Here is a 144,179-nt window from a genome sequence, read left to right as displayed (position 1 = left end):
GAGTTCTGCTCATCCTTGACCTCACAAATATTGTGCAGGACACAGAGGGCAAGCAGGAGGCAGAATCAGGGTCCAGCAGGGTCAGACTCAAGGCTGCAAAAATAGGCTTTCTGTCACTACTTCTTATTCACTGGCTGTATAACTGAAGGGATCTGGTAACTGCTTAAGAACATCAGCTAGGTAGGCAGGACTGTCACTTACAGAGGCCAGTGCAGGAGCTCCATTTTTCTCTGTGAACTGAGGATCAGGGCACGGGGCTGGTGCCATACCTATTTGGACTCAACTAAGAGGCAGGAGAGGTGGAAAATACAATTGTCACGTGCCTCATTACACCAATTAGAGGTGTAAAGCATCCATTGTGTTCAACAATGCAGTCATATTTTTGCTTCTTCATGAGGAATGGAACTTAACCAAGGGAGCCAGCCTGTAGGACCATGCTTCCAGTTGACCATGCCAAATACTTGAGGAAAAAAGCTCCCTTGTGAATTACTCTGCATTCATATTCTGAAGGTTGTTTGGGACAAGACCTGAAGTGTCACCTGCTGATATGCTGACCACATTTTTAGGTTTGAACCCATCAGCAACACAATGAATTAGAAGCTGCTAGCTGCTAGATGTCAAAAGAGCAATACATCTTTCTTGTTGCTCCCCATCTGGCCAGTTTAGCACAGTAGATTCCCATCTATTTCAGTCCAAAGGCCTCCACTGTTGATCTTACCACATATGCCATATAACCCTGGCAAGAAAATTTTCCTTTCACAGGCTGAACGCATGTCTGACACAGATCATTAAGTAGCAGGTCTGCATCTTGTGCCTCCAGTGGGTCCCAGCTCAATGAGAAAGATCCATCTTGATGTAGCAAATGTTGATCAAACTGCAAATCCAATTGAATGTGACAGAGGTGCTGCTTGATCATAGCAAGACAACTCCTCTAAAACAAATATATACCCAAACATTCTACAGTGCAAGAAGAGTTGGGGTCACAGAATTAAAAATATTGGCAAGCTGAAGGATAGAAATGCAGTCTGCAAAAGCTGACACCAGCTCTATTTTGTGATCACTTCCCTATGCTATTTGGAGGTAGTGCAAATGCTACCAGTGGTGTAACAAGAATCCAGTCGTGTGCCAGTGCTTTAATAAGCTCAAGTCCAAGTCAATCCCTGAATGGTACAACAATAAACAGATTTAGCATTATCAACCAAAAAATTAAGCCCACAGTAACCAGCACAAACAGGAATAATCTTTTTTTTTTCTTTCTCTGAGGTGCCCAGCAGTTTGTTTAGTAAACTGTTTTTACAGGACCACAAACCTGCACTGAGTTTCAAATTCATGGACAGCTTGCACTTATTGCAAGGAATAATTTACAGTTTTGAGGTGTATATGATGTAGTTAACGGAAACTCAGTTCAAACATATGTAAAATGTAGTTTACTGGGATGGTCTGCACACCTGCAGATGGGAACATATGAAGAGCAGTTTAGGTTCAGAGCTGTGCTTGACTGCTTTATCAAAAAGTAGTGAAGAACAATAACAGCAACATTGGTGGAGGCTCTAACAATGAGAGTAATGTAAGGATGTGGTTTTCTCTCAAAAAGGTCTTCAAAGAAGGCAGGAGGGCGAAGGAGGGGAGAGAGGTGGGCTGCTGTAAGCAGAACAGTAGGAGCTCAAGTGTAGTTAAAGGAAATAGCTGAGGCTGTAAGAAGTGAAAAAGGTTACTGAGAACTGAAGAAATTGGACAAGAGACCATGTGGCTGAAGGAATCTTTTCCTCAGCTCTGTGATCCGGTTTTCAAAAGCTGTTTGTGGTGTGGTTTACAGCACAAGAAGGTATTTGAACAATTTATTCTGATGCCTCTTCTGTCAGAAGAGCAATGTGATATCCCAGACTAGGAATTCATTGATCAAAGGGCAACATGAGGAATGACCTGCATTTGATGGTCAAATCAAAGGGCTCTCCTCTGAGGTCGATCTCTACGATACAAAAAATTGTGGAAGGACAGCTAAGGCCACCCTGAAGCCAGTGCTTTCAGGCAGTTAAAGGCAAAGTGTAATATGCTCCCTTAAAAAAACAACTTTGCTTTGTGCCTGTGCTGCAGCAGTCTGTGACACCCATGCATGGCCCTGTACATGCCTTCCCACCACCTGCTCCTCTCCCAAGCCTCGTCCAGGGCTCAGGCCACATGTCCCTGGTTCAGGGACATATCTGTCCCTGGTTCAGGGACATGTCCTGCTGCAGCTATTGCTGCTGTGGTGCCTGTACATCCCAGCAGAACAGGTGAAGCTGTCTTTCCCAGGGATCTGTGTCTCAAAGGTGGATGAGTCCAACTCAGATCACAGTTTTTTCACATTTCCGAGACATTTTTACGACCTGAGTAGCCCTGAGGTTTTTACTCTTCCATTGAATTTAATTGAAATTTGCCAATCTGTGAACAAATTGTTGGAAACAAGCAGAAATCAATCACATAATCCTTGTTTTCTTAGGAATTGAGATGAGTAGAGTGATCACCTTATTTCTGTGCTTATTCTGATCCCTAGGGAAAAATCTTCCAAACAAACAGCCTATTCAGCAACATAATACACATGACTGAGATGCTGCTACTGAAACTGTGGGCAGAGATATAACAAACAAATTTCTACTTGCATTTAAACCTTATTTTATATTATGATGCCATTGAGAGGGATGGAGGCACTTGTCACAGCTATTGTTTGTCTTTCTGAAGTTAATTGCACTTTAAAGGTTTTTTTCCCCCACCTGTCACACCTGAGGCAGAACTATAAAGTGCCAGGAATGACTTTGTGCAAGAAAGCAGCATAAAGGTACGATAATCTATATTTGATGTAGAATCAAATAAAACTCAGAGGAATTAGAGACAAAGATAAGTTTATGGACCTAAAGGTTTGAAGTTCAACTTCTGCATCAAGATCAAGGCATATCCTACCCTGCACATTTGAGGCATTCAGTCTCACATCAGCCACTTCACAAGCTTCCCATTGGAAGGAGTATAAAGTTAGCTGTGATGAGCTGATGTCAGGATTTTTTGAGACAGGGATGGACACTGATGGGGTGTGAGGGATGTGCAGCGTTAGCATCGGGCTGTGCCTTCATGAGACTGTGTCTCTTCCTTCAGGCAATTAGCTCCCTGTCAAAGATAAAGCTTTCACATGTCCTTTAATCAAATGATGTGTCCCTATTTTGAGGTGTCATATTTCTGTTCCATGGTTTAGGATAAAAAACACTTTGACTCCTTTTTAAGTGGTCAGGCTTCCACTGAACAGGACCTGTTATCTCCTATTAAGTGGGAGGTAAAAGGACCCAGTAGCCTTCCCTCTATAGCTATGCACCCTTGTAAAACAGTTCCTGTTAACTTTGCAGCTGCAATTAAATCCAGAGAGGAATCCAGAGTTCATTTTTACATTGAATTAACAGTGAAATTTGTCTGCTCTTGGATTTTTAGCTATGATGTTTTTCTGCCAAAGCAGATGCGTGATAAATCTAACAATTTAAATGAAGAATTGTTCATCAATTACATGTTAAGGTTAAGACCTTAAAATCTTTCACTATATGGTGCAGAGTGTTTGGGAAATCACCCAGCTTGAATGTGGTCCTCTCTCCTGAAGGGAGTGGAAATTATTAAACTTGGCACAGGTTTAGTGAGCTGCAGCATGGAAAGAGAGAGGCTCTGACTCATCTACTCTGCAAACAACCGCATGAGACTGCAGTTTCATTTTGATGTGGTCTTATTACAGAAGTGCATGCCAGCTGAATTATCAAAATGAAATACTATTTCTACCTGGCTAAGCACTTAGTAATTTTACTTGAGGTTCTGGGGGAGGAAAGCTGAAGCTGCTGCAGTGGGCATCATACTTAGAGTTCAAGCAATAATTCAGTCCATAGTACCTTCAGGGAGAAGGTGAGCTCTCCCACTTTCATGCAGGAGAAAAAGAAGACAAGACCTAGAAAGGACTAGGTCTAGAAAGGACTAGGTCTTGTCCTCTGAGGTCCGCACACATAAGAAACTGCTCAGGGAGACTGCAGTGAAGTAGAGGCCTCTCCTGTCTGTGTACCAGACAATGTTTGCTATATAAAATGTTTGGGGAGATGAGGGCACATTCCTGTGCTTTTATCAGAAGGCTGTAATGAGAGCTGAAACAGCAGCTCTCAGATGCAGAGTCCCTCCTTTAATAGCAGACGAACCTCGCTCTCCCTTACTATGTGCATCTGTAGATCACTGCGCTGAGCATCATTCCCTATGATTTGGGAATGCTTTTAACTATAAAGGATGCCTAGTATGCAGTTACAAATTATATTAATTTTGCCATATTTGTTATCTATACCAAAAAAAAACCTATCAACAGTCACGGGGCTCTGCGTACTGAACACCTTCCCTGTTCTGTGGTCTCCAGCAGAACAGGGAAGTTGTTCAGAAGGATGCAGCATATCATAGAATCAACTGGGTTGGAAAAGACCTCTGAGATCATCAAGTCCAACCCTTGATCCAACACCGCCGTGGTTACTAGACCATGGCACTAAGTGCCACATCCAGTCTCATCTTAAAAACCTCCAGGGATGGTGAATCCACCACTTCCCTGGGCAGCCCATTCCAATGTCTGATTACTCTCTCTGTAAAAAATTTCTTCCTAATATCCAACCTAAACTTCCCCTGGCAGAGCTTAAGATCGTGCCCTCTTGTCCTACTGCTGCTTGCCTGGGAGAAGAGACCAACCCCCACCTGGCTCCAACCTCCTTTCAGGTAGTTGTAGAGAGTGATGAGGTCTCCCCTGAGCCTCCTCTTCTCCAGGCTAAACAACCCCAGCTCCCTCAGCCTCTCCTCATAGGACTTGTGCTCCAGTCCCTTCACCAGCCTTGTTGTTCTTCTCTGGACCTGCTCCAGCACATCAATATCCTTCCTGAACTGAGGGGCCCAGAACTGGACACAGCTCTCAAGGTATGGCCTCACCAGTGCTGAGAACAGGGGAAGAATCACTTCCCTGGTCCTGCTGGCCACACTGTTCCTGATCCAGGCCAGGATGCCATTGGCCTTCTTGGCCACCTGGGCACACTGCTGGCTCATGTTCAGCTTCCTGTCAATCCAAACTCCCAGGTCCCTTTCTGCCTGGCCGCTCTCCAGCCACTCTGTCCCCAGCCTGTAGTGCTGTAGGGGGTTGTTGTGGCCAAAGTGCAGGACCCAGCACTTGGCCTTGTTGAACCTCATCCTGCTGGAATCAGACCATCTCTCCAGCTTGTCCAGGTCCCTCTGCAGAGCCCTCCTGCCTTCCAGCAGATCAATACTCCCCCCCAGCTTGGTGTCATACTCCTACAGCAAATAGTTTCTCTCCCTTTAACATTCACCAGTCCTTACATAAACTTTCTTCTGGAGTATTCCTTAGATGACAATTTCAGAATAAAAAATATTTCGCTGAAAAGTTTGTAATCTGCGTTCTTAGCATTTTTCACCCCTCTTTCACAGACAAATGCCATTAGGAAGGTGGTGAGATGCCACTGGCTGCTTAACTTAAATTAAAGCAACTGACTGGAAAGTTCCTGACTTAACCAGCCTGATCAGTTGCAAGTGCACAGCTCCAAGTCTGAAGATAAGGCTCTTGGCTCAAGAGCTCTTAATTGTGTCATCTCACTCCTCTTTTGAATTTTAAATGCTGTTTTTTTCCTAGGATGGGAAGAAATACCATCACATAAGTAAAACCACTAGATAGCTTTGTGACTCTGACTCCTGCACTAAAAAGTATTTGGCTAACTGGGTCCTTTTACCTCCCACTTAATAGGAGATAACAGGTCCTGTTCACTGGAAGCCTGACAACTTAAAAAGGAGTCAAAGTGTTATTTATCCTTGTCCTAGTTAGAACAGCTGGGACGAGTTCATCACTGTATGGGTGTAACCCAAAACTGTGTATTCTATAGCCTTCCATGCCATTTCCCAGAAACTGTTATCAATAGACTATGTACACCTTCTGCCCAGAGCAGCCTGACTCCTCAGGCTGTAAACTAGGTGTTAAAAGGCCTGCGAGATAGGAGGGTGCTTCTGTCCTCACACTCTTTTGTGGAACTCCCTGCCCTGAGGGAAGTACTGAGCATTCCTGCCTGAACTGGAGACTATGTAATCTTGGAGTCTTGGAACTTTTGGAACCTCTTGTGGGATCCAGAGGAAGACTGCAGATCACCTCTCTCAACCAAACTGCAGATCACCGCTCTCAACCAGACTGAGACCACCACTCTTGACTGGACTGCAACCACCACTTTTCAACCAGACTGCAACCATCACTCTTGACCAGACTGCAATCACCACTCTTGACCAGACTGCAACAGCACTCTCACCAACAGGTTTTCCCCTCTCCTTTTACTTTGGACTCGGGGCCCAAAGAACACCACTCTGTTCATGCCCCAGGGTGCTGGGTTATACATTTGGGTTTTGTGGGTTAAAACCAATTGTTTGTCTGTATAATCATACTTATTGTATTATTTTATTAAATTGTTATTCTGATTTATAATATCTCTTTTGAGTTGAGTTCATTTCCCCTGCTGGTTTACCTTTAAACCAGCACAATCCTAAACCACAGAACAGAAATATGACACCTCAAAATAGGGACACATCATTTGATTAAAGGACATGTGAAAGCTTTATCTTTGACAGGGAGCTAATTGCCTGAAAGGAAGAGACACAGTCTAGTCTGGATTAGATCAGAAGTAAGGCAAATCTTACTGTAGAGTAAACTGCTTGTTTAAAAAACCTCTGGGTGAATGCTCTTGCTATTTGATCAAGTGCAAAGTCATTTACATATTTTTGCCTTATGTTTTGTTGAGTAGGAGTGTGTATGCACGGGTAGTTACCACGGAAGAAATGACATGCTGTAAAGTCACACCATCAATTAAATTCCTTTATGTGCCCATGCTTTTAGACGGAGGAACACCCTGCTTTTGGATGGTGAGTGAGGAGAGGTATGAGGAAGATGTGATGTCAAAACAAAGCTGCTGTGTAGTAGGAAAATCAAGTGTTTGAGAAACCTTATAGTTGCAAACTGAGTGCCTGCAGGCTTCCCCACGGTCTTGGCAGCACACAGGGTCAGCCCTGGAGAACTGCAAAGGGAAGGGACTGGTGGCAGAAATGGGAGCTTGAGTGTTGAAGGTGGCATCTTCAGCTCAGGTGCCAACACCCCAATTTAAATTGGTAGGCACACGAATCCCTTTCTCAGGGTTTGTAGCCACAAAAAGAACAAGAAAAAAGATTATTGCTTGCTTCTGCAGGACAAGGTGGGGAAATTTTGTGAAAAAAGAAAAAAGCTGAACTTGCTTCAGTGCTTACTGTATGGTTGGAGGTGTAGAGGTAGGTAGACATGCACCTGAATCTTTAACCCAGGAAGCCTTTCTTTGTTTCCGGCACTCATGCTGGGCTTGGCTGTGCTCTGCCTGTGGGAGTATTACCATGAATTCCATCACTGGCTTTTTCAGCTTAATTTTGCTGCTTAATTTTCCTCCAGGATCCTTCAGAGGTCTTTATTTTACCTCAGTCTTCCTGATGGAAAGGAGGCAGGTAGCCACATTTCCAATCTGATTAGGATGAGCAAATCTAGCAATGGGGATATGCTTGAGGGGCCAGGGGTGTGTGGGAAGCTTTTCCTTGGTATGGGAGCACCCAATGGACCATTGCCCTAGCACAGCTTTTGCAGCCACTGTTACAAAAAACCTAAATAAATTATTGTGCGTTTGGTTTTTTTAAGTTACCTTCTTTGGATAACATTAAGTACAGACGTTAGTAGTGGGTGTTAAAATACTCTCCTTGTTCTGGAGCTTTTTCACAGGGGCTCAGATAAGTTGGGGGAGCTGCTTGCTTTTGGTGCTGATTGGTGAGTGAACTCAAGTAAAATATGTGGCTTAACCACAGGGACCTGTTTTCTTTCTCTGCAGGAAACACCTGCCAAAAAGGCTGCATTCACTTAGGCTGTACAAAGAAAAGCCCCAGATGAAACTTCCAGCCATACAGCAACAGGTCAGGAGACGATACTCAGTACATCAGTTTAAATTCAAGGCAGCACACTGTGCCAATTGGATATGAAAAACTTATGGCCATTGATTAAAACAGAATATCAATATGAGGGAATAAATGATGCTTTCCTTTGCATTATTACCAAAGAAATACCTTATACTCCTACTGAATTGGCTAAATTACAAGAAGAATACAGTCATACTCAGAAAGAGTCTGACAGAATATGTGCAGAGAGTCTCCCTTACAGGAGGAGAACAAATTGTGCTAATAGAAACAGAACCTGAGGGCTACTGGGGTCCTAGGGTCTTCTTAACCACAGGTAATAAAAGAGCTCCCTGGTCCCTCACTCAAAGAGCCACCTGGGGGTTTGAATCCCCTGGGAGAGAGGTGATCCAATTGCCATAGTGACTTCTATGGATCAATTGACTGAAAGTGTCCAAAAGGCAATCTCCAATTAATGCATCAGCACACACTGGAACCTGACCAAGGCTCCCCAGTGACCATGCCAGTGGATCCAGATCCCTTGACCCTACTAATACATGACCTCCCAGAATCATTAAAGAATATGGGAATTCACTGGGAAGATCAAATTGGCTCTACTCTAGCTGATGACAGTGAACACTCCACCTTTGAGCAGACTGAGGGGAAAAATGTGGGCGTGGGGTGAGGTTGCCCAGATTAATTATGGCAGAAATGAGGTTGCCCTGATTAATTATGGCAGGTGTTTTGGACACCTTAACCCAACATCCTCTAAGACTGCCATCCACCAGGCTAAGTGGCAAGGTACTGCTGCTGCTCAGCAGAAGGAGGTGAGAACACCCCTCCTCTGGGGAGTACAACATCAGAAGGAGCAAACACTAGCAATAGGGGAAAGATATGTCCTCTGGATTAAAGATATACAGAAGGGCATTCCATGAAGCCTTGTGCATGGCCAGTCTGATGCAAATTTGAAGGCATTAATTGAAAATTGGGTGAATTCTCCATCCAAGGCAAACCCTCCCTTTGTCCACAAGTCCCCCTGAGACTATGCCTCAGTTCTGCATATTGGAACGCTGATTGATTTAAGCAGGCAGGAGTTGGGAAACTCCTCAGGCCATCCACAGTAAGCAAGCCAGGGGATGGGCATTGGAGACACCTTAGAAGGCTCACAGAAAGCTTTATGATAACCTTTCCCATAGGTCCCATAGGACCCCTGTGTCTTTCTTAGTCGACACAGGGGTGCAAATATCATCTTTGCAAACTGGATCAATATTCAGTGGATTGTTCCTTCCTTTTAATAATCGGTGTGTAATAGGCCAACTTTTCACTTTTCTTTTCATAGGAACCTGCTAACAGATGAGATTGAGCTGTGTGAAATCAATGAAACTTTTAACTGCTCGCATAATTGCTTGTATTTTCAGTTTATAAATTTTTGTGATTTGTGTTTTTATTGCGAATGACTTGTTGGGAGGCCAAATATTAGCAGGATTATATAAGACAGACCATTTTAGGTATTGCTAGTTTGATTTTTGTTAACAATTGAATGAAACAAAAGAAAATGTTACATGGAAAATGATTGAGTCCCCCTTCCTAGACCAGAAGGAGGGACAACCATGGACTGCAAATGGAATATGGATAGAACACAAGAAAGTCTTTTAGCAGGTTCCAAGCAACTCTACTTGGAACCAAACATGTTAGACATTACACACAAAATGCCACTTGTATTCCCACTTGAACACATCTAATGTACCTAATCTAATGTTTCCTACCATGTGTCTTAACAAGTTTTTTTATTTTACGTCACTTCTTTTATTTATGCTAATCAATATGGTAACTCTAGTACATTCTGCACTACACACACTTCCAGTTGTGGGTGCAATTTACTGTGACAGCAATTGTAAAGGAATGTGATTTTGTCCACTGAAATTTAAAAAAAAAGCAACCTGTGATAAGACAACTAAATTCAAAAGGGATAAAAATTTCACTTAACGCCCCACCAACTGTAAAGCCAGTTTCTGTTTTGTGTCAGGATTAAATTACGACTCTATTCCCTGGAGAATAGAGTATGAGCCTGATGTAAGATGTGTTTGCATGAGAACATTTTGTATGAGAACTTCTTTGTATTTTGTATGAAAACTTTGAACTCACAGATAGCCTAGTTGAAGGTACGCTATTACCAGGCACGGACCGAAGAGCACAGTTGTCTGTCTCAAACACTGTTAAGGCCACAGGACTTTACCATGAGGTAAACAGGTAAACACAGAATGGAGAGACAGGATAGTGATAACTCCAGGCCTAGCAGAGGTGAGATCTGGTTAGCAAATCCAGACAAAAGTTCCCTCTGTGGCAAACTGTGTAAAGAAGCAACTGCTCAGATACACATCACTGGTCAAACAAAGATCACCCCAAGTTATGGGACAGGTGGCATCTGCAACCACTAATGATCACTGAAGCCCTTCCCTGAATATGCCTTTGTGGATACCAGGAACTTGGACTGTAAGATAAGCCCCCACAGTGGGAACTTAAGATAAAGGTCGTACTATTGTCTAGGTGTTATCTCAGACCTACGAGGAGGTTAAAAGCTGAGGGAGAAGAATGTATCACTGATTATGGACACAAAGAAAGCAGAATTTACAGGCCACAAGGAAAGCAACTGTGCTGAAATCTGCTCTGACTGGGTAAAAGGTAATTCTGGCAGGGGGAGATTGTGACCACCAACTCAAGGCTCACAGACTCAAGAAACCTACCAACTCAAAAGAAGAGAAAGATTGAGCCATATGGACTAATAAGCATTAGAAGTGAGGCAATCATTTAACCAATAGAATAAGAGAGCTGTGTAGCCAATGAGCATTAATTCATGTTTGCTAAAATGTATAAATAGTGAAAAGTTTTGCAATATCTCAGGATCCCCTCTATCAAGAAACCCAGGGTAAGGAAGGACCAACAGAATACCCCTGGATCCATAGGTGGTGACTGTCTTCTGCTTGATCTCTCTCTCCCTCTCCTCTCTTCTATTTCTTTCTATCTCTGTACCTCACAGTCACTGTTAAATAAAAGCTGTATTATTGACTTCGGCATATGGATTCATTTGCACCTTAATTCGAGCAGAGAGATCTCATGCTAATAAGATCTCAACAGCTGGGTCCACACCCATCCTGGTCCTGCAGAAATAGGGGTGCTGCAGCACTGCCCAGGGTGGCCTGGACCCTCTGTCTCACCAAAAGAGATATCATGTCCTCAGATGGAACAATGACCTTGCATTTCAGTAATCTGAAGGGATAGCTTGGTGGTGCTTCATGAGGAGGAGCAGCTGGCTGCTTCTGTCCCTTCTGAACTCTTTGACATGTGGCTTGTATGACAAAAGCCCAGTGCAGCTCACAGCCCTGCATCTGCAGAAAAAGGCAGTCTGTAATGCCTGACTGGACAAACAGTTAAACGTTTTTGCCTCCTCCTCCTTTTGGCAGCTCCCTACTGTGCACAATTCACTGCTCCTCCTGCAAAAAAGGGAGGTTTGCCAAGCTGGGGCACTTTTAACTGTCAGGATCTGCGGGGGAAAAAAATTGTCCTGCCTCTTTTAACTTTGCTAAAAGTTTAACTTTGCTAACTTTGCTAAAATGGGCCCAGTAAAAGCACAGGCAATTTTTTTTTTTTTGCAAGCTGCCTAAATATGATATGTTTTCCATGCATACTGAAAATCTGTGGCCCATGAAAGCCATCCCTTGAGCCTTGCAAGCCCAGTTGGGTCTGACAGCTATTAGCCTTCCAAGTGTCATCTCCTACTCACACCTCTGGGCGGATGCCTGGATGAACCAATGCATAACATTCATGCATAACATACAGATATGCACATACAGATGCATGGATGGATATGGTCTGCAGTGCACTGAGCCCACCAGTTGCTTCCTGACCATGAGAGCAGCAGTTGCTCTGGGTGGCAGCAGCAGGGTCTGGAGTGCTATGCACCACCACTTGGTCTCACCCCTAGTGCCTTCAAGTGTCTGGGTGACTGTAGTTAGCAAGTCTTGCAGACAGGGGTTGCTCTGAGGGCTGAGCATGCTTGAGGCAGCAGGATGGCATTGGGTTGGGAGCTACTGTATCCTGAGCAGCTCACACTGCTGCTTGTTGTGAGCATGTGCCACCTCTCAGGACAGGGTGGATGAATCTCCTAAACCTCTTTTATCATTTTGATTTGTAGTGGATGGGCTTTTGTGAAGCTGCCAAAGCGTGCCAAAAGGATGCTGTCTGGATGCTTGCAAAAATGCTTGTGGAGGAACTAACTTTGGTGATCATCTGGTGTCAAGGCATGAAAAGACCAAGTATCAGCTGGTTAAAACAATATCAATTGAATAAAGAATATCTTTATTAGGAAAAGGAAAAAGAAATTAAAAAGGAAAAGTAAAAGAAAAGAGAAAAAGAAGAAAATAATGCCCTGACACTAAAGGGCCTTCAGTGGCAGAAATATAGCCACATCCATATATTCAGAGCAGGAGACCTGTAAAAGGAACAAAATGACTGAGTGAGTTGCTGCAGCTCTACAGACAGCATGCATTGCCCCTGTTTCTTTGTGCTTGTGGCAGTTCACTTTATAGTTAAATTTCCCTCAGACACTGTGCATAGGGGATGCTAGTATTACATGTGCTGGTTTATTCTAGTGTATGACAAACAACATTTTCAGAGCATTTTCAGTAAAATCCTTTATAAATTTTGCTGTTTAACTCCCTAAAGGCTTTCATTCCCAAGGTCAGTAGCAAACTGCAAAGTGAGACTGTGGTATGAGGATGTGAGAGCTCACACTGCTGAGCAACTGGGGATGAGATGATGGAGTGTGTCATGAAGTGACCGAGCAGCTAATGCCACAGAATATTGTCATGAAAGCCAAGCTGAGATGCAAGATTTGGTTCCAGATTGACCTAGTGTTAAAGTAAATCATAGTTTCTAAAGGAATGAGGGCAACGTGCCAGGAAATAAAAAGCTGACTAAATCTAACCGAGTGACTTGTATTAGATACTGGGGTCCAGCCTAAATAACGCTGTTGGAATTTGTGTTGAAAGAGTATTAGATCTCTTTATAAATCCTCAATGCAGAATGCATGTGTGAAATAGCACAAAAGGCTTTAATAATTTTAAGATCTGAGCTCTCCAAGTCCAAACTTGTAGGATGTAGTGTCTAAGGCCTGATCTTCATAAGGAGCCTGTGTGTCTTTACATCAGTTTACCTTGACTTTTTGATGATAATTTTTACATATGATTTTGCCCCACTCTGCTACAGACTGAGCCTGGAGAGAACAAACAAGTATCTATCAGTGAAATATGTCTGCATCTACTCGCACTGTAGGAAGATAGCACCCCAGAAACACTACTCCACAAAGGTGTTTTTAGTTTGAAAACTTATTGGCTGGAGAACCAACTTATGCCATTTACTTACTTGGCCTCAGCTGGGTCAGTTCAGCTTTTTGTCCGCCTGTCACTTTCCTCCAGCATGTCATTGCCACATGCCAGCCCCTGAGTTTCAGGATGAAAGAGCAGTCCAGGATTCCATACGTGAGCACACAGCATAAGGTTGGGTGGTCCTGCCCACAAACACTTGTGCCTGTGCAGTCAGTTCCATCTCCACCATCACGCACAAAGCAAAATCCTGCTTGTCCTTCCTTGACAACTCCCTTTTCCCTCTTGAGTAAAACATTTATGAGCCAGAAAAATTTTTTGTATTCTGACTTCAAACCAGTCTTCCTCTCACTCCTGAAGCAAGCTTTCTTCCTGCCTCCCCTCAATAACCAAGGCTGATGAGCCAAACTCTTCCTTCTCTCTCATTACTCAGCCTGAGACCTCTGCTTCCTCTTGCACATTTTTCACAGGGATTTTTTAACCAAACCAATTACCTTGCAATATATATAGAGAGAGAGCTCTAGCCACTCTGACATACCATTTCACATTTCATCATGAATATGAGCAAGATGACTGGGACTCAGCATCAGACTATGCTAATTCTGCAGCATCTTGTAGTAAAGCTGTAGAAGGGGAGCTACCAAATGTATGCCAGCGAATTAACAGATTGCTACTATCACAGCTCTGTCTTTGCAGTGTGAACTTCCTGTAACTAAGGATCCTCTTGGAAACTAGCTTGAGGACTGAGGAGCGCGGTATAATGCTGGCTGTTTTCTGAGTATCTAGTTGTCACCAAGGTGACACCTAAACATGCTGATGCAAAGCACTACACAGGATGCCATTATTTCAAACACCCTTATGTGTGAAAGGTGACACTCAACCTTCTTATGATCCTGCTTGTCAGATTTAGTTATTTAATCTTTATTAAAGGTCCATCTTTAACATGTGCACAAATTACAGAGGGAGTGTTATTTGTGATATCTATCTCTTTATGTTCTCTGCTACTTCTGAACTGTGCAGAGTCAACTTTGAGGTGTAAGTCACACTTCAATTAAAGGCTACTTTTTATCAGTATACAAGTTTAATACATCCTTTCAAGAAGGATCAGTGAAAGATACTAAGAATTGTCAAGGGGAAGGCTTCTGTAGGTAAGGATACTAAGACTGCAGCAGGTGAGGTTGGATTCAGCTGCTACAGAACTGCAATTTGGACAAGAGGGTCAACTTCCCTGCTGGTGTCACATTCAGTTAGTAGCTTCACACTCTCAGCTTCCAACTATCACCAACTATCAGTTAGCTTCACTTCTCATCACATTAGACAGTAAAAAGAGTGCATGCTTGTCACCACTGCAATGAATAGCCTTTGACCAGGGTGAAACAGACTAGAGAAGTTCTTGAAAGAAAACATTGTTTAATACAAAAGGTCAAAATACAATTAGAACAAATAGCATGCTGAATAGCATATACACTGCCCCACAAGTCCCAGCAATTTTAAAACCATGACACTTCATTCTCAAAACCACCATAGATGGGAAAAGTCACCTTCTACTTGTTCCTCCCCTTCTTTCTAACTTTACAGAGCACTGAAAGTTTAGTCTGTATAAAGTATAAAATTTGTGCATTGCAGAAGATACCCTGTACTGTGGAAGCCCAATAGATAGATGGAACTATGTCTTCTTATGAATCTTCACCACCACCTTGGCATTCTATTAACCGCTTCATGTGAATACCCATGAGATACTGCTGTTACAGTTCCCCAGCCAGAAGGAATGCATACCATACTGGTTTGGAGAAAGTCCAGCAAACCTAAGAGCATGGCAGAAGACAGCTAGGAACTCCCTCTTCGTCACAGCCATACTATCTGAGTGCACAAAGAGAGGGCCCTGTCTTTGTGGCTGTGCTGCCACATAGATACGGAGAGCTTCAACAGGACATACCCACATCTCTTCAGATAATCTCAGTTGGATCAAATACCTCTGTTGGCCCATATGAAATGTATGCAAACAAAGGTGTGCGCTCCCTTCTGTCAGCTGGAGGTCATTCAAGTACAGGAGCTCTGGCTGTAATATATTTTGGTGATTTGCCACCATCTCTTCTATACGGAGTGCACCAAAAAAAGCTACAGTAAATATGGCACGGAACAATATACACTCTTAAGGAGAGCTGCACACAGACTCCAGGGTCCCCAGGAGAGATCTTAACACTTCATTTGTTACAGGACAGTATTCATAATTTGAAGGGTGAGTCCTACATTTTAACCTTGATATCATGGAACGGATAACAGGATCTTTAAGAGGATCAGGATAATCTACCATTATGGAGATAAAGGACAGTCCTTCCATATACATTATTATTTTTGTGGGAGGCAGATCCTGGGACTCCATGGCAACCAGAAACTCTCTTATTTGATCGACTGGAATTGGCCAGACTGCAGACAGAGCCATGCCTTCTCTAAACGCAAGAAAGTTTTTCAGGCCTTCATGGTAGATTTGCCACAAGTGTCTCTCTCTCGAGTCCTCCAGTAACAGCAGAACCTTCAGGGGCCAAGGGCCCAAGGGATGCTTCTCAAGAATCGGGTTAAGTTCATCTGCTGAAAGAAAGCCACATTAGTAATGCCAAAAAAGGTGGTCTCACAGACAGTAAAGCAGATAGAAGTTTCCTCCCTTTCAACATGTTTCAGCTTTTACTTGAACTGCTCTGAAAAAAGCCTGTCCCATGCATTCTCATGGCTCTCATCTACACAGCTTCCAACAGTCAGACCACAGGAGAAAGATTAGATTCTCAAAAATCATAAACCCCCAGCTATTTATCTCTTTAAAGCAACATCTCAAGCCTGGTGACAGATGCACCACCCTACTGCAAGGTTTCTGTGACCTCAGACCTCCTTCGGTAGGCACAAGGGGCTGGGAGTGGCAAAACCACCACAAACCAATAATAGATTCAGCAGTGCACAGAGGTCCCAGAAGTCTTCCAGCACTGGGGTCAGACCCCATAGAAAAACGTGCCAAGCCCACCTCCCCCACCACACAGCTGGCCAACACTCCCCAAGGCCACACTCACTAGCCTCTTCCCCACTGCCAGCCTCCAGTCCGCGGGTACGCCGTGCTCTGCTGCAGCCATCGGGGCTCTGCTGCAGCCGTCGGGGCTGCACGGCAGCCACCCCATACCGGGCTCCCGCCGCAGCAGTGCCAGCAGCGCCCAGAAGGGTGAGAGGGCAGCCGGCAGCTCAACCCTACTTCTCTGCATCAACAACAAAACAGCAGACGCTCAGTGAGAAGCACGAACCAGAGACCTCTCAGTGGTGCCGCCGCGCTGCCCTTTTACAGCCCGGCCTGTACTTCTATCCCGCTGTCACGGCCCCCCTGCGTGCACCTCTGCGCCCCACCCCGAGCCTGTGCCTGAGGGTCAGTGCGGGGTTCCCCCCATCCTGCTTCCTCCTCCCACGGGCCTGGATGGGAGTCGCCTGTGAGACTTTGCCTTGGAACTGCTTCAGCGGCCCGTTATCGCCTTCACTGTGCTGCAACTGGGGGCTAAGGAAGGAGCAGAGGGTTGGCCCGCGGGTGAGTTAACCTCCTTGGCCCTGGCCTTGTTCTCTCCTGCCTAAAACCTTGTGTAACTAAAATAAGAGAGCTGGCAGCAGGGGGAGGTACAAACACGGTACCGGCCTCGATGTCTGCCAGGAGTAATGGTTAAATCTTGAGGGAAAGGAGGCTCCCTGGGAAGGCGATTGACCGCGTCCCTGCTCAGCCTTCTTCAAAGAGAGATCGAGAGGACTAGCAAGGAGGGGCAGGTCCTAAATCCACTAGCACTAAATCCAGTCACATTCCAGGCTTTGTCAGAAGACAATGTGCTAAACACCTGGAAGTTTCACAACTTCCAGTTCGGAGATGGGGGCCGGCTCTGCACCCTCTTGTCGCATTCCAGAGGGCAGCACTCTGGACCGAGGGGTTGTTTGGAGGAGGGCGCAGCGGGCGGACCCGCGGCCATAAAAGGTCCCCGCGGAGCTCAGCTCTGGCAGGCTACGTGTGGCGAGGGGTTGAGGGGCATCAGCTGGGTTGGTCCTCCTGCCATGGCCTGCAGTGCCCGCTCCCCAGCTGCGCCTGTCGCCGCGCCCTTCTGGGACATGCTGGCGCTGCTGGCCCGGGAGCCAGGTATGGAGTGGCTGGAGATGGGACTTGCTGGGCAGGCAGTCACCTCCCCGCGTCGCAGCCCAGAAGCACCGTGCAGCACCGAGGCGGCGGCGCAGGAGGGCGGATCCCGGCACCGCGGGGAGCGCGGCGCGGCGGGGGCCGGTAAGTGCGGGAAGGGGGCTGGTAAGTGCGGGACGGGGCGGGTAAGTGCGGGAAGGGGGCCGGTCAGTGCGGGAAGGGGGCCGGTCAGTGCGGGAAGGGGGCCGGCCAGTGCGGGAAGGGGGCCGGTCAGTGCGGGTAGGGGGCCGGTCAGTGCGGGACGGGGAGGGTAAGTGCGGGACGGGGCCGGTCAGTGCGGGAAGGGGGCCGGTAAGTTCGAGACGGGGCCGGGCCGCTGGCGAGGGGTGACAGCATCGCTGGCGGCCGTACCTCCGACCCGGCAGGTTTTATTTTGTTTTGCTCGAGTTAGCTGTATGACCTTTGCCGTTGTACTTATGCAAGCCGTACCTTGGTTTAAAAAGTAGTTTTTGCTTGTCTTCTCCATTACTACTTCACAACCTTGTAAATTCCCAGTGTGTTACCACATCCAGTGCCTGAAATGGGCCTGGAATGTTGCTTGTTTCCCATTTGAAAAATATATCTGCCTTAAGTGGCATGTTTGTGCCTCTTGTCCTCATGTGCTAATATGGATCCTCTCTTGCAGGAAGGGAGATTAGTCGTCATGAGAAACATTCCTTGGGACCTTGGCCTCTGAAGACTTTGTCTTTGCTGGAATGCTCAGGGGATAGTAGGCTTTGGAAAGCCTGCCTCGAAGGACTGAAGAAATTCCTTGCCTTTAGGAAAAGCATGGGAATGCCTGCAGCCTGGCCAATTCCAGTGGAGCAAGTTAGAGGGTTTTTGGCTGTTGAATCTAATTATTCCTCCTCAAAGACACTCACGTACCTGGCAGCACTGTCTTATTTATCAAAATTGACTGGTAACTCTGATCCTTTGGAAGATCCTATAACCCGTTCCATGGTGGCAGCGTTGAAACATCAGGCAGGTATCCTGAGGGATAAATACTTGCCTATAACAATTGAGATTTTGCGATGTCTCTTAGGAACTCTGGAGTCTGTATGCATAACTCGTTATGAGTGCTTACTGTTCCGTGCGTTATTTACTGTAGCTTTTTTTGGGGCACTTCGAATAGGAGAGATGGTGGCAAAGCACCGTAATATAGTGCAGCCTGAGCTTCTGTACCTGAGTGACCTCCAGCTGACGGAGAGGAAGGTGGTGCTTTTTCTGCGTAACTCTCCTGTGGGACAGGAGAGACACATCATCAGCCTTGCGATGTCTGGAGAGTCATGGGTGTGCCCTGTTCTGGCCCTCCGGGGCTATGTGACAGTTCGTTCTCAGCTGGAAGGGCCACTCTTTCTGCACTTGGATAATAGGACTGTAACTAAGAGGGAGTTCCTGACCATTCTCCGATGTGCCCTGGATCTGCTGGGGCTGTGTCCAGAGCAGTATGGTGTGCATTCCTTCTGGCTGGGGACTGCTGTCACTGCTGCGCGCTGCGGATATCCCAAAGAAGATGTCACTCGCCTGGCAAGATGGCCCTGTATGATCCCAGAGAGGCTCTAGCCAAGGAGACAAAGAGGAAAATGGAAGCTGATAAATTATTTTCTTTATGTAGAGTTAGCTTTTAGCTGTAGTTTCTAGTCTTTGACAGAAATTTAGTATTAACACATGAAATTATTTTTCTACCTCACAATGCAGTGATCTGAAGTTGACTCAGAACTTGCTTGTGCTTCTGTGGTGTTGAAGGTGGAGGGAGTCTCAAAACTGTTGTGCATGAACTGCAGTTTTATCTTGTATAGTAGAGTTAATAAATATTGCCTTTTTAAAAACAGTTTCTGCCTACTAGTACTATTGTTCCTCTTTGCTCAGAAGTGGTAATCTTGGCTTTGATAGCAGTGAATGACAAATGGACTCTTAAGTTTTGAAGGAAAACTCCTTCAAGACTTCAAGACTTTAAGGTAATAATTGTAAAGAGAAAGTAGTTAAATGGTAGTATGTTTTGGCATAGCTGTACACTTTTTAACACTAACATGTCACTAAGATCAAAAGAGAAGTATATGCCGGGTTTGGAAGCTCTTAATTCACTTGTCTACCATTGGTTTCTGTGTTGCCATAGTTATTATACTGTCTCCTTGCACTGGCTGGCCAAATGGCCAGTCGCTTCTTTGGCCCAGCAGCCTTTATAAGCTGCGGGAAATTTGAATAAAGCTCTCTTCGCTGCTGGATTCCCTGCGTGCTGCGTGGTCTCTGTCTCTTGGCTTAGGTACCTCCACCGCCTGTCCCTGCCACGAGGGACGGGTGGCGGGGGGATGATTCCAGCCCTGAAAACCTACACAGAGCGGCCGGCAGTGACACCCCAGAAACCCCACGAACTGCGACACATGGCGCCCAACGGCACGACCTTAGCCCACAAAATCGGTACGGAATTTCAAACTACGCTTTAAAGGGTGGATAGGCTAGGGGCTCGCTCCCCCTCCACCACTGACTGGTCCTGTCTCTGTGTTGCCGGGGGGGTGAGACGTTTTGAACGGTGGTGCCGGCTCCGTGGAGCGCTGGTGATTGAACTGTGCCGTGTGACTCGGGGGGGGCGAGGGCCGGGGGAGCTGCAGGCAGCCAGTGTGCCATCGACGCGGCAGCGGTGGCTGCGGGGCGCCGCCGGGGTGCTGAGACTGCAGCCTGGTGCGGACTTGGGACGGTGGCGGAGACTGCACGCGAAGCACGTGTGTTCCAGCACGGACGATCGGCATTTCCAAAGTGCCCGCCACGTCTCCGGAGTGGGCGGGCTCTGGCACTGCCCCGGGGGCCGCACGCCGCCGCCGCCGGACGGGGAGAGCCGAGCGCAGAGAAGGAGGAACCCGCCGCCACGAATCGCTGCCCCTCTGCCTGCCTTCACCGAGTCCAGCCCCGCTCCCTCTGCCTGCCTTCACCGAGCCCAGCCCCGCTCCCGCCGCGGCTCCCCGCCCCGCTGAGGCCCCGGCGCCGCAACTCGCCAGCGGAGAGCACGGCGATCCCGCCAGCCCCCCCTCCGCCCCGAGGCCGCAACTTCTCTACCCCGCACCGCCGCCCAGATCACGCGCCTGTGCTCCAAACACCGGGAGAGCGCCGAGAGACCAGCCCGACTCCAGCCACGCAGCCGACCTTCCCCCCGCCCCGGCCAGCCCAGCCCCTGCCGCCCGTCCGCCCCCCAACCCCTTTTCCCTCAACTTTTTTTTTTTTCTTTCCAGTTTGTCTTCTCCTTTGCTGTTCATATGTTAATTACCAGATTGCTTCACTTTGACTTATCTCTAACAGGCACACCGTGACCAGCAAAACAAAGAAAACCCAACAACACCCCCGTCCCAGCCCAACTGCGCTTCCAAAAAAAAAGAGAAAAAAAAAAAAGGGGGGGGGGGAGTTAGAAACAAGCAGCTAACCGCAGCGAAGCACAGATAACCTTGCAATTTTTAACAACTACTTCAAGTCTTTCTTTAAATAAGTGTAAACCAATTCGAGAGTATTTGTAACAGTTTTTATAATTTGCAATTAGTCAAACTTTAATTATAAACATTAAGATTTACTTCTTCTTTGTTGTTTAATAACAAATTTACATTTTTGTTCTTTATTATTAATTTAGAAATCTCCACACACAGAAGGCACTCAGAAGGCGAATATTCCTCGAGAAGGAAATTCGGGACTGAACCACCACACAGGTTCCCAAAGTTATCACAGCTCGAATAGATAACTTTGGGCCCCTACACAGGCTCCCAGAGTTACCACAGCTGAAATAGAAAACTTTAGGTCCCCAAGATGAAAGACTCTTGGGTCATCCACTCAATTCATATACCCCATAGCCTTAAGCTATATAAGGGGTATACGCGGTGGAACGGTCTCCTGGACACAACCAAGGACTAGCCTAGTTGATCAGGAGGCATCAGTAGCTGGAGGTGAGGCCTCCCTAACAGGCTCGGTGTGAGCACCCACACATGCTCAGGGTGGAAGCCTCCTTAACAGGCTCGGGTAGAGTCACCCAAACAGACTCAAATAAAGTCTAATTTGGAGATTTCTCTTTTTATAATAGGAACATAAATTTTAAAATTACCTGATTTACAAAATTCAATAAAAATCGTCTTACTCACTTTCTCATTTTGATATCAACTTTTACCCCAGGTTCAACTAAAAAATCTTATAAATGTTATATTATAAGATAATAATTAAAATTATAAATGTTGTCTTTATTATAATAGGAAAGGGTGAGATGTCGGGTTTGGAAGCTCTTAATTCACTTGTCTACCATTGGTTTCTGTGTTGCCATAGTTATTATACTGTCTCCTTGCACTGGCTGGCCAAATGGCCAGTCGCTTCTTTGGCCCAGCAGCCTTTATAAGCTGCGGGAAATTTGAATAAAGCTCTCTTCTCTGCTGGATTCCCTGCGTGCTGCGTGGTCTCTGTCTCTTGGCTTAGGTACCTCCGCCGCCTGTCCCTGCCACGAGGGACAGGTGGCAGGGGGATGATTCCAGCCCTGAAAACCTACACAGCAGCCGGCAGTGACCCCCCAGAAACCCCACGAACTGCGACAAGTATAAGCTGGGCTATTAGCCGAATAACATACACCAAAGGATGATCTTTTAAAAATGGTGATCATCATAAGATGTTCAAAGCAATATCTTTTACTGTTTAAACAGATGGCAGTGACTATTCATCAAACTGCCTCTGAAAATATTTCATTTTATCCTCTAGACTCAATTCCCTCTGAGCATAAATAGCTTAGTTAGTATTTTAAATAATAAAAATAGCACATGGGTCACCTAACAGTTAATGATTTCATTAAGATGTGATACTTGCTGTCCTTAATTCAACCTGCTATTTTCCTGAATTTATTTTTTAAAATCAAGTTTTTGACCATAACTATAAAGTACAATGGCTCAGCATTTCTGATTTAATTGTTAATAGCATTTGTAGCACTTTGCTAGTTTGTGGTAGAATATATTCTCACCATATGGCTGGACTGGGATAGGAATTGGTGAGTCAGACAGTCCCTCTGGCTGAGAACTGTGGTGAGCAAGCCTTTTTGATCACCCTTGTTATTATCACTGCTTCAAACCTGGACTGTGATTATAGCTCAACAGGCTAGTTTTGTATCTTGCTCTGCCCTATACCATTTTCTAACAAAATTATGGGTAACAGAAGGATGAGAGCTAGCTGAAATTTAGTGCTGGCTTGATCTCCATGTGGATAATTAGTCATGATTTCTGAGACTTGGATTAGTAGAAATACACCCTGTCCATGCAGGGCAGCACCTATCTGCTACCCTTTACTACAAGTGGCATTGTGTTCACTGTGGGAATTAAGTGCAGCAAGACTTCCCTGATTATGCCAATATCAGAGATACTTGTTTTAATTGCCATTCGGCTAAAAGCTTTTTCATTTTGTGGCTGTTCACTAGAATTTCTTGTTTATATAGTAGTTTCTGTTTCTGTGCATGAAATCTAAGTGTAAATAAAGCTAAGGTGATGCAAATGTAGCATCTACCCAGGATTTTATTCTGAGGTGCCCATCAACTGCAGCTGCTAGTTAGGCTGAGCAGATGCTTGGAACATACCTGCATAAGGAAGTGCTTTGTACTCTGGAAGCTTTGGATTTTTGCTGTCCCCTGTGTATGAGACTGTGCTCACTGCTCAGGTGCCAGCTTCTAGTACTGTCTGTTGCCTTGCTGTGAAAGGTTTGTGTATTGGCTGTATGTGCCATGGGTTTGGTAGTGGTGGGAGGGGGGCTGCAGGGGGGGCCTCTGTAGAAAGAGGAGCTGCCTAGTTCATATTTTTGTTTCCTAGTACCCATATCTTTTTAACAGTAGATGTGCCTGACCGTTTTACTCCCTGCTAGGACTCTTCCATGTAATTGATTTCAGCAATAGTGCTTCCAAAATGGGGATACTAGAAAGTTTTTTGCAAGTATTTTAGTTGTGGAAATAGTTGTCCTAGTAGACAGGAATGGCTGTGTTAATACTAGCAGCTTTAATATATGTCCTATTTTGGAAGCTTTTATATAAGTCTGTCTTCTGGGGAACATGGTATTTGGCAAATAAATGCCATGATGATTGCTCAGGAATACTGGGAAAATAGAAGCTTATCTTACCTGTAATTTCTATATCTCTTATACATGAAGCAGAAGAGAGAATTAATTACCTTTGTTCTTATTTATGCCTACATTCTGTAGCTGTAGCTGGAGATTTTGGTCTTGTACCCCCCTAAGTGGAAGTAAAGCCTAGGAAATAGCTGGAGAAATGAGGAAAAATCAACTACAGTTACCGACTTCACTAACTTCTGACCCTGGCATGGGGAGGAAGAGATGTTTATTTTAAGGGATTCTCATCAAGGAGGTAATTAGCTTTATAAAAACCCCTGGTTTGATTCAGATAGCAGGATTATAAATGCAGTGCATGATCTATAATTACTTGTTGGAGTTATAAGTCTTCTTTTACATAGCAACTAAAACCAAAATAGTTGGTAAGTAAATGAGACCTGATTTCTCCTGAACATTGGGATTTTCACATCTCATCAGCTCAGAATCCTAAAATCATTATCTCTACAACAAAATAATATTTTCAAGGTTTTTCCATTTAGCTGTTCTCAAGATCCTGAATAGAAGCAGAAGGGGATATAAGAGGGGTATTACTTTAAGATGTAAAAGGGGGAGCTATTTCAATTCACAGTTCTTTCCTAAAATGTTAATTAATGGTTTCACACATTTTTATCATGTTAAGGGTGAAAGGCTAAGCATGCTGACTCCAGAAAGACCTAAAGTACTCTTGTACTACTGATGACTTTGCTATGGGAATTCACTGCATTGTGTGCAGATGCTGGTGAATCATTATTCATGTGGAAGCTGGAACTCTCAAAATTTCTAGAATTTATAAGTGTTGAATTTAAGTAACTAAACTCTTCAAGAATAAAGGGGAAGTAATAGAAGCATAAAATCACAAACCCCTGCCGTGGGGGACCCCTTTCACTAGACCAGGTTGCTCAGAGTTCCATCCAGCCTAGCTTTGAACACCTCCAGGGATGGGGAATCCACAGCTTCTCTGGGATTCACTGGCTTCTAGTGCCTCACCAGTCTCACAGTAAAGATTTTTTCCCTAATATCCAGTCTAAATCTATTATCTTTTAGTTTGAATCCATTCCCCCTTGTCCCGTCACTACATGCTCTTGTAAAAAGTCCCTCTCCAGCTGTATTTTAGGCTCTCTCTGGGTCCTGGAAGGCTGCAATTATGTTACTCCTAAACCTTCTCTTTTCCACACTAAACAAACCCAATTCTCTCAACCTTTCCTCATAGGAGAGGTGCTCCATCCTTCTAATCATCTTGGTGACCTCCTCTGGACTCATTCCAACAAGTCGATGTCCCTCCTGTGCTGGGGACCCAGAGCTGGATGCAGCACTTCAGGTGGGGTCTCACCAGAGCAGAGCAGAGGGGCAGAATCAGCTCCCTCGCCCTGCTGGCCATGCTGCTTTTGATGCAGCCCGGGATACAATTGGTTTTCTGGGCTGCAAGTGCACATTGCTGGGTCATGTCCAGCCTCTCATCCACCAACACTTCCAAGTCCTTCTTGGCAAGGGCTATTCTCGATCTGTTCATCCCCCAACCTGTATTGATACTGGGGGTTGCCCTGACCCAGGTGCAGCACCTTGCACTTGGTCTTGTTAAACCTCATGAGATTCCCATGGGCCCACTTGTCCAGGTCCCTCTGGATGGCATCTCATCCTCCAGGTATGTCAACAGCACCACTCAGCTTGGGGTCATCTGCAAATTTGCTGAAGGTGCCCTCAATCCCTTCATCTATGTCATTAATGAAGACATTAAATAACACTAGTCCCAGTAGGGACCTCTGAGGGACACCACTTGTCACTGATGTCCATCAGGACTCTGTGCTGTTGACCACTACCCTCTGGATGCAACCGTCCAGCCAATTTGTTATCCATCTAACAGTCCACTCATCAAATCCAGCTCTCTTTAATTTAGAGAAAAGGATGTTGTAGGGCACTGTGTCAAAGGCTTTACAGAAGTCCACATAAATCACATCTGTAACCCTTCCTTTGTCTACTCCTGTGGTCAATCCATCATAGAAAGCCACTAGGTTGGTCAGGCAGGACTTACCTTTGGTAAAGCCGTGCTGGCTGTCTCCAATCACCTTCCTGTCCTCTGTGTGCCTTAGCATAGCTTCTAGGAGGATCTGTTCCATGATTTGCCCAGGCACAGAGGCAAAGCTGACAGTGTGGTAGTTCCCAGGGTCCTCCTTTCTAACCTTTTTAAAGGTGGGTACAGTGTTTCCCCTTTTCAGGCACCTGAGACTTCGCCTGACTGCCGTGACTTTTCAAATACCATAGAATGTGGCTTGACAACTACATCAGCCAGTTCTCTCAGGACTCTGGGATGCATCTCATCGGGTCCCATAGACTTATGTATGTTCAGGTTCTTCAGGTGGTCACAAATTTGACTGTCTCTTACAGTGGGAAGCACCCTGCTCCCTCAGTCCTCATCCTGCTGTCCATCCACTCCAAAAAGTGTGGGAAGACAGGTTTACATTGAAGACTGAAGCAAAAAAATTGTTGAGTGCCTCAGCCTTCTTCTCATCCATTGTTACCAGATTTCCAGCATTGTTTATGGGGGAGGGTACACCTTATTTGACGTTCCTTTTCTGGTTTACATATCTGTGATTAACTGTATTTTTTATTAAAAAAACACAAAAAAATTCTTTGTAGACCTGGTTGATATGCATTTGATTCCATTCTGATTGTAATGCTTATATCAAATACATCTTGCTTAGAATGACAGAAATAATGTTGCCTATTAATTACTTCAGAATAATTAATCAAGAATTTTACACAGCTAAAATTCTAATTTTTGAAATTGTATCTCAGAATTCATATTCCTGAAATAGATGAAATTTGAAATAAATTCAAGATATTCTTTCCATATCTACTGAAAATGAAGTACGTAAGAAAATCAGATATCTCTCAGGTTTCACACCAGCATCTATGAGTACTTACTTGTAAAAAGAAATCATTTCCTAGTAGTCTGCCTAAACAGCATTCAGTGTCCTTGGATAGCTAAGACCCAAGTCCAGAAAACAAAGGATAAATAGGCAAATGCCTTTAAACCTCTTAGGGTTTTCTTTTCAGTGGTTATATAGAGTGTTATAAAAAGTGCTGAGAATACTTTTTGAGACAAATGCAAGCAATTGTGTCTCCCATACTTCTGTTTCTTGTTTGCAACCAACACCTGGATGAAATGTACCTAGAAAAAGAAAACCTTATAGATTGAGGGCTTCCACTGATTTCCTACTTTAAACATCCCCAAAGTGCCTTTTGCACACTTAGAAGTCTTTGTCACATTGACTTCTTCCTTATACTTGCTTTCAGATATGTATATCCAGCAGTTGTGATGATACTTGCACATTGAAGAGACTTGAGCATTCCTCTCCATAGCAAGAAGGACACTGACAATCTGCAGGAGCTGTAATAGCAGCATGCTGGGTACAACGTGCCACTGCTCTGCTTACTCTGTTCTTGCTTTCTGTTGAATTTGCTTCATTTCACATTCTTAAGTCATACCTCTTCAGGATATTTGTAATTACTAATGTTGAAGACTTGGAGCATGTGTAGAATTGAAAGTACATTTATTTTAAGATATCTGAAGGAAAACAATGTTTTTCAGTCAGGATAGGTGAAGAAGGCTCTCTTACATGTTGTGATGCAGACTTGGCTAGAAGCATTAGCATGGCACTGAATGCACCAATTGCTCATTGAATCATTTCTTCCAATGAGATGTCATAATATGTTTCCATCTTGTTCTCTGAGTTTGGCTGTGTATTCACTGAAATGTGCTGCTTAACCACACTAACTACTTATATTGCCTTAAAGTACTGGCAGAAGAAAACCAATTACAGAACAACGTGTACCACATATCCCATGGTTTTTTCCTTATGTATAGCTCCCCGCCAAGAACAGAGTCCACATCTGATTGTACCTCAGTCATTACTATTGGATTAGGAGCAGCTGTCTCAAATGGCAATGTAATATGCTCCTTTTTTTACAGCTCTGGAGTAAAGCCAATATGGAATTTGTTGCAAAAATTGTTCCATGTTCTAGGGACGTTCTTACACTAGCTCTTTTATACTAGTTTGAGGAACTGGCTCTTGCACTTTTATACACATTTCCCAAAAGCTATAACCACAGGATGATTGTAGGATAGTCTGACTTCTCATAGCTCTATTATAGCTATAAATTGTACTAATCCCTCTTGCATTTTGTCCATCATCTTGGTTCTGCTCCAGAATAAAATGACCTTCCTTAAGCTACAGGCAGCTGAGCAATTGGCAAAGATACTTCACAGCACCTTGCCAATTATTGGCAGGCAAGCAGCAAATGTCTTCCAAAGCACACAAACCAATCAGATATGATATGTGGTTATAATAGCATTTTAATATTAAAGCACAATTTTTTTTTTGGTCTTAACAGCTTTTATACCTCATATCACCTTTCCCAGCACTTGAAAAATAGCAGCTATTTAAGCCTGTAAGATTTAGGTCAGTGTTGTAGGCTAACATTTCTAGATGGCAAATCCTATGTCGTTATGGGCAAAATAGGTTTTTCAGCCCACTAACACTTTAACTTCTTTTTTTTTTTTCCTTGGAAGTACTAAGCCTTCATTTCAATATATTTGTTATGGGTTGAAAAGAAGAAAACAATATAATGGCATTGGACAATTGCTTAGAATTTTGCAGATAAAAATGAACACTGTGAATACTGCCTTTCTTAAATGAGCCACTGCGCTCAGAGGTGCTTAAGACAAGGGATGCTGTCTTCAGCTGAGATGGTGATACTTTGTTCCCAAGATATAAATGATTCTATTGTGTCAGAATGAGTGTAGTTGCAGAGTTTGAATAAAAGTTCAGGTTTTTTACTACCATATTTTGCTCAAGAAGAAATAATTTTGCTTAGACCATAGCATAATGTAGGTGTGGTCATGCTAGGACATTTTAAAGAATGACAATACCCATGTACCATAAGATATTTAAGCAGTTTAACCCATGATTTATCAAAAATTCTTTTCCCTCAGAGATGAGTAGTTGCTGCTTCTTTATTCCACAGGGAGGTTTGTTTGGGTGTAAATGCATTGCGATAATTTAGAGTTGTGTTCTCCACCATCTAGTTGGTCTGATATTTTCAAAGTAGGCAGCTCTGCAATATTTGTAAACTTAAAAACTAGTTCATTTGGCTTAGAAAAAAACTTGCTCTTGCAGTGGTTTGCCAAGGTGGGTATTTTGGACTCTCATGAAAGCAATATTTGTGTTTTCTTCCTCTAAATTCTGCAAACATGGAAAAATCACCTGGGCAGATTGATGCATGTGATTAGATGGAACAGAAACAATTAGATAATGTCAATTTTTGCAGTATAAATGTTTGTATACTGTCTTTTTCAGAGAGATTTGTAAAATTATATATAACCCTTGAGAAGTACCACATATGAATTCTGTTTTAGCAGTCATCTTGCAATGGGAGTTCTGTGAATTCCTTGCAAACACAAAATTTAGGTTGATACATTATGGTCTGCCTTTTTCTTTTTTTTATTTTTCTTGTCTTCATGATCTTTTGACATCCTGCCTTTTCAGCCAGCTGCACTGTGTTAGTGCACAGCATTAGTCTTAATTCTTTGTAGGGAGCTCTTAAACTCTGAAGAACTCACCTAAGAACACAGATGTTTAGATGTACCATATTTTGTGTTGCAGGGTGGATGTGAGCTTACCAGGAAAGCATATGTTTTCAGGGGATGATCCTCTATGCAGATACTCTTGTGAACATTACACGTTTTGGTAGTGTTTTAAAGGGATGTTCCCACTCTCTTCTAAATTTTGGAGAGAGTGAAGCTGGCTCTGAGTTAGTATCTAAACTGTTGCCTTTCAGTCTTACTTCTTCAGATAGTGGCTTAATCTCTGTTTTTTGTGATATAGATACAAGCTGAAGAAATTGCTTTCTGGGGAACCTAGAGCTGTCTTCAGCCTGCAGTGGTAGTTGGGAGGCTTCCCTTTACTTGCAAAATCTGAGGTAGTGTGCTGTCTTCCATGGCTCAGGAGTAATCATTGAGAGGAAGATACTTGAGTCCGTCAGCACTCTTGTAACCAGGTAGAAATATTTCTACCTGGAGCATCAGGCAGTCTATCAGAGCAAACTTGTGATCTGGAACAGTGTCTAGGCCCAGAGGTTGTCTTTGTGTAGAGCATAGATCCTGCCATCAAAAGAATGCTACAAAGTTGAAAAAGATCTGTATATCAAATAGCTTTCTGATAGCTAAAATTACAAACTAGTTTTGTTCTTAATCTTGCCAGATACCGATAGACAAAATATTAGTCAGCTTGTAAGCAAGCTGATGAAAAAGGATTAACATGCTGCATTTTAGGCCATATTAAATAATACCAGACTTCTAGGTGCAAAAGGTTTCTCTTCAGGTGCTGTGAGGTGGTCAGCAGAGCTGCCTGTGTAAGGTCACCCAAATAAAACTTATATTCAGAAAAAATCCACATGTAAATGTAGCATGTAAATGAGGATTTCTCATCCCTGGAAAATGTGGTTAATATTCTATATTATGTCATGACCTAGAATTATGAATGCTTCCTAAAATATATCCTATCTTCCATGTGTACAGCAGGGTGGAAGAAAATAAGAATGAGTATGTTGATTTCTGATGAAGGGGATTTTTAGAGAGAAGGAAGGAGCAGTCAGTAGGTGGGTGAGAAAAAATGAGGTGGAGAGAAACACATTGCATCTAAATGAGGTGCTGTATTCTCCAGAGCAGGCACAGTGAGGCTGTTCTACTGGCAAGAAGAGCTGTTGTTACCCGTGCTGTTAAGACCAGTTACACTAAGGAGGGAAGTCTGACTCTGAACAGCTACTGTGCTGCTTGACCCTATCACAAGATAATATTCTGTAGCAAATGCTGTGAAGAACGTGAATGCAACAGCTTCTGTGAAGAAAAATTGGCAGGAAGGCAAGTAGAAGCAGACTGTGAGACATTTCTTACAAACTGTGCTTAGAAACCAATCTGTTCTTCTTTATTGTTCTCTGATGAAGGAATGGATTATAAATGGTGTAGACGGCCTTGAGGCCTGCAATAGTACAGTATCTGTAGCTTTTCCAGCTGAAGGTTTAAAAACTCTTAATACATGTAATGCAAAAAAGGGTAAGAACCACTAAAAAAAAATCTGAAAATGTAATGTCAAAACCACAGGCTCAGGAGCAAATTATTATTTTATGTAGGAGAAGAAAAATTGAAAAAACCAAAATTTTAAATACAGTTTTTACATTTCTCTACTGCTTTGTTTATTGTTTGGCAAAGATAAAGATCTAAAGTTGGAAGTTTTAATGTGAAAGAGATTTCTCCCTTGTCATCTCCACTTCAGTCTGTCCTTAGTGTGCATGCAAAGTCAAACTTCCCTTACACTAAATTTAGATTTTTTGATGATGTCTTGATAATAGCATGTGTGTGTGTCTAGAATCATAAAAAGTTACATGTGTTATGTGAGGGGTGTAATAGCTCAGTGCACCAACGAGTGGTACGCTCTTGTCCCACTGAATGAATGCATGGACACAATGTTCTGCTACGTTAATAGCCCATACTCATTCCCACAAAGTCAAATGCTTGAACAAGGTATCTGGAAGGAGGCTTGGATATTGTGCTGTGGGCCTTAATCACTCTCTGCATCAGCAGAAGCAGCCTTTGGTCTAAACATGGTTTTATATCATCGTGCCATTGTTGACAATTATATATATTAGCTCACCCTGAAACCCTCTTGTGACTGGTCTCTTGTATGGTAGGCAGATGCAAGAAGGAAGTCGAGGAAGACCCCGGATTCACCCACAAAACGGGTTTGTTTCTTCTGCTTATCTTTCTGTTTAAAAGAACATCTTGTCTCACCTTGTCTTACATCAAATGTAAGGCAAATAATCTGCGAAATTAATCAAAGTAGACTAAAATGCGGTGTGATTTTTTGTGATAGGCAAAAATTACCTTGACTCTCTGGGTCGATCAGTAGACTGGGTGACAGGGCCATCTGCTGGCAGAGGGACTCTAACAACATCCCTGTGAATTCTGCTGGGAACGAGTCAAGTTCTGGAAGGGATTAATGGCCTGATTCTAACTTCCGAACACCCGTGACTCTTCTTAGATTACCTTTGTAAGCGTCTTCATATTTTATATTAATTCCTAACTTGGTAGCAGAACTTCTTACTATAGAGAACTGTTTAACTATAAATTTAAATGGGATGTCTGATGTGGGAGTAGTATTGCCATAGATTACATCACAATTTAAAACTATGTTGCAAGGAAGCATGGGTTGGTAGATGAACCGCTCAGATGAATAAGAAACTATTAATGTTAATGCTTGCTTTTCACACAAAATGTCTACATTAGGGACATTTTGATTCAAAATACAAATCAGATCTCCTGTGAACAAATATAAGGAAGCCAAATGGTCTGGCATACTAAGATTGTTAAATTCATTGTGTCTTTAATAATAAAAAGCCTTTAAAATGTATTTTAGTTTTACTTTTACAAGTACTGTGTAATCAATGCAGCTTCTCAAACATAACAAACATGTTCTTGAGTATGAGTGCTCATGTTCGCCTATCTGTACGTCCAATGTGAGGGAAATAAAGATTATAACTGAGAGATTATGATCTACCCTTTGCAAGTTTATAATTAATAACATGAAATTATATATGCATATAAGAATAAATTGAGTAAACTACATGTAAACATGCTTCTTGGGTTTGTCTTTTGAGAGCCTGAAGATTTTGTTACAATAAATGAGTAGGGTTCTTTAATATACATGATCTTATGCAAATTAAAGTACATGAGTCTACACACCTTGGCAAGTGTGTGTTGCTGGTGCAACAGATCACGAGGTTGTCTCAAGCCTGTGGTAAAGCAAGGTTAGTCCTGGTTCCAGTAGTGTTTATATCAGCTCACTTAAAGCAGTACCATGATCACCCTTGTAATTACAGTAAGAGATGTGAAGCAGTAGCTACTTGCTGACAGAATGGCAATGTACTACAGGTATATACTGCAGTGGACTATGGGTGTCCCCTGAGGATGCACTGATCTGACTGTATGCAAAAATCTTTCCTCTTTGTCTCTGATTTTTGTCGTCTCTAACAGCATATACCTTCATCCCACAGAGAGAGCAGTTTATTACTTACTGCTCAGGGACTGTGGGACCTTTTTGACTTCTAAACTGTTTTCCACTTTTTTTCCCTCTGACAATTCAGCAAATAAAGTGATGTGGATGGATTTCATTACACGTGCTTTGACCAAAAATATTTATTGTTTACCTAGTAAACCTGACCATAAATGTCACTGGCTTATAGATTCCACAAAAGCACAAACAAGCCAGTGACTGCCTGGAGTGCTACTATATAGAAACTATGCATATGGAGGGATCACCTTTCTTCTAGCCAAAAAATTATGCCAAAAGACTATGCAAGAGTAAAGAAATAGTATTTTATGTTTTCTGTGAATCAAGACTATTCTGAACCAATTGGGTTTCTTTCTGATAGTTCATTCTATATTTTCACTTTCTGTTTTAGTGACTGTTTTCTGTTACCTGTTCTAAAAGGATGGCAAAATGGACAGGAAGGATGGATTGGAGTGTGAAAAGGAGGAAGTGTTTGTGGTACTAGGAGACTAACTTGACATCATGAGTTATATAGACAGAGCTAATGAATTTCTGACCATCAGGGTAGATGGCAAGATAGGTTTGGTATTGTTTCATATTCATATTTCTCCCATATAACTCTTTTGTCCAAATGTACGAGCTGTCCAGTAACTATGTAAATTTTTTTTTTACTGACTTGTCAAGTTCACCTGGTAAAAATTGTACTGTATAGGAAAATATCATTTTATCTGCAGAGTCCAGTTTTGCTCTGATTTACTGTGCTTAGTACTGGTCTCAAAGTTGTCTACATACATTGAAACTCTTCTTTCCACAGTGATACTGAGCTACTGCAAATATTGCCTGTGTTGTCCGACTTTGGTGTAGCTGCATCTCTTCCATGTGGTATCACTTCCGTAGGTGAAAACATTTTGTCAGCAGGAGAGTAAGTAGGCTGTTGGTTTTTTTTTTTTTTTTTTTTCTGTGTGATATTGGATGTGTGATGTACAGTGTAACTATACCAATTAAAGTACGGAGATCACTTTTTTGTGAGGGTTCACAAGTTCCACAGAAATGGTTCTTAGCAGGTTATTGCAGAACATAAGAGCAGTAAAACATGGCCCAGCAAAGAACTGTCAAAGGATTTTATTTGTTTTCTGACTCAGTATTAGCTTGAGAGCAGTCAGCGCTCAGGTTACCAAGAGAGGGGAGGGTTCATCAGAGCCCCAGGCGGTGGCAGAGACACAGTCGATGCTCTTGGACTCTGACAACTCCTGAGGGAGGACTGAGTTGCTTCTAGCAATGCATCAGTGCATCAGCATCTTTATGCAGCTGTGCAACTTGATTTACTTTTTTGGTTAGTTTTGGATGGCGAGAAACACTTTTGTGCCCTTGGGTGAACAGTTTTATTTAAGGTCCAGAAATGAAGAGAAAGAGCTTGTCCTCTTTTTACGTCTCTCTGGGGTTTCTGTTCACAGCAGTGATACTCAAAGGTGAGAATACTGCTAAATGTTTATTTTATTCAGATGGGATCTTGTGACTTGCTGTGCTTTACATCTCCTGGAGTATTTAGTCTGTTGTGTTTTACTTTGTCTCACCGATGCATAGGCAAAATGATTATGCAGACCAGAACTGCAATGCTCCTCGTGAAGCTTTGATTTGCTGGGATATCTTTTTATTCAGGAATATTTGCTTTCAACTCTAAGAAGTGCAGGAAGTCAGTGTGAATCACCACAGAGAGATGTAATCCAAAGAACACTTGTTCCCTACTTGCTCACTTGGCATTTGCATAAGTCTTGTGAATGTATGAGAGATTGAAATGTGAAAGGGCTAATGACACAAACAATAGGCCATTTGCAAAAGCAGCAGGTGCTTTGATGAGGCCAGGTTTGCACCTTGCAACTGAAGGGGAGGAAGAAAGTTTTTGGATGGCTGGTGATTGGCATACTAACAGCCCCGATGTAAAGGAATTGAGCTCATAGACCTTGGGCGTGGGAAAATGCTTTTTATCATATATATCTACTCTTATCCTTTCTTATACTGCTTAGTATACTTAGTCTGATTTACTGAATAAATCTATGTTATCTAGCTGTAGAATCAGCCAAAGGAAAATATGCTCACATGCTGTTTAATGAACTGTTTGAAGACTACTCCAATGCTCTAAGACCAGTGGAAGACACAGATAAAGTACTGAATGTCACCCTTCAGATCACATTGTCCCAAATTAAAGACATGGTGAGTAAAAGTATAGTTCTGTTTTTCTAAAAATATGCAAAAATGTATTAGGCTTAAGCCTTTTGTTAGGAGCAGGAAAAGTACCCTTCATTTTGTTATGACAAATGAAGTAATGCTTCCTCAGGAAGTAATGCATTCCTCAGGGTCCTGTTCTCCAGTTCTTTGTAGATTCTTATCTGCTTGCAACATTGAATTTTTAAGACTTCTTTTGTAGTTAGGTGTTGGTATTGAACCCTCCAGGCAACTTCTGCTGAGCTTTAAATATAGCAAATGCTTTTTCTAAGATGCAATTAATTTCTACATAAAATCCCTAAAATCAGCCTTCAGTAAATTTTTATAAATATGATTCTGCTAGATACACTTTTAAGGCAAAACAAAATGTGTCTGGAAGGAGAAGGGAAGATTATTTTTGTGACTTCTGAATTACAACTTCAAGGCCTCAACAAGCTTTCAAAGAATTTCTTAGCCTGAATCTGTTAGCTGTTTGGTATTTTAAAGCTCACAAAAGGAAATTCTTAAGATACTGGGAGCCTTAGACACTGTGATTAAAGCTAGGGAGGGTGTAGGGGGAAGAAGGTTTGGCCAAGAGAAAGTCCAAAAAAGTGATCTCCCTGTACAATGTATAGGCATAGATACCTGTCTGAGAATTACTCTTGTGGCCTTGTTTTGAGCACTACATCAAAGCTATACCACAAATGCTGTCTGCATCTAAGACATGATTTTGTCACCTTCAGCTAGAAATATTTCTGTTTTTATGCAGGATGAAAGGAACCAAATTTTGTCAGCCTACTTATGGATTCGACAAAGCTGGTATGATGCATACCTCAAATGGGACAAAGATAAATATGATGGGCTGGATTCTATCAGGATTCCAAGCAATTTGGTTTGGAGACCAGATATTGTCCTATATAACAAGTGAGTGTGGCGGGAAAATATTAGCTTGCATATTTGAAGGAGGGAGAGGGTTGAAGGAGGAATTGACCCACAGAGTCTGAACTTTACCTTACCTTAGCAAGGGCTATATTTGTTGTCTTAACATTTGTTGTTGATCATCTAAATATTTTGCAATAAAGCTATAGCCAAGATTTGGAAATTGATTATGCTACACAACAAAGCTGTTCTGAATTTCTCTGCACTGGGAATTGAATACCCTGGCAGTCTGTAGTGCTTTCTGCTGAGGCTCCTTGAGAGCTCTGGAAGATTGTCCACAAAAAGGTGGTACATGAAGGCTGCACTTCTTATCTGCCCTTGCAAGCCAGTAGTGACCAACAGATTGTTTTAATCTCTTAATGGACTCTTATCCTACTGATTCCTGTTTGAGATCAAGTTTGAGGGAGCTATAGACAACAAATACAACATAGTTTAGCGCCACTGGTGTTTGACATTAATGGGCAGTGGTACCTGTAAATATTACTTAATAGTAAGTTCCTACTAAAATTCAGCATTAATATGATTTCAGAGCATGCTTTTAATGGTGTGAAAGGAAGGTCTTCCCCTTGCCCCCTCTTCCCTGGTCCACACTCTTAAGTTGTTGCCTGTCAGTCCTGGCTGTCATTTTTCTATCTTTTAGGGCTGATGATGACTTTTCAGAACCAGTGAATACTAATGTTGTGCTGAGATATGATGGAAAAATCACTTGGGATGCACCTGCTATCACGAAGAGCTCATGTGTAGTGGATGTGTCTTATTTTCCTTTTGACAGCCAGCAGTGCAACCTTACCTTTGGTTCCTGGACCTATAATGGTAATCAGGTAGACATCATCAATTCTCTCGATAGTGGTGACCTCTCTGACTTTGTAGAAGACGTGGAATGGGAAATTCACGGTATGCCAGCAGTTAAGAATGTCATCACTTATGGCTGCTGCTCTGAGCCTTATCCAGATGTGACCTTCACACTGATTTTGAAAAGGAAGTCATCTTTCTACATATTTAATCTGTTGCTTCCTTGCATTTTGATCTCTTTCCTGGCTCCACTGGGATTCTATCTCCCTGCAGACTCTGGCGAAAAAGTGTCTCTGGGTGTTACCGTTCTTCTTGCTCTGACTGTGTTCCAGCTGATGGTTGCAGAGATCATGCCTCCATCTGAAAACGTACCTTTGATAGGTGAGCTTTACATGCTTTGTCTTTAAGCATGACTTGTTAATAGCAGGGCTGTATGTCATGGAATCTATATGTAATTTGTGGCTTTTAGGAAGATGAATTTGCTACATTTTTAAAACATAGTGAAATACTTAAAATGTGTGTGGAAGTTGTACAGGTATGCTGCAGTTTTTTAAAGTTATTTTGTGTTTATTTTAAATTATGTATTAGCTATTTTATATTTATAAAGTATAGTTAGATATTTAGAAATAAGGTATCATGTCTTGAAATAAAGCTAATAATGGAAAGCTATTTTAGAACCAACACATGAAGTGTAAGCAAGAGCTATAAGCAGAAGGTCAGACTGTTTCAAGATACGTTTCTGTCAGATGCAGATGGTTGGATGGCCTGGCTGACACATTCACAGTTGACTTAATATCTGACAATTTCTTCACTGAATTATAATTCCTGGAAATCCATTATGCTGAAATTTAATCTATGTCTGAAAGTTCAGAAGAACTCGTGTAACAAAAGGATCCTAGCTTCAGTCTGTTTTCTCTGTTCCCTCACTCTCTCTTGCTATTCTTTCCAATTCCTTTGAAAACTGGGATCACATCACACTTATCTGTGATGTGTCCTGTGTCCTTGCTGCCAGCTCTTGCTTTTCCTGCAGAGGCTGCACAGAGGCAGAGCAGGGCTGGGAGCTGCCTCTTGGCATAGGCACAAGGCAGGGTATGTTGGTTGGCTGGTCAGCTCTGTACTTCAGTTGTAAAAATCAAGGGCAGAGGAGCATGTATTCGCTTCAGCTCGCCACCCTTCAGCTCTGTGCCCTGACATCTTAGCTGTCAGCACACTAGCTGTGGATACGAGCACAATCTGGATATTCACTGGCCTGTGTGAGTGTGAAGGCATCGATCTGCTGGTGTGGGGTGCATCAATAGCTCCAACAAAGCATTATCATTGCTTTTGTTAATGCATTGAGAAATGGGATTCCTTGTGTGCCAGGTGAAGCTGTTTACACTGGGATTTTGCAGACGCTAGGAAAAGAGCAAGGCTCCTGACAAATATTTTTGAGCTGCTTTCTGAATGGGTGTGTTTCAAGAAATCAGAGGTTTGGGCTTGTAGATATTTGCAATGCTGATACAATAGTCACTTACTCATCTGATAACAGGCATACCAGCAATGAAGATGAGATTTTATTTTAATGGCTTTAATCTTTGTTTTTAAGTGGTAAATTAAGTGTGATCTCAGTACAGAGAATTGGCACAATTAAAAATTTGTTTCACTTGCATTTATGCTTAACACTATGTTGTCACATTGTTTTTTCTCACTGATTTTTTTTAGTAGGATAACATCTCTAATGTGATTTTATTTTGTATTCCAGGAAAGTATTACATAGCAACAATGACCATGATCACAGCTTCCACTGCATTGACGATCATTATAATGAATCTCCATCACTGTGGCTCAGAAGCAAAGCCTGTTCCACAATGGGCCAGGGTGGTTATTTTGGACTACATGTCAAAAATCTTTTTTGTTTATGATGTGGGTGAAAATTGTACAAGCCCAAAAAGAGAGAAAGAAGAAGAACGTAGGTTTGAGGGAGATGATGGGTGTCAGAGGAGGCAGAAAGAGGTAAGGAGTCCTCTTTCCAATAGGAATGATGACTGTAATCTTGGGGAGAAGCTCAATGGAAATTTGCATGGAGTTCATGGTGAAAATGTTAGGGAGACTGTTAATTGCTGTTCCTGTTACAAAATGCTGATTAAAAATATCGAGTATATTGCTAATTGTATTCGAGACCATAAAGCAAACAGGGCCAAAGGAATTGAGTGGAAAAAAGTAGCAAAGGTGATGGACAGGTTTTTCATGTGGATTTTCTTTGTCATGGTGTTTTTTATGAGCGTGCTTATCATTGGGAAAGCAGCTTAACTGAAAACGAACACATTCCTTTTGTAAATCTGAATAACTGGGTTAGTTTGTTTTGTTGGACTTCTGGGAGAGGAGTGCTTTTGAGATCTTTGTCTCGCATTCTGTAACAATAAACAAATTGATTCTGTAGGCTGTGATAGTGTGTTGAGATAGTGTGCTGAGGACTTTGTTGGTGATTGTCCTTGATGTCCAGTACGGGAGCCAACTCCTGAGAGATGTTTTTCGGTTCTGGGCTTACCTGAAGGCTTCACGAGGAAGGCAGCCTCAGAGAACATGGTGCCGGTTACACACTCTTTTGGTCAGGTAAGCCCAGAACCGAAAAACATCTCTCAGGAGTCAGCTTCATGATCAAAAACTCTGTTGTTCCTGAACTCGAAAATCTGCCGACGGGTCACTCTGACCGCATTATCTCCCTACGCCTTGCACTCCACAACAACCAACACGTATATATGCCCCAACTCTCCAAGCTGACCCTGCTGAAAAAGATAAATTTTACACTGACCTGCGCCACCTTACCCAAAAGGTGCCTGCAGATGATACTGTACTGATGGAAGCCTATTCAACCTAAGGTGACTGAAGGCCCACACCAAGACCTTAAACCATCTTGTCCAGGAGCTGCTTTATGCTGATGATGCCGCCCTTGTTGCCCACACAGAAGCAGCTCTGCAGTGTTTAACATCCTGCTTCGCAGACACTACCGAGCTCTTTGGGCTGGAAGTCAGCTTAAAGAAGACAGAAGTTCTCCATCAACCAGCACCTCAGGAAGTCTTCCTTCATCCCCATATCACCATTGGTGAATCAGAGCTCAGATCAGTTCAGCAGTTTAATTACCTAGGCAGCCCCATCTCCTCGGATGGTAAGATTGACGGAGAGATAGACAACAGGTTAGCAAAGGCATATTGTGCTTTCGGAAAGCTTCATAAAAGAGTTTGGTGAAATAAACACCTGAAGAAAAGTACAAAGATCAGTGTTTACAGAGCCATAGTGCTGTCTACTCTCTTATACGGATCTGAATCATGGGTCATCTACCGCCACTATCTGCGACTCCTAGAACGCTTCCATCAGCGCTGTCTCCGCACAATCCTAAACATCCACTGGTCAGATTATGTGACCAATACATCTGTTCTAGAGCAAGCAGCAGTCACAAGTATTGAGGCCATGTTGCTGAGAACACAGCTGTGCTGGGCAGGGCACGTCTCAAGGATGAAGGACCACTGCCTCCCTAAGATCTTGCTTTATGGTGAACTTGCCACCGGCTGCCGCAAGAGAGGAGCCCCGAAGAGGAGATACAAGGACTCCCTGAAACAACATCTCAGCCTTGGCCATGTTGATCATCATAACTGGTCTACTCTGGCCTCCAATCAGGAGGTCTGGAGACACACTATCTATAACGCTGCTGATGCTTTTGAGAAAGCACGCAGGATCACCCTTGAGGAGAAAAGACAACGCAGAAAGAATCGTGTCTTGCAGAATATACCACCTAAGGAGTCTTTCTGCTGTGCCTTTTGCAACCAGACATGTCTATCTCGTATTGGCCTTTTTAGCCATCAACGCGCTTGCAACAAACATGGGTAGAACCCTTCCCAAACCTTTGTTCGCGAAGCCCAGCCATGATGATGCTAGTATGGGAGTGAAGACCTGATGAGGGTGCAGGGTAAGCACACTGTGTTCCACCTTGATAAGTGGTGGCCATGACTTCAAGCTGAATGGGCTGGAGCATTGCATCAGTGGAGCAGATAGCCTAGCAGGGAGCACTGTATTCACAAGCCTGCATCTCTGCACCTTATAATTTGATCAGCCCTTTCTCTCTCCCAGGGGGAAAAAAAAAAGTGTTTTTGTAACACAGTGGCATTTTCTGGAAATCATCCCTTCATGGCATTGCCCTTTTGACCCTTTTTTTTTTTTAGCTTGTCTTCACTGATCACTGTTCCTATCATTTTATAGGCTCTGTATGTCTATTTGCAGTGCCTTTCCCTTGTAATACAATTGAGCTTACTAAATATGATGGCTACCTCGATCTTCTTCTTTATTGTTTCCTGATACTGAATATTACTGTGTTGTCACCATGGCTCCAGTATGCCAGATCACCAGGGCTTCTTCCTCACCGATCAAAGGGCCTCTCTTCAATTCTTTTTCTCGAACCTAAAAATAGGAAGAACTTCTTCTGTCCCTCCTACATGTCTCATTGCCCTGGGCATTTGTGCAAGATGGGCCTTGAAATGCTACTTGCCACTGCTAAAATAGGAGGCTGTGACTTTTGTCTCTGCTCATTTTATTTACCTTCACCAGTGTTCACCCCATGTGTCCTTTGTCCACTGTTACATGCTCTTTAATACTTAAATTTTAAACTGTTTACAGGAATGCCAAGGTTACTCTGTGCATTACTTAGCAGAAAATCATGATCTTACAGGCTTATTAAAGTAGTGCCATTATCAACATTCCTTGCTCAGCACCTTAGTAGTTACATGTATGTGAATGTGTTTGTTGCTGACAACACCAAAACCCACTCTTCTGTGTGTTAATTTTTCTTAACCCTCTCAGACTGATAGAGCTCTGAAGGATTTCTCTTGTAGTAAAGTGAGAAACCAGTACCCTGGGCATGCCCATGGCAAATAAATTACTTTTACAAAGCACCCTGAACTTTGAAACCATGATATTCTAGATGCAGTGGGAGAGGCAGAATGACACTGTAATGGATACCAGTCAAAAGTTCATGTGATAAAACTAATTTTCATAATTATTGAAGTTAATAGGAGCACATCTGTGAATAAGTAACTTAAGAGCAAGGAGCCAAGTGGCAAAGTGGGGCAGTTGTTATGCCCAAATTTACTGGAAGAAAGGGAATCTTTATTTTTATTATGATGATGTAAATGATGCATTGAATTGCTAATGGCAGGTTTTCTTTTCTGTGGAATAATTAATGCTGTAAACTTATCTGGATTCTCATACATAATGCAACACTTTAAGTCCAGGTTTTAATGTAAAGCTAAACTGGGTGTCTAGCCAAGAATAAACTCAGTATATGGAAAAAGTCTCAAGTGCGTTCTCTGTGTATTATCAGTTCCCAGTCAACCAGGGTAACTTTGAATAGCTCCTTTAGAAGACAAGCTGTTCATTTTCACTCATGGTGCAGAAAAATGATTGCACCCATTTGCTATGCAATTCAGGGTTTGGCACTTACACTGCCTGCTTGAGCAAACTGATTTGCACTTTGCTGTGGAAAAAAATATTGTTTATAAAGCTGAGAGAGCAAAGTATGTAAAGATAAGGGTAAAATATTCAGAACATGAGTCTTCAGCATGGAAAACTCATGACCAAGGGTTTGTTCAAGGCTTATGGGTGGCATAAAGAGTTATTGTTCACAGTCTCTTACAATATAGGAACTGGGTACATGAAATGGGTACAGTGTGGAGTAGACTGTACAATATATAAGAAGGCTGACGAACTCTGCAACAGGACTGGTGAATGCTGTAAGACTACATGGATTTAAAGATGCGAGAAATATGGAAAAAAATCTGTTGGCATATTTCTAAATACAGTCACCAAGTGTTGAAAGGTGAAGCAATATTTTAGGGATTCATAACTACATGTTCTTCAGTGCTCTTCATCCCACTGGTGACACCCATTGGAGACAGCTTCCACGTTTTGACAGACCTTTAGTCTGACTCGGAATATCTTTCTTAGGAATTCAGATTGTGTCGGTGCCATTCTGTTCAAAACAAATTGCTGCAGTTGCGGGCTGTCCATGTGTAAGGGAAAGTTTACAATCATAAGTGGATCGTGGGCCTCTATCATACTGGTACTTTTCAAATGTTGCATGCTTGGATGTTGAAATAATACTTTGCACTTCCTTAGTATTTTTATGTGAAAATCTGATGGTACTAAAGAAGTATCTTACAAGAATGGGATTTGAAAAATACTACTGCTATTTGAACCTATTAACTATTAAATTTGCTTGTTAATTATTTTTTTATCCTTTTCTTTGGATCAGAAGACATTCTCAAGTGTTTCTTTCTTCCTTTATTTACATTTAGTGATTGTTTTTGCTCTTGTAAGAAAAACTTTTCTCTTGTAGTTCATAAGAGGATTGGATAAAGATTGTGAGCAGCAGATGAGGGGTGCCAGTAGAAGCTGGTCCCTGAACTTTTGTGCTAGGACCCTCAGAGTCACATCTTTGGACCTGATAATTTTCCAGGGTAAAAAACATAATGTGATGCCACATGGCCATGACTCTGTTGACAAGGCCCAAGCTACTGCCGCCATAAAAGGGCTACCTGGTTTAAAGCTAGCTCAGGATTTTCTAACTAAACTATAGTGACAGTAGCTTAGGTGTCTCTCCAAGGTCTTAATGTTTGCAGAATCACAGAATCATTTAGGTTGGAAAGACCCCTGAGATCATCAAGTCCAACCTTTAACTGATCACCAACCTTGTCGACAAGATCATGGCACTAAGTGTCATGTCCCATCATTTCTTGAACATCTCCAGGGATGGTGATTCCACCACTTCCCTGGGCAGTTCATTCCAATGCCTTACAACCCTTTCCACAATGAAATTCCTCCTGATGTCCAGCCTGAACCTCTCCTGACACAGCTTAAGGCTACACCCTCTAGCCCTGTCATTTGTGTATCTGTTATGTAGTTTGTATATCTCTGCATTTAGCTATTTCAGCAAGAAGAAACTTGCTCTAAATCAACCATGTATGTTAGTAGTCAGAACTGTACGTGACGACTCCAGTGCTGAGTGGAGACAGGACTGTTTAATGTAATTCTATCTGTTTTGCTCTCTTACTTTTTTCTTTGTGCACCTCGTGCTTAGATCCAGTAACCTTTCAGGAAGATTAAATGCAGAAATGATGAATGACTATGATTATAGTAACGGAAAAATAACTATTTATACACTTGTCTGAGTAACTCTGCAGGCTTAACATGAAGGCAGCAGAGTGACTTTATATTTACTAAAGAAGACAATGATGCCATAAAAATACGGCTGCAGAGTGTGTGCTGCAGAGACCTTTGAGGAATGAGCTGACAGATTCTTTTGTTGTACCATCTTTTTGCAGTGAGATCACATCTCCTCTCTTGTGTTGAATCATTGCAGTATTAAAATGAGGAGAAACCTAAGCTATCTCCTATGATGCCTTCACTGCTCTCTTCACAAGCAGAATTACAGAGTTGAAGTGTGATGGGATGTTGGGGTATTATATTTCCAGTGCTGCAGAAAGTTAGGGAGAAGCCCTTTCCTAACCTAGAAAATCTGTTTCTGTTTGTGGAAATTGCAGCCTAAGGATTCAAACTAAACCCAAGAGGATCATCCTGAACGTAAATGATATCATGAGACAGAGACGTGATTTTCAACATGCTTCAGGAATACAGACATCACACCGTAAGCATCTGTGTGTTTTGTCCACTGGTTAACAAAGCTTGGTTCTCTGACCCTGCCAGAATTATGGCAAGTGTCTCAGACATGTTTCTCGAGAAATGCAGAAGTGTAGCAAGAACTCCTGACTCTGCATCAGTCCCAATTTGAGAAGCAGAAGACCTGTAATGTGATTGTTTAGGAGATGGGAAAAGGAGACTAGGGGGTGAAAGGGAACTCCTTTCATTCTGTTTATAAAACTGGGAAGAATCCATCTTTTCTTACAAACTTCTATTACTCATTGAAGAAACGAATATATTGATTCTTGCTTTCATTCTTAAAATCTTTTCATCAGTGACAGGATATAGGACCAAAGGCGACCTCAGGAGTTTGTGTGCAGCCACCTCCTTTATATTTGCAGGCAGAGTGAGTGACCTAGAGGTCAATTAAAGGAGGAGAGCAAGCTGAACATTTCTCTATGTTCTCTGAAGTCTACTAAAAAGGAGAAATCTTTCTTCTTTGTTAGAGGCAAGTTCAGCCGTGTGGAAGGGACAAGAGGTAGCAGAGGAGTTTATATCTAGTTTGTACTGTGCAAATTGAGCTTCATTGTGTCCAGACACCTTTTAAGAACTCCAGTCTGCAAGACCGCAGTGAACAATACTGTTTTTACATTGCTTGCAGTAAGGAATAACTGAGATAGCAAGTACCTAGCTCAGGTTTGCCCTAATATCTGTTTTTCTAAATACTTTTGATGATTTGCATTTGATTCTTAGTCTGTAGGCCACAGACCACTGAAGATCTGGAAGGCCACCAGGAATACACTATGCCACAAGGGTGAGCGTTTCAGTGGTGCAACCTGCCTCCTGGTTATCTGGAATGCAGGGACTGACCTTGCAGCAAGCTAGTGGTGAACTAAGTCATGCCTAAGTCACACAGGGCCCTGAGTTGCTTTGGCTAGACATGACAGCGTGGTATATTCTGTCAGGTGTAGTTCTAGCCATTGTGTTTGAGAAGGCAATTCAGGGATATCTTTGCAACTGGATGAAATAGGAATATAACTGTTGAGGGAGGGATATCACCTGAGGCGAAGCATGGTAGGGTAGAGAATATGGTCTGTGCAAAAACTGCACCTGGGACTGTCATGCCGTGGTCTCTTCTTGGGTAGTCCTGGTTCAGAGCATAAGTCCATCTAGTGAACATCCAGAAAATGCAAACTGAGATTAAAAAAGGGCAGCTTCAATTTCAAATAGGGTTTTTAGCTCCACTTTCAAATATTTGGTTTTTATTCTAGCTTCTGAAAACATCTATTTAAAAAGTGATTCAGTACTACTTTGTAAGTAACCCATCTAGAATTATGGATTTTTCTGGGGAGCAGGTATTGCTGTTTGTTTCCTCTGCCATTAACCATGTTTTGTGCCTTGACATTCATACAGCTACTCACAATAAACTTTTGCCTCTGTTTTGAAAGAACTTGGAACAAATTTTCATATGTCATTATTTTTATTCATATCACTCTTCATTGAATAAGATTTTATCTATTCAATGTGTTGGGAGTTGCTCGGGAGACAGCACACCACAAAGTCTTTCCTGCATTACACTTTGGTTTGAAGAATGCACTGGTTTTGATTAATCTAAATGCAATGACAGAGCTGGCAAAGGAAGAACAGAACAAAAAATCACATGCTTTTTAAAAAATTGCTTAAACCTAATCCAGATTATTGTTTCAGTGAATAAAATTATTAAACTGGGATTCACTGGGTATTTGCTTGCTATGTGTCACCACTACCAGACAACTTTGATTAACAGTGGTCTTAAATACTGTATAATCAGATCATTTTCTGGTTTTGTTTGCTTTTGAGTTATCCATTATAGGATAATGGATATCTTAGGAATATGTTAGCAGGAGATTTTTGAGACAATATAGTGTGAGCAACTAAAAAATGATACTGTGATTAACGTACACATCTGTATGGTTCTGTTGTTAGTGTGCCATAGGTAAGTAATAGATCTGGCTCTTTTATTCATTCTGTTCTAGTTGAAAATACAGAATGAATAAACTACCAAGATATTCACTGTATTTCAGTGACAGGCGTGCCTTTTGCTAGTGTTTCACTGTAGCAAAAATGGACTCTAACAATAAAGTTAAATAGATGGTAAAGTCATCTGGAGTAGCCTCCACAAGTTAGAAAAGACCTTCAGAGATAAAGCAGTTGGCTATAGTGTGGAGTCCATGTTCAGTGGGGATGGAAGTGATCATGTGACTTCCATAGGGCCACAGTTGGTTAGAGGATGACAGCAGACGCATCTGTGTTGCCAAGTAATGCTACATAACACTACATAATGTTTACAAAATGAAGAAGAGGAAAGAGAGGGGGAAATCTAACTAAACAGGAGCTGAAAAATGTAAAATTACTGAGACTGCTGTTCACTAGAGCACGTTCTAGCAGTGGAATAGCTACTTTCATTGTACATGTCATTCACTGGCCAGTCTATGTTCAGGGATGGACTGCCAGCAAGTTTAACACAGTTCCTACCCTGGGGCTGTACTACAGCAGCGGGTCTGTTCTAGGGTAGGAGTTTACTGTGTCAGTCAAGGACAAGGGTGCCAGCTTACCCTGAGTCATGCTGATGTGTTGAAGCCTTCACCAGCTTGATGGATAGGTGGGCCCCTGAGGACCTGCTGCCATCATCTACTGGTAAAGTAGTTTCACTTCATCCCAGTTCCCAAAGGTAAGTATCTGGTGGCCCTCAGTATGAAGATTGTCACTTATATGGTTTGGAAGGTTGGCTTCCTCTGTGCTACTTCATAACCCTAATTTCCTTCTGAAAGCATGATTATTCAAATAATTTTTGATCCAGCTCACCCACTTTTTCACAGAAAGTTGGTAGCTTCCTCTACAGGAGGCCTGACATCGTTCACAGCTGTTTTAAGCGTATTGTCCTGTCCTGCAGGTCGTGCCTACTTTTGTTTAGCATTTTAATATTCTAGTTGACTGCCAGCAAGATATATGAGGTGAATGAAACTTGTGTTGCTTTTATCTAGTATTTTTAACATAGCTGAAAACATAATGGTGGTCATGAGACAATCCCTTTCTTCATAGTTAAAGGATGAGAGTTTATGAAAAACTGTATGAAAAAGACTTGACACTAACATCCCAAACCCAAGGGTAAGCTGGTTTCTCACCCTCTTGCACTGAAACAGTAGTGGAGTGCAAATGAGCTCAGGGGTATGTTACTCAGGGTTATGGGCAAAACTTAGTCATCTTCAGGTACACCTCCTCAGTTCTGCTTTTGAATGCTATGTTCACTACCCTGCAGAGATTGTTTGAACTGTAACAGATAACATTTCTCAACACCGTGGTATAAAGTGGTTTGGGCTGGACAAGTGTCTATTTGGCACAGCACCCTCGAGCTGTAAGAATTCGCAGCAGTGCTTCCAGCCAGCAAATTTTGTGTCTGTAGAAGCATTACACTGGAACCCTCGGTTCCCAAGGCATCAGCAGAAAAACAGTCTAGAGCTTCTGCCCCTGGGGGAAGGGTGGAGAGGTGAAGGGTGATGTTAAGAATGAGTCCAGGGCCCAAGTGTCTCTGCTGTGAAAGCACCTTGCAAAAGTTCCTCCTGTGGAGTTAGTTTCTCACCTAAACCCTGAGACCTCTAGGGGTCATACAAGTGCTGTTCTAGTTGCTGGGGGTGATTCAAGGCCATGCTTGTAGACAATTTTTTAAAGATAAAAAACCAAAAGAACCTCTGCTCTTAACTCTAAATGTGCTGTTTTCTTCAAGATGCAAGAAGTGATTTAGCCTTGGTGCCTTGTTAGCTGAATTGTTCCTGTTAATCTTTTATTAAGGACTAAATAAATGAAGAATTCTATCCTATGGGCTAGTGCAAAGACTGCTGTTCTGACAGGCTGCTTCATTACTTCCTCAGAAGCCATGGTTTAATTTATACTGTGATCCAGGGGCTAGCAGTCTTAGGAACAGATCTGATTTGAGGTAGTCTGTTAACCCTTGAAGTACTGCAGATTAAGGCTTCATGAGCTGTGGAGGTTGGTCCCTACACCTGGTCAGGATAGTCTGGTATATTGCTGGAACCAAGAGAAAATGCCTGCTGGAGGCATTGGGTGCTATGGCAGGAGGAACTTGAGCCTTTGACCAGGTTGTGGAGTTAATTTTCCCCATAGCAGCCCTCACAGTGCTGTTGCTTGTATTGGTAGCTAGAAAGGTGTCAATAACACACCGATGCTTTGGCTGCTGCTGAGCAGCACTTCACTGCATCAAGGCTGTCTCTCCAACATTCCCCCTCACCAGTAGGCTGAGGGTGGGCAAGATCTTGGGAAGGAACAAAGCTAGGACAGCTGATGCACTGACTAAAGGAATATTCCATAACATATGACATCTGTTCAACTATAAAAGCTAGGAGGAAGGAGGAAGGGGGGGGTGTAGAGGGGGAATTTTTCTTCTGTAGCAACTGCTTCCCAGGAAGTAGCTGGACACTACCTCCTGGTGGGAAGCAGAGAAGAAATCTTTTGTCTTCTTTTGCTTCTGCTCATAGCCTTTGCTTTTGCTTTATTAAACTACCTTTATCTTGATCCATAAGGGGTTTTTTTCCATCTTATTTTCTCCCTCCCTGTCCTGCTGAGGAGGGGAGTGATAGAGTGACGTAGTGAACCTGTCTGATGTCCAGACAGGGTCAACGCACCATACCAACTTAAACTTTCACTATTGCATCAGATTACAATCCTCTGGAGGATTCCTGGAGTGTAGAGACTATGCAACTGCTCCTATGAGGAAACAGATGTAATAAGACTGTGTTGGAGGTAATTTGGTGTAGTTCAAGAGACCCGCAGCACTTAAGCTGCAGCCTGGTCCTTGTCTATGCTCTAACCCCATGACACTATTTCCATTTTATGTCTTCCTGCTCTTTGCAGGTGGTCCTCCTGAGCCCAGCCAGGCAGGTGACTCCTTCACCTTCCCTCTCTACCCCAGGGGCACTCACACATGAAACACTCCATGCATATGGCAGAGGGGAGGAGGCAATGCTGCTGAGCAGGCAGAAGGGTTGCAGATATACTAACAGATTGTCATCAGTCTGGGTGTATTTTCTTGAATGGTCATATGGCCAGCTTGGGAAGCAGGACTTCGTCTTTGTGCAGCAGCAAAATGTCAGCCACTGTTCATTTCCACTGTGCTGCAACTGTGACTGTTACATTGCTGTTTTATAACTTGTATTTTCTTTAAAAAATCAACAAACAGAAAAAATAGCTGGAACAGGAAGGTAAATGTTAATCAGATCTGTATGAGTATTGGCTTAAATCTAATAAATACATGAAGACCTGCCTATAGCGAAGGACCATAGCACAATTGCTGATTTCAGAAATTCCTGTCCATAAAGGACATCTGAAAAGTTACAAGCAGTGAACTCAAAAGAAGGAAGCCTTGAGGGGATGCGGTGGGACCTAACTAAAATTGATGGTTTTGCACACGGGCGATAGGGCTTTATCACATACTGTAGAGAGCCAATGCAGTTGTGTGGCATCTAGTTTTGATGAGATGCTTTAGGATGTTAAAAATGAGGCACCAAAATATAATTATACCTCTGGGCTATGGTCTTGCTGCTGCTGGTCTTGCTTTGACTGAGGTCTACCCTTGTGGTCTGCCCAGCAGCAAGCACCCTATGGGGTTTTTTTGCAGGGTGTGTGAATAACTTGCTCTATATGGGGCTGAATACAAGACAAAACGGAGTGATACTGGGATTTTTTCATTGTCTGCTATGTTTAGTGGGTGTGCTAAGCTAGGACAGCACGTATCATTAGTGATTTCCCTATTCCTTTGACTTAACAACTGTAGCTTTTTTTTTCTTTCAAAATTAAGCATCTATTTAAAAGTTTAGAGATGGTACTTTTAAAATTAGACCATTGTGCTAGAATAGCTGCTTTGGTTAAGCTCTGGGTCCTTCTGAGGCTGCTGGCATCCATGAATGCTTCACGCCCTGGGAGCAAGACCACTGCTTTGGAGGTGTCCCAAAAGTATGCTGGGCTTACATACAGCTCTGCAGTTCTCATGTGTTGACCCTTCAGCTGCACCAGGTGTTATTGGTGAATAAACAAACACAAGCAATTTGTATTATAGATATAAAGATTTCTCTTAAAATGGATTAAATCTGCAGGAAAAGGAAATAGAGAATTCATTTAACCCAGAAAGAGCTGCAGTGGGGAGGGTGTGCAGCTTTGTTAGAATTTTATTACTTTTTACCTGGTACATGAGCTTCCTCTCTTTTTACCACTCCTATGGATTATGCTGTCTCACTGTAAGTAGAATCTCTCCAAAGAGCAGTTTATCTATACCAAGTAACTCACTTAATTGCATGCTATTTAGAGAGAAGGGTTTTACTCTGGTACCGAGCTGGAAGTTCCAAGGTTTATTGCAAAACTAGGAGAAAAGTATCTTATCAAGGATCTATACAATCACTCATAGTTTGCTTTTTTTTCTCTTAAATACGGTCCAACAACTCTGAATCCTGCATGAAATAAATGGGTTTACTTTTATGACCTTGGAATATATAACAACTGATGTTTTGCAAACCTGTTCTCCTGAGAAGATCAATGCTAATTCCTTTTGCTGCTGTTGGTGGGTGTAGCACAGCCCAGCTTATGCCTTGGCTTTTTTGTTTCAACCTTGGTAAATTGAATGCCAGAGGTTTATTACATGCTTTCTATCTGGGTTAATTTTTTTGGCCTCTGAATCTACTAATTGCCGTTTGTAAACTTTCCTGGTGGTAAAGGTCATAAAGATAACTTGGCCCCTATAGCTCAACCTCTTCATACAGGTTATGAATGGCAGTGTTGAAGTCTGCTGATTAAATTAATTACTCTTCTGAGGTTTCATCATAAAGAAAGACTCTATTGCTTTTGTAGTTCACTTTCATCCAATTTTTCATCGCATTGTAGAGTTGGGCTAGGAACATCTAATTTTACTAGGGCACAATCCCATGGCACAAACAGCTTTGTCAAACATAAACCTGATCCTGAACTGGGTGCTGCATAGGTGCCATCCCCTGCTTCATGAAACTGGAAGGCATGCTGTTGCTAGCTACATCTCCAGGCTGATGACATTGGAGCAAAGCCTGAGAATAAAACGACAGTGTTTTGGTGCTAAAGCCACACAACCCAGCACTCGACATTCACTCTAGCCCCTGCAGACAACTTAGTCATGGAAGTGTGTTTCTGAGGGTCAGATACACTTTCCAAAGCTACATCTAAGTGCAAATAGGGCATCCAGTGCCCTAAATTAATCCGTTCCTCTTTGAGGGAACCAGAAGCAAGTTAGCACCAGGGTGTCTTCATACCAGAGCTCTTCCTTCCATCTGGCACTCCTGGTTAGCCTTTGCTCCCTTGCACTGAAATGCACGGGGCCACCTCTGCTGCTATTCTTGACAGTCACACTGGCAGAGTCCAGCAGGGCAGGTAGAGCTGAGTTAATCCTGAATCATGTAGAACAGCCCTTTATGTGAGCTGTTGGGAGCAGGTGGTGGTAAGGGAGGATGTGCAGAGGTGAAGGTCCCTGTCCCTTCTGCATGCTGTCCCCTTCTGCTTATCTTTGCGAAGGCGGTCCTTTCTGTGTTTTATTGCTGGGTACAGCATTGAAGAGGTGGCATCACAGCTTTTCTGGAGCTGTTGCAGTATAGCTGGTCATGGTGATGTGCTGACACTTACTGAAGTTTAGAAAGTTCTCCACTGCAGCTGTAGAATAGAAGGCCACTATCTGCAGAGGTAATCAGCCCAGGGATGTCTCAGCTATCTCCTCTTTATGGTCTGGGGTCCCTATGAACCAGCACTGCAGCCTTGCCTTTCCTGCCAAGAGAATTTCCAAGGCAGTTGCAGCAAAGACACTGTGGTACCTGTAAAACGTATGCATTTAAAATTAGTCACTAAGGTATACTTATGGCTATATGAATCACAAGGCAAGAGGTATCATTGCATTCATAGACTTATAGAATGGTTTGGGTTGGAAGGGACCTTAAAGATCATCTAGTTCCAATCCCCTGCCATAGGCAGAGACAAGTTTCACTAAACCAGGTTGCTCAAATCCCTATCCAACCTGGCCTTGAACACTACTAGGGATGGGTCATGGATAATTTCTCTGGGCAACCTGTTTCAGTGCCTCACCACCTGCATAGTAAAAAATTCCTTTCTATTATCTAATTTAAATCTCCCCTCTCTCAGTTCAAAGCCATTCCCTTTGTCCTACTACTATATGGCCTTTCGAAAAGTCCCTGTCCAGCTTTCTTGTAGGCCTCCTTTAGGTACTGGCAGGCTGCTATAAGGTATTCCTGGAAGCCTTCTCTTCTCCAGGTTGAACAACCCCAACTCTCTCAGTCTGTCTTCATAGGAGAGTTTCTCCAGTCTCATCATCTTTGTGGCCCTCCTCTGGACTTCCAACAGGTCCATGCCGTTCTTATGTTGGGGGACCCAGAGCTGGATGGAAGAATCACTAAATGCTTACGAGAGTTTGTGCAGAATAAGTAATGTGAATATTTTGCCCTTCAAAGCATTTTGTAGGTACTTCTTTACTTGTGTACTTGCTTTAGTGACTCAGCTAGAGGTTCATCCATATTCCAGTGCTGTACCCCAGCTTAGGCAGTGGGGATGGGACCAGGGTGCTGCAGCTGCAGCCCAGGGCCAGACGACCCCCTGCTGCTCTTCTCCCTGCAAATCCAAGCCTGTGGGGATTTTGCAGAGCACATGGAGGAGGAACATACACTGTAATATCTGTGTCCTGCTGTTCTGGGGAAAAAACTGATTTCAGCTGTTTCCAGTGCCTTTGCTGGATTATGTTTTAGCACAGAACATGAATGCAATGATTAAATGTCTTTTGAAGCAGCTTTTCAGGCAGCATGGGGTGAAAGTTAAGGCAGTTTTAGGAAAAGGGTCTCCAAACAAGATCTAAAGGCAACATTCACAATTATTCTTAAAATGCTTTTGCCTTCCTTCTCTTTCCAGAACAACCAGTCCTTGTGTTTTCTCCTTTTTTTACTTAGTCACTACATATCATTTTTCCAAAACCCAACTTCACAGCTCCTCTGCTCCATCACTTCCCAACCTGGAAATCATTTGCAGCATGTCCTTGTACTTGATCTTGGACACATGAGATTCCCATCTTAAGCCAGGCTTTGTTGCCTCTTGTGCACAGGACATACTGGATATGTGAGTGGTACTATGCCCAGTATGTCTATTACATCTGCTCCATTTCTGCCAGCTGTCAGGCTATATTCCTAACCAGTACAGTGTTCAGGCATGATCTGAATAGCCTGAGCACCTATGGCAACACCTGGCACTGAAGTTGCAATCTACTTGCCAATACAAATCACTTTCTGCAATATTGGTGATGTTGTAAGCTTTAATTGTTCCTGTGGACAGAGGGCTATTTCTCAATATGCTAATCTTGAACTGCCTTGTGCAAAGTAGCTCTTTCATCCACAACTCCTTCCTTAAAATCAATGGCAGCAAATACAAACATTTTCAAAAGTGCTCAAGATGAGATTTTCAAGGGCACATTGCTCTAAACTGAGTTTAGTGTCTCAAAAACCAAGACAGAATGAGGGCTAAATCTTCAGAATTGCAGAGGAGCTGCTGTTGGACAGGTTAGTTTGTCAGAATAACTACTACAGTCTCCAAAGGTGAGTGTTCCTTCCCACAATGAGACATTATTCTCCTTCTATATTTCAGGCCCAGCAATGTATAACTTAAATAGAAGCAACTGTATGACAGAAAGAAAGGGGAATGTATAAAGTACCTATGCAAAATAAAAAAGAAGAATGGCTGATTGAACTGCCTTCAGTTTCATTTGAGAGAGAGAGTACTTGTCTGTTGACAGTTACTAAATAAACAAAAAAGCTGTTCATCTGCAGAAATCCCCTGAGCTGGAAGAGTCTGAAGGCCAAAGGAGTGCTGGGGCACCATAGATAAACTTGCCCTGTTCTTTCTCTTCCCTGGCTACTGACTTCTTCCCTTGCTGGACACTAAATCTTGGGTTAATCCTGCATCAGAATCAGCACAGATGCCTGCAAATTCTAACACTGCATCTGCTAAAGAGAGTGAAAGATCTTCCCAGAGAATTAATGTATATCCTTTTAGGTTGCAAATGGTATAGAAACAAATCCATTGCTCTGCTTCTTCTACACCATTCATCTTGGGCTACACTGAAATACCATCTTCTCTCTTACCATTCCTTGTAGTAGCAAGCAAGTTGGGTGAATTCAAACTGCTTTGCAGTGTGGACTAAGCAAGTGTAGAAACAAGAGTTAAAGGTAGTGACAGTTGTCTCTGTTCTAGCAAAAAAATGCCTGTACTACATTGGACCAGAACAGTCATTGCATGAGGCTCCTTATAGTGGGAACGTCCAACCAAAAATCAAAATTTCACACGAGTAGTTGCTTTGGCAACAGCCTGCTAGCAAGCTGTCATCCAGCAAGCTGCCAGGGTAAGTCTTCCTACCAAGTGGGGAGGTGTTGGCAGCTCAAACCCACAAGAGCAGAAGTAATGGGCCAGGTCTGCAGTACAAGGCTGACACTACGGCTCCCAATGCAGCACTGCTCACTGAATGTGTGTGTATCTGTCCTGTTTGGGATGCAGCTCAAGTGGATGCCTCTGAACAGCTTTTTGGCAGAAATCTTACAATGGTTTGCCCAGCTTTATCATTTGCTAGTTCCTGTATCAGTTCATCCTTGATACGGAGCCTTTTATGTCAATTCAATAAAGCTATTTCTAGCTTTCATCAGTTTGAGCCTTTTATGCCAGCTGCTAGTTGTCCAAAAGTTGCTTTCTTACTAGAAAATTGTAATTACTATATTTACCCTTCAATTTGAGATATTAGTTCATTTGGACCTGGCTTTTATTTTTGACCAATAGATCCTATAACAGTCATCAAAAGCTTTTGTTCCATCTGATCAAAGTGGAAAAATAAAAAGTAGAGAATCACCTCCATTTTCCTTAGCATCCCTCTGCTTTTTGAGAAGAGCCCTATTCCTTTTCTGTTTTCTCTTCTCCACCCTCTCAAGCCTCATCTACTATTAAATCATATAGTTTGGGTTGCCATTATCTTCTTGGTGTAAGCAAAGCCCTAATTACACTGCATTTCTGTATTAAAAGTACTGGGCAGCAGTGCCCTATCCAGCCCTGCCATTTCTGGAATAAAACAGCTGCTTGAATAAAGCTGCCCTTTGTTTTCCTTGTTGACCTCTTGCAGGTTTTTCCACTCTGTCTTCACTTTTTTCCTCCCCCTTCTGGTTTCATTAAAAGAGAAGCTTTCATCTTTTGTTTCGGGAGGTGTGTGTTCCCATGTGCACATGGCCATGATGGTCCTTTTGTGCTGCTTTCATGTCAAACTCAACAAAAGTGGAAAACTTGCAGGGAACAAGGCGCGAGATCTCTAAGCCCCATCCAACCCCGCGACATTGTCCTGCCCGTTACACCGGGGTTATAACGTCAGACTGCAAGCAAAAACATTCTGGAAGTGCACATAGATACAACTTTTTCAGATAATGATCATACTTCCATCCTTTCTACTCATTTTGGGGCTTATCGATTAAGCAATTAATAAATAGCCAGGTAACAAGTAATTAAAAAAAAAAAAGAAAAATTACTGTTCTAGTAAGACTGGAATCAACAATGGGAAAATATAGGGGGACTCTAGGAAAGCCTGTCAAGCTTAATTTATAAAAATGCTTTTAAGTTTATAATTGAACTATCAGAAGGCTGTTCTGAAATATCTTTCTGGCAGGCACGTTCCCCAACGTAATGTGTTGTGCCAGGATGTTTTAGTTGCCTCTTCTTAAAGACTTGTCATGAAATATCATTGAGTTATGATTATTTAAGACTATTATATGTGATCACTTATCTTATACAGTTTCAGAGTGTTCCTAAGTTTTGTTAAAGTCAAATTCTGAGATGCTTCTTGGTAGGAATTTTCCGTAGTAGTGGTAAGATGAGAAGAAAATACTTCTGCACAAGTGCAGTCTGATACACCATCCAAATAAGACCCACAGAGGCGTGATGTCACAAGAAGCCTGTTCATCCTTTATTTTTCATTAACACTTTTCTCTGTTCCCTATTTAAAGGCAACACAGCCTCAGGGGATCAAAATGGTCAGGTCAGCTCTCCCTGCAGCTTTCCCCGTTTCCAGACATGAAAATCCATTGCTCAAGTGAACTGGAGGTAAACCTCTTAAAGATGAGGAGGTGATTGCAGTGTCTGGGAGCACTGCCATCAGTAGGATCCTGAGATCATGGCAGGAGAAAGCTGGGGGGAGCAGCAGCTGGGGCAGGGCTGATGTGTGGAAGGGCTACCAATGCTTGATCCTTCTCTCACTGATGGCACTTGCTGCTGGCCTGCAGCTCCTCCTAAGGATTGAGGAGATGTGTTATGCCATTGTGCAAGCAGCAGGAAAGACTAGGCAGAACAGATGAGAGGAGGATGGTGGAGCAAACCCCAGGGGAAACACAGCTGGCATGAAATGTGGGGCTGTTCTGAGCCCAAGAATTATCTTTTGAAAAAACCTACTCACAAGAATAAATGGGAGCAGGAGAGCTGCCAGTTAATAAAAAATGGCTCACAGAAGGAAATATTGGGGCTGAGTATCAGAAGCAACCTGATGGGAGGAGTCACAGTGCAATGTGGCATTGCCCAATTTCATGTACACGATGTTCTCTGTGCCAAAGGTGGGGCTTTCACATTGCTCTGCCGTGCCACGCTCACCTGCCCAGGGCATTGCTAGGTGTGCTTTTGCCACTGTGCCCTCACCATCCCCCTGTGAACGGAGGCAAGATGAGAGGGGAGCAGATGTCAGGCTGATCCTGCGGAGTTCCCTTGGGCTGCACAGCTCACCCCTCTGCCTGTGCCAGTGCAATGGTTCCCGTGGTGACGTGGCAGACCGCATCAGGAAGCTGAGCCTGGTTAAACACAAGCCCTTGCTCCTCCCCTTCGGCCCGTCTTGGCCAGTGGGGGCTGGTGGAGCCAGACTGGGCTGGCAGCAGCGGTTCTCCCAGTAGGTGCAGGTTGCAGGTGCCTGTGGTGTGTGGCTCACCTGCCATTGTTCTGGGCTCGTCAAAGCTAAGCCAGCTCCAGTTTGGAAACTTGGATGTCATACTCTCATAACACCTGAGATGAAAAGCCCTGCTTACCCTGTACAGCTGGCATGTTCCAAGGAATAGCAGCAGTGCCTTTACAAACGTACTTTTCAACTTTAGCTGTTATCTTGCTTAGACCAACGTTTCTATGGATCAAGCAGACTGTAGCAAAAAGCTTTTTCAATAATCAGACTAATGTTGCTCTAAAGAAGATATTGGTATGTGTTAGCATGTGGGAGTGAAGCCAAACAGAAAAAAAAAAAACAGAAGAAAAAAGCCACAGTTCTCAGAAATCAGCAAGTATGCCACCCTCAGTGCTGGAGAAGACAATCTCCAGTGCCTGGCAGTCTGACAACTGCTATCGCACCCGTCAGTCATTTGCGAGCAGTTCTCTGAGCAACCAGGAAAATCAGCGTGTCCCCTCCGGACCGCACCGGGGGCGACTCATGTGCTGCAGAGTTTCTCGAATGTATTCTGTCTCCATTAACATTTTGCCAGCCTGGGTCCTCATCTCAGCTGACAATACTAATTAACCATTGCCTTGCCAAAGATGCCCCCTAGTCACGACCCAGCCTACAGTGTCTCAGGGACAGGGACTGCTCTTGTGCATGCTGGTCCCTGGCGGTGCTCCATGAGGAGGGACTTGCTGAGTACCCTGGCCTCTGCCCACATGCTTCTCTCCGGGATCATGTCCCCGATCCAGGGTGGAGGCAGACGTGCGCCTCTAGTTGGTCTGAACCGGCTTTCCCTATCACAGTGCAGCGAGTGCCCTGCTCACCAGGCACCCAGCTGTCATTTCAACAGCCAGTAATATTCTGGAGATGAAGCAAAAGTTTTAAAGCTTGCTGCTTTCCAGAATGATATGGCGTTAAATAACTTTCTGTGAGGGTAATTGCTGCTGCTTTAGCTCAAAAAGCTTTGGAAGCTTTTGGAAGGTTGTTATTCATACTCTGGTTACAAAAGCAAATAGTGGGCAATTCTCACCTACAATGAGCTGACACGTCCCTAAGTGTCACAGGCGGGGAGAAACAATGAAGCTCACTGAGTTTTCAAGCTAGGGAAGGGTATTTGGTCACAAACAACTGCCCTATCCCAGCCCTCCCTATGTTAAACCACTCCGTTGCATTTTTTTTCCTCATACGGGCAAATCATTTACTGTAATTTAATGATCGCAACCACATGAAATTCACTTCCTTGTGGTAAAAAAAAAAAAAAAAAAAAAGAAGAAAAAAAGAAAAAAGAAAAATAGGATTAAATGTCTCAGTTTATCTTTCCACACAGATCACATGGCCAGAGCTGGTTGTAAAATGTTGAAAAACTAGTTTGAGGTGTAACCCGTGCCAAGTGCTGTACATTTCCGTATTCTCCCTCCCTTCCTATCGCTCACAAAGATGTCACAGAAAGACAAGGAAGTTGGTTTACTCAGGGAGTGGATTTTTTTTTTAATTTAAATTTAAAATACCATTTATTACTCTTAAATTTAATCCTTTTAGACCTTGGTGGTGTTCTGGTCCCAACTCCAAAAGGAGTAGACTGAGAAAAACTTGTATGAAAGCCAAAATGTGTAACACAGTCACTTAATCAGAGTGTCTCGAAACCTCACACATGCTGCAGGGAGGGGGTCCAGGTCTCAGTCACCCTGGTGAAATTAAGAAATGCTAGGTGAGCTCAGCAGGAGATCCTCGAGCAGCACATAGGCTTTTTTGAAAATAGGAACAGAGCTCCCCGTGTTTTTGTGATATCTGTTCACCCTTGGAGCCAGGTAGTGGGCTTAGGAAAAGGCAAGGTGGATGAACCTGGTGAAAACCTGCCTGCCAGAGATGCTGAGGAGGTTGATGGTTTGAATCAGCATGTGTGAATTTGGGTCCTGAGTAAGGGTGATGGGTATAAAGGAGTTTGGGACTTGAGAGAATACAGTGCCAAACAGGAGCTGATTTTTCTTCCCAACTACAAATTAGAGCAGATTTCCATGATTGCTTTTTCCATGAGCAGTAGCTCATGTTGGCTGTGCTGGAAGCAGCTCCTGGGGTTTCACTGTTCCAGTGCTCTGCCAAGCTCTCGGCAGCTGTACAGTTGCTACTTGGGTGCCAGCATTTCAGCTACTGACCAGGATTGTGACCCTCTGTGTCCTGCATGAAGGTTGGTGAGCCAAGGGATCTGTCTGCCTGGAGTGAAGCCAAGCTTTAAGGGAATATTTAGCTTATCCATGTGGCCAGAAAGCCCTCCTGCATGGGACAGCAGCCGAAAAGTCAAAGACTCGAGAGACTCAGGATGTCCTGTGTACAGTCAGTGCATGCATAATAAGTTTAATAAGTAACCCCTTGCTATTGCATGCCCTGTTGAGTGCCTGTAAGACACCCTGGTCCATATCCTACAGATTTGTTACAGAACTGAGAATTGCTTGTGGTAGTTATTGCTTCAAAGTTTTGGAACAAAGGACCTGCTCTAAGGGTAGGCTGGTTTGCCTCTGAGCAATTTAAATGCATATTTCTCTCTGCTAGTTAGCTTGAGGTCACTCCTGTGGCTTGTCTAGGCTGTTTGCAGGGATTTATTTCAGCTTCATGAAGATATTCTGGCTTACCTGTGGCTTCCTGCTTCCCACCAGTGCATGGATTGCTGGCAGTGGCTGAGCTAAGGCTGAACTTCCGTGACATTGCAAAAACACACAAGGATGGGCTCAAAGTGCAACCTATCTAGAAAAAAATTACACGAGTGTGTTTGGAAAGAGGGAAAAAAAACTCGAACAAAAGCGTATCTCGCTTCAAAGTAAAAGTACAATGGTGTCAGCCAGAACATGGAAAGTGACCCAGCTTCCTTCAGTGTGGCAACCACCTGCATGCAGAAGAGCAGGAACAATCAGGATGGGCACCAGACCACAACCCAAGTTTGTTATTTTGTCTCTTCAATGCCCTGGGGAAAGACAGCTGTGGGGAGTCCTGGCAGATGGAGGTGAAACCCTGGGGCCCAGAATGGGGCAGAACATAACCTGGCGCAGCCTATACAGATGAAGACGTCTGTCGCTATGCTGGGAAGACACCCATTTGGTGCACATGGGACAAACGTGAGCACATCTGAACATTTTTCCCCTATGAAGTTTTCTAATACAGACACAGTCCTTGAGTGCTCACCTCCCACATGTGTGATCTGCAGTTTTGCCTGAGCGAGAAATGTGAGACAGAGCTTCTGTCTTCTTTGATTAGGAAACAGGTGAACTCCAGTCCTGGTCTTCTGTCTGGAGAAAAAAAATATCTGATGTAATTCGTCAGCTTGTCAGGAAATACTTCATGTGGAAATACTTCTACAGTACCAAATTTCCAAAACTTTCCATAGTCTCTTTCCTCTTTGGCAACTTGAACAATCACAATTGCATGGCACAGCCTGCCTTTGTGCCAAGAGGGAAGGACTTGGTGCCACAAAACTGCCTTTTTTTATTCCCTAGCTTGCTGCTTCTCCCTGCAACACCCTTCCAACCATTTTGCTGACAGGCAGGACTCGGCCCTAAAACTCAGTCAAGTATGATTTAGCATTTAATTGACACACTGGAGCATAAACCCTGACTTTTGCTGGCTTTTAGATGCACCGCAGAGGTATTTTCTCTTGTTATGAGGTAGGTCTGAAGTTTATTTATTTTACAGGTCAGCATGATGGTCCAGTTTTGTGGCTGATTGGCACACAGTAGGTACTCAGGACCCTTCCAGACCGGACATGTTAGGGGTGTAACACCAGCCACAGAGAAAGAGATGAGGTTCAGCATATACCTTTTTGGATGTATCAAAAGTGCATTTTGCATATACTTTGAGCTCTAATGTTTATATCAATGAGATGTTCCTATTTCAGAGTGGTACTAATGCACTTGAATTTCTTGTTAATCTGTTCATATAGCAGTTGTATCACAGTTGGTGTTAATGGGTGGTGTTTCCTGAACCAAGTCAAAGATGGTTTTTAGCAGTTTAGGACAATACCAGCCAGGGAAGTGCACGCCTGCTCTTCAAGATCGCCAAGAAAGACATTCAAAAAGGGAATGGGATCACCTTGGCAGCATTCTGAGTTGTCACAGTGCCTAAGGCCTCAGCAGAGCTCTTGACATTCCCAAGGCAGCAAGGTCATCTTGAAAGAACAATTGCATTTCTCTGGTCTTGTGTACATTAATATCCTGAGAATGTCTTGTATATTTCGACCTTACAATGAGTTAATTATTAATGAAAATTTTAGAAAACTGAAGTCAGAAATCAGCAGTCTAGGAAAATAAAGAAATTATCTTGTGAAGTGTATGTTTAAAAAAACCCGTGTAGATTAATTTTAATGTGGGGTAGCTTGGATAAAGGGAAAAGGAAAGGGCCAGAAACACATTTCAGTGTGGCACAGTTCTTCATCGCACTTGGAAAACACTGCTTTTTGTGAAGGGCTTGCCTCATGTTTGAACACCTGTAAAGGGCCATGGTTTGCTGGGGATTTCTTTCTCATCCAAATGAATAATAGAATCATTAAGGTTGGAAAAGATGTCCAAGATCATTGAATCCCACTGCTAACCTAGCACTGCTGTGTTCACTGATAAACCATGTCCCAGGTGGCACATCCACATGCTTTTTAACACTTCCAGGGAATGGTGATTCCACCACTTCCCTGTGCAGCCTGTGCCAATGCTTGACCACACTTTCAGTGAAGGAGTTTTTCCTAATAACCAATTTAAATCCCCTCTGGCACAACTTGAGGCCATTTCTTTTTGTCCTATGGCTTGTTACCTGGGAGAAGAGACCGACCCCCACCTTGCTACTACTTCCTTTCAGGTAACTGTAGAGAGCAATAAGGTCTCCCATGAGCCTCCTTTTCTCCAGGCTAAATAACCCCAGCTCCCTCAGCTGCTCCTCATAAGATTTGTGCTCCAGACCCTTCACCAGCTCTGTTGCCCTTCTCTGGACTTGGTCCAGTGCCTCATTGCCTTTCCTGTAATGAAGGGCCCAAAACTGAGCACAGGATTTGAGGTGTGGCCTCACCAGTGCCAATATAGGGGGAGGATGATCACTGCCCCGGTCCTGCTGGCCACACTGTTTCTGATACAGGCCACTGGCCTTTTTGACCACCTGGGCACACTAACTGCTGTTGACCAGCACCCCCAGGTCCTTTTCTGCTGGTCTGCATTCCAGCCACTCTGCCCCCAGACTGTAGCACTGCCTGGGGTTGTTGTGACCCAGGTTCAGGACTCAGCACTTCACCATGTTGAACCTTGTACTGTTGACCTTGGGCCATTGATCCAGCCTGTCCAGATCTCTGTGCAGAGTCTTTCTACTCTCCAGCAGATCAACACTCCTCCCTAACTTGGTGTCATCTGCAAACTGACTGAGGGTGAACTCAATCCCCTCATTCAGATCATCAACAAAGATATTAAACAGGACTGGACCCAACACGGAGCGTTGGGGAACACCACTTGTGACCAGCTGCCAGCAGGATGTAACTCCATTCACCACCATTCTCTGTGCCTGACCATCCAGCCAGTTTTTTACACAGTGAAGAGTATGCCCCTTCATGTCATGGGAAGCTAGTTTCTCCAGAAGAATGTTGTGGAAGACAGTGCCAAAGGCATTATTAAAATCAAGGCAGAAAACATCCACAGCCCTTCCCTCATACACTAAGTGTATTTACACTAAGGTCACCCCTGTTAGTTTCCTGGTTTCTCCTTCTGCCCTGTCTTGTACATGGATGTCAGATTTGATACCTTCCTGGCAAGTGGGACCTCTCTGATTAGCAGGGCTTCTGGAAAATGACATAAAGTCATTTACCTCTGCTGCCTCACACTGCTCTTTTCTCCAGAGTTGGTATTTGCAGCAAATTTTCTTGAGGTGGACTTACACCAAGGATACAGCCCGGGATTCTGGAGACCTGCAAATCCTGCCAAGAGGCACAGCTTAGCTTTCTGTACATTTGAAGCAAGAAGCATGTTGAGATGAAAATGATGCGCCAGTCCCCAGTGCTCCTGCCCTGCAGTGAGGACATGCAACAGAGTTACAGGTGTTTGTGCACTGGGTGGATGGAGAGCACAGAGGGATGCCAGCTTCAGCTCTATCCACATCCAGGCATTGACTCTAAACTGGATACAAAAAGAGATTTAGGCTGTTCAGAAGCTGCTGGAAGAATGGGGAGATACCCAGTATGCATGCTGGGGAGGTCACTGTCCTCTGCAGGTGGTGGTGTGGCGGAGCCAATGGGACAGTTCATCTCTCCTCCATGCAGGAGCTCATGGGGATCCCGATTGCAGTGTCCTGCTCACCTCCTGCCCCAAACAACCTCTTCCCAGCTCAGAGAAGAGCACAGCCTTGGCAGAATGGGATGTTGCAATGAAATAACAGTCTCTGTTTTTAAAGAATGCTTTATTCACTACATCCTAGAAATGTACCGTAAATGGAGCAAGAACTAAACAAACTCAGAGGCTTCTGACAATACAGAGAAAAGAGATACAATAAAATATCTAAAATATCAGCTCTTTTGAGAATAAGGCACACTGGCTTTGTTTTATATATATTTTTTTTTCCTTAGAATAGTTTGTTCTTAACCTAGAGATGTTCACATTTCAAGTTATGAGACTTACCTCAGTAGTAGTGTACATGAAATGGTTTAGAAAAAAGTGTAAAAGACAGGCATGGGCGGGAGGCTCAGCATGATCTGGCTGCCTGCATTCCCCAGGTCTTGCCTCCATCCCTGGGTACTCCCTGCTCCTACCCTGACTAAGGCAGCACCCAGTGGTGGCCTGGGGCACATCAGGGTTTGCCCTTATTGGCTCCTTTCTCTTCCTGCCACCTCTGTGAGGAGCAGGACTCTTGTCCTGCTGGCAGAGAGGATTACTGGGAAGGAAGCCATCACCCTTCCTCCCTCGTCTGTGAGTCAGCCATGGCATGGGGCTGTAAGGAGGCCAGCAGGGGCCCAAAGTACTAGACTGCCTTTTCTTGCCCCCAGGGGTGTTTGTGCATGGCCTAAGGACCCATGGCTGAGCCGTGGAAAGCCTTACCTGGAGGACTGGAGGATACAGTGCTGGCCTCCTCCTGGGGGCTTTTCTCTCCTGCTCCCCAGGCTTTGCCCGTATCTCCTCCTCTTCTCCTACACAGGGGCAGGGCCTGGGGGCTGAGGTCTGGATGTGCTTTCAGATGGGCAGGTACAGACAATAAAAAGTATCCTGGGAAGGGGCGTGGAGGGGCAGAGTCCGACCTAATGGTTAACCTCACAGTGCTTTTGGTAACGGGTGGACAGGGTCAAGGGGAGCTCAGCTTGTCTGAGCAAGAGCACCTAAAATACAACTGCTCAATTTTGAGGCAAGCAGAAGAAGCGTATTAAAAAGGTCACTTAACTGAGCTGGATGCAGTCTGAGAGTGATTCAGTTTTCAAAATATACTCAATGCGAAACCCCTTTGGTAGGTACTCATACCACAAAAAGTAAAGGAACATTGTTTACTGACTCCCTGCTATGCACCTTGTGTCACCAGAGCTGTGTTTGCAGAGCTGATGCACTTCATACAAAGGGCAAGATATTTCTTTACCATTTTACTATGTTTTACATTCACTGCACTACTAAATAAAAGCCTTTAAACAGGCCACAAAACACTGCAGTAATATATTTACTTCTTAATAAAACAAACTTTTTTATAATATCGCAATAAAAGGTTTTTGTTTTGTGGCAAACCACATACTATGTAAATTTGCAACATAAAATGACTTTAAAAATGTATATTAAAAGATATTTACAAGCTCTATGTCTTAAAATCATTGGGTCTAATCACTCCCGCCCCGATGTGCATGTACAACTCCAGTTGCGGAGAATGGAAATTAAAAGTGGAAGGGAGGCTGGGAGGGGGGCTAGCCCCTGTTTCACTAATTCCAGTATCACTACCACACCTAGTACCTTTGAAATTTCTCATGGAACATGATGGAGCAATAGGTAAGTAATGCTGCATATCGTCTCAGTGAGAGCATGGCTGCTCTTGACAGCATACATTCTTAGTCACTACAACATATACTTCAAAGAATAAAATAAAGAGCATTGAAAAAGAGCCTAGGCTTTATACTGGATGAAGATCTAAGTCAAGACACCTTGCGTAAAATATCTGCTACTCATTTCTGCACATATTCCAACTACTAGTAGCTTCAATAAATAGAAAATCCAGTTGTTAAGGAAAACTTGGAGCCTTTCCTTTGCTTAAGACAAGCCTGCAAGTCACACTGTGAAGAGGTATGTGTGAGAAGGCTTTTTTTCATTTTCTCTTTCTCCCAAACAGTCAGTATTAGTTACTTGTGATTTCAAATAAGAAAGAGCAGATTGTATTAATGCCAGCACAAAACTGCAGAGGTCTTGCACATTTTTCAAATTGCACTTTCCAGTATAATTTTTAAATAAGATACATGTTGTTTTTTTCTTAAAAAACAAAACAAAACAAAACACTAAGGTATGTATTCCTTAAATATTGAATATATTCTTCAAAATATATTGTTAAAACTTTCCCTAGCTGCTCAGGTGTGCTTTTTAATATATAGCTGATATATTATTAAAGGCACTACAAAATAGACATCTCTGGAGTGCAGAAATTACTAAAAAATAACCTTCATACCACAAATATATTGAAAATATAACTGCTAAAAAAAAAAAAGACCCTATGCAATCCCACTACAATGCGTATAAGTGCATGTCAGCGGTGGGCTGGATGCATTGAGGTCCTTTGGAAATGTATGAATATAGGCCTGTTAAATTTTAAAAATAGCCTAAAAAAGTTAGTGAAACCTTCAAGCATAGAAAATATTTCGAACACATTTTTCTATGGCATTCTTCACTTTCTGCATCAGTTTACCAAGCCCAAATATTTACTCTTTTGCAGACGGTTCTTTCTTCATAAATAGTAAAGTGTTCCTTCAGTGTGTGTTTCTCTGCCATCCTCCTCTGCTGGCAGTCTCAATACGTCTGGTAGATGTCATGGATGGGCACCTGGATGGTGGCAGCTGGGAAAGCTGGGGGGATGTAGCCAGCATATCCTCCATAGGCGGCAGCAGCAGCGGCAGCAGCGGCGTTCTTCTGTAGCGTGGCTATTGTTGCTGTTGCCGCAGCAGGTGCCGCGAATGGCACATAACTTGTCCCATAAATCCCGGCTGTGGGGATCCGCTGCACATTGGGAGCCATGGTGTACACTGGTGTGATGGGTCGACCCTGAAAGGAAAGGGTAAAGACCTCAAAAGAAGTGCTTAATTTGTTGTTACATCTTGCTTCCACACTCTGAATTGCAAACCCCCTAGAAGAGAAGCAGATAATGAGGGGGTAGGCAGTGCATGCCCTCTTGACTGAGAGTTATGCTATCAAGGGAGGCTGTTCCCTCCCTCACAGTTTGGGTCCCCCATAGTGGGGAAAGCAGTCGCCCAATGTGCAGATGTCTAAGACAGGTCAGATGAACTGCAGGGCTGTTGGGCACCGTAACATCCTCAACAGCATCTCCTGAACAGAAGCAGGGCAAGAGACTAGTCTTCCCCCCACACTGGGTATACATAGCAGGATGTATGGGAAGTAGGATGTATGGGAAGCAGGACTTCCATGCTGAGCTCACCTGGAAGGGAGGAGGCGTTGAGACCGCTGGTATTACAGCTGCAGCTGCGGCTGCTGCGGCAGCTGCTGCACTGGCTGGGTCCTGCTGGACAGCTATAGGGTTGATGATGTGTTCAACAGTGTGGATTTTACCATCTTCCATCATCTTGGCTGGTGGTGCAGCCTGAAACATGGAGTACTGGGCACCAATGGCAGGGATGGCCACTAGGAGAGACCAGACATATCAGATGCATTGGGAAAGAGTTTCCATGACCTCATCTAAAAGAGCTCTCCCTCCCAGATGTGCAAACTCTCCAGCAGTGATCCTGTGCTGCTCTTACAAGGGCAGCTAGCCTCATGTGCATGCAGGAGATCTGAGGCACCTCTGTCCTACCCATGGGTGGGAGCACCATGGCTGATGCATGGTAATGGACTTGCTGCTAATTGCTTGGTCCAGAGTTTTCCCCCATGCTCCTGGCATGGATGTTTTAGGGCCAGAGTCCTGCTGGGCACTGGAAGCTGTGACCTGGATTTACACAGCCCCTTCTGACGACCTCTTGTCCTCCCCTTGACCAAGAGCGTGGCCTGAGCACAAGGATGGGTAGGAGTGTGCAGTATCCCAGTGGGGTCCCCACTCCAGCTGTTGAGATCAATAGGAAGAGCAGCTTCAGGACAGAAAAATGGGGTTTGTACTCCAGAAGTTACAGGCAGCAACTGGTCTGGTTTACATACCCTCCTTTGGCCAACTCTGTGAAATATCAGCTGATTTACTATTATGCATTTCCCAGGACTAGCTTGGCTAAATGTGTTTTATCCCATCTGTCTGCTACAAAATCAATCTATTTAATGAAAAAAAAAAAAAAAAAGAAATTGCTCTTTGGAAGTCTCCATCATGCCAAAATTGGACAACCTGAAATAAACTGAGCCATAATCTTTCAGACAAAGGGAAAACACTCTGGTCAGAATGATAGTGTTCAGAGATGGTGAGTTTGTATGTGGTTCAAAGCAGAGCTTCATGGCATTGCTTAGGGAAGAAATGTGCTTTGCCAAGCATTTCCAATAATCACAATAATTGCACATGACCCAGCAACATATGCTTGTAGCCCAGAAAGCCAGCTATATCATGGGCTGCATCAAAAGCAGCATGGCCAGCAGTTCAAGGGAGGTGATTCTGCCCTTTTACTCAGGTCTGGTAACTGTCCACATGGAGTACTGTGTCTAGCTCTGGGAATGTGAACCTGTTGGAGAACATTCCAGAGAATGTTCAGAGGGCTGGAGCACCTCTGCTGTGAAGTCAGACTGAGACAGTTGGGGTTGTTCAGCCTGGAGAAAAGAAGACTCTGGGAAGTCCTTATTGTAGTCTTTCAGTACTTAAAGGGGGCTTACATGAAAAACGTTTTAGTAAGGCCTGTAGTGATAGGACAAGGGGTAACGGTTCTAAACTGCAAGAGAGTAGATTTAGATTGGATGTAAGGAAGGCATACTCTATGATGAGTCTCTGGAACAGGTTGCCCAGAGAAGTTGTGGATGCCCAGTTATTGGAAGTGTTCAAGTTCAGGTTGGATGAGCCTTTGAACAACCTGAACTACTGAAATACATCCCTGCCCATGGCAGGGACATTGGGTTAGTGGTCCAAAGCTCTTCATTGGCACTTCATGCAGCATTCAGCTTGCAAGCCTTTTAACAAAGAAAATAAAGTAATCAATAAATAATAGGTGATGGACTAAGAGGTGATGTTGGCACCTATGGGAGGTGCAGCCAGTAAGTCAGAAATGAAGCCAAATATGCACATAGGTTTCTTTCAGTGCAATGAAACTTTGCAATGAGAAAGTGTGCAATTCTGTTTGCTGGAAGAACGTGCCCGAAAGCAGTACTCTTGTTTTGATCCTGGAGACTGCAACCAGATATCTCTCCAGCAGAGATGTTTCCTCTGCAAGTGGAATACTACTATTTCATCAAGCAGAGACCCCCACTCATGAGGTTTTCCAGTTCTCCTTTTACACCGAATCCACCCGGTCAGCTCAAACTAGTTTTATTTCTGGTTTAAATATCCTGGATAATTTCTCACCGGGCAAAGGCAAAGAGTTCACATGCTTCATTCTGTAGTAACCTCTAGCAGAAAAGCAGGAACAGGCACCTAGGGTATTGGGGTGACCTCTCAGGAATTTTCTAACCATTTGCAAAGAAATGAGCTTTAAGATTTTTCTAGGCAGTAGGTAACTTTGCAGAGTTGGTACATCTTTACTCCTCTGTTCTGGTAATGTGCTTTCAGAGTCATACCCTCTTCATAAGAGAGGTAAGTCTTGCATGTGGTACCTCTCACTGGATCAGCTGATCTGGTTGGGGAAAACAGAACAGGTACTTCTGTGTTCAAAGGCTGTGCTGGAACCATACTAGCGGGGAAGGTCTGATAAAAAAAATCTGAATCTCAACATGCTTTAAGTGTAGAAACATTTAGACTTGAGGTTCAAGCTTTTGTTTGGCAGTCAAATGAAATACAGACACCGCTAGTAGGCATTCATTTCAAAGATCACCTTTCAAGCATCCTTTAGTAATACCTGGAATTCCTGAAGTATCTCTGCCAACACACATAGTGGTAATATTTTCTGATTTTGAGTGGGTAGTTTTCTCAGGAAATCTGATCTGTCTTCGGAAATAGCTCTAATCTTAACAGCCTTCCTTTGTCTCTAGACTTCTCACATTGTCTCACCTAGCTGTTATGAAGAACTCTTCACAGCCTTGGACTTGATGATCTCGGAGGTCTTTTCCAACCCGGCTGATTCTATGATTCTATGATTCATTAGATGCAAGCTGTAGTTTTCACTGACAGTATGGAGCATGTTTTGGGAAACCACTGTAGCTATATTATTAAACACCGCTTAGATCCTGCAGTTACAGTTTACATGGAAAGGAATGAGAAGACATGAGGACTTCTGCAAGGGGGTTTGTCCCCATCACCTGCAAGGAGCTTCTTTCCAGGCTAATTTTTCAAATAAAAATCTTTCCAAACAGGATCCTGAGTACTTGCAGATCTCCAGTCTTCTTCACCTGGGAATGGCAAGGGCTGGATAGTCAGCTGAGAAAGTGGTAGAAGGGGCCAACCCCTGCCCCAGCCCTTGGGCTGGCTTGCCACAGCCCAGAAGAGATGAGGACTCTCCTCTATGCATTGTATTGCTGCAAGCTGGACCCTTAGGGGTCCTTGCATTGCTCCTTCTCCATGCTGCTGATGGTGATGGAGGAGCTTGCCTTGTCAGGGACTTTCCTGCAGTGGGAAAGCCCCATGTCCTTTTCTCAGCCTCATAGCACTGGAGAAAAACAAATTTAAAGGGGAGAGTTCTGGCCTGGCTGGAAATCTAGGATAAGATTCTCCCAGGGTGAAATTAGCATTGAAGACATTAAAAGAGAGGAAGATTGCTCTTAGAAACCATGCTCTAGTGTATGTGACTAGATGGAGAGGAAAGTCTGCTTCCTCCTGAGGAAGTGGAAAAGAGGACGGGAGGGGTGGGCATTGCTTCAGCCCTTCTTTTCTTTGGCCTCAAGAGTTCCCAGATGATCCTGTCCCCTGTCCTGCCATGTGCCGCTTGTTTGAAGAAAGCCTGGCTAGAGCCAGGAGGCATCTAGCACAGGGGAGCACTGGGGCTGTCCTCACCCCTGCAGTTGTGGGCTGGCCCTGGAGGAGCCCTTGCATGCCTGACAGAGAGCTTGGAGTGGGGACTTGCCCACCACCCCTACTTTCCTCCCCTCCTTGCACATACTAACCTGCACCAGGCTTAATGGCCACCGGATTGACGGCTGGTAACTCCAAGTTGGGAACCAGCTCGTATCCTTTGTCTTGCTGTTTTCCTTTGCCTTCATGGTACCTGCTGTAGATTCCACGGCCGGCGGAGTATCCCCCCAGGTAGGAACCCCTGGGGCCTGGGGTTCTGTTGCCAGCTGCACCTCGCCCTCTGCCTCGTATGCTGCCTGCTTATGATAACAACATAGAAGAGGATGGTGAATAATGGAGAGCAACAGCCCCATGGGGAGCACAATTGACCCCAGGCTGAGATCCAGAGGCACATGCTTAGAGATGTGGCTGTTGAAGTTAGCATGATCTGAGTCCTAGTGAACCTGCTTAGGAAAACAGAAGTGCCTTAGAAGCATCCAGTAAGCCTACGCTTGTTTTGCTTTTGATGTTTCTGAGCATTTATACTGGTGCTCATTTATACTGTGCAACTCTTGTGGCAAGTGTTAAGGGTTCAATGCACTCAGCAGAGAGGATCCTCAAAGTGATTTCTGTGCATTAGGAACAGCTTCTGCTTTCAGCTGTCCTCCAGAGGAGACCCAATCTTTCAACTGGCCACAATGGGACCCTATGGAGATGGTACCTGGACCCTTTCCTGGCCTTTAACCAACTTTGTCCCACCACTGCATATATTTTTACTAGTGTTGTTTGTTTTCTCTCTATTTTATTAGAAATGTGAACATAGCCCATCTCCAAAAATACTGCTTTTATTTATCTTGTTAACTCTACAAGTGTTACGACAGTACTTTGAACACTGCAGTATTAATGCACTCAATGATGGTCTAATTGAATATTTAGGCTATCAGTCAACTCCTTCATAGTGCATGGCAAGTACAAATCTGGAAACTGAGGAGAAGATGAAATTCTTGATAGACTAGGGTTAAAAATACTTCTTGGTTTACATAAGTACTTAAGAATATATTCACGCTAAACTGCCTGCTATATGGAAATACACATCAAATTTCAGGAAACTCTAACTCCTGGAAGTACAGCGTAATTGTAATTATAGCAGCAGTTATAGCTGATAGGGTTCTTTATGAATAACAGATTTTTGGTTAATTTTTAATGACTGTAACTGATAACTAATGAAAGTATACACAGTAAAATAATTATTTTGCACTCACATGATTCCTTTTGCTCGTAGCTCTCAAATTACTTTATAAAGGACACAGCACGACTGTCATTTTAATGCAGTGGGTAAACGATACCTAGAGAGCTCCTAGCTAAGGCTTTCTCTGACATCCCTCCCTTTGGATGACCAGGTCATCATACCCACACTTCCAGAGCACTCTGTCATGATTGCTAAAACCTAGGATCCAGCTTCCTTCTTTGGAAGGAGACATCAGAAGCTGGAATCCTTAGACCTACTCAGAGTTAGTACAGCACTCATAACACCCAGATCTCTCTCTTCCCCATCCCATGCTTGGTCCATTATCTCATTCTTAACCATATTTTTGATGCCTCCCTTCTACTAGCCTGTACGTTACCAATTATTTATAGATAACTACAGTTTGTATAGTCACAAATTACAGTGAGACCAAACAGAAATATGGCAAAAATACCTATAAAAGAGTATTTAAGAAAAAATTGCATAGCACCATCTGTCTTTTGGCTCGGGCAGACCTTGGGTTGCATCAGCCTGAGATCAAACCTGCCCATCATATCCCCTAATTGTGCTTACTAACCTTTCACAAAGTAATCTCTGTTGGGCCCAATCAAGGCATTGTATGGATATCCGTAATATGCTAGTGTGTATGGATCACAAGAGTAAACATAATTAGGTTGCTGAGTTACTTCGGACGTTGCTGCAGCCCCTCCTTTTGCTGCTTTCTGGTAGCGAGTGTATTGCTCCTTGTCTACTGGCTTGGCCAAGGTAACTTCCAGGCACGAGCCTTCCAGTTCAATACCGTTAAGGTTGTTCATGGCATGAATGGCATCTTCCCTGGTTGTGAAGTGCACAAAGGCGTAATCACGTATTTTTTTCACTCTCTCTACACAGCCAGGGTTAAACTGACCAAAGACCTTTTTAATGGTGTCCTCTGTGGTCTCAATCATTAAATTCCTTACATAGAGAATTTTAACAGTCTCCATGACATCTTCATCCACATCTATCTCTGGTTCTGCCCAGTCAACAGCAATCTGATGTCCCCATAGCTGGATCCTTCCCGGCATGAGTTTCCTCCTGGCCATTGCTGCTGCTCGATGGCTCTCATACTCCACAAAGGCGAAACCTCTGTTTTTCATCTTGTCTGCAGCGCTGGCGTACACAATGACATCCAGCACACCTTCTGTCACCTTGGCGATCTCTTCCAGGATCTCCTCTCTCTTCTTCATCTTGGGAATGCCTCCAATGAAGAGCCGGCAGTTATCCACGCTGCAGCACACACCCAGCAGCCTGCCGGGGCGGATTTCATAGTTATTCAGCTCCCTGACTGCGCGCTTTGCCTCGTGCTTCTGTGTGTACATCACGAAGGCGTACCCGCGGTTCTTCCCATCGAAGTCCATCATCAAGCGCATTTCGTAGATGCGGCCAACAGACTCGAACACGGGGACCAGCTCATCTTCATAGACATCACGGGGGATTTTGCCCACGAAGACTTCACAGCCGCGAGGAGGGTGCAGGCCGTCCCAGCCCGGAGGAGGGCCACCGTACTTGCGTTGCCCATTCTCCTGGATCATGCTATATCCAGTGCGGGCCATGAGCGCCAGCAGAGCTGCCTCATTGGGTGCACCAGCAACGCCTTCAGGGACTTTTGTGGTAGACACATTGGTGGAATCATTGCTCATCCTTGCAGTGGAGTCCTCAGCGGTCATGGTGTCAAACTCATTCACAGCCTGATAAAACCTGGGCAAAGGAAGAAGGAGGACACTTGTTAAAATCTGTTAGCTACCACCAGAATTCCACCTCTCTGTTTTGTTTTCCTATAGTTCTACAAGTTTGTTTTTCAAACTGTGACGAAGGCTGCAGAAAAGAAGAGGAACTAGCCACACCAGCCTGAGGAGTGATACTGCAGAAGGAGTGTATCCTGGACATAGGCACAGCCCCTCTTTGAGGAAGGTGGTTGAGGATCACCTGCCTGTACCTCCCTGGCATCAAGAGCTGCTGCCACAGGATGCCAAAGTCATTCCTCAGTTAATATGCCAGGTGGCATATTTCATGTTTGTCTTCCATTATTACAATAGGACTTCACAAAAGCTGAAGAGAATCACTCCATTAAGACAGGCAACTTGTTTTAGACCAAGCAGCCAGCAGAGACCTGCAAGCTGAGCCAGCAAGAGGGAGGCAAATCTCAGAAACCTGATTCTGAGCATTTGAACACAGGTGAAGAGCAAGAAATGCAGATATACAGGAGGAGATGATCATGCTATTGACCTTAGCTGCAAGGCAGTGGGCTTCCTCTCTGAGCACAACTAAATAACACACTCTGGGACTCTGAGAGTTGTTAATTCATTGACGTTTAAAGCTGGAAATGTCCACCAGACTATTTGAGTGATTATATATGACATGGACCATTACATTTTATTGTTATTTGCACACTGAGTCTTATAATATTTATCTGAGTAAATCATATCTTCCAAAGGGACCTTGGCTTTAAGGAATCAAAGAGCTGTAGACTCCTCCCCTCCTTATATGGCATGTTTGCTAATCACGCCATCAGACAAGCACGTATGCTGTGTTTCTCATGGGAATTTGTCTGGTTTTGCTTCCAGATAGGATTACTTGTTAAACCTTTCTCTGATAGACTAAAGAGTCTTTCAAGACTTCAGCTTTTGTCTTATAGTGATATTTAAATTGTGCAATCAAGCCACAACTCTATGTTTTTAATAAAACTTGCAGACTGAACTCTTCACCATTAGTCTTTTTTCGCCTAAAATTGCTTGTGGGTCTTTGGGCAGTTCTCTAGGGTTTCAGCTTTTTTTACCTTTCCTATATACAGGGATGAAGAACATTGCTACTTCTTCCCACATCTTGGTGTTGCCAAGGCTTGTTTCTTCACACCTACTAACAAACCACATGGAGTTGGTTTTTTTTCCCCCTTCAATTTTAGCCTCAAATCCTTTATAGAAGCACCACTTGCTGGTGTTATGTCCCATGTAGCAGGCATGTCTTGTGTTTATTACTCTTAAATGCCACAGCCTTGCATTCAGCTCTATCCCTTTTGAGTAGATCCCACATACTGAGTGCTACATGATTGGCTCCCCCAGTTGTTTTTTACAACTCTATCAGCCTTTGCTTCATCCACTGATTTATTTGTCATGTTTTGCCTTCATGACCGATTTGTGGATGGAACTGTCAAAATACACTGATCCTAGTAGGAAACTCTGCAAACCACCATAATAAATGCTCCCAATCTGGGTTTGACAGGTTTATTTTCCAAAAAAAAAAGGCCAAAGCTTTGGCAGATTTATTTATTCTATGTAGTTCTGTTATTCAGTGGGACACAGGTTTCTCTCTGTCCCACAGGGACTCAGATATATATACCCTTCATTAGAACGATTTGGCCATTGCATTGGTTACCATGCAGGCAGGTCCTTCACTAGTACAGCAAGCCCAAGTCCATAGAAATATGGCACAAGATTTAGGCACTTAGGTCTGATTTGTATGGTCAAAAAATCCATTTAAATCCTAGTCAGCTCAGCACCTCAGATTTTTTTTCAGTAAAGCTCTTGAGCTGCCCAGAATTGTGCTGGTCTGTACCCAGAGATGCCTCTGCACCAGCCAGGGCAAGCACCACTGTGTTTAGTTCAGCTCCTAGATGCATTTGGGATTGGGAAACCAGACCTCTGAACCATGGTCTGTGGTAGGACCTTATTCTGCATGTGGTTTTGGACCATGAGTGTTACACACTGATGCTTCTCAGCCATTTTAATTTAAAAATATGGAGAGCAGAGGGAAAGATAAAGAAGATGGAGGGCAGTAATACTGATGCTGATACTCAGCAATACTTTAGAAAACATAATTCCTTTGAAGTAAGGTCTTTCATGGAATTGCCTCAGTTTTGATAGCTTCTTGCTTTAAAATGTTGTTGATTAACACATTTCTCTCAGATTCAAATGTTCCCCTGTAACACTCAGACATTTCAATTTTATTCCTGGGAATTATTTGCCATAATTAAGAAAATTAAGGCAGAGTAAAACAGTTTCATTTGCCATTTGACAATTTGTTACTAAAAATGTAACTTTGCCTTTCCCAGAACGAAAGCAAAGCTTGTTATACAAACACTTTATGGGGAAATAATCATTACCTTTACATGAGCCACCTGTTGGCAAGTGAAGTACTTATCACCCCAACTTTGTCTAAGTTTAGAAATGAGTAATTGCTATCAGTTTTGGGTCAACTTACAAAATAAAAGTCTCTGTATTCTGTTATCTGCAGGGCTTGATTGCGGGGGCAGAAGTCTAGAAAGCTACAGGTGAGCAGTGGGATTGCAGAGTGAGGAGAGATGAAGCAAAGCCTCTCCTGATCACCATAAACCTGCTGGTAATTCAGTGGCCATGCAGGAACTGGCATGTTCTCCAGCACTTTGCATCGCACCAGCAGGATGATTTCTAGTACTGGAAGCTGTTCTTGAAGCTACTCCTAAGTGCTGATGGCCACCTTTGCTGCAGACACTATCATACACTGTTTGTGATAGTGCATAACTAAAAATTCCTAGTGAACCTAAAATGCATTTATTCCTATCTAATTTACTAGGAATCAAGATTTATGACCAAATGTGGTTTGGTTTTTTTTTCCTGTGCAGCTCTGTAGAGCTGGGTTTCATAAGTACTGCCTAAGAAAGTTAGCCCATGTAGCCCCAATTGATTTAACTAAATACACACAACAACTTATTCATTGCCACATGTCACAATCAACACCTTCACAGAGTTCAGATTTCATATACCCTGAGATTAGCTCAGTTGGTTAAAACTTGGTGCTAATAATGCCAAGGTCAGTGGTATTAATGCTAATAATGCCAATGGTACAGATCATTGACTTAAGAGTTGGACTCGATGATCCTTATGGGTCCCTTCCAACTCAGAGTATTCTGTGATTCTACCTTGATGAGAAAAAGAACACAAGCTTGTCTGGTCTGAGAGCTCTCCTCTCCTGTTATTACTGCCTTACAAAATGGGCTACCAATACAACCTAACCTTTTCATGTTGAAAAACAATCCCTCTCAAGAAAATGGTTTCCAAAAATACAATTTTCTGAAGTGTTCAACCCTACTTGTGCACTTTTTTTAGTGCACGGTAAACTGGTTGTGAAAACTTGCTATTATATATTGTGGGTGTGTGCAAGACATGAGCTAATACTATGGGCCTAGTGGCCTTAGTAAAGCCAAACTGATTTCAGTACATCCACTGTGTGTGATGAATGCTAGTAGAGGCAAAAAATTAAGCTACATTAAAATGTAGTGTCTTACTTGATTTTTAGGCTCTGAGAAAGAAGGTATACCTGATCTTGATGACGTAGATTCATAAAAGAGAGACAGAAAAAAATATTGCTAATGAGAAAGGTTGTGTTTTGGAGACAACTAACTAGACAATGACTCATTATCAGGACCTGAAACAAGACTGTCTTCTTTTCTTCTCAGAAAAAGGTAAATTCTGCTTGACTGTTCAACACCATGTTAGATGGATGTTAGCAACTGCTAGCCTACCAGGAGCCAGGCTTACGAGCCCCTTGGTTCAGCATCTCTGCTCCAAGGACTCTTCCTTGCACAGGTGAACTATCAGACATAGAGGTTTCACTGAAACCATTCAAATTTCATTTTCCCTTGCTTACAAAACTCCTTCCCTGCTGCCAATAGGACAGGTGTAAATAGTTCTTGCCCTAAACATTAATTACCTTCTTTTTAACCTATATTTTTCACATATAGGTTATTGTATTATATGGGAAACTTACCGTGTTGGCAGTGACTGACCTAAAGCATACCATGAGCGGGCTAATTAACTGAGGCAGATCTTTTATTAAATAGAAATACCACACCTTGATTAACAACAACAAAGGGCCCAATGCTGATGTCCCTTTTGCCAGGGCAAAGGCAGCTTGGGGCCCCAGTGAGAAAGCAATGCCCTAACTCCATATATCAACTAATCCTTGGGCTAGTCCAGATCTGGGCAGTGCCCTGTGAAGTTAGGCAGCCACGTGCTCCCCTGTTGATCCTGGTGTGGTCAGATAGGTTTTTACAAACACAGAGACACAGCAGTGTCCTCAGGGCAGTAACCGTGTGTCCACTTCACTCACGTGCTCCTATAAAATGAGGCTCTTTATGGTTGGACTTAATTCATCCCTCCAGTTTTGTACTGCATAGTACATCATGTGTCCTTTTGTGGGTGACACAACCTCCAGCAGTCACATAGCCTGGGGATGGGTGCCAGCACCATGGGAGGCAGCAGGAGAGACCAGGGAGACCTGTGTTTCTGTGATAACTGTCGGGGGGAGGGGATGGGGGTACCCATCCCCCACTTGCAGACCATGTACTGAACAAACTCTGGCTGAGCTGACAGGGTGTGTCTTCATGGACAGTGCACAGCCATCCGCTTCCTTCAAGAAACTGCCACAGTTTTGCATTTTAAACCACAGCTGCTGCAGAGGGAAGGTTGGTTGCTGAAATTTTAAATACACTTTGTTGGCAGAGGGAAATAACAGCTACTGGTTTAAATGTGACCTTCCAAGTTTTTTAGTTGAAATAATAAGGGAAAATGTTAATCCTGCTGCTGCCTATCGTCAGCAGCTCTGAAAGCATGGCTGTCATTAAAGTTCTTTATTTTCAAAATCTAACTCTATTCTCATGACAACTTTATATACATAAAATATATACAAAACCAACAACAGCTTACTAAGAACAACTGTGTAACTTTATCACAAACATCAGATATCCACAGAAATGCTCCTACTGAAAACCCAGTTTGCTTGTTTAGAGATTATTGGCTGCACCGAATAACTCAGGGGCCTTGTCAATTCTAACTACAGTAGTGACTTGAGTCAAGTGTAATGTGCCAGTCACCTTCCTATTTAAAGATAACTAAAATATCATTATACAACAGTTTTCTTTTTCTTGGCAAGACTGTCACTCTGTTCCTGCTTATTATTCGCATAAATGAGCTGAACAAAGCAGAAATCTTTGAGATTGTTGATGAAGCTGAGCCATGGCGTGCCCAACTGCAGGACCCAGGGCCAGCCTGCAGCCACGGCAGGAGCTGGTGAGCAAGGTGCTCCTTCCTAAACTAAAGGTGAAATAGGATGTCCCACCTCTTTTACAAATGGGCCTAGCATGGCCACTGGCCCTGCAAGCGCTCATTGCTATCCCATGTGCTTTTCAGCAGAACACTTTGCCCTGTGTTTGCAATTAGTTTAGGAGATATCCTGCTGGAGGCAGCATCCTTGGCTCCTCTCCATGCACAGTGCAGACAGAGGCCAAGCAGGCAGCAGGTGCAGTAAAAAAAGGGTCTGATTTTTGGTGCAATATCCATGCAGAGACTTCGCCTGATTCCAAATTAATTTATATTTCAAGTGTAAAAGGCTAGTCCTCAGAGTGGTTTTCAATAGGAATTGGACCACATCTCGGTTTCCCACCTGCTACTTCTAACGAAATGCCAGTGTCTGAAGCTGAATCTTGCGGAGGGTCAGTGCAAGAGTGCAGCATTTCAGCACAGCTTTTTAGTCAAGGACCTTTTCTGAAGGTCTTTCATACAGGAAAGGGAAGGTTACTTGGGATGGATAATGTCTTCACACTTTTACAAAAAGCAGTACCTGAGGCCAACAGTCCATGACAATGTCTGCAGTGTGTCAGACATATTGCTTTGCCTGCAGCTGAACTGGGTGAAGAAGTTGCCCCAGGCTAGACTCAACATTTTGAAAAGGTGGATTTTCTTAATCTGGATCGTTTTGGCAAAACTCTGTGGAGTAAGTGCTGGACTGCATCAGCAGACCTGAAGGGACAGGAACATTGGCTGGCAAGAGACTTGATGAGTAGCTTGTGATGAGCAGCTTGGAAGAGAGTAATCTCAAAGATCAAATCAGCACTAGTTATTGACAATGACATGTCTGTCTGCTGTGCAAGTCATCCTGCTGCTAGCACCTCTAAAGCGCTGCTTACTCTCAACATCATCCATGTGCCTGAATTAGGTCATCAAATTTGTCCCTCTCCAGCCAGGGTCACCTGGAAGGAATCTTTTGGCTCAGGTGCTGCATGGAACACAATGAGATGTGTATGCAGCAGGATTTGCTACACTGAATCATTTCCCGTATATGTTCAGGCAAGAACATGTACAGCAGGAGCTGTACACTGTCCACTAGAAGTACTAGACTTAAATATGTAGAGAGCAGAAGTGTACAGTACCTGAGGGATAGGATAAGACCAGCCCACTAAATCCTCAGACTAGCTGCTGAAATTAGGACAAGAGGAAACAGTCTTAAGTTGTGCCAGGGAAGGAAAAATTTCTTCATTGAAAGGGCTGTCAAGCATTGGAACAGACTGCCCAGGGAAGTGGTTGAGTCACGATCTCTGGAGGTATTTAAAAGACATGTAGTTGTGGCATTTAGGGACATGGTTTAGGAGTGGACTTGGCGTTGTTAATGGTTGGACTGAATAACCTTAGAGGTCTTTTTCAACCTAAAAATTCTATGATTTTATGAAATTCCCACTTCTGCTAATGGTGACACTTGACATCTTAACCTAGGGCCTATCATCAGGGTTCTGACTACTGATTTAATTGCAAGAGTTCATATTTCATGCTTAAATTTCAAATTTATTCTAGTCAGTTAGTTGAGTTCCCCTTATAATGGGCAAGTTAATGTTCTGGGCCTGAAATGCAGTTTTCATGGTGGATCTACTGCAGAGAGGGTCTGTGCACAGTTTTCAGTTGCTTAAATTTGTCCTAAGTGGCTTAAGCATGTTAAAAATGGTTGGTTTGAAACTCACCAAAACCTATTGATTTTGTCTTTTTATAGTATTAGATTCAAAGAAAGAAACAGAAAATTAAGTGTGATATTTTCAACAGTACTCAGCAAATAGTACTCAGTAGATAGTGCTACTCCTCTGACATCAGTTACAGGACTCTAATGGCTGCTATAATATTATATTTGAGACAGTGACAAGCACTACTGAAAATCCTGCTTTAAAAGTCTTGCAGGGATGGGTTATGTTCTCCATGAACCAATCAAAAGCAATGTATTTGGCTTAAAAAACTGTAACAAAATTACTAGAAATCTCTTCTTTTGCTTCTTGCTACTTTTAAGAGGAAAACACCTGAAATTATTCTGTAAATTAACATCCTGGAATTTCCCAGGTTAAAGTTTGAATGTTAATCAGATAATTCAACAAGGAATTTATACATTCAATGATTGGCTACAACTTCAAAACAGGATTTTAAGGTTAAACTTCTTATTTTCATCACCGTCATTAAGAACAATAACAATCACAGATCTAGTTCTCTTAGCCATATTATACCAGTTCCCTTAGCCTAGTAATCCTACCTCACAGCAATTTTATGTGCAATTTAAAAAATGGAGCTAAAATTATCCCATACAAAATAAAGTCACCTTGTATTGTGCAAACTTCCTGCCTATTCTGTTATCAGCCCTCTCTTCATCCTTCTATGGCATATTTAATCCGGTGTGTGATTCACTTTGCATTATCTGTAAGCACTGTCAACGCCCAGCAGTGAACATTCCCAGTGTGAAGGTCCCTCAATGACCCAACCTCCTGGCTTCAGAACTGCAAAAATAGTATTCAATGAGGTATCAGAGCCACAAGGATCATTGAGTCCAGCTCCTGGCCCTGCACAGGACCATTCCCAAGAGTCACACCATGTACCTGACAGCACTGTCAGGCTTCACGCTGTGACAACTTCCCTGGGCAGCCTCTTTCAGCGCCCAACCACTCTCTGAGTGAAGAGCCTTTTTCTAATATTCAGCCTAAACCTCTCCTGGCACAACTTCAGGCCATTCCCTCAGGTCCTGTCACTGATCACTATGGAGAAGAGATCAGTTGCCTGCCCCTCCTCTTCCCCTCACGAGGAAGTTGTAACTGCAATGAGGACTCCCCTCAGTCTCCTCCAGACTGAGCAGACCAAGTGACCTCCGCCGCTCCTCATACAGCTTCTGCTCAAGGCCCTTCACCATCTTCATTACCCTCCTTTGGACACTATCAAGAGCTTAATATCTTTCTCTGGTGCCCAAAACTGCACACAATATTTAAGGTGAGGCCATACCAGTGTAGAACAGGGAGGGACAACCACCTCCCTCAACTGGCTGGTGATGCTTTGCCTGATTTCCCCCCAGGACACGGTTGGCTCTCCTGGCTGCCAGGGCACTACTGACTCATATTCAGCTTGCCATCAAACAGGACCCCCAGGTCCCTTTCCACAGCACTGCTTTCCAGCATCTCATTCCCCAGTCTGTACGTACATCCAGGGTTGCCCCATCCCAGGTGCAGAATCTGGCACTTTCCATCATTGACCTTCCTCTGGCTGGTAATTGCCCAGCCTTCTAATTTGTCAAGGTCTCTCTGCAGGGCCTCCCTGCCTTCGAGGGAGTCAACAGCTCCTCCCAGTTTTGTGTCATCTGCAAACTCGCTTAGTATCCCTTCCAGCTCTGTGTCCAAGTCATTTATGAAGATGTTGAAGAGCACAGGGCCTAAGACAGAGCCCTGTGGAATCCCACTAGTGACAGGTCACCAGTCTGATGTTACCCCATTCACTGTTACCCTCTGTGCTCGACCCATGAGCCAATTGCTCACCCACCACATGATGTGTTTATCCAGCTGTGTGCTGGACAGTTTGTCCAGAAGGATCCTGTGAGAGACAGTATCAAAAGCTTTACTGAAATCCAAAAAGATTACATCAACTGGCTTCCCTTGATCAACTAGGTGAGTTACCTTGTCATAGAAAGAAATCAGGCTGGATAAGCAAGACCTTCCTCTATGAAGCCGTGCTGGCTGTGACCAATGACTGTGTTATCTTTCAGGTGTTTTTCAATAATTTCCAGAACAATCTTCTGCATAACTTTACCAGGCACTGAAGTGAGACTGACAGCCCTGTAGTTTCCAGGGTCCTCCTTCTTGCAAATCAAGGCAACATTCACCAGCTTCCAGTCATCTGGGACCTCTCCGGATTCCCAAGACCACTCAAAAGTCCTTGAGAGAGGTTGTGCCATGACATCAGCAAGCTCTTTGAGGATTCTGGGTCAAATCCCGTCAGGTCCTATAGATCTGTAGGAATCCAGCTGGAGCAGCAGAATCCCACACAATTTCAGACTCAGCTGGGAGTTGATCATTCTCACAGTCATGGTTCTCCAGCTCAGGGCACTGAGACCCCCTTGGTCCATCATCCATGTTGAAGACAGAGGCAAAGAAAGCATTAAATACCTCTGCCTCGTCTCTGCCCTGTTTGTGAGGTGACCATCCTTATCCTTTAACAGGCTGATGATATTTCTATACTGCCTATTGCCATTAATTTATTTGAAAAACTCTTTTTATAGTCCCCCACATTTCTGGTTAGCTTTAACTCCATTTAAGCTTTGGCCACATGAATTTTCTCCCTACAGTTGCAAGCAGAATCTCTGTATTCTTCCCAAGACATCTCAAATAATAAAGTAAGAAAACTTTCCTGAGCCTAGCTGTGCTTCTTACCATTGCTTTTTGATGATCACAAGTGAAAATTTGTTCATGCATATATGGTTTTCTCACTATGAGAGTGAAAAATTATCTATGTACCAAAGGACCACCAACACCTAGAGCATCCTACTGACGTGTCCCTGCTTCTACAATGTGAATTCTGTCAATGCTATGTGTGTTTCTTGAGTGTTTTTATGCTACTGCAGTGCCAAGCTAGCCACCTCAGCTTGTACCACTTCTGAAGGAAGTTTGGGTAAGCAAAACCCAGTCTCCTCCCTAATTTTATAATCCACTTTGCTGCAAGTCATTTAGAACTTTGTCCAACAAGTTGTGTAACCCCTATGTTGTACTGTTTGCCCCAGCTCCATTTTTTACTGAGTCCATTTCAAAATAATTCTATAACTCTCAGCTATTTCAATAGGACTGATCACTGGCTGAGGCCGAAGTTATTACCCCGCAAAGTATTGAAGCCACATGTTGAGGAAAGCTTAGAAGATGAGAGATGGTTTAGCTCTTATCAGCTAAATCAGGAAAAAGCACAACCCTTCCTTTCTTCCCAAATTCTCATATTTCAGTCTAGTCAACATAAGCTATTATTACCATGGTCAGACAGGAAAATGTGTGACATATAAATAAAGTTCAATGTAGTCACTTGGTATGTAACAAGTCTTTCCTATTTTGGATGAGCCATACTTGATGGAAAACTTTTTGTGTTGTTTCTTTACCACAAAGCAATTAACTCTGTTCTCAGCAGAGATGGTGATACGGGTAAGTATGTCCTGCTTGTATTAACTTTTAAAAAGCATTCTACTTAGAAAGGGAGAAGTGTTTCACTCAGGGTGGACTAGGAGTTCACAAGCTTTTGTGATATCTTTCACAAGAAAGATAGTAAAAACAATGTTCTGCAACTGAAAAACAAAACCACGACTAGACTCATCTGTTAATTATTACACAAGAAAGATAAGACATTCACCTATTTCACTTCTTGCCCCTTTGAAGAAAAATCTTGCATATGAACACAGTGATTTAATTCTATCATTGAAAATGTCTGTGAAAGGCTTTGCTGAACTCTAGAGTAGGGGTATGTGTGCATGCGCTTCTTTGTTGTTATAACACAGAACACTCTATCTGTCTGTCTACATAAACATTACAGTAAGATGTTCCACCCTGCAGTGCAACCAATAGTATCTAAAAAAGTTCACAAACTACAGTTGCCTTTTCAGCTTTTCTGGTCCAACCTTTTCAGCTAACTTTTCCGGAGATCCCAGAGCAAAACATAACACATCCCGCCTGTTCATATGAAGTCTACTCGCTTAATCAAATTTATTACAACAAAAATAGCTTTGGACTTTTCAGTTTGCCCTAATCTCATGCACTATTTTTATTACAACATTCTCAATTTTGTGTATACCACGTGAACACGGCAACAATGGGGGACCTGCAAATCTGCTTTCAGCAGGAGGCCAGGATTCCAGGGAAAGCTGAAAGTGGCTCAATATGTTCCCTCCCCCTCAGGTCACAGAAATGAAAATCAACATAAAGCAAACCACAGTTGGGATGTGAATGTTGGCTGCTGAAAGTACATTAAACTCAAAGCATTTACCTTAGTCCGTGGCTGGCGTTTTTGTTCTTTTTTTTTTTTTTTCCTTTGTGCACTGACATTTGACCCTTTTTATAATATGCACCTTGCACCACTGAAACCCAGTTAGTTATTAATTAAACTCAGGTACCAATGGCTGACTTGTACATATCACGCTTTTAACTGCCTGGTGTTGCCTGTGCATGGAGGAGAGGGGGATGGAAGTCAATCGTCTTTGCTGTGAAATTCTGTCATATCGGCAGAAAGGAGCTGCAAAGTGCAGCAATTTGTACCTGACCTCTGATCTAAGAAGTTTGTACAGACCTTTGAACGTTGAATTGAAATTGAGAAACCAGGTTTACAAGTACAAGGAAGAGGTTTCCAGCACTCGTTACCTGTGCCCAGGGTTAATATTATAAATAAAAAAAAATGTTTAACCAAGGCAGGAACTTTCTCAGGGGGCACCATTCCTGCACTGGGTTAATTCAAGACAACATAAGTCTAATGAAATTACAGCTCAGTTGGAAATAACTATGGTTTGGAAATGAAATTTCTGTTCGCTCTAGAAAAGGAGTGGGATTTGAGGCAGATATAATTTGAAATTCACCTTTTGTTGACCTTAACTGAGATTATTTTTTTTAATTAAAAGCTGAAGAAAGAAGACAGGGATCATTTGATTCAATATAATTTCTTCAGCAAAGAATGGAGCTGAAATGCAGAATTGAATAGAAATTATTAAAAAGAGTAGCAAAATGGCTACTTCTTTGTTAACTTTATTTATTTTTATTTAATGCATTATCTAATCTTGGTTATACAGTATATGAGAAACACATGGAAAAATAATCAAACCAACAATATTACAACAAGCTCTTAATAGACAGTCGTGTGGCCTTGCCTTGACAAGCAAAAAGGACGTTTTGTAGTCCTGTTAGATTAACCGTCTTAATTTAATTAAAAACCTCTCTCACCTCTTTCATACAATGGCAAGGTCTTTGGTTCAACATCATCAGCTAACCCCAGCATACACCACTGTGGACCATGAATTGAGTGTGAAGGCTTTCAGAATCAGCTGTGATAACGTGACTGAAAAAGATGCCCTTTCTGCAACCCAGCATCTCTGTCCGTGGAGCACTGCAAGGGATGGCAGTAACAGTTTGCCATGACATCCCTCACATGCTCGGAGCCCTGGCTGTCATCCTTGGCAAGCTTGGATGTGCAAGCAGTGAGGGAGCCCTTTACACACAGATTTTGAAGCATGGCTTCAATCCCACCTAGCTCAGGACAGGACACCACTATATACAGCTGCTGCATCAGGTCCATATGCAAACTAACATTTTTGTCATTGATTTTAATTGAGCTTTACTTACAACATCTACATTATTTTTTTCCAAGTTTAAAATTCATTATTGTTATCAGCACTGACCCCAATAAAACAATAAATTAATAAATAAATAAGCGTGAACAGATTAGCGTCACGTGTCCAATGTCATATACAAGTCTTACACATATCACATGCTGCTTAAGCAGAATATGAATAGAATAATATCAGAAGTTGATATTCTTAAAATACTATCAAATTTTCACTATGCAGAGTGAGTTATATAGATTCATTTGTAACAATAATACTTGCATACATACACTGCTTGCTTAACCTTCCCAGACACCTTCAATCCACAAGCCCCAAATTTTGTACCAGAAGCTTATAATCCACTTTTAAAGTTTGATTTTTTTATGTCAATCTCTTGAAAAAGCAGAACAAAATACCAGGCAGCACAAACAGACAACGGCAGAGACAGACTGACCGAAAACACAACAGCAAACAGTTGTAATTGGCTACCTTTCAGTCCATTAATTTAAGGTAGTAGAAAAAATATCTTCGAAATATGATTTTGTTTTCTTCTGTCTAAAATATCAGCAGTTTAGTTTTCACTGTTCACACATTTGCTTTGTTGTTTGTTATGCAAATTCTTTTAGATATTCATGTAGATCTCTTAGTTCAAGCTTACAAGCAGTTGCTTCCTTCTCAAATAACTCCTTAGGACCCTCTGAAGGAAGGCAAAACCCCAAACCAACACCTTAATGATGATATACTTTTGGTCTCAACTCCCTGATAAATAAAAAACAGATAAAAAGACCTACAGAGCAAACAAGATTTCCCTTACCTCTCTGGTCGTGCGATCGAAGTGCAACAGGTTAAGAGGACTTGCGCCTTTGCCCGAGCAACCTTTCTTCCTAATGGCAAAAGCCGTGTAACCTGGTTATACAGTTTATGCATCTCTTTATTGGCCAGCGAGCGTTAGCCATTTAAATTCCTTGGGAGTCATTTGTTAAGGGCTCTTAGGCTGAGGCTAAGTGGGTGGGACGGGAGGGAGAGGGGATGTTAGTGCTGCCAGACACAGAGAGCTCTCCAAAGTGGTTTGAAGATTAATAGAAAACCATCTGCAAGGAAGGGATCTTTGAAGGGAGGGCTGGGTCCAACCTTCAGGGAAGCACAGGAAAGAGAAACCGTAACATTTTTGCAGGTAGGAGGAATTTGAAGAAAAAGATTTCATTCAAAATTCAAACCTTGGAAAAAAGGGAGTGAAACATGTACAAACAACTCCTTCCTAGCACAAGGCGTTGTGCAAATAGTTTGGGTTACTCACAACAGATAAGATAAGAAAAGGGCATATTTTGCTTGATGGCATGAGGCTTTTTCAGTGAAAATTCTTTTTTCTTTATACATGTCTGGCAAAATTATTTTAGGTTATACTGAATCAATTTATCTTTGGTTGTAAGAAAAACAAGGGGTCTGCAGCTCCTGGACTGAGAGGTAGATTTACTGATCACGTCAGCAGTGGGACGGTAGGAATAACTCAGCCTGTGCTGTGTACCCGACATGCACTGTTTCAGCAGTAAACACGGAACTCCAACGTGTTTGCTTGAAAGAAAAAAAGCGCCCAGTGCAGAAGTAAAAGCACAAGGGTGGTAAAACATGATTCATGGCAGCAGAAATGGTCTGTACATAACAACGGAGCATTAGGCCCCAGGAGCACTTAGGCAAAGCAAACAACACACCTTCTCAAGCAGCCAAGAGGAGGAACCACTCCGAAACACTCTTTGGATGATGGATTTGCCTGGTTGGCAAATAGTGTGCACAGCCAGCCGGCGGGAGAAGAGGGAGCGGGGCATGCCTTGGAAGATGGCTAATTTCAGGGAAAGGACACTGCCTAAAGGAGGTGAAAAGCAAACAACATATTGCAGAAGCAAAACAATTACAGCTTTCAGTCCTTTTCCAGTTGTTTTTACTGGTATTGCCATTCCTATCTCCGCACCCCCCCATATAGTAAAGCTTAGTCCAAATCTCCATCCAAGCAGCACACAGGCTCAGGGCAACAACCTCAGGGCAACCCCATGTGCAAGAAGAAGTGTATTAACCTGTTCATGACAAACCATAAACTAGAGTAGATTCTGCAGAGGAAGCACTGGCAGTTTGTATCAGATGGTTCTTCATAATAATTTATTCTTGTCCTCCGACTGTTTTGGTCTGGGCATGTAAAACATAAGAGACATCCTCATACTGCTAAGTCAGAGGTTCATCAATAGGGAAGAGGGGTAGGGGAGTCAGTGGGTGTACAGATAAGAGTTCTAAAACTAGAAGGCTCCAAGTTAGAGAGAGAAATGTGGAAGATGGCGAAGACTGGCAAAAGAAGTATCTTTGTGGTAGTTTCTGAGAGCGAACAGGAAGGAGAGCTGTTCTACTTACACTGCAAACCAATAGGTGATTGCTGTTCTGGCTTTTTATACTTGTTTATCCACTGTACTGTGGCTGTGGTGTGTTAGGCACTGTACAAACACACCTGCAGCCTGGATCCAAGTCCCTGAGTGCCTGCAGACCAGGTCTACTGAAGTCTTTCAGCTTTAGAATTCATCTCTGCAAATGTTAGCTACAAAAGCCACAGAGAAGCAGGTACTCCCTAAGGGCAGGGAAGCTGCAGCATGGAAATTTAAGAAGTTTGCCCAAGACTATTGAAGGAATCAGTCTCAAAACAGGGGATAAAATCTAGGAGATTCTGCCACAATCCAATCCATGTCTCAATCCCACTGATCTCTATAGGGAAGTAAGTATAAAAAATTTAGCAGGTATGAATTTGCAAAATTTCACCAGATTAATTGATTTTTAAAATCAGTATCTTTCTCTTGCTTTGCATTTTTCTGTTTGAAAACAAACCAAACTTTTAACCATAAGCATTGTAAAGTGAGCTTGCCTGTGTTGCATGGGGTCTGTGCAGATAGTTCAGCTGAAACAGAAGAGAAAAAAAAGAAAAAAAAAAGAGAAAAAAAAAAAAGGAAAGGTATGAGATTCAATTGTCTGTGTACTTAAATATCCAGAGAAAACTATTCTGTGTAACTGGAATTAAAAAGCATTGATGCTAGTGAGATGATGGGCAAATTTTTAGAAGGCTCTTCAATATACCATGTCAATTAGGATCACACAAGGAGGCTGCTCAAACACTTGGCTTTTATTTCATACTTTCACTTTTAGCTGCAGCTTGTTGTTAGTGTCCAAGTTATTTCCCCGTTACTGTTTAAAGCAATGAACCTCAGCAGATCAAGGTGCAGGTTATTCTGAGGTGTTAGCATCCCCAGTGGCAGAATTTAAAAATATATTAATTTGTCCTTTTATAAGGAACTTAAGAAAGTTGGGCAGAATGAAAGAGAAAGAGAACAGTCCAGACCATGCCCATGTTTCCTATAAACCTTCCATTTCCTTTCATTTGTTCTTGTGGTGGGATTGTAGGTGAAAGGTTTTTCCTAAATAATTATTCTCCTGAATACAGTAATAGAAAAAGCTGGATATTTCAAGAAAAAAAGTGAGATTCACTGGAATATGCTAATGCTTGTCAATGGGAACCTTCTCCCTGATGCAGAAAAGACTTCCAAGGAGTTGGTGTGCTTCCCATCATCTGTCTCTTTTCTACAAGCAGACACATGAAGTGCCTTTCCTGATGTGGGGTGCTGGGGTCCTCCGTGTGATGACATGCACTAGTAAAGCATTGGATCTGCTTTCTGAGATTTTTAGAAAGATCAAACCCAAATGCTTTGAGAGATCCAGAGGCTGACCACTCATCATTTTATTGGGGTGATGTCATTATCTGGGTGAGAGTATTTCTTATGATCATGGTAGTAAATAGGTTCCAGGAGATATTTCATGATGGCAGTTTAGCATCATGTAACAGTGCAGACATGAGCAAGTGAAAGGAGAAGGGAGAGTAAGAAGCAAGCAGTGGATTGGCCTTTATGTTTGTATTTGGTCTTCAAAAACTACTGAGACACTGCAGTGTAATGAGAAGGGAATGTGCCAAGTAAAAGATTTCACTGAAAGGACACATGAATTTAAGAGTGACCGGCAAGGTGTCTAATCTCAATCTCAGAAAGTCTGTATGGTTTATCAGTATATTTACACATAAGCCCATTCTTAGCCACAACACAGCCACAAAAACTAGGATCTCATCACGTAACAGACAGCATTTTCTCCCCTTTCTTTCATTTCCTTCTCTTTTTAACAAAACCACTTTGTATTTGGTGGAACAGGTTCCCACACGTTTATAGAACCATTTTATTGCCTATTTGAAGTTTTAAAGAGACAACATCACTTTATTTAAATGAATAGCATTATTTTACACCTGTTCTTACACAATGTGGGTTGATACAGAAGAATTTATCATTTCCTGACTTTCCTAAGCTACTGAAGACCAAAATCTGAGGAGATCCTTTAGAGAACAGAGTCAGTAACAGGTACTACAGCAACTCGGGTTTTTTCGGGTGAATAGTATACAACAAACATACATCTAATTGTATGTCTTAAATCAGCTTTACTATATTGTCTCTAGAGATTTTCAGAGGTATTTAGGCACCCAGGTAAACACCCGGAGACAACAGCTTTACAAGTTCTCTCACACCGAAGCCCTTTCTATGCATAACCTATGTCAATGCTTTGACCTTTATCTTGCCACGTCACAGAAGATTCCCAGCAAATGCCCTTTCAAAGATGGACTCCTTGTCTGCTCTGCCAGCCAGCCAAATACCCCATCCCACTACGGACATGACAAAGTCACAGCCCTGAAGGTGGAGTCTCAACAGGGGGAAATTTGTTCAAGGACACCTTGGGCTTTCTCTTTTTGTTTTTTAATCCTAGGCTTCTCTGGTTCATGGGCAGTGAGAGTTACCCTAATAACCTTTTCAGTCATTAGGCAAATTTTTTATTTTTAGCAAGCACTTTATTGTCATTCTGCAAGGAAATTCAGCACAGAGGATCACCCTAAAGAGTAGGCTCAGTTTCCCCATGTGCAATGTTCTGCTTTTATTTAAACCTGAAAGCAGGTTTTAGGTTCCAAAATCTAAGAAAACAGATACTGAATAAACCAATGGTGTGGAACAGATTTTAATTAGCACATAAGAAAATAAGGAAATCAGCAAATCCCAAAGTTTTTTTATATAACCCTAGCCATTACATTTCTGTGGCATGTTTGCTTTCCATTGTAATAAATACAGAGAGGGTTCTGGATAGACATATCTACAAGGGAGGTTAATATGATAATTGCCTTTCAGTCCTAGGGTAAATAAAACACTCTACGAGAAAAAGGTTTTGCCCTCATTAGCCTGATGCGGCTGCTCAAGACCACTGTTTCACACCACAGTCTCACAAACATGTTAAACTGGTGTTGCCTATGAAGAGTCTCACTCCATTCTTCTTGCAGCCACTCTGCATCCTCTGCATGTACTGCCACAAGTGTTTGTGTGGCTGCACCACGCACCCACACCACCTGAGCACCTGTGCTGGCAGAGGGGAAAAAGAGGGTGGGACCTGTCCTTCTGCCAGCATTTCTGGCTTAAAGCTTTTGTTGGGTCACAACATTGAGCAAATTCATGGGAAAACAGGGGAAAGGTTTCTTTTGAAACCTGCTGAATCTAGTTTCACAGCACAGCTCCTGCAATGGAGAAGACGAGATTCCACAGTGGGGTAGATGAGAGCCTTTCTGTAACACCAAGGAGCTTACTGAACCATTCAGAGACACAAGAGGGTAGAATACCAAACTGCTACTCTTTATAAGTTTGTATGTAGCTGGTGAATTTTAGTTCTGTAGGTATCGAAAAGGTGAAGGTCCTGGAGGACTCTTATATTATATTTTATTACATGTTCATAACTTCCATTTCTCAGAAAATTAATTTATTGTCAGGATTAGAAAAAGCAGCTTTTGGTGATGTCAATGGAGTCTGAACTGTCAGGCACAGCAAAGGCACCATTATCAGAGAAGTCTGTGTTAAGCAGACTAAGCTTTATAACAGCCCTATGCTTGTCAGAACACCTGTGATGGGACTTCACACAGAAAAAAGCTGCTGTGACTGAGTCACCCATTGGTGGTGGGAGCTGCCATGAGTCAGGACTGGGGTCACACCTCTTGGCTCATGGCCATATGTTAGCACAGCGGACTTTGTACCTGTGGCCCGGCAGGGATTCGCCCAATGTTGTCACATGCTCTTGCCTTACCTAACCTCAGCCCAGCACTCTGGCTCCTCCTCTACCAGTGTCTCCATCCTGTCTGCTCCTCTCCACTGCTGACCTTTGCTATGGGCAGGCAGGACTGGGACTGCAAACCTGCCTTCAGCTGAGCTTTCTTCTCAGCAGCCAACCAGAAAACATCTGCTGGCATGCTGCTCCCAAGCCACTGTGTCCCAGTCCGGTTTGGGGTGACTTAAGTTATGTTGCTAGTCTAAGATGTGCTTCTGCAGTGTGGGAAACAGGATGGATTTGCCTGTTATTCCACCAAACATATTATCTAAAACACAGGCAAGCCCTAGAGCTATGTCTATACCAAGTTACTTGCAAGGTGCAGAAACAGAAATGTAACATAAGTGACTATTGTCAGGAACTTTGCAAACCCTGTGGTAAAACCACTCACCCTAACCAAACATGCTTAAATGGTAAAAGGGCATTTTCACCTCTGTGGCTGCACCTGGGCTGGGGCCCAGCACTGGTGTGGGGCTCTTGGGCATCATCTCCCTGAATGCCAGAGCTGCCCAGGTCACCCTGTGGGGTAAAGCCAGCCTAATTAAACTTGAAAGTGTTCAAGGGATGTGTTAATGGGTAGCTCTCAGTAATCACAGGAAGGTGATTTTTACAGGACTACACTTCTGCTATATAACATTTCTTTTTCAAAGAAAGATCTCAGAGCGCTGTTGACATAACTTACCTTGATAGATATTTGACAAGATAAAACAGGCAAGGTATCTGTGATTTCAAGGACCACATACAATAGCCAAAATATTTGGGAATGAGAAGAATGGTCTGAATGGTTGTAATTATTAAATCCATTAGTTAAATTGGTCTTTCCCTTCCTCAGTAAAGAAAATGTCTTGAGGCATTGACATTACTTAAGCGGGAGATGTGTCTCGTTCAGGACGCACCTAAGCCCCACACTTCCGATCTCTAAGGGAAGGTTTGTATTTTCAAGAGGACATTTCCAAACTGGCAACAATCAAATCCTTAAGTTCACATTTAGAAGCTGCATGAAAAGGTCCTGAGAGAGGGAGATACTTGAACTTTGGCTAAAGGAGGGGCTGGAGACATAAAATGAGCTCTTCTGAGCAGTATGTGCACTCTCAGCTCTGCCTTATTCATTTCTCAGATTTCTTATTATCTGCAGGGTGGATGCATGTAGACCCTGGAACTGCCTGAGGTAGGGGCTGTAGGGGGTAAGGCCACCATGTTTTGGTGGGGAAGGAGAAGACTTCATCTAAAAAGTTGTCTGCTGTGCTGCCTCTGGGTTCAGGGAAGACATCCTAGCATGTTTTATTTTTAGCAGAGATGTCACGCATGGGAACTACTGTCCTCAAATGTTAGGCAGAAATAATGCTCACTATGCACCTGAGATATGAGCTGCCTGCAAGGTGTATAAGTTTATCTGAATGAAGCCAATACATTCATGGTGCCACATCATCATGCTTGACATGCACAATGTTACATCAGGGATTTAATTTGACTTCTCATATGTTTCATGGTATGAAACTGGTGTTATGCACAAGACAGCGCATTCCAGAATATGCAAGTAAAGCCATCAGGTGGTGAGGTTTGCCTTGTTTTAATTTCTGGCCTTTGAAAAATGAATCAAAACCTTTTTCTGAAGATATGCCACAAGAACAATGAAGAGTAGAAAGGTCATATTGAGGTCATACTGAGATTCGTTTTCTTTGGAAATTCTCAGTTCTTTTGGGAACAATTATTGCTAAAAGTGAAATATAAGTGGATTAAAATTGCCTTTCACATAATTTCTTAGAGTATATCTTTATATCTTAGTATATAAAGTAATTTCTTTATGCTGTCACTAAGCTACATCGTTTCAGAGAGGAAAAAATGTAATATTTTGACTTTGTGCATTTACTTCTGAAAAGACCATTTTATAGACTTGAAAAGGTTATTTTTGGTCTGTTATTGATTGCCTTAGAAGATTAAACATAACATTAAAAGAGCAGTTGAGTACAGCGTGAGGGTTGCTGTACATGCCACGTGCACCTCCGCAGCACAGAAGAACACAAACTGAAGAACAGAACCCTCCAATGATTGCCATTTGTAACAGGGATGCTCAGTTGTGCTCAGAGCATACTCAGCTTCACAAAAGGAAAAGCTTTCCCATCTAAAGCATAAGATGGTCTCCTGCACTTAGTGACCAAGAAGACAGATTTCTTTGAAACAGGATCTTCCATAACCACCTCCCCTAAGAACACTTTCGTTGCGTTTTAGAGATCTACTCCTTCCTAAGAGGCTGAAACAGGTGTCTCACTGACCAGGCTCCCTCTGATCCCTTCTAAATACCACAGGAAATATAACCATGACCATAATACTGTCACGAGGTACGTTACTAACCTACAGGTTGTTCCTCAGCCAGCTGGCAGAAGTAGGCTCGTGCCCTGCTAAGCCGTCGTACACCTGGTGCCACTGTCACCGTCGCGTCCCCAGGTCCCAGCCGTCCACTGCTTTGAGACCTCAGCCAGGGACTTTGTAGGTCACAGAGAAGCAGCAGGACAGACCTCGTGCTTTCAGCTGCTCTTTTACTGAAACTATCAAGGGAACCTAAATCATTACAACCCTAATGATGACTGGAGCTGATTAAAGGGCACTTTACAAAAGGTTCCTCCCTGTGACCGTGTTTTGCCAAGAACAACCAGCTCCTCTCCTACCTCAGCTGGCCAAAGGTTAGCACGCCGAAGTGAGCAAAGTCCAGCAGTAGCTCATGGTTAAACGGCTAAAGGCACTGTGGCTTACAGCAGGTGCTCCAGCAGTAAAACTGCTGTGACACTCAAAGCTCACAGATAGAAACTACTGTAAAATTTGGAAGGGGAGGGAGTGCATTTTGGCACAGAAGACAAACAGCATTTGCTGCTGTAACTGAACAAACAGGCAATAAATAGACTCATTGTCTTTGCCCAAGTTAATTTCCCTGTTTGCACATCCTAACACTTATACGCTGTTCCTGGTTTTGCTGAATGTGTGGTGTTCCGATCCTGGTTTCCTAAAAATTGTCCCACACCATGCCCCCCTCTCTGGGCCTACAAACTTGTGCCATGTCTGCCAGTCTTCCATCTCCACATTCCCATTTGTGGACCTGTGGGCCAGCTGCAGCCAAGCCACTTGTGGGTGGAGAGAGGTGTCAGAGTTCATGCAGACTTGGGGAAGCCAAGACGGAGAGAGATTACATTTGTATGCAGCTGAGGGAGAGGCAGCCAGAGCCGAGCTTTTCCTCTACCCTGAGAAGCAGGGGCCAGCAGAGCTCTACACCGTGCAGGTGAGGGCACACACGACCCCCAGCAGTCACACAGCCTGCAGAACAGGGTGCAAAGAGGAGCACGGGAGAAATGCACGGGAGAAATGCAAAGAGGAGCACGGGAGGATGGGAGTTGCTGGGGACATGGGCTAGAGCTGGAATTGCTCTGCATTCCTGTGGCAATATTGTAGAAAAGGAGATTTAATAAGTTGTGTTATTCATAGATTGGCCAGCTATGATATTAAATCCTCCAGTCCTTGTCTGTGAAATTCACACTGAGATAAGCAGGAACTAAGCATGCTCAAGAGCCTTTGAAGACTATATGGGTGCCTAGATACTGGCCTGGGGAGGTCTGATTTTAAATACTCATGTCTTAAAACAACAACATAAAGAACAACTTCTGCCTTTCAGACAGAAACTTTAATTACTATATTGCCCAAGTCACAGAAACCTTATCTAAAAAAGCAGAGTTACTTTCTAACCCTGAGTAAAAATCAATTTTCCGAGACTATGCTGCACTTTCATTTCATTAAGCACATAACATTTTTTAACCTAGACCTAAAATGGTCGTTCTGGCTTTAAAAACACTAACTTTAGGCTTCCTGAAGTATACTACAGATACAAATGCAAAGTTACTGGAATGCCACAGAAGAAATAATGAAAACATCTAAAAGTGTGGCCTAGAGCAGAGAGAGAAAAAAATGGATTTTTACACTTCTGAGACAGGAGGACAGGTATGGAAAATCCCGGGTGCTGTTTTTACTATTCTCAGTTCATTCATAGAAGCATTGTCTCCAGAGAGAGCACCTTTCTTTCCTCACCACCTTCTCAAAATGAAGACAATGCACAGAAGGAATATCTTGAAGGAGAAACTGTTTTTCTCTTATCTTTTTCCATTTTTCAGTTGCTCTTTATAATAGTGCCTAATTTTAAGGCAATAGTAACACAAGAGACATACTCAGAAAGAGCTGACCTTCTAATGAAACAAGGAAGTGACACCTAGGACAGGTAGAAATCCAAAGAGTAGATGATGTCTTTTAATAAGGGAACAATCCCAATAGTTGTCTGCCTGGTGGTTTGGAACCCCCTGACAGCTAATGTACTGTACACTACTGTGCCTTTATTTCAGCAAAGGGAAAACCCACTTTATTTATTATCCCATTATAGGACTTTGTTTCTGATGTCCTCACACTCAAAAGAAGCAAAAACACCAAAACAATGTACTGTTTAATATCAAACAATACTCTTGTTTCTCATCAGAACAGGAAAGCCAACACTTCCTCAATTGCTCAGCCAGAATGAATATAATTACACAGTTAGACTGGCCTTACCAAATAAAATAAGGAACAGCATGAAAGTAGGGAAAGTTTATAATAGGAGCAAGGGGAACCCGTCAGTACCTATTAGGTACTAGCTTGTCAAGCTAGGAGCACAATGTATTATAAAACCTGGTGTCAGTTCTCAGCTCAGAAAGGGGAACCAGCAGTTGGAGAGGTGGCTTGGGGAAAAGGAACATGTTGCAGTTCACTGCAGAGTGGCACACAAGCTGCACCTGTTGTAGCTGGGGCACAGGTTGCTGCTGGGGTCTCACAACTCAGGTAGGTTCTCTGCCTTGCTTTGGAACAGTTCTTTTTCTTGGTTTGGCCTATAAATGACATATTGGACATGAAAGTTCTATTGAAGCTGTGAGTTCTTAAAAGAACACTTTTGGTTCTAATCATGTATGCTCTCCAGCAGAACTGTGGGTTCTCAACAAGATCTCAAAAAATCTCAACAAGCTGTAACATAAGCCCATACCCCCTATTTAGCTCTTGTTTATTTAGGAGGAACTGCAGATACTCCTAGAGGGAGGAGATTCCTGGTGAAGTGCTGGACCACTGCCTGTGCTGCACCTCCATCTGACCTGTGAGAGAGCCTGTCCTGTCCATTCCCAGCCGATGAAACCCTCTGCCTGCTTTGATCCCTGGAGCAGCTCAGGGCAGTCCCATGCCCTCTGCACATCAACACCATGTGATAGCTCAGTTCTCCAGGTCATTTTCTGTCCTGGTCTACTGAGCATCCACACTGTATCAATGCTCACTTTTGGGTCTTCTTTTAGAGAGAATCAACCTATTCTTCCTGAACAAAGTCCAGATATGGCCCCAGGGACAGACAAAATGCATTAGCTAGTCCCAGGTGTGGTTGCCTGGGCTGATGCAGAAAAGTCTTCCGAGAGGATTGCCGCACTCACTGGTGACCCTGTGTGACACACCTTCAGTTTGATGACACCCTCTGCTACACTTCAGGAGCTGCCAGCAAACTAAAAGCATATGAGAAATTATAACTATGCCTTAGGACTAGGAGGGTCATGACAGGTGCTAGAGAAGACACAGGGCACATGTTATGTGGATGAGCCACCCTGCTCTGGAGGGGTTAGCAGAGCACCCACAGTTTCTGATGTAAATAATAAATTTATATCGATTTAAATTAATAAAATTTCTGCTACCTACTTTTTGTTTTCCCTTAAGCAACACAGCATAGTTAGTAAACATAAGTAAAAATTCTTGGTTACAAAAGTTACTCTAAACCAAAACAATGTCCAGGAGGTAAAATTAATTTTAAAATCTGAGGCACAAGCTGCAAATGTTTGGTGTCATACCTCCAAATGACTTTCTGTGATCCTACTGAAATCTGCCAGGAAAAACCTACCCTGGGCTCAGATGAGGTGAAACTTGTTTTCCTTCTGGTTTCTCAGAAGTGGAGTAGTTATATGAAATGTAGGCCTACAGCTAAAAGATTATTTAATTTATAAATGTGAAGAAACTTGCATCTAGCATTGAAGTATTTTAAGGGAGGTGTAAACACTATTATACACATCTCCATGCCTGCCCCCCTCTCATGGACAGTTGCAGTACAAGTGGTTAAAAAAACCCCTACACAAATGGAAATGGAATCTTCCCCTAGGAGGAGACAGGCAAGCAGAGAAGACAGAGGCACATCATGGCACAGCCTGCTGTTGAGAGCCTTAAATCACCAAACAATAGGAATAAAATACTGTGCCATGACACCCAGTTTGCACAGAAAGGATCCCACTGCTAGTAGGTCATTGGAAAAGTCATATTTCACAAGTAGATTTCAGCAAAGGGGTCATGCTTTGGAGATGAGAGGCTGAGCAAAAGAAACAGGCTATTTCTAAAAGTCAAGCCAAATGCTTGGAGAAAAGCTTTTAAAAGGGAGCCGCCAGCACAGCTGTGTTTATGGGTCTATTCATCCAGTGAGTAGCTGGCTCATAGATTTTGAGTGCAAGTAATGATTTAACATCATGACCCAAGCAAGAAACTGGAACACTCCAGAAACGATTTTGGCAAGGGTGTACTTCATGAGTCAGAGTGTCCTGTTACCTGATGGCGTGTTTTTGCATGGTGGGAACTATTTTAATTGCTGTATAATAATCTGAGAAGCTGTGAAAGGTTGAATGCTTCCCCCTTCAGTATCTGCCCAGTCAACACCCAACGTGTTTTTGCATTGTGTCCTCCTTAGCAAGGCAAAATTGCTGTCTCTCCATTGGACCTATGTGGTCATACACCTGGGTATGGAGCCACCATGCACATGCCCACCAGACAGCTGGGACTGTGAGCTGGTCTGCAGCTCTCCTGCCCTTTGCTCTGTATTTTCCTTGCTTTTAGGACTGGGGAAGGGATCTCGTCTTCCAGATATTTGTGTCTGTCTTTTTTCATGTGAGCAGTCAGAGGAATAAATGAGAATTAAAGCATGTTTGTGAATCAGAAATAAATCCTGTTTGAAAGCTGACTTGAACAGATGATCCAGATTGGTACATTTGTTCTAGTTATGTTTTTCTTAAAAAACCTCACCTCCCAGCCTCTTTACTCAATCCCACATTAATTAAAAAAAAAACAAACAACAAAAATACTTGACCTTATCCATCTCTTACTGATAGAGCTGACAGAAGACTTATACACACTATAAATCAAGTATATGACTACAAACTAATGTTCCAAAATATTTTTATAAGCAAACAGGACAATCTATTGCATATAAGAATACCATCAATGTAATATGCTAATTCGAGGTCTCAAAAAGCTGCCCTCACAGTTAAAATATTTCACATTTATAAAGTTGCTTAATTAAAAAAGTAGCATGTTTTTTGCTTTCCTGATCAGATGAAAGTTAGATCTAGAATGGTCAAAAGCCAGTTGCTGAGCTATGTGCAATGGGTTTTCTGTCAGGAATTGCTATCTTCTCTAATACCAAAACTCCACCTGCAGATATTGGAGTATTGAGTATTAACACCCTTCCAGAGGCCAGGTGATCAGATGCATTAAAGAGGAGGAGCAGTGGGAGGTTGCACTCATTGATTTGCTTGAACATTTGTTTGTTAGATCCTTGTGGATGCTGCCCTTACACAAACTCACACATCTTGCATGCTAACAGTCTGAAGGACACAAACTAGAGACATTTTCAGTTCTTGCTGTCTTGACACAGAAACTAATCTATAAGCTAGAATTTTAAAATTTTAAAATTACTCGGACTTCACTGACAGAAGCATAACACTAACTTTGAGTAATTTACATAATTACAACTCTGGAAAAGATGAGTTTAAATAAAACTCTCAGGAACTAGATTGGACAAGTAGAAAAACAAAAGAGAAGACACAGATCCTATCTCCCATAGCTTGGCATGTTAGCACAACTCTATTCCCAAAATACTGTCAAAATTTGACTTCAAAACAATTCTTTTTCCTGCCTTTTTTTTTCTTAACATACCTCTCCAGTATATTCAAGAACAAAACCATCAAGCCTCAAAGTTCAGCACCATTGTAAGATTAAGTGCCTGTTAATAACTTCCAAGTAGAGCAATCATGGACTCTGGACACAAAGTCTATTGAGGTTGCTGGAAAGTCCTACATATCCAGGACTAATGAAGATCTGCACCATGAAGTGCTGTTATGGGGTGCTAGCACAGAGTCCCTTTCCTTCCTCAAGTAGGAGTTTAGAAGGATGCTCACCTCCGTAAGGAAAGAAATGGAAGAATTCATGAAAGCGTGAGTTTACCAGGTTTGATAATGTCCATCAGAAATTCTAAGATTTGACTAACAATGATTGTTATATATGGTTTGGAGATAATTCCTTCTTGACTTGTTTTTAACCTAGTTATTTAGTTTTCCATAAAACAAAGATCTAATTAGACTCCCAATGCAGCAAAGAATCTGGGCAAGTGAAAACAGTTTAAATTTCATCTACATTAACACATTTACACTATGTCTAAAATGACACTTGTGCTGTCTGGGGTGAACCCCACCTGCCTCCGACAAAATGTAGCCAGAGGTCTCAGTAAACTCCCTACCACTGCAGTTAATGAAGAGAAGAATTTTCACTGTGTTTTCACGCTGCCCTAGAGACACTCCCAAGTAATTCAACAATTTCTTTATTGAAACTTCCTTGTTTAAATGCAAATGAAGAGCAGAGCCAAGCCTACAGTGTTGAATGAACATAAATTGAAATGCCTTAACCGGATTTAATTTCCATGTCTTTCCTCGCTTTTTCTGCAGGGGAGATGTGTCATCATAAAGTTTAAAAGAAAGCTCTATGTGTCCTGCTTCTATTTACAGATGACTGCTCACCTTTGTATTTGCCATTTTAAAAACCAACTAAAAGGAAACACATTTTCCATTGAAACATAACCTCTACATCTGTGCAGAAAGCAGTCAGTTTGAAAAATGCTCAGTTGCAGACATGCACATAATTCCAGTCATAGCATTTGTATGCAACACCAGCATTAACTTACCATTTATACAGAAATATTCTGCAGCAGAAAATAGATTACTACTTAGAGTGAAAAAACTTAGCATATAGAACAGCACCATGTTCAACAGCTGTGCTTGACTCTAGTTTTAATGTGGGCTATCTGTAATGATGGTGGTTGTACAGAATCACAGTGGTGGTTTACATTCTGGCTCATCTGAAAGAAATTTTCTTCAGCCTCATTGTAGCAACTGCACAGCACAAAATGGACCAGGAGGGTCTTCACTGACTTTACTCCAGGGTGAAACCCCACTGGGCCTTTGAGGAAGAGGACTGTAGCCTGTTGAGCCTGCCAAAATGGGTTTCCACTGGATGTACTGATCATTTCCCTTATCTCCAGATTGTGAAAAGGAGGAGACTGTTGCCTATTGTCAAGGAGACAGGCTTGTTTAGGCCCCTTTTATTGCTCCTCAGCACTCTTGTCCTGGATTTCCACCTAGATGACCCCTCTCTACTACAGAGTATGATAACCCTCTGAAAAAGGCATCTCCACTGAAGTCCAGGCATCTGGACAATCTTATGGCTCCCCCACTCCCTTCACCCACCACTCTACCTGTTAGTTTCTGTGACATTGCTCCCTTTCATGGAATGTTTTTACAAGGTTTTCCTGATACACCAGGTGTCCAGAGCTCCTTTCCTGTCTTTCAGCCTTCCCTCGACCAAGGGCAGCATGTCCTCTCCACAGAGACCTCTGGGATCAGTGATACTCATTTGGATAGATGGGCTTGATCATCTCACACTCCTCCCTGGTTTTGCAGTCACTGTGATATGATGATGTCTGTATTTACAGCATTGCATAGTTTCAAACAGTGTACCTCTGGCTAAGAGTTTCCCACCTGACTGCTGAGACAGATCTAAGCTTTATGTTTCTATACAGATTGACAAGAAGTTCTAAGTAAAATCATTGAGCTAATACCTCCAGTAACCTCCACTGTACCCAGTGTCCACCATCCATACTGATGGTACCCACTACCAAGCTAAACAAGCTGTCCATGCAGTAATCCCTGACACCCTTCCTACATTTTCATGCAGGTGTGGTGCCTAAATGGGCTTGTAGAGGTCCAAAGGCGCATCCTATAACTTTTTCAGTACTACAGCCTGTTTTTCCCTGGAAATCCATTCAGAGCCATCCTTGACATTATGCCTATTTAATGGCCCAAGCTGGCATAGCCCTTTCAGACGTTGCATTTACTCATAAGCATACCCTGATGCAGCCCCTTCAGTATGCAGTATGTAATGGCAGTGTAGGTCTCAAGGATAAAGTTAGCATATATAAACATGATAACAGGTAGAGAAGGGTTTGCAGAATCAAGATTTTATCTATTAATCCCAGCAATTAACACCAATGGACAAAGTAATACTGTTAAATTCATCCTGAAGATGCCTATCAATGAATTTTCTATTGTCAAGCCCTTAGTTTCAGCTTTATAAAGTTGTCTGCCCACAAAGACCTAACTACAGGCGTGAAGAGCTTCATGATAGATAGAGTGGCTGCCCTGAGTATTGCTTGGAGAAGCATTAACAAAACTGCATAAACCAGGTTAGAAAAAGCTGTTTCTGCGCATTACAGAATATTTACTTAGTAATGTTCCTTTTAAAGCATCTCCAGTTTTTCAGGTGAAAGTATTCTGTTCAGTAAAGCTTAGCATGATGCCAGCTGACAGTTTGTCTAAGGCCTGCTGCAGGGACTGCTTCCTGTTGCAGTAACAGAGACTTCCCAGAGTGAAGAAGATCCAAGAAAGATGTGCATTTTTTCTGGAGACCATTAAAAACTACATTGCTGCTATAGTGCCACAGCATTTGTCTGATAATATCTTTGCAGGAGATAGAAAAGACTGGAATAATGAATAATGACTGTTTTCTGCAGTTCTTCAGAAGGGGTGAGAAGTCAGTAGAGGATCACTCTTCCCTCAACATCAAAAAGTTTTGGTTTGAACAAAGCCTTTTTGTTTTTAACCTAAATACTCATTAGATACAAGAGAGGTAATTTGTTGACCTCTCAAACTTGTTTCTTTCCAAATACAAAGGTAAATGGCACTGTGGCATTTCTTTTTGTTTTTTGCTCTTATAGCCTGGAAGATTCATGGAAGAAGAGCGGTAAATCCATAAGTCAGGATACTGTGGTATGAGAAGTAAGCCGTTGTTTAGTCAGCCATTAAAAAGAAACATTTCTGCTAAAATTATTTGTTATTATTTCTACTTTTACCTCCCAGAGTGTAAGTCAGTACTGATGCTATTGAATTGTTGTTTAATATTGGAAGTAAAAGGAAACATTTTGACCCAGCACTGGGGAGGGGAAGGGGATAGATATGTTTAATCATCAACTATATGCTGCACTCTGATCTGTGCAACATCTGACTTCTGAGCAGATAGAAGTTCTGAAAGTTATTACAGGAAACAACAAATTGCATAAAGAAATATTCTCATTAAAAGTACACATTGCAAAAAAGGAAAAACTAAATCAAGACCTAAGTGTTCTTTTCTCATTGGCACCATTGAGAAATGCATTGAGAAATCTAGCACAAATTAATTTTTAAAATTAAAATAATTAAAGTTACTTCATTTTGCAGAAATTATATTTCATCTTCAGCTGCAATTCATGGGTTAACGCTTTGGGTTATTTTAGCAAAAATGAAAAGCTGGGGTTTCGATGCATTGCTAGTACTGCTGCTCAGGTGGAAATGTGCAAGGGTAAGTTTGCTTGTCTCTGATCACTGTCCTTTAAGGTTTGCATTTTACCCTATAATTTCATTTACTGAAACAGCTAATTGACACAAAAATATACTTCTGCAACTGTCTCTGAAAAGGTAAATAGTTTCCCTTAGAAAACTGTTATTCCTATAAAAGACAAAAATCCCCCAGAAAAATTCACACTTCTGCCTTAAGGAAATAAACTACTTAAATTCCAGTGTTTTAAAATTGCTCCCAAAGTAACACAAAGGAGCTTTTCTGGTCATGTGGGTGGTGTACAAGTGCACCTCTATATAGAAAAGATTTTCAGTATTCAGAGAGAAAAGCAGGGAGCTTTCCTTACAGAAGGAATGAGACTTCTGCCAGAAACTGCAGAGCTGCTTGCTCTTCTGTCTCAAGCCCCAAACACCTGCAACATCCTTATCCAGGTGCCATATGGCTGCTGTGTTGGGGGAAAAAATAATGACTGTGAAGTTGTCCCTTGAGGTGTGTTCTTAAACAAAGAGGTCCAGCACAACAAACCCCAAGTTACCCGTCTGATCCAGGTGATTTGTTGTCAACGTCTTTGTAATAGGGAATCAAGGAAAGCAATTGCAACATCTCACCAGTGGTGTGATACCTGCTACACAAACAAGTACAGTAAACAAATGTAAGCCACTGGAATGAGAGCTCAGGTGCAGGAGGTCACTGAGCACGTGGCCCAGATGCTCCTCCTGGCACCCTCCCAGTGACAGCCCTGTCACCCCCCCACAGAGAGCAGGGACCGAGGCTACTCCTGCTTCCAAAAAGGGTCCTGCTCACCATGTGGGGCTCTGGCACATGTGGGCAAGCTGGGAAACCCTGACACTTTCTGGGAGGGAGACAGTGGAGTTTTGCCATGCCCCATTCTGTAATCCTGGTTGCATGGGGATGTTTGATTGGTGGGATTTCTTTTTTTGTCATCTGTTTTGGCAACTCTATTGAGGGCATCACTCCCTTATAAAGTATCTGAAGAGATTATTCCCAATTTAATATATCCCTTTAACATGATAATTCCTGGTTCAATTACAAATAAGAAATTTAAAAAAGTGTCACTGTGAAATCTTTGTGGGATCCAGGATATTTTATTTCATATAGGTCTAGCATTAATACCTGTGTCACAGGGACTGTCTTGAAGGGTGAAGAGAGACTTCTTTTTAATTAACAACTCTCTGTAACTAGCCCAGGCTAAGTATTATTCTCAGTCTTTCCACCTTGCATATCCAGAAAAAGATTTTGCAGACCAGGCTGTCCTCATGATCCCTTGCACAACCCTGTTCCTTTCAGTCTATGTACACAGGTTTAACCAACTGAAACTTCGCAAAAAGCTGTGCTGAGAATGAAGCACAGGGGATGAAAACAATTTCCTTCATTTTAGCTTGCAATAATATGTTATTATTTGCTGAAATAAATTAAATTGTTCATAATTTACAGATGGTTATGGCCCCCTTGACCTGAAACCTACCTATCTGGTGATGGGGGTTTTTTTGACTTCTTGATTCAGAGACAGAAAGGAATTGGTTTTGCTCTGAAAGAAGTCGTCTGTAGAGCAAACAGGACTCAAAGACTGAACAGATTTTTGTCAACAGTCCTATACCTTACATTTAAGTCACATAATCTCTCTTATAGTCACCAGCTAGAACTCTATCTTTGTATGCAAACAGACAAGATAACATTGTCATCACTATCTTTTGTTTTACATATTTATTTTTTAAAATTCAGTCACTGTGAACTCTGAGATAAGATTCTGCTGCTTTTTTTAGTCATTGCAGAAGAAACTTCTACATCAATCCAATTTACTCTCAAATACTGGAACCACTGTTCCTGGAAGGAGAGGACAAGAATCACACATCACTATGACACACATGAAAATCACAGGATTTAATCATAGTCATGCTTTATGTCTACACATTCATCAATAGATTGAAACTATGGTGCAGCCTTCACCAAATTTTTTCTTGAATCATATTTCAATCCTTTAAAGAAGAAACTTGTAGGAATCCAATTTCTTTGTTCTCTACACTTTTGTCCTGCACTTTGCTCTAGGAGTTTTAGTACCGCTATGAGCTGGAGCCACACTTAGACTACTTTTAATAAAGTAAATGTGTTACCACACTTCACTACTACCTAACATCCCTGAGCAGTTACTGAGCATAAATATCATGTCATGTGCAAGCCCAGTTAGCCAACACATCAAGAAAATCTCTGTCACATCAGGGAGGACTGAAGCAAGCAGCAAGCACAGCTAGGGACAGACACTAAGAAACTGAAAGCAACAGATTTTTTTTTTTTTTATCTACTTCTTGCATTTTGTTTTGCACACAAAACATACTGTGAATTGCGAATATTGACTACGTGCCCCTCACTTCACACTGAGCCCTCTTCAGGATTATTTGTCAGTTACCTGGGGTGTCAAAGGTAGTTCTTGAGGAGTTACTAACCATTTGTACTTATATAAAGACACATCCAGATCAGCAAAGCACACATGGAGGATGGTTCATGCATGAACGAATCAGTTTCCACTGGGTGGTAGAAACTTTCAGTCAGTGAGCAAAATTAAAACAATTATCGAATGTATTCGTCTTCACCTCTCTGAATAGCATATACGTTCTTGGAACTTAAATCCTGGTATTTTTCTGCATCTACTGTCTTAAAACATGGAAAAAAAGTCTTGAAAAATGAAAAAAAGTCTTGAAAAATTAGTCACTTTGCCTATTTTTGCAAAGCTCGTTCAAAAATCATCAGGTATTTTTCAGCATGAGTCACCACCCACAATCCTGTTGCAATAATTGGTTTACACATTTTCATTAGAATCTGACTCCTATTCCTACTCTTCAGTTAGAAGAAAAGCAGAAGCCAGCTGGTTTGAGTTAGTTATGCACTAATTTTGTTTGTTTAAAGATATAGCAAAATCCAAACAACTAGCTAATCAAGTGTAGGTTAATCAACCCATGCTTTAGATGACACCATGCAGTCAGCTACTGCTCATGAAAGCAAACTGCAAAACAACAAGGCTAACTCCTCTTCTGAATTCCAAGGAGAGAAACTTTGGCAAACCTTATTACTCAGCACTGTTGCCCTTCTGTCTTTCAAAGCTGGGAAAATGAAAGTGGAAAACAGTACCTGGGGAGAAGCTGGATTGTTCCCGTGGGTGCTGGCTGCTGCTGGGCTCCCGCTGCCTGCCTGCCTCCCTGGGCAGCCCCGGGCTTCCACAGCCTCGTCTGCCTGAGCTGGTCAATGTTTTACCAGGCTGTGAACAACACATGTTCCACCCTCCCTGCAAACACCTGTGGGGGAAGGCAGTGCCGGGACACGGGTGCAGAGCCAGTGCTGAAAAGATCACCCCTCTTCTGCTTGCCCTGTCCACCACGGAAAGAACAAAGCACACAAAAAAAGGGAAACCTACCAAGAAGGGGACCTAGGAAAGCATGCCATGAAGGGGAAAAAAAAAGGACGTAAATGGTGCTATTAATAGATAATTTGTGGCAGGTAAATCACGATAGCCTTTCTCCATATTGTTCTAAGGTTACATGCAAGCCTAGACGTGCCTTGCTGAGAGCTGAGAGGGAATGCCTGATCTGTGGGAGTACATAAATTTCCAAGTAAATCTTTGGCATGAGAGCAGTCATTCAAATGACAGCTGAAACTTCAAAATGACAACAAAAAGACTTGAAACAGCATGATGAAATAATGCAAAGGGAGCCTAAACATGAAGACGGGAAAGAAGCAATCTGTGATGTTTTACCTTGCTCTACTCCTGTGTCTTGGCCTCTCAGGAGTGTCTCAGAGTTAAAGCTCTACCCATGCTAACCAGAGCTTTCCTACTCCCAGCGAGTTAACAATTACAAGCAGAGGGCAGACGAAATGGGCTGGCAGCCAAGCACAGAGCTGACAAGGTGCCTCTGTCACTCCCCAAGCAGTAAAGGGTGGCTGCTGCCATGGCACAACCTCTCTCAAGGACTTTTGAGAGGTCTTGGGAATCCGGAGAGGTCCCAGATGACTGGAAGCTAGTGAATGTTGTCCTGATTTTATAGAAGGGCAAGAAGGAGGACCCTGGAAACTACAAGCCTGTCAGTCTCACTTCAGTGCCTGGTAAAGTTATGCAGAAGATTGTTCTGGAAATTCTTGAAAAACACCTGAAAGACAACGCAGTCATTGGTCACAGTCACAACAGCTTCATGAGAGGAAAGTCCTACTTATCCAACCTGATTTCCTTCTGTGACAAGGTAACCCACCAAGCTGATCAAGGGAAGCCAGTTGGTGTAATCTTTTTGGATTTCAGTAAAGCTTTTGATACTGTTTCTCACAGGATCCTTCTGGACAAACTGTCCAGCACAGAGCTGGATAAACACATCATGTGGTGGGTGAGCAATTGGCTCATGTGTCGAGCACAGAGGGTAACAGTGAATGGGGTAACATCAGACTGGTGACCAGTCACTAGTGCTGACTAGTGGCTCCATCTTAGGCCCTGTGATCCTCAACATCTTCATAAATTACTTGAACGCAGGACTGGAAGGGACACTGAGCAAGTTTGCAGATGACACAAAACTGGGAGGAGCTCTTGACTTCCTCGAAGGCAGGGAGGTCCTGCAGAGAGATCTTGACAAATGAGAGCACTGGGCAATCAGCAATCATAGGAAGTTCAACAAGGGAAAGTGCCAGATTCTGTACCTGGGATGAGGCAACCCTGGATGTACATACAGACTGGGGAATGAGATGCTGGAAAGCAGTGCTGTGGAGAGGGACCTGGGGGTCCTGATTGATGGCAAGCTGAATATGAATCAGCAGTGCCCTGGCAGCCAGGAGAGCCAACCATGTCCTGGGAGGCATCAGGCAAAGCATCACCAGCCGGTTGAGGGAGGAGATTGTCCCACTCTGTTTTGCGCTGGGGTGGCCTCCCCTTGAATATTGTGTGCAGTTTTGGGCACCACAACATAGGAAAGATATTAAGGTATTAGAAAGAGTCAAAAAGAGGGCAATTTAGAAGGTGAAGAGCCTTGAGGGGAAGCCGTATGAGGAACAGCTGAGATCACTTGGTCTGTTCAGTCTGGAGAAGAGGAGACTGAGAGGAGACCTCATTGCACTTCCTTGTAAAGGGAAGAGGAGGGGTAGGCACTGATCTCTTCTCCGTGGTGACCAGTGAACCCAAGGGAACGGCCTGAAGGGGTGGTTTAGGTTGGATATTAGAATAAGGCTCTTTACCCAGAGGGTGGTTGAGTGCTGCAAGAGGCTACGCAGGTGTTGGTTGCAACACCAAGCCTGACAGATTTCAAGAAATGTTTGAACAGTACTCTCAGGTACATGGTGTTACTCTTGGGGATGGTCCTATGCAGGGCCAAGTGTTGGACATGATGATCCTTGTGGGTCCCTTCCAACTCAGCATACTCTGTGATTCTGTGATTCTATGTTAGCCTCTTGGTGCCTTGCTGATCCCCCAGTGGAAATAAGAATACCCTTCTATTCCACAGAGCTGCTTTGAGTCTCAGTTATATGGCTATCACCTCAGAGACCCCAGGCAGAAAGAGGGGTTTTATCTGAAAGAGCTTATCTGGGCTCAAGATGCTGCCTAACCAGCTCAAGGGAGCAGGAACTTCTCATAGCAGTCTTGCTCCACCTGGTAAGGACAGCTGCTCCCAAAGAGGTGCACTAGGTGAGGAAGGAGGAGGTCCAGGCAAGCTGTTTCTCTTTTCTGCTTGGATAAGGAATTCATTCAAGATCTCTCAGATCTTCCCGGAAAAACCTGGGTGGAAGAGACAATGTTTCTGTGAAAAGGTCTGCTTTTGCCAACTTGGTGTTTCCTGGTTGCAGTAGCATTTCAGCAAAAGACTCTGGAGGAGAACTGCCCACACATCTGCATCAGATATAGTTTTTATCACTGCTGTGTTGCATGGTATGGTCCAGTCTTTGAAAACTGAGGCTGCAGTGGTGAGATTTGGAAGTGGAAGAGTGGCACACTGGTACTTGAGTTATGGAGCCAGCTCAAATCTAGTTTGCCTGGCATCATAGACAAGGTCACTGCCTGTTATGGGAAGGTTGTACAAATACTCACTTTTCCAGGGTGCTAATACTTCTACAAATCATGTCAGCCTGGTACAGTCCTAAGAGAGTCAAATAGTGTGTAGTATTGACCCCCCAAGGCCAAAGGACTTCAAAGAAACTCAGTTATCAGTTGAAGCTGCCAGGTGTAGCTACCAGAGAAAAGTGATGGCTTTAGTACAGCACATCTGTAGTTGTATCATGTCACCCTGGGCAAACAGAGCAGTGGAAAATCTGATGGGTCCTCCTACTAAATCTGCCCTTGTAGATAAGCTGATATAAAGCAACAGAAACCAATTTTTTTTTCATTGTTGCACAAGCAATGAAAAAAAATTCTTCCCTGTATAGCTACTACCTTGTGAAAACTCAGTCTGTCATTCACACATTTTCCTCTCTCAGAGATGAGGTTTTCACAGCTGAGGTCTCAGAGAGAGGTGGATGCTTCTCAGGTGGCTGAGTCTGCCCTTTTGTCACCTGGTCCCAAGAGTCTCACACCATGCTTTCACAGATCACTGGGGGTGGGTTTCTGATTCATGCATGGCTGGCAGGAAGGTCTGTGACCCACAGAAACTTGGCATTTCCACCTCTTCTCAGTATAAAACCTTTGTCACAGAGCACAGGTTTCAAGGGCAACATAACACTTGCATATTTACTTACTGCAAATGGAGGAGGTGCTGGGTGGTACAGCACACAGACTATAAAGTCAAACATTAATTTAATACAGACACCATATAACTGCAGGCTGGCTTGGGAGTAAGTAAAAGATATGAATGTTAAAAGTGAAAAAGCACCTAAAATTCAGAAAGCACCTTCAATGAAACACCAATTTACCTTCAAATTGTTAGCAACCTTAACAAAACAGAGAGTAAAAAACAGAACTGAAATGTGGGGGATCATGTAACACAGGGGAAATCTCTCTGAATCTTAAATGGGGTTTAATTTTGTTCCATTTCTCTTTCATCAGATGCATTTGTATTTCATCCTGCAGGGCAACACTTGCTTTGGAAAACACTACAGGCAGATCCAGAGAGTCTACTGTGGAGGCTTTGAAAACTTTCCATTCCCAGTAAAGAACCTCCATCTGAGCACATGGGGCTATCAGGAATATGTTCAGACCCATCCCTAAGCAACGTGTTGAAACCACCTCCCCAGGAAATACTGGTACAGCACTGATCACCTCCAACAGGAGGTACATCCCCTCCTTCTGGAGCAGAAGGACTAGCAACTACCTGCTGGTAAAAAAACAAATGGGAGGGGAAAAATAGTCGCTGTGAGCTGTGGGAGATCTTTATCATACAGGAAAACAGAAGAGATCTGAAGCATGAATTGAGAGGGCTCTTTCAACAGTGGCCTGAACATGGCACACATGAGGACACCTCTACAGCTGTGGGTTTGATTGGCTGTCTGGGCTCTTGGAAATCCTACCTGGCCATGCCAGCAGTGCAAGATCTACAGCCCTGTCATACCTACTCATCCCTTTGGTCCGTAATTTAGTATCTTGTGCTGAGCTTTCACAGCAAAATGCCCTGTAGATATTCATCTACTGGGGAATGAGTCCTTAGCACTGGACAGACAAAGTACTCCTCCAGATGATAAAAGAGATAGTAAGGGAACTATTTATTAAACACCACTGCTAGCTGATCACAGAGCTCTTTGGCTAGTGGTTTCACTGGATAGGAGTTTCAGTCATCACAGTTCCCTTGGAGGGAACAGACCTTGCAAAATACACAAGATATGTAAGAAAACTTGCTCATGATTCAAAGGGAAACTCAGTGTTGATGGGAAGGAGTATTTACAAGCAGTTTCTGTAAAGTTGCTAACAAAGAATATGCAATGCTCATATAAAATCATATGTCAGGCTAGAAAACTCCCTAAAAAAAGACTTTATTCAAAGAACAAACCAACACATCCCACCTTTCTTGTTCACTCCCTCATTTGCAGCTTTTTTTCAAAATAGTATTATAAAACCTTATCGTCCAAAGCTTTCAGGGAGAATGGCCTGTTTTTACTCTATCTGTGTTTTGTAAGACCAGACTACACTAATGATTTAGCAACTTCACAGTGCAGACAAGTATTTCAAAATATTCCCTTCTTCACAGCTGTTCAGCCACTTTACATGTATTGCTGCATTGCATGATGCCACCCCCAGTCGCTCTTAGGAAAGGGTCATGGAAACACAATGGTTTAAAATCACATATGTGCATTCCCCAGGGGTTTGATTTTAATGCAACTGTCTCTCAGCTAAGCTGCTTGTGGGATTTCCCCGATGGGACAATTTTGTGTGAACAGGGAGAATCTCAGGCTTCAGTGGTGCTGATTTAGTAATGATCTTCGCCGGGCAGTCAGGAGGGGTCTGTGTGGTTTGAGTGCTTTAGCAATGTCCCCATCACATCCCTGGTCCCTTGTGTCCTCTTGTGGAGACCAGTTGCAGAGGAGCAAATGGACAGGTTATCAGTGGTCTGGGGGTAGATGCCTTGTGGAACACCCATGGCACGTGGAGTGCCTGGCAGGCACACCTGCTCTGGCAGCCATCAGGATGGCATTGGGTGCAGGCAGAGGTATCTGTAAGTGCATTGGTGTGTAGGGAGCACAACAGAAAAGTACCCTGGCAAAGCTGAAGAGCTTTTCAGCTGCAGTGGAAAATCATTACTATTGCAGGGGGAAAACCAGTGTGCATTTAACTACATTTTTAGAAGAGCCCAACTCTCACCTTAGGTGCCAAAATAAGCCTGCACAGAAAATGGAGATCCATAGATTACCTGGGCACACAGGTGGCCACAGGAAGAGTTATGAAGAGCAGAGCAATTTTATAAATAAGATCCTTTGCCAAGGGGGCTGGCAAGACAGCCGGTACCTCTCCGTCTGTGCTCAAGCACTGCAAACACCAGCCCAGGCCATTGGGCTTCCCAAATTCCCAGTGTCCCACAGCATTCAGGCAGGGTCCATGGGGAGTTTCTCACAGCGGGTGCCACCTACCATACAAATGTGCTGCCAGATATGAAGGACAGGTAGACTATACAGTGCAATAAAGTATTGCACATCCTTATAGGTTTCTGTGACTATTGCCTACAGAATGTGAAACTTTTAAAAATTAAACAACTCTAATATCAGCACAGTGTCTTTACTAATTTTCCCTTTAAACGGGTACTTCTAGGAAGAGAAATTTTTTCCACCTACATTTCAGTTAAGACATTTTTAATTACTTGGTTAAATACACTTATTATGCATATGAATTAAATAATTAGAAGCCACAACTTGATACATAACATTTTTTTTCTCTGTAGTTCCTTTAAGATAGGAATAAAAGTGTTTATGATACACTGGGGAGTATTTTAATCAACATCTATGGACTGTCTGCCTATATCTATCTATTAATTTATTATTATCTATTATCTGTCTTTATGTCAAGATACATTAGGTTTTAAAATGCTTTCTGAGAGCTGACTGGGCACGTGAAGCTCTAAAAAGGAAGAACTTCTAATAAAAGCGAATAAATGCATTGCTAACAATACCTTAATTTTACTTTCTTGGGCATTTACATTGGAACTGAAAGCCTGTAGCCTGTAGCCATTCTAGCATCAAGAAGTCTTCTTAGCACTGTCCTTAGCGCTTTATGTTAAATATGAACAAATATTTGCCATCAATATCAATGCCTAACATTTGATAACATAAAACACCTTCACTAGACTCCACAAATGCAGCTAGTTGCTTTGAATGAACCCAGGAGACAAATAACATTTCTATTTTAAAATAACGCTTAAGAAGATAGTACACACAGATATTTTATAGCTGAATGGAAAAGCTGGGTCTGAATCAGCCTTTCCAGAATATACTGCCAAGTAGATGAATGAAATATTTTTTGTTCTTATTTGCTCTGCTCAAAATCTCAGAGGAGATTTTGATACAGATCTCTATGAGACCAGTTCCTGAGGACTGTACTTACATATTTGGAAGCTATTATTTACTGCTTAATTATCTCCATGCAGCCCAAAATATCCCTAAACTTCAGTACGCAGATGCCTTTAACAGCACATCCACCTCATCACCAAATTCAAGGCATAAGAAAAAACATTTGTAGAGGAGTGGGATGAAGGTCTGAAGGTCTGATCAACACAGTGGACCTCTTGCTTTGTGGTTTTCCTATCATCTGCCCATGAGAGGTGTCTGGCTGCCTCTCAGTCCTCTCTTTTGGGGGAACCCAACAGAGGGTTCCTGAAACAGAAACAGCTTGAAGGGAAAATGGTGCCTAGAAACAGCAGCATGGCTAAGACACAGCTGGAGGTAGATGGGTTACCACAGAAACATGAGTTAGACTGAGGATGCCTAGAATAGGGTCAGTGACTTGATAATTGTCTGAAAAGAAGTTAATAGAGAATCACAGAGATTAACGGACATGGTTCAGGAAGAACAGGAGTTGCAAACTCCTTACAGAACAAGTGACAGCTGCAAAGGAAGGCAGGGTAGAAATGGAAGGTGTCTTGCATGTAGAAGAGATAAGAGGAAATCCACAATTTCTGGAGGGAAATTAAAAAAAATAGGATGAGGCAATCCAGCTGCTAGGTTGAGGTAAATTGTTTTAGAGGGACAATTGATGAGACATAGTAATGCTTGTGAGAAGGGAGAAAATGAGGGTTGAATAGGAAAGAGGAACTAGTAAATATAGGATGTGTAGATGACGGCTCTGAAAAAATGCATGTGAGTCAGGTAAAAGAATACTGGAAGAACATAACCAAAAGGACATTTAGTCTCTGGGTGAAGGAAAATTGCCTGCTTTCAAGCCAGACTTCTGGCACCTTTGTACTGGGTGGTGGAAGCCATACTGGCTCAAAGGTGGAAGAGATGGAGTCCATCTAGAGAGAGACAAAAGGAAAAGAGCCAGAGGGGACAGTGCAATGGAGTCCAACCATGGAAAAAGAAGGTTAGGGACAAAATTACTCATGTGGTGCAGCTGGTCCTATGGGGACCTATGGGGACCTGATCAGCTGGTGGTCATTTTTGTGACCAGGATAACTCATGAAGTGAAGCAAAACACTGAGGCTGAGAAGGCAGAAAGCTACCAGGGACATGGGACATCCAATGACAGCCACTCTGCTGAGAAATGAGAGATCCTCAGAACAGTTGGAGAGAGTCTGAACTGCAAAATATGGGGAGGAAAACAATAGGAAGCAGCGTGTCTGCAGGTGGTTATCCAGAGGGAAGAAAGACAGGCAATGCTGGGTGCACGCTAAAGGGGCTTGAGGACACAGCAGTCCTTTGTTGACAAACAGCAGTGCAGTGTCAGAGACAGATGCTGCTGCTGCTGAGGACTGGCTGCTGATGAGGCAGCAGGGAGAGCTGGGGAGGACTGGGCCAGCTGCTGCCAGTGTGAAAGGAAGAGCAGGAAGGGGTAACGGTCGAGGAAATAAAATTAAACCATGAATCTTTTTACTGTTTATGATAAAAATAGCCCCAAGCAGATTTTCATACTTATTAAAAATCTTCACATAAAAGGAGCCTAGGAGAACTAGCAATACCCTCTCTACAATAGCTACATCACATGTTCAAATAAAATATGTTGCTAAACTTGTTTTTTTCCTGCGTAAGGACTAAAACCAGATATCATTTACTCCTATGCACACGCAACCAGTAACAGTTTATGCTTGTAGAGTTCCTGTCTATTGTATTAAAACTGGAGAACTGAGTAACACAATGTTCTGTACCAGAAAACTGCAGCATTTAGCCCGTCTATCAGTTTCCCAGAGCAGTTTTATGGTATTTCTATTTTTTAAATCTTCCGTTAACACTGAAAGTGGATCTGTTTTTCCATGTGAAGGAATGATTTAAGACATAATCTGTAATGCATACTCTGGCAAGCACATTGATGCATTTTCTGAGCTCAGTGGCAAATTGATCTTCAATCTGGCTGTCCTGAGGCTCGCAGCATGGCTAGTGGGAAAATCTTGATTCAAACTCCGAAGTTACAAAATCCATCTTGCTCCTGTTTAGATTTTAGAATTCAAAAACCTTTCACCAGATTATGCAAAATTCACATTTTAACATTTCAGTTTAGGCAGACACTGTATTTTGAGAGCTGGCATACAGACCCCTGCTCTACTTGCTACTAAGAAATCAGGAGCTGTTTGATATATGTATTTCAGTGAAAAATCTGCTATCTACTTATAAACACAGGCATGGATATTTGTGGTTGACTGGGTCTCAGTCTGGATTAGCTGCAGGTTACAATTCAGCTTTGAGGCTTGGACTTGATTTATGTTAAAACCGGAATTACACAGTGTGCTCTCACTAATCTTTGAACAAGATGGAGGGACTCTCAGGACCAGCTTGTTCTTGCAAGACTTCTGCTTAGAACAAAACTTCCCAGAGGACAACAGTTTGCATTTGAGTTGAGCTTCATCTGTAATTGAGCCAGATCTTAAAATCATAGAATCAGAGCAGTTTGGTTTGGAAGGGATCTTTAATGGACACCAAGTCCAGTCCCCTTCAATGAGCAGGTACATCTCCAACTACAGGTCCACAGGTTGGACCTGTGTCGAACTTGAACACTTCCAGAAATGAGGCATATACCTCTCTGGGCAACTTGTTTCCAGCATTTTACCACCTTCATCATAAAAAATTTCTTCCCTTATATCTAGTCCAAATCTACCCTTTTTTAGTTTAAAACCATTACCCCTTGTCCTATTGCAACAGGCCCTCCCAAATATATGTCCCAATCTCTCTTTTAAGCCCCCTTTAGGTATAGGAAGGTGTTATGAGATCTCCCTGGACCCTTCTCTTCTCCTGGTTGAACAACCCCAACTCTCAGCATTTCCTCACAGGAGAGGTATTCCAGTGCTGTGGTCATCTTCACGGCCCTCCACTGGACTCACTCCAGCAGGTTGATGTCCTTCCAGTGCTGAGACCTCCAGAGCTGGATACAGTACTCCAGGTAGTCTCATGAGAGCAGAGTAGAGGGGGAGAATCACTTCCCTTGACCTGTTGGCCACATTTCTTTTGAGGCAGCCCAGGATGTGGTTGGCTTTCTGGTCTTTGACAGGACATTGCCAGGTCATGTCCAGCCTTTCACACACCAGCACCCCTAAGTCCTTCTCTACAGGACCACTCTCAATCCCTTCATCCCCCAGCCTGTATCAATACTGGGAGTTTCCCTGACCCAGGTGCGGCACGTTGCATGTGGCCTTGTTGGGCCTCATGAGGTCCCCATAGACCCACTTCTTGAGCCCGATCCCTCCCCGTGGCATCCTGTCCCTCAGGCGTGTGAACTGCACAACTCAGCTTCATGCCATCTGCAGATTTGCTGAGGGTGCACTCCTTGGCTTTGTAGTTTCAAAATGGTCCCCTAACCAGTGAGGAAGGAGAACTGGGATATAATTAACGTCAGAAATTAAAAAAATAATACTTAGTTTCACTATGGTTACTGTGACCATTTTGAGTGATACAATGCATTTACCTGATCTCACACACAGTCATCTACTTGTTAAAAATGTAGGGATGGGAAACTGGGAGTCTTATCCACTTCTAAAGAATTTCTTTTTACTAAAGTACAGCACTGTCTCCAAGAGTACCAGCAGCAAGCACCATTCATCCTAGGAAAAGTCAGAACGCTCTCATCTATTTAATAATTAAAATTAAAAACAGATCTAGATCATGAAAAATGTTTTCATATCCTCACTCATTGCTCGGGCTGGCAGCAGGGGCATGAGACTGCACAAAAGCAAAGAATTACAAAGGACAAGAACAGGTCCAGCACAAGAGAGATCAACGTCTCTGCTGTGTCTGGTTTGGGGCCAGCCAAGGCTGCATCTGAAAGTTTCCTATTTGCCGCTTATATTTGCTGCATTAAAAGCAATAAATTATCTCCTGCAAGACACTGGGTCTGTTTGAGCCAAGGTAAGAATTACTGTTGCAGTGTCTTTTGCAGAGGTACAGCACATAGCTGGCACGAGCCTGCCCTCCCAGCTGGCACTGCCTCTGACCAGCCTCACTCCTCTCTGCAAGCTCATGTCTAGGCTGGGGCACTGGTTCAAGAGCTGGACTTGAGAGCCTGCCACCAGGCAGATCTCTTGTGACTGTCTCCCACCCCAGTGTTTGCTTCCAGCATGGCCGGGAGCAGGTTGGGAGAGCAGGCAGCAGCTGGGGAGTGCCTGCCAGGCCGGCTGGGCTGAGCTGTAACCTCAACACATTCAGGGAAAGGTAAGGTGTTTCTTCATGACAGGCCTCTCTCAGGAGTGAAGGCAGTGGCATGTTGGAACACCATCACTTCTAGATAAAAACAAGTGAGGGCAACTCAGCCAATCTAAATAAACAAACAGAAGCACAGAGGAAAAATTGCACCTTTTGGATTTGCTGCTATTCTTCATGTGCACATCTGACACTTAGATGCTATTACGATGGATGCTACTGCTCAGTTATTGATTGAATCCCAGTCACTGAGCCCATTTCTAGTTCTTGATTGATGCTACTTCATTGGTAGGTTGAACAGAATTTCATTTACTTACAGTTAAGTAAGTAATCAGTTTACAGTACTAAGCTCACTAAAAACATGCACCAGGCAGAACGTTGATGAATATAAACCTATGGGATCACACTGTGTATGAGCCTAAAATTCCAGACTGTGAATCAGTCTGTGGACTGGGTGGCAGAGCCTGTAGTGATCTTTTGCAAAAAATGGCACATGGTCTAAGACTTGCTGAAACTTCATTTCCATCAGCATGCTAGTCAATGTTTTGAGTGTTAGCATCTTGCTGATTGCACTCTTCATTAAGGAAAAGAAAACAAAATGATAGCTCATAGTTCCTTTGGTATGCAGATCTGCTACCTGTGATGCTACCTGTGATGTATTTCTGAAGGAGAGAAGCAAAGAAGAGATGAATATAAAACCCCAGAGTTGTACTGAGGAATTGCCACTGTTTATACAGAGCTCACTCCATCCCTTCACTACTCATGATGGTGTTGGTTGTCAGGAGCTCTGAAAGCTTCTGGACTTCTGCAGCCACCAGAGCTGTTGGTGGGTATTCTAAGGGAATTTATTTCTAGTGAGCAAACAGTCTAACACGTCTCATGCCCTGGGTTAGCATCCCTTGAGTGCTGTATGGGATAAGCCAACACAGGGAATCCATGTCTGTTTAGTCTTAGAGGCTCTGTTCCTTCTATACGATAACTGGAAATGGAGGCAAGGGGATTGTATTGCCTTAATTCTGCTAAAATCTCTCCCTTGCCATCTGTAGGCCCAAATGAAGTAGTATATGCAAGGAAGGAAAGAAGAAAAATGATGTTCCAGAGAGGATGAGAGGAATTCTCACAGCCTCATCAAAAGCACATATCCCTGGGATATAGAAATTAAATTTTCTACTGATTTCATTCCAATTGAGTGAAGAAGGAGACAGTGGGATTATGGCAGTCACTCAAAAAGAGGATTCAACCCTTTAATAATATTGGTGACGTTGTTTTAGAAACCTGTGTCTCCTGAGATCTTTTTTGACTCGTGAATAAGATGCCAAAGGAATGTTCAAGTTAAATGCCTGCATTTCTAACATAAAAAAAATGATATCGTGCTCAGTCATGCAAATTAACATATCAGTCAGAATCCACTGAGTTCTCTGGGATATCAGATTATGATTTGAGAAGACTTCTTTTTGCCTAATGAGTCTGGATTCTTTGTTAAAGCAAATTAAGCATAATTCTACTAGAGTCAAGGTAGCTGTACTATTTCAGATACATTCTTATACTGTGCTTATCATCCGAGGGCTTCACAGCAGAGTTTCAAGCAATGGGACTAATATCAGGAACAAGTTGCTTTATCCCCTCTGAGACAAAACCCAAAAATACTTTAGCAGTTAATGTAACTTAAACAATGCAGATACCACTTACAAAACTTCTTATAAAAGCCTGTATTCCAGAGAGTACAGGTTTGTACAGATCTCAAAAAAAGTCCACATGAAAACATGCCTTAACTGCCTGCAGCCACAGCAAGGAAACTCACAGCTTATGATGACATGTATCTGTGCTCACATTTGACACAATGTTCATGATTTTGTGTATGTATGTGTGCACAAAAGCCGCAGTATCACTTTTTAAAAAGTGTTTGCAAATAAAAATTATTTATTATATTTTTTAAATCTTAGAATGCTTATTTCAATATTTTTTCTAAATTACTAAGCAACAGGAATATCAGAGTGATTTTTTTCTTATTTCATATTGTTTGTACTGTGCCACACTGGCACTCAGATGATAAACCAGCAAAACACAGCGCGCCAGAAACAGCTTGTCAGAGTTTCCCCTTCTCACAGCTTCAGACTTTAAGGCAATGGAATTGCACTGATACTTTAACAAAGTATTTATCATTGCTGCAGTATAAAAGAGAGGGATAAATAATGCTTGTTTTTTCTGGTGGTCTGAAGATAAGCAAGTTAATTTAAACTACTGAGTACAATGTTCCGTGCTCTATGTTCTCAAGCACAAGGACAATACAAGTTTTGCTGTATTGCTGTGATGTGTGTTTTACTAATTTAGGGGACAAAGGAAGAACTTGGGGTCATTTGTTAACCCACAAACTTTTCAAAAATTATTTTAGTTTCATATAAGAAAGCACAGAGCTCAGTTCTGAGTCTTCTTATGCACAAAAAGGACAAAATGGGGCAGAGGACAGAGAGCAGAAGGTGCTCTTGGCTAGATCAGTCTTGTCAGGCTAGTTTAACAGGGTTAAAAACCTTCCTAGTGTAAATAACTGGGAGCACTACTGCACATGTGGGCTGCATGGCTTTGCAAAGCATAGCCTGCATCTTACTGGACCCCCAGGCAAAATACACCACCATGCAAATGCTGCTCTTGCCACTGAGCCCTACTCCTACTATCTTCCTACGCATCTAGTACCTATAGCCATGGTGTAGGCTGAGGGAATAACCTGCTTCCCCACAGGTACTGTGGTACCACTGCTCCCTGCAGTGCTGTCCCCTCCAGCTCAGGCATAGATGGGAAGAAAAAACACCTTGAATTCATCTACACATCAGAAAACTGGTACACAATTGACTCACCATCCAAATAAAAATATAGGAACAATGTTATTATTTCAGATTTTTGGGGCTCATGTAGCCAACTAACCTGTCTGCAGCAGTGGCCACAAACTGATCCCTGCAGAATAGCAAAAAGAGCATGAACAGAAGCGATCTTGTCTGAAAGTCCTCTTCCAGCCTCCAGCCATTTTCAGCTTAGGGGACTTCTTGAGCCTGATCTAGTTTGCCCAGTGGCGGACCTCTCTTCCAAGTACTTGCCCAATCTTCCCTTGAATGTCTGAAAAAATTGTCACATGCTTTGGGAAAGAGTTTCACAGTTCCAGTATTGCTGCATGAAGAAATATCTCCTTTTATTCTGAAAATGGCTCCTAAAGGTTTGTCTAACACTTGCTACCTCTTGCATTGGAAAAGACCATGAACAGCTCAGTCCTACTCACTCACTCCATACCACCCTGGATTTTACAGACCTGAATCAAAGAAACACCCCACAGTGGTCTCTGCATGAGCCTGACCTACTCAGCCAAAAGCTGAGTATCACATGTATGTTTTTACTGCCTGTTTCCAAGGGATTGGGGAATTTACTAAAATGTTCTTGTTGCCCAGGGTCCCTGCACTTCCTTGCTGCAAACCTTCATACTCACTGGTTGGACATCGAGCATACTGAGCACAGCAGCCACACAAGGCTTGGTGTGGACCAGTGACCCCAAATATTTAATCACCAGTGTGTAAGTGCTGAATTGCTCTCTTCTCACAATTACTCTCTTCATAGTATTCTGCAAAGTACCAAGATTTTGCTTTACTTGGTCTACTAAACTTGGACTATTAAAGCTAGAGATCCCTTCATTATTTAGAGGCACTCAGTAGCTTTCAATTATACTACCTGGCATCATGTTTCCTTTCCATCACATCATTCTGCCACATTTTCATTTGGTCTGTGGCTTGCTTTCAGTTAGCTGTAAGACTGAAAGTGGACTTTTTAATAATATGAACATCATCAACACTGCAAGCACTCAGATATTTATTGCTGTCTGCAAATTCTGCGTGTGATGCTACTGAGACAAATAACACAACTGACTGGACTCTGTAAGCTCTTCAGTTGCCCTCTGAAAGTGATTAGGAAATGAGCTCAGTCAGCAGACTTTTTTAAAAGCTGGCTTCCTAAGGAACAATTTCTAATACTTCATGTTTTTGCTATTTTAACTTCTCTCAGTAAGTGGTCTGCAATGGAAATCCTGCCTGATCATGCAGGTCTTGTTCAGGCAACACGCCTTCAATTGATTTTACATCCGTTCATCAGAATGATTTGCCTTAAAAACTGATTTTATGTCTAGGTAGAACACAGACAAATATGTTTAAACCAGGTATCCTCTGTTTACATGTACACCATGTGGCTGCCCAGTTTTCCTCCCATACTGGGACAGGAGGACATTTTACATTGTTTACAGCAGGGGCAGCTCATCATAACCACATCTGTAAAAACAGCTTGTCCAGCCATATTCCACACAGGTCTGTGAGACCTAAGGCATCCCCAAAGGTCGTTGTGCCCTGTTCACTATGCAAGCCTTCCAGCATCTGCTCTCCTGCTGAGGCAGGGCCACCAGGCTCTGAGGGTAAGCACTGGCTTCCTAAAGAGGAGCAGCTGGAGCCAGGGACAATTATGTGAGAATGTTGGGACAAATGTATTGAATACCTCAGGTTAATTGGCAATCAATTAAAGCTGATGCTCAGGAAAGCTCTCATGATGTTGCAAAGTCAAGCTGTAAAGGATAGATGTGGAGGGCTCAACTCTCAGCAACTTTAAAGTTAAATGAAAGATGCTGATATTATTTCTCACTTATTTATGTCTATGTTTTGAGATTCTCCAAAGCAAATGTAATGTGAGAATAGGCCAAAAATAACTCCATGACAGTACACTCAATGGGGGTGACTTGGTCAGCATTATTCCTACTAACACAGATGTTTCAAAAACTCCACAGTGGCAGACACAGCAGCGGAAGATAATACTGCTGGAAAAGTGCAATGAAGTGTTATCCCTGTGTCACCACTTATGGCCTTTCCCTCCAGTCTCAGTTAATCATGATATTGCTCCTGTTTCCCCAGAGACCTGCTTGAGGAGCACTGCTAAATGCTCCACATAGCCCCACAAGCTGGAGAAACAGCTTGGACCCAAGAAGCACTTACGGATGCTCATGGGTGGGCTTTGCACAGCATGGCCCTGATTCTGTGGAAGAGCTAGTCTCAAGTTAATAATTACATGTTTAGCATATTATGCAAGCATTTTACTCTTGCTTTTTCAATGGTGTACATTCTTCCACTTTGTGATAGCCATTCTTTTTCTCATTGACCTCATGCACCAGAGGAGCACAGGTCCCGTTGGCATCAGCATTTTCCCCCCAGGACTGCCTGTCCTGCAGCAGTGACCCCGTGCTTCCTGTGTTAGGACCCGTATGCTGTTCAAGCCATATTTCTTCTGGATTCAAATTACTAAGATCAAAAGTTCAGCAGGTTCAATCCTCAGTTTGTTACTGTGTTTATTTGTTCCAGTAACCTGCCAGGTCTTTACCAATTTTACCAATCCCACAAGAAGATCCTTGCCTCTCTTCAGAGCTGGCTTGACTTTTCCAAGTACAAACTGAGGGGCTGCTTTGGAGGGAAAGCAGAGACGAGGGGCTAGTGAAGGATCACAAAACACTGTTTGGAGCCAGCAAATTACCATTAAAGAATGTTGCCCACTTATGTAGAAAATCTGGGTGCCAGCCACTCATTGACCCTGCTATTCAGGTTCTGCAGCTTGCAGCAAAGGGCTCCTAGAATTAGCTCTACCAATCTGGCGGAGAGACACCTCTGATGACTGAAATGGGTTTGCCTTGGGGTTGTTAAATACCTGCTCCATGTGATTGGGCTAATGAAAAGTTTTTAGCCAAACAAATCCCTGTTTGTGAGAGTGTAAGAGCTAAGAGGATTAGATGTTAGTTAAACTAGACATAGCTGAGAAACAAAGTTGTTGCTGTTAATTCTAAAAAATGCTACCCCAGTGTGTGGGAGTGAAAGGAGTGGGTAACAAAATTAATCTGTGAAGCAAAAGATGACAGTTAAATCAGTTATATCACATCAGAAATAGTGTTCTCTTGAATTCAATATTACCATGTAACAGGGGAATATATATTTATTCTACAAACAGATGGCAAAACCAGAATTAACTAAAATTGGCCTTGATCTCCTGTATTCTTCTTGTAAAGGAAATGTAGGTATTTTCTCTTATTTTGTAGGTTTACTACCATAGCCCATTGACTGTACAGGTATATACCAACAGTGCTAGAATCTGGCTAAGCACAACACAACTCCACAGTTCGATCAGAAGGATTGTCTGCTACTAAACTGGGAAACTGGCCGAGTCTCGTTGTTGTACTGACCAGCTGAGAAGTCAGTGCCTCTAAATGACTTGCTACCCTGTTCTTCCAGGGGTGTCTCAGTTATAAAGAATCAGCTTCTTTTGCGTTTCCATGGGAATCAAAAGTCAACAGTTTTCTTCTTCCGATAAGGAATTGCTTGCAATAGCACCCCCAGTAAGGATAGATTAGGGAAAATTGAAGTTAGAGTAACAGTATATTTGTGCTGAACAAATGTTTCCTCCCTACAAAAAAACACCACCAAACCCACGCTATTAGAGCTTTCAGCCTCCTCCTCCCACTCTGAAAACAGACTCATGTCTTATGCCTGCTTAGAAATTCTTGACTTTACTCCCAGTGAAACTGTTTGGTTCAGCAGCAGCCAGCAGCCCTCTCCATCAGCATGTGCTGCTACCTGTCATTCTGCCTTGTTTCACTGCTCTTTCTGGGCAGACATCCCATGAATCTCAGGTTCTTATCTTGATGACTCTGTTCTCCCCTACCAGCCTCATTCTAGAACACCTGCTAGCACTAATTATACTTTTATTTGACTATAAATACCTTGCTTGGGGACATAATAAGTATACACCTGATTTTGGAGCCTCTGAAAGAAGGCTGTTGTGCTGATCAGTGCCAATAAGGAAGAAGACGTAAGAACTACCTCCACGGAAGTAAATGAAGTCAAATCACGTCAGTGAGCTTTCCTGGATGCTGGAAACTAATTGCGCCTTGTAAGGTCCAGAACAGTCCCTGCCACACTTTGGACCCATGTCATTTAAATACCAGTTGCCCAAACCAGAAGGCAGATATCACTTTCCCAAGCAGAGGCTGGGGGTGAGGGTGAGCTCTGGATTGTTCCTAGCACACAGTTTGGTTGCAGTCATTTGGTTTTGGCAGGCGAGACAGCATCCTCCTCTGGAGGCAACAAGCCTCTGTGCCAGAGAGCGATTCTAGGTGCGTTTGATTTACTAGCAGAGATGTAGCTCATGGAGAACAGAGATATAAAACCAAACCCCTCCTACAACAACCAGAACAAAGAAATCTTTTACATCTGGAAATATTGAGGCAGATGATCAAATAATTAGCACTGCAACATGTTTGTACTGCCTGCAGCTAGAAGAACTGCTCTCTGTGGAAGCAGGAATGTGGTTGAGCCTGCAAAAATGTGATAAGGGATCTATACCTAATATTTTCGGATGATCTGTGACCATCACAAGTAAGTTTCCATGGAGCTGAAGGAACATTTAGGATTGAACTCCTAGGGAAAATTTCCCTACTCTAACCAGCTTGGCAATTGAGGGCCAGTGCCACATCTTTACTCCTTTTGGGAAAGTGAAAGCACCAAAAATAGAGGTGTAGAAACAATCTTTTTTATTTATATCACAAGCTGACCCTGGAAACAACAATAACAAATATTCTTTTTACTTGTTTTTCTCAACCAAATAAAAAAGTCAATTTCAGTTTAATTATTTCTGTAGCACTTTAAAAGTTTCTTCAATTTCCACATAAAGTGCTCCAAATTGAAAAGTGGAAATATTTTCCTTGGAATTTTTATTTTTACACAGATCAGACTGTTTTGCAAACTTGACCAGAACTTAAAAATGGTTCTATTTTTACGAATCTTCACTTTTTGGTAAGTATGCTGTTTACACATATCTTTACCCCAGCTGGAATCCTGATAAGTTTGCATATCATAAGGAAAAATGTACAGGTATGGATTTCTATGCTGATATTTCATCACATGGGTGGGCTGATGCTGGCTGTAGCTATGAAATACAAATGTAGTATATACAGATCTTGCTGATCTAGTAGAAGTATTAAATAGCACATCTCCTGGCCCTTTTACAGAATGATGATTCAAGCAATCCGTAGGTTCCTAGGCTGCTGCACAAGATCACAGCGTGATCACACGTGTATGATGGCATAAACAGATGAATAATAGCAACTGCATTTTCAGTCCCACCCACATTTCACCTTATTTTTTAAATCACATAACACCTACACACAATGCTTGGCTAAGACTGACAAACACAGAGCACAAGAAAATCAATCTGTTGTTGTCTGTATGTGTGTATTTCAGGAGGAAATAATAGCTGGGGTTTCTTTTTCCTTTTTTTTTTCTTTTTCTTTTAAAGAAATAAATCTGAGAAAACAACAGACAAGTGATAAAAGTCATTAGTTGCTATAGGACTTCAAATGCTAAGTCCTAGCACAAACGCAGGTAGCATTGGAGCAGAGTGGGAGACCGCTGACCTATTCAAAAATATTGCTGCTTGGCTTCCCAGTTGGGCTGCCATAAGCTCCAGCACACACCATGACCTTGCCTCTGTTGAGAACTGGAAGAGTATTGCCCTTGACTTGAATGGAAGCAGGATCAAACCCATCCCAGACAATTTCATACGCTACGTGTTGGTTGTGCATGCCAACATTATGCAATGGGGTGAAAAATGAAAACCTGTCAGGCACAGAACTGGTGCACTCAAGGACATACTGTTATTTGTTTTGCAGCTTTGCCACTCTAACAGGGATTAACAACATGCCATAGATAGCTGCCATGATAAAACCAACCAAAACGCTTCATTTTCTGTCTTTCAGAACAGGATCGAAACTTTTGAGGGAAATGGCTTGCTTGGCCTCAAGTTTTTATTTTAAAAAAATCCTGAGAAAGCATTTACTTTTTCCGGACTTCTTTCCCCACTTTTCCTCTCCTTTGTCCCCCAGCTAACAGAGCAGCAGATTGAATGCACCTCCCAATTCCTTTATTAATTATTTTTTCAACCAAGTTGGTAGGTATTGTAAGTCGCCAACCTTCGCTTTCTGGAAATTCTTTGCTGTATTACTGCATAGCAGAGTGGTGTGACAAGGATAAAGAGATTAGAAGTAATTTCATATAACTCCTGTCAAAATCTGCAGAGGGCTTTTACTGGTAACTCTGAGTGTTGCTGAAATTCTTCATTAAAAACTTTCAATATATGGGCAGGAAATCTCTAAGCACTAAGACACAGGGTAACCAAAAAAGAGGGAAAGAAGGAATTTTGAATTAAAGTCTGAACAGAGAGAATACAAGGGAAAAAAAGCCCAAAACACTGCTCCAGTACAACAGTAATAATGCATGTTATCTCCGAGCGGGTTGACGCCAATTCAGCTTTGAAAGCCAGACAACTACATGCTGATTTTCACCAGTTTCAAGTAATTGACCATAACCACTGCAGACACAGGCTCTCCCTGCCACCATTAGACAGCCAAGGTAGCTGTAAGCTTCTGATGAATGGTCACTACTACAAGCTGCCATAGTCCACGAAAAATTCAGAGTTGTGTTTTCCCTGTTTGTTGTATCAGCATACTGCACATACAGTCTAGAGAGGCAAAATCTGGCCAGCAGATCAGGATCTTTTCCTAGTAAGGTGGTGAGGTATAGCCCCTAGTTTTGTCAGTGTGGGAAACCAAGAGTGAAGCACAGGGAGAAGAAGGAACTACATACGATCTGGCCAACGCAGCCAGGCCAGCCTGCTGACCTGAGCAAAGCTTTGAAGATATTGAGGGTGGCTTGCATTTTCTATGATTGTCCTGTTAAATGAACAGGGGAATGGACAGACATGAAATGACAATGACAATCCTTCACTTTTTGAAAAGCTACTATCATGTGTTACAAAGCAATCATCAGGCATTGCAGGTCCTCCTCAGAGCCCGTGACCTTGCACAAGAACAGAGAGTGCCGGTGAGCACAGGCACAGGTGCGTGAAAGGGAACACACCGCTACCACGATGGGTTAGGAGAAGAGTTTAAATGCTTTGTCCCCTATTAGAAGTGCAAACTCTTCTTCTGCTTTTTTGGGAGGTCCTTTTGTCATTCACCCATTCTCCTCCTGTCCCCACAGATCCCTGACTATGCAGTGGCAGGGGACTGGCATTTCCCCACCCCAGCCACTTGCTCTGGTGCACCCTGACACAGCTCTACAGCCCAGGAGGGACTGAAGCACTGCATGGCTTTCCTTGGGTACCCTCCAACCTGACAGGCAGTACCACTTCCCTCACTCTTGTTTCACCAAGTGAAGGTGCCAGCCTGGGTCTGGATGTATCCTGCAGACCTGTGCATGGGAAAGCAAGTGGTACAATGTGCTGATTCCCCTGAGAAGTGCCAGAGATTCCCTGGAGCACCTCATATTTGGAAGATGGGTGCTGAAAACTGGATTTCACACTGCTCTGGACCCTCATGGCAGATAGTGGCCTCCTTTGCTCTCCATGCAGTACAGGGGGTGGCCTTGCTCCTGCAGAGAACCTGGGCTCAGGCACCAACGGTGGCTACTGTCCCCACATTGTGCCAGAGGCAACAGGGTGACACAGCGTCTGATGCACTTCGAGAAAAGGGAACTCATAGCTAAGGAACACAAAGAGGCTCTTGATTGCAGCTTTCTGTCCTCACCCTGCACATGAATCCTGTGTATCACTGGCCAAGTCATTTGAACCAAGCTTTGTACAGATGGTGACCAACTGCATGTTCCTTGTTTTCATATGGGAACATTTTCTGGTCTGCAATTTGCTTGCAGATGCAACGAGCACATAGAATGCAAACGAACTGGCTGGGAAATGCACTTTGAAAATGTGGATCTTAAGCAAAACTAAGTTTTCTGGAAAGTAGAGTCATGAGGTAACTAGTGTGACTGACTCATACTGGTAACTGAAGTGCAAACAAAACAAGAAAAGGAGGCAATTTGTTTTGCCTCAAGGTAAACATTTAATTTTTGGATTCTCTACCCCATTTCTATTGTTAAATTTGGCAAAAACTTTTAAATGAAATTTCATTCTAAAGCAAAAAAAAATGTGGTTGCATTATTTTGAAAACATGGAAATAACACATCAACTTATTTGCATAATTGTATTTTTGATCACCCAAAATAACCTCTTAAGTTGACATAAGCCTATAGCTAGAGATTGTTTACCCTAAAGCATATTGTTCAGTGAAAATAACCTTTATCTAAGCAAGTTCACCTGTGCCTGGGCCCTAGCATCCTAAACTATATGGTCAAAACTATGGCAAACTTTTTAATTTATGTCTCGTGTCCCTATTTTTTAGTAAATAAATATCAAATGGTTGTTGTGCAGATTATCTTATTACTGTTTGTAAGTGTTTAAACGTTTTAGCAATGAACACCACTAAAAAGTCCAAGAGTAATAAATCTCTCTTTAGAGCAAAGCAATACAAGAGCATGAACAGCAGAAGAAAAAAAAATTAAATATTTTAAATCCACTGACCATCCTCCTTTTTATGCATGGTATATGGCAAGGATCAGTACTGAATGTCTCAAAATCAAACTATAATAATACATACCAGAAGACAAATTAGGATTGTGCAGACTATAAATCTGGCACTATCGGAATTCCACACTTCATATTTTTTATGAGTAGGATATAACTGCACAGTTTCCTAAGCTTATCTGTATCTTTTTTTGGATGCAAACTGAAAACTAACCCCGAATTCCATCCTGGGGCATCCTACTGATGCATGTGCCACCAGGGGGGCAGCACATGAGATTTACTGCATGGACTTCTGTTTCACAAAGTTAACAGTAAATGACCGAGGCAAAGCAGCAGCAAGAGGGAAGAGGCAGGGGGACTCCTTCTAGCTTCCCAAGGGAAAGCTGGAGTGGAGAAAAGCCTTGTATTCACATCCCCAAGCACTTTTGTTTGGGCTTTGTCCAGAGTCCTTGGATGACCTGTCCCTTTCTAGTCCTACTCTTGTCTAATACCAGTGCCCCAAACTCACACCATTTCCTTCCTCCTCTCATCGTCTCTAGCCCTGAGACTCTCTGCCTGACTGGCTCTGTTTGCAACCCCCCCATGTCAGACTTTGCTCCCAAATGTGCTGTCTTCCTGCCCAGGCACTAGTTCTCAGTCACTACGGTTTAAGTTATCCCCTCAAATCCATCTTTCCATCAGCCTTTTGAATCTTCATCAGCTTTTCCAGGCAGACAGTTTTCTTTCCTCTCCTACCTCCATGTCTCTCTTCTCTCACTTCTCCTCCCTTCTGCTCTTCTGGAGCCTCAAGCCCCAGGACCTGTTTTTTGCTTGCTTTACCTTTAGATGCCCTATATACTGTTCTTGAACTCAGGGCACAGAGCCCAGCAATCTCACACCAGACCTGCAAATCAAGTCTTGGTCAGAGCATAGGCAGTGTGAACAGTGGTTTCTGGGACTTGGATGTTAAAAGTTGAAGTTTCTACTAAACACATGGAAACTGATTTTCAAAGGTTTATATCCTGCTTAGACCTGGGTACCCCTGCACAAGAGCGACTTGAGGTCAAGTCACTGCCCTAGGAAGAGGTTGCAAAGGTTTGAAAAAAGCAAATTCTCTGACTTTGATTTTCAGAAGCAGTCAAAACATTTTAGGCTAAGAGACTCCTGGGCCTCTATCCAGGAAAATGAAGAACAATTCACAGGCACCAGGCAGATATTTTGCCATGCAGTGTTTCAATGCAGGGAATTAAAGCTTTGTAAAATTATGAACAAATGGAAATACTCTCCTACTAGAAAACACAGGACATCCTGACTAACCAGAGCTTCTCTGTCTTCCTCCTTTTACATTTGCTTGTACAATGGGAACATTTGGATGTAAAGTTTCATGCACTTGGAGCAGTTACAGTCTCAGATCTCTGTAGGTTATATTGTGTGCAGTTTTTTTCCACAGTGGGCTACAACAGTTATATCTATTTATTAACACTAAAGCTACAGGTCCTTTAGTCATGCATTTCAAACTGCTTTTCCAAAACCAGTGATTTGGGACTTATCACCACCTACACCCTGGGGACTCATGGCTCTCCCCCACCCATGGAATTTCACAGCAAGTGCTGCTCACTGCTCTGGCAGTGGGACCTCGCTCTCACTTCACAGGGACACAGCTGGATCATGAAATGCAGTCAGCTGGGCAGTTCCTTGTCAGCTTGTACTATTGGTGGTTACAAAGACACATAAAACACCAGCTGTGCTTCCCCTCACCCCAGGGCTGTGGGGATGCTGAGAATAGTGTAGGAAGAGTGGGTGAGAAAAGGAGCCCAGGGGCTGCCAGAGTCTTGGGTTATGTGTCCAGCTGTGATTGGCACCTTCCCTCATCCTTTCCCAAGGCTCTTACAGCACAACTGCCCATGCACAACTGCCCAAGCCTATCAAAATGGAGGCATAAGCCACACACAGAAAAATCCCTGAGATTTGCCAAAGCTCCTCACAGTTTGGCCATAGCAGATCCTGCCACAAGATGTCACAACCCTATGGGATGTTCAGTTATACTGCAGAGACCAGTAACCACAAAACAGATATCCACAGCAACCAGAAAAAACCCACTTGACTGTGCCATTGTTAACTCGGGCATGTCATTTTCTGTGGAAAGGCAGGGACGTGAACCCAGGTTTCCTCAGTTTATACGGGTGCTTTTCCTGCAAAACCAGTCATTCGTATACTTTTCACTTCTTGCCTGGCTTGTTCTACACCTTATTGCACATATGCATACAACAGTAAATGTGAATTCAGAAGAAACCTTCACTTAATGGTGATTGACATTTGCAAGAGCTTTAAGAAAGCAATGATTTTGGCATCAGTTACTTTCCAAGTAAGGATTAACAAACCGATGAGTTAACCACTACCTGATGTTCTTTGTTTAAACCAGGCTACGTTTCAAAATAGAGACAGCTTTTGGATTTTTTTGCAGAAAGATTGTGCTTTGATTTGGAAATAGGGAAGCACAGCAAGGATTGCAACGTGAAACCAATAAGATTAGATGAAGAGAAGACGTGATAGAAGTGGTTTGGATCTATAGAAGGATCAACAAAATGCTGTTCATCTCACATTGTCCATGTCACGGTGCTTGATTAAGAAGACACAGAAGCAGTGCCTGCTTGTCAGAGGTCAGGCAGAAGATAAGCCCTTCCTGCATTTTGGTGGCTGGAACCCAGATTCAAACAATGTGGAAATGCAGTGAATATGAAAGCCTGGTTCCTTCCCCTTGCCTGTCATTCAAAGCTCCTGATGTTGGCAGGTAGGGGGTTCATCCCTTCTGGTTTTCCATGGTCTCAGCATCTCTGCATCCAGCTATCTAATGCTCTGAACCAGCTTATATAAGCCCTGGTGCTCCACAGACCACTCACTTTGCATCCTTGCAAACTGATCCCCGACCACGGACCCAAACTCACTGATTGACACAGAGAGAGCCAGTGGAGAGCGCCAGAAACTGGTGCCAGTGCCAGAAGGTGAAGGTGAACATCAGAGGATGGGGAAGTGGTGAGCGAGCAGTAAGTGCTCCTGATGGCCGTATTGCACCATATGGAGGGAGTCCAGCCACAGAGGAGTTTTGATTCTGTGGCTTTGGCTAAGTTTTGCTTTGAACACAGAACTCTGAAAGAAACTTGCACAACAGCAACTAGCAAGCTTATCTAATCCTCTTTGCACTGGCCTCAGCTCTGGAAAGGGCTTGTCCAACCTGTTTGTGGGTATTCCTAGGGCACAGGGGACAGATAGCCTCATATCCACCCTGTAGTGGCATGATTACAGCTCCCAAACTGCAGCAGGACCCTTTCTGATTACTTTGGAGTACAAGAAAAAGAGAACATACAGGTTGCCTATGTATTAAAACCATGACGGTGTGTCCAAAGTTACTATGAACTTACATCTGGCTTTCAAATCCCCTGTGCAGTGCCTGTTTTGGGTACCAGCAGCATTCACAGAGCTGTAGTCTTTAACTGATTTTCACTATTACCAGTATGAAGCTTTATTGCAGACCTAACCTTCTAGGCTTACAGATACAGGGTATTTTTCATAAAATTAGGTTTATTACAGGTAAGTAGACCACACCATCAGCAGTTTTGCATTAATTTTCCTTGGACGCCCTGTGTTTTTTACACAACTTATTTATTTAGATAAAAACCTGTTGTGTCAGTTGGAAAACATAGAGGGAGAGATGCTTCATGATAGAATAAGGTACATCCCTATTACCTCTTCTATATATGCAGTATATTCTTTAACTACTTGTCTCTTGTGGCACCCCTCAAGGGTGTATTTCTAGTGTATCACAGGAGGAGAGGAAAAAAACATACTTCCTGTCTCTCAGTGGGGAAACTATGGCACAGTGGGGGAAAATGATCCCATTGAGATCATCCCCCTGAAAGAGAAGTAAATATGGTAACTGACAGACTGATTTGTATGGATACCTACAATGCATATACTCTTTATATATTTATATAAATATACAAATATAAATAATTTTTTTTAAAGATCAACTACCTACAAATGGAAATGCCAGGATCTGGCTCATATTTCAGTTTCCCTGGTAAAGGCCAGTGGGATGGACACCACAACAGTGGCAGCAACCTGTTCTCAGCAATCCCATAGCCCAGGGGCCAGCAGAATCACAGGTAATGCCTTTCAAATCCCTAACGTCTTTCAACGGTGCCTCTCTTACCACTAGCACACCACCACAAACTCATCTTTAGGAGATGAAAGGAATCAAAAAGATGCTGTTAAAACTCCAGATAATGCTCTAGATGGGAAAGGTGGAGGGGGGACGGACACAGGGGGAGGGTGAGGAGGTGGAGGGGGGAAGGCGGGAAAACCCTGGAACTGCTCTATGAGAAAACCACTTTCCCTGGGCTTTTTTCATTCTGACACAAAGGCCAATGGACAAGGCCACCTGTACCTCCAGTTTAGCAATACTTAAATGCACCTACTCAGAGCTTCTGGCAATACATTCCACATCCCTCAGAGCTGCAGGTTTTATACAGAGCCCCGTATATCAACCAGACAGTGACCTGATAAACTTTCACCAAGACAGGTGGCCATGGGAATGGCCAGGAATTTGCACAGGAATTTCAACAGGAATTTTCCTACTTAGACTCATAAGGTCAGCAGACAGTAAAAACTGAAACTGTTTGCCAGTCTGTCTTGCTGCTTACCAGAAACGTAAACTTGCAGACTACCTGCAGAAAACCAGAGCTTTCCGAAGAAATAAAGACTGACCATGGTCTCTGCAACAAGGACCTGCAACCATCTGTGACAAAACACAGATCAGAGAAAAGACCTTCCAACATCAGTGGGGGCTCCAGGGGCCACAGGCTGGCACATTACAAGGCAGAGAGGAGCAGAGCAGCACAGTCACAGGAGTGTTCAGGAACTGTTGCCTATCTTGGACCCTGTTCCCACCGATCATACACCACAGGAGGCAGGGCACTTTCCTGACATCCCAGACACCCCTTGACACCCCTGTGGTGCTTAGGAAGATTTATTCTACACCCACATGTCTGACCTGTGACTCACACAGGTAAGTTGAGACTTGGAACTTCAGTATGTGTAAGAAGCACGTAGAAGCCTTTTTGTTTATTATTGCTCAATACAATTATCCTCTATGAAAAACACTTTTTTTTCCCCCTTCCTTGCAGGACAACTGTGGCCTGTTAGGGCCATGCCCAGGTTGAAGCTTGCTTCTGGGCCCTGGGGTTGTGCAACGCTGCTGGGTATGTCTGCAGCCACCCTGGGCCTGGCTGCTCAGGGTGAGCAGACAACCTTGTCAGCATCATCTCCTCTTCCCATTCACTTCGTAAACACTGACTAAGACACCACACACGGCAGCAACAACAAGCATGTTCAGATCTCCTTGACCCAGACAGGGGTGCCTCCACTGAACATGTGCTCTCAGCAAGTCATTGTCTTTTCTTCACGAGGCCAAGAAGCCAAGGGCAGAGTCCCTCTTCCAGAGCCACAGACTGTATGGTACTCCCAAAAGTTTGAATACATTGACCCATCAAGTCTACCTCTGCTTCCAGCTTTACCTGTGACTATGTTCCTGTGAGCTTCAGGCACTGTATTAGTGCTACCTTTAAGGAAATACTAATGACAGTGAAACACCTCCTGTGGGGACGCACTCACATTAGGATGTGGATAGCAGTTTATGAACTCTGGTGGAATTTCAGCATACACAGTCAACAGAAATTTTACTGCCAGAAGCATGCACATGACATGGACATGGCCTCAAGTCATGGTAATAATGTTAATATTTTATTGAGGTGAGCTGAACGTGCTCTTTTGTTGCAGAAACATCTACAGGACATGTCCCTGCGTGCATGTTCGTGTTTGACTCTGTCTTCTCCCCTTGTCTTTCATCCCTTTTTTCCCAGCTCTGGCTCTTACTCCTTTCCCAAGCTGGAGAGTTCCCTCGGCTGCACCCTGCTGCTCAGTCCTCATGACCTGTTTGTCACCCCAGCACACCCTTCAGCTTTAAAGACCTGTTAGCCACAGTCTCTTCATACTCCCCTCCTTACAGGTTCTGAAATCTTGAGCATGGCTTTCAAACCCTAATGAAGTACCTCTGTCTCACGTTTTCCGTAACTGGGATCAGACTCAGTGAGTTGATGTTTTCCCTGCTCTATCCCTCCTCCTCCTCCTCTTTTCAAGGATCCCTCACTTCTCATTTCCTTCCTTCCCTTCACAGCAGATGCCTCCCCTTCCTCCATCACCTTCCTCTTCCGGTTTTGATTCTCAGTTTTTCTTTTTTCACTGTTGCTGATTTATGCTGATGACCCATATCACCCCTCTGTCATGCTGTATCCATCTCATCTATTCCATTCTCTGCTGCTCAGATCCTTTTCTTTTCCTAAAAAAATATCAAAACAACCCCCACTTCCCTCTCCCCCCCCAAAAAACCCCAACAACACACGAACAACAACAACAACAAGCCTGTTTATTTAGACAAACCTGTTTATTTGCCATGCACTGTTCAGGCTCCAGGGTCTCTACTGCTGAATTTTCTCTGCACTAACCTTCAAGTGGTCCCATTCAACACCATCCATTAGCCTCCCTCATTATGTCCCACCATTCAGCCTTTCTGTGATTTCCACTCCATCAACCCTGATGCTTTTTCTTTTGCTTTTAACCCTTATCTTTCCACCAAGTTAAATTGCAAATTCTCCCTACATTTCTATTTCCTTAAATTTGCTTCCCCACACTATCCAGTCCAGCCAATGCCCCTAACCCAGTTTTTCTGATAGCAAGAGTGAAAGACTATCCATTGCTTCCAGCTCAGCATGCATTAAACAGTGTCTAATACCCCCACTCTCAAGGGATACTCAAAGTCTCTTTTCTCTCCTTTCCACAGAGACCATTTCTGCTCTGTTTGCAGGCAGGGCACAGTGTTTATTTGGGCGGCCTTGCTTTCAAGGTATAGCTAAGATCTGCTGATGCTTTCCACTTGCATGTCAAAGACATTGGCTACTCTATCTGCCCTCATAGTTTAGACACTTCTCTGGGGTCTCACCCTCACATTAGCTCATTAATGGCAACATTCTTTCTTTTGCTTTCATAACTGATCTGCTGTTGATCTACAATCTTGATCTACTGTTTCATCTTCAAAATACTATTTCAAGGGTTGTTTTCATAGCTTTGAGTGTGGCATTCCTTTTTTGTGCTCCTGTTGACCATCTTTCCATTCTCTAACAAGTAAAATAAAAGGTGTCCTTATGCACAGCACTTGCAGAGGCAGGCAGAGCTGAATAGCACAAATGGGTGCCTTTTGGAGCTTTTGAACATCCGCTTTATGCTTCCCAACAAGTGCCTTTCTGTTTTCCCTCATAATTCCTGCCTTGGACTACCTCCCTGGTCAGAACTGCAGAGGAACTTTGCTCACCTCTCCTAAATTCCTTCTAAAATCTTTCTCTTGCTGCCGAAATAGTACAACAACAGCCAGTCTGCTGGCATGCTGTGCTCACTCTGTACCCAGCTGACCCCCTCACCACTTCCTTGTGCTCCACCCACATCTAATCCATTTCTTGCCTCTCACCGGGTATTTCATGCATAAACCCCACATGGCAGTGACAGTCCTTCCGCTCTGCCTGCAGAGCAGGTACACACACAGCAGAAACACCCAGGTCAGGAATCCCAGGTCTATGACACAGCAATCATTAATGGCATCTTGAATGTTACTGAGAACTCAACTTGTTGAAACTCAACCTACACCCTGACTTGTGATAGAGCTTACTAAGTTTCTTTAATAAAAGATAAAAATGCAGAGGAAGTATTTCAGTTTATTTCAAGGGCAGAACTCAAGCACATCCATTAGGTACTCGAAAGGCCAAAACATGAATGCAAACCCTGAGCTACATCACTTGGCATTTTGCTTCTCCAGAGTAAATCTCCCAATGGCCCTCACATTGGCAAATATAATAGAAAGTATTTTGGTTGTCAGTGGTTGGTTAAGCCATTCCCCTTTTGGAAACAGATGAAAGTTTCTGTTGTCTCATTATTGGTTGAGGATTCTTGTGCATTTGTAGTTTCTTTCTACCTCGTGATAAATAAGCGTGTCTGTGCTGATTTTGTCTCAGCTTTATGACCTAGCTAGGTGAAAGATAACATCCAGACTCTTAGCATGTAAAACACGCTTTAAAAATATGAGAAATCTCTTTCTCCTTTTCAAATAAAATCTTGCTCGTGATCATGGCAAATAGAAGCCTCAAAAGGACAAAAAATGCCCTCAAATATCAGGTAGTCAGCTTAGCAGTTACTAAGAAGTTGCTTTGCTCTGTTGAGTTTACTGTGTCACCAAAACCCCACCAGCCATAGCTATACAAAGCCTGCATTGTCTCAGCAAGGCTACTGAGATGTTCCTGATCTTGGCAAGAGCTAGGTGTACCCAGAAGCATTTTATTGAAAAAAATTACAACAGCAGAAAGAAATATTATTTTAGGTCTCGTACTGAAAAGATAAAGGTCAGAGCCCTTCCTTCTGCTAAAGGAGCCTACAAAAATATTCCATTCACAGGATTCGTTTTACAACCTTGAAAATTGCACTTAAAAGTCCCCTTATGAAAGAAATTCTGAAGTGACTACAATTTAATAAAGGATTTGTGAGTTTAGGTCATCAGCAATTTGGAGATTTCAACTTCTTGACAAAAAAGGCAACTACACGCACCCGTATACAGGCATGGAGATAGACTCTTCATAGTTAATCTGTCAGATCTGCTTCCTTGCTACAAAGCAAACCTGATCTTTTTGTTCATCCAAGTAATTGATTTTTTTTTTTCAACAGGAACAGGATGTGGCAATGTTTCTTCACAAAGAGCACATACTTGCCCCTATTAAATTTCTCAATAAAACAGAGCAATGTTGTTTTGGGAAGCTATGCACATATGATCAGGGCCAGCAGTTTGAATTAAAAAGCCAAGATTATGGGTTTTTTTCACCTATAGGTGTTGTATACCATCTGCTGGAGTTTGTCACTCAGTGCTGTGGGCTCCTATGGTAAACCAACAGGTACTCACATACCCACTCCAGAGTAACCCCTAGATCTTCTTCTCTAGCTGTAGGATATCAATAAATTTTGACTATGGCATTGCCAACCCAATGAACCCAGGAATTCAGTATTCACTTATGACCATAAAAATCAACTTCATTTGTTGTCAGAGCCACTAAAAGCCTATGATGGTAGAAGCAAGAATTGACATCTATGTTGCTTGGATTAAATATTTTTATTCAGCTACCAAAAAAGCATAATTTCTAGCTTTTTACCCAAGTGATCTTAATTTTTACAGGGGGAAAGAGCTGACAGTGGGAAAAATATATCCTAACAAGCAAAAAAAAACCCCTTCTGCCTTCTGTCAGATGGTGTCACAGCTTTCACGTAACAGCGTGTAACATTTCACAGAGCTCAAAGTGAAGGGGCTCTGCCATGTGGAGGAAACCAAAATTCCAAAATGTGGGAAACTGCAAAAGCAGACCACAGTGCCAGGGGTAGCCCTGCTGAAGCCAGCCAGGCATGGGCCACACAAGGTCAAGTTTTCAGACCAAACTGCCATAGAAACTGTATGCCATGAAAGCTCTACCATCTCCACTGCTTATATTAAATACTTTTATTCCAAGATTTTCAACTTTTTAAAATCTGTTGTATTGAAGGCAGCTCATTTCTTTACTTTCTAAAACTTCAAACAAAGATTTTGCATCCTCAGCTGTAGCAGGGACACTCAGAAATTATTAACAACCCTATTTACATGCCAGTCAACTCCAAATATTTCTCTAACCACTCTTAGTATGTGTCTCAGAAGTCGGACCCCTAAAAGAGGGGAGGGGGCTGGGTTCTCCCCGGGCGAGAAGGCGAGGTGGGAGCAGCTGCCCTCGGCTTCCAGCAGGATGCACAGCTCTGAAATAAGCCAGGAGAGCAACCTCTCCCAGGACGGGAATACGCCGAGTGGGGGGAGAGAGAACGAATGTGCAAAATGAGTGTTTGTCTCTTGGTTTATCTCCCAGACAGCAGTCTGTTAGCTTTAGCTTCGAGTCTGCCGGACACCAAGCGGCCCATTCCTGGCGTTATCTCCCCTTGCTCTCTGAGAGTACATGCTGCTTTCCAGTTTTCCAGCTGTATACCAGGCTCCGCTTAACACCGCCTGTGACCTCTCGCCCCCTCTGGCCCGGCACCTGCGGCGCGGGGTCCGGGGCGCAGCCCCCGCTCCGTCCCGCGGCCTCCCGAGGCCGCCGCGCTTGCGAAACGCGCCCAGTTCCCCCTCTCGAATCATGTGAACTCGGCCCGACTGGTAAAGAATAATTGCAGGCTTGTCCAAATTATCATTTGCAAAGTCTAGGAGGCACATAAGAGCATCGATACTCAACTTGCGTTAGCCTCAGGCGGCTCATTTCAGCCCGGTCTAATGCTCCTGCCCTTTGCCAGGTCAGCCCAGTTGAGCTGATAACATTTAGGAGGGATTTTTCGACCTGTTAAGTCCCAGCCCATCTTTAACTATCACAATAGTTTGGCTTTAGCTAAGAGTTTTCTTTTACATTCCTAAGAAGAAATGAGCTGTGTAGCCTTACCTCTAAAAAAAAAAAAAAAAAAAAAAAAAAAAAAAATTAAAAAAATCTGCTATTTCTTTTAATGTGAATAAGGAGACCTGGTATTTCTCATCTAATCACACATATCTCAGCATGAAGAAGATGCTTGACCTCCTGACAGATACATGGATTTTAAATGGTCTTCAGAAACTTTTCACAGATAAGATTCCATTCTTATGCTAATGTCTATAACAGACTGGCAGAGAACAGCCTCAGAGCCCTCTTGTCACTTCCCTGTCACTTGTACCACCGATCTGCGTTCTGTATAAATACAGTATTTTAAATGTTCAAAAAGAAGCAGCCATACAAACAAAATACTCCTTCCGAAATTGACTCCAAAGACATTAGGCACATCAAGCTGTGGTTCTTCTTTGACAGGGAGCAATATACATCTTTTAATTTAAAACTCTCAGATCTGCAAATCACTTCTCACTCTATCCTTATTTAATATCTGCTTCTGCCTCTCATCTCTCGGCTTTCTTCAGAATCACCAGAAATCTGTCACTGGGAAAGAGTCAACAAAACTTCACCAAGAACTTCTGCAGTCCTCTCCATTTGCCTTCCCCCCCTAAAAATACTTTTAAATGTGTTTTCTGAGTGAGCTTCTGTTTGCTTACATTGTCAACCCAATCACAGAAGAGTAAAGGACAATCCAATCCTCAGGTAAGGACAGAGCAAGTCTGGAGCAAACCGAAAAGCGACAGCACCTACCTGGAGCCCACCTCAGCGCCCAGCACCATTCGCAGCAGCGGCAACGTTTTGGGGCAGCGACCTAACGCATTGTCCTTCCTATCGCGCTGCTCAATGAGAGTTGAGCAACTCCTTGCACTGCTGCTTGGAGCAACAGCTCTCCAGCTCTCCCAACGTTAACCCCCTCTCTTGGCTCTTTTTTTTTTTTTTTTTTTTTTTTTTTTACAGAGTTTTTGAGCACTAAAACTTGCAATTAGTACCAGCTAAGCCAAAGCCCCTGCTCGCCCCTGCCCTAAGCCGCACATTCCAGGGCGCTGAGCGGGGTCGCTGAGCTCCCTGCCGGCACCGCACAGCTCTTCCACCCCAGACCCGACTTTCTGCCTACAAACTCGATAAGGCTGCAAGAGCTCAGGAACACGCACGGAAATTCGGACAGGGGAAAAATTGGTCTGTAATCCACAGCCTGGGTGGTTTTTATTATAGTCCTCCCCCCTTCCTCCTCTCTTTCTCTCCGCACTCACGGTAGCAAGGTTGTCTCTTGACTACTCCCTGCCTTAAACTCACCAAACCAGATTTTTACTCCCAACACCTTCCCGTAAATCTGAACTGAAATTTTACCCTGCTTGCTGAGCTTCGGCTGGCTGAGGGCCAGTACAGCATTCCTGTTGTTTTAAGAGGGCAGATTAAAAAAAAAAAAAAAACAACAAAAAACCAAAAAAACACCCGAAAGGACTAAAGAGAGAGGGAAACCTGGAGAGATGCAAAGGCTGGAAAGAAGCAAACTTTTAGAGCACCTTTACTCAAAATACTGAGGGACGGAGTGATTCCCATTTTTCTTTAAAGAGCTAAACCAGTGATTTTATTTTTTTTTTTTTTGGCAATGTCAGTCTTGAGAAAATACCCTTCTGAGCAATCTGCATCCTTCAGGTAAACAGATATTTGAAAAGAAAATAAACCTCTGGTACTCACCTGAAGGACATCATCACCGGCATCAGCATAGGAGGGAGAGGAGCCTATACCTTTGCCTGATCCAGTTACCCCAAGGCAGTGGTAACTCTGGTTAAAGAAGTGCCACATTTTACACTTTTCTGACCTAAAGTTACATGTGGTTTCTAAAAAAGGAAAAAAGATAAACCAGCTTATAAAAAAAACCCCACCAAAACAAAAACAAAAAATATCAAACCAACCAAACAAAAACTAAACATCAACCAAGCCGTCTTTTAACCTCCGGGTGATCCCTCTGACCGTTGTCTGGAAGGCTTAAAGAAACAATGAAGCAAGACTGTAAACTTTCTCACTCCCTTTTACATTACCTGTCTGTGCCTGGCTATGGGCTTTGATGTATTGAAACAAAGCACAAGACCTGTTTATAGTAAACGAAACCAACCAACAGAGAGATCTAATTCAGACTTGTGACTAAACAAACTGGAACAGGAAGCACACACCAGCAGATTTTTTTTTTAAAGTAGTAATTCCTGCTTGCATTGTCATGCAACAGCAAAAAAAAAAAAAAAAAAGAAAAAAAAGTTTTTTGCTTCTCCCTTCAGTTACTCTTGTTCAAATGCAGTTCTTTTTTTTCTTTTTTTTTCTTTTTTTTTCCTGCTGAAAAGCAAAAAACCCAAACCCCCAAAAAGCTGAAAAGACAAATCCAAAAAACCGCAAGCAATGTTCCATCATATATATGCAAATACTTAACAGAACAACACTTACCACTAATAATGATCTCAAGATCTTACTCATCTATTTGTTTCCCTGTGTAGGACGTTTCTGCAACCGATTAGTGATGTGCCCCCCACCCCAATTAAAGTCTGTAATTGATGACTGGATGGAGGATCTTCATCTAGGATAGCTGGACACATCAAACCTCCAACAGTAGACTAGAAGTCCAGCACGTTAAATCTTTAAAGAATAAATAATACTGGAGGTACAAACTAGTGAAAGAAACTGTTTTTCATAATACTTCCTAATTTTAAAAATAATTCTTTTTATTCCTAATTAATTCTTAGTAATTCCTAATTAAAAATTCTTACTAATTTTTCTGAATTTTAAAAAGAAATATTCAGAGTTGAGTACCCACTATGCTGCTTTGTTAGTGGGATATTACCTATGCTTTTTGAAAGCAGTTTGTCCTTCTAAACATGTATTTCTCTTATTGTATTCCTTTTCCAGTAGAGAAAAATGTCACAGATTTTACCTAAGCAAATCCACCTTGACTCCTTAAGAGAGTTTTGCTTCATGCAGAAACCAATGAATCAAACTACTATTGGGATAATATAGCTCACGGTCAAATGTTGCAAAGTTCAAGTTAATAGTGTGTTCTCTCTATCATAATTCAAAAGTTAATAAAAGGATGTGATTGCAGTTTTAGCAAATGCATCATGAATAAAAAAATTCTTTCATGACATATCTGTATTAATGAACAAATAATCATGGAGAAAATTTTCATTAAATACTTGAATTAAAATGAGAATTCAGAATTAGCAGCAAACATTTTATGCAGTTAAATTCTGTAAAGAAAAATAGTCCAGAATAGCAAATAATGGGGTTTTAGTGATACAAAAATCTCTTAAGTATTCTATCATACTGTTCTTTAAAGTCATGATCCATTTGTCCAAAGTGTCACTTCCCATAGTGTCCTCATCCACTAAGTTTGCCAATAAAGGTCTCAGGCAATCCATCTCATGTAGAGAGAACTTATGCTGCATTTGCTCTATTTAGAGGAGCAAAATTGGCATTTCTGACAGCAGTAGTTCCTTGCCAACATGTACAGATTACCTCTAAATTAGTGCCTCTGTAATACACTGAATGGTACAGAAAATGGAAAGACATATGAACACACTGTCCTGCATGTCCAGAACACAGCTATACTACCAAAAGTCCTGGGTGCATCAGTGTGGTAAAACAAACTATTTTAAGGTTTGCTGCTAAAC

The 144,179-nt window shown here is 42.9% G+C and overlaps 2 protein-coding genes across 10 annotated transcripts; one reads left to right on the top strand and one right to left on the bottom strand.

Annotated features, from left to right (window-relative positions):
* Positions 1-34,146: 34,146 nt before the first annotated feature.
* On the top strand, positions 34,147-39,360 carry CHRNA9 (cholinergic receptor nicotinic alpha 9 subunit). The gene is made up of 5 exons (XM_064654002.1): positions 34,147-34,216; positions 34,813-34,958; positions 35,719-35,873; positions 36,529-37,061; positions 38,422-39,360. Exons 1-5 carry the CDS (start codon positions 34,147-34,149, stop codon positions 38,967-38,969), a joined length of 1,452 nt encoding a protein of 483 aa, XP_064510072.1. The 3' UTR covers positions 38,970-39,360.
* A 24,436-nt stretch (positions 39,361-63,796) lies between these two features.
* RBM47 (RNA binding motif protein 47) lies at positions 63,797-142,664 on the bottom strand. 9 transcript variants are annotated; one of them, XM_064652973.1, is made up of 6 exons: positions 142,563-142,664; positions 142,219-142,361; positions 72,468-73,627; positions 70,758-70,964; positions 67,021-67,223; positions 63,797-66,629 (listed from the first exon to the last, which is right to left on the bottom strand). In XM_064652973.1, exons 2-6 carry the CDS (start codon positions 142,245-142,247, stop codon positions 66,378-66,380), a joined length of 1,851 nt encoding a protein of 616 aa, XP_064509043.1. In that variant the 5' UTR covers positions 142,248-142,361; positions 142,563-142,664; the 3' UTR covers positions 63,797-66,377. The 9 variants fall into 9 exon arrangements, with proteins under 9 accessions (XP_064509043.1, XP_064509048.1, XP_064509044.1 ...); XM_064652978.1 differs by lacking the exons at positions 142,219-142,361; positions 142,563-142,664 and adding exons at positions 86,605-86,763; positions 87,129-87,174; XM_064652974.1 differs by lacking the exons at positions 142,219-142,361; positions 142,563-142,664 and adding an exon at positions 141,271-141,410.
* Between the last annotated feature and the right edge of the window lie 1,515 nt (positions 142,665-144,179).

The sequence above is a fragment of the Pseudopipra pipra genome, chromosome 4, assembly GCF_036250125.1.
Source record: "Pseudopipra pipra isolate bDixPip1 chromosome 4, bDixPip1.hap1, whole genome shotgun sequence".
In the NCBI taxonomy this organism is placed as follows: Eukaryota; Metazoa; Chordata; class Aves; order Passeriformes; family Pipridae; genus Pseudopipra; species Pseudopipra pipra.
The sequence above is the reverse complement of the archived record's forward strand: the minus strand, read 5'-3'. Positions and strand labels throughout refer to the sequence as shown.

What these genes read in the sequence shown, in the direction of transcription:
- CHRNA9 (XM_064654002.1), top strand. Translation starts at nt 34,147, where the DNA reads ATGAAGAGAAAGAGCTTGTCCTCTTTTTACGTCTCTCTGGGGTTTCTG. An exon ending in CACAGCAGTGATACTCAAAG is followed by an intron (nt 34,217 to 34,812) that starts GTGAGAATACTG and finishes TATGTTATCTAG; the next exon opens with CTGTAGAATCAGCCAAAGGA. An exon ending in TGTCCCAAATTAAAGACATG is followed by an intron (nt 34,959 to 35,718) that starts GTGAGTAAAAGT and finishes GTTTTTATGCAG; the next exon opens with GATGAAAGGAACCAAATTTT.
- RBM47 (XM_064652971.1), bottom strand. Translation starts at nt 87,241, where the DNA reads ATGCATAAACTGTATAACCAGGTTACACGGCTTTTGCCATTAGGAAGA. An exon ending in CAGAGATTACTTTGTGAAAG is followed by an intron (nt 70,965 to 72,467) that starts GTTAGTAAGCAC and finishes TGTTATCATAAG; the next exon opens with CAGGCAGCATACGAGGCAGA. An exon ending in CAACGCCTCCTCCCTTCCAG is followed by an intron (nt 66,630 to 67,020) that starts GTGAGCTCAGCA and finishes CTTTCCTTTCAG; the next exon opens with GGTCGACCCATCACACCAGT.